We start from the raw sequence: 127,495 nt of genomic DNA on the forward strand, positions 1-127,495 counted from the left end.
TGCAACAGCTAAAGGGCAATAATAACTAATAGCAGGGAGACAAAAAGACTAATACCGGTGATGATAACAAGCAGATGAGACATGAAAATCGGTAAAAACTAAGTGTGAACTGTACATGAATGTGCAGAAGACAAACTGTGCAATAGAGGTAAAGAGAGATAGAGAGTATAAGATATTATTAAATAATAAATCACCAGGTCAAAATTTTATCCAGTTTGGGTGAATATAGCACAAATACAACGCAGGGTTAACTTAAAACTGTCACAAATGTATTGTTGCTTGTACAAAATGTTGTGCTTATGACATTCAAAAGATACACGAGTTATTAACAATCAATAATAAACTGCAACATGCAAGTTTAAACAGAGGAGAGTAGATTATAACAAGCGTTAGTTTGGGTAAATAACCCAACAGTATAATAAAAATATAACCAACCCCTTGTCTTGAGTAGCTTTCTGGGTCACATTAACCCAGCATTGTGTTGGTGCTATATTGACCCAATTTGGGTACCCATCCTTTAAGATTACACATACACTAAGGTCTTTATGTGTATATAGGCCTAATAGTGATGCTATGTGGTGACCAGTTTCATATGATGGGACCCAGTCTTGAGGCTGATCTGAGTAAATAAAAAAGTCCATTGCATGCGAGGAGTCGCCTGGAAATAATTTCTCATTGCTGATAGGTTGCTCAGACACACCAGCCCCACTTTGCGCATGGATTGGTCTGCTGCTCTTTTTTCTCCAGTTTCTCATTGGCTTTTGGTAAGGATGGTTCCCTGCCATCATTTGCCCATGCAGGTTTCAGTGAATATTGTATGTGGTCTCTTGCTTTGGTGCTGATCATTTATATCAGCTGCTCGCAAAGAGGAAGGTAAATCCTGGATGAGCACACCAGATGATGGAATTTCTCCCGGAGACCGCAGCTGCTCGACCAAGTCTGTCTCCCTCCGAAATCAGATAAAAAAATTTAAAAAATAATAAAAGACTGAGAGAGAGAAGCCTAGAGATCACAGCAAGGGTAAGATGTTCTGCACGAAGCTGAAAGAATTGAAGATATCGGGAGAGTGTCCATTCTCCAGCAGCGCTAAAAACAATGAGCTCGGAGACTTTGAGGAGCGCTCAAGTGACGCCGCGGATTTATTACCTATTTCTAAGGACGTGCACGGAAAAATAGGTGAGGCTCTACCTCGACAGAAGACAAGCAGAGGCAAAGTTAACCTACATACACTTGGGGAGAGCATCCGAAAATTGGCATGTCCCGAGGTGAGTTAAAATGTATCATTATTCAGAAAGCAACTACAATGTTTTACATATATTTATAAAAAAAAATGTCTCATGAGTCTCGCCTGCAAGGCACAGACAGCACGCCTGTTTATCCACGTGAGAAATACCAGATGTTTTCTTTTGATCCTGCTTTTTCAATTGATTGGTGCTTGTATAATTAAAGCTGCTTTTAAGTCATGTTAGTCAGACGATAACCTTTAACTTGCTGGACACTTTATCACACAGTTTCAAAGGCTGCATACTGCCCTCCAACGAATGATGACACTATCAGTCCAAAACAGGGACTCTGAAAGGTAAAATGTGTCTTTTTCTTTAATTAAGATGCCATTAAGACCTAAGTAGCAACTACACCCCTGCTTGACCGCTACAAATATGATTACTACTGCTTAAATTGGGCGTCTGCTACAACAGCGTGTACTCATAACAACCAATTTCACTGTTGGCCTACTGTTTAGCTGCCTCAAGATCCCTTACAAATTTCTCCTGCTTGATACAGACTCAAGCTGCTGTGAATACTCATATAAATGAAAATAAACACTTATAAATATGCCGAAAAACACACGACTATAGCAGACAATGAAAAATTCTGCGTACTTTTCCTCTAAATATGGTCTGATCTGAAGCTATAGTAAAAGAATTGGCAGATTAATGAATTGGCCACACACTGTTTTGATAATTAATTAATCATTTCCGTAATTTTTCATGTATAACTGGCAAACATTTGCTGGTAGCAGCTTCTCATTTCTGAGCTGCTTCTTTGGCACATGTGATAATAAACTGAATATCTTTGGGTTTTTGGATGGTTGGGAGGACAAAACAAGACAGTTGAAGATGTTGCCTTGAACTCTGGAGAATAATAACATTTTACAGAAAAAATTATTCATTTATTAATTGAGAAAATATGCGGCAGAATATTTGATAATTAAAATAATGATTAGTTACATTTCTAGTCTGATGTAGGCCTATTTTAGTTAAATTTGGTCTGGTTTACATGTCTAACTTTTTGCTATTTGTCGTCTCTCCAGTCCAGTAATTTGTTGTACAGACTGTCAGAGTTGCAGCGATGAACCAGAGCATTTAATGGACATGATGAACATTTACTCGACCAAAACAGGTAATGTCAAATCTGAAAATCATATTATGAAATACGTTGTGTGTATTGTGAAGTCCTAGGTCATGTGGGCCTTACACCTTCCCCTGTTTCCCTTCATGCATCTGACAGCGATCCCGATGGAGGCTTTGAAAGTTGCTCTTGGCGAGGAGCTCTTCAACATGTGTTACGAGGAGGACGGACACATTTTGAGGGTGGTGGGGGGAGCTCTTCACGACTTCCTGAACAGCTTCAATGTCTTGTTGAAACAGAGCAGCACGCCACCCAACCCGGACAGAGAGGATTGTGTAAATGAACCTTCTGTGCTGTGCTTAGACAAGGATCCGGGTCTGCTTACTGTCTACTTCTTCAACCCCTGCCTGACCACTGAGCTCTTTTTCCCTGGAGTTATCAAAGCAGCTGCCCGCCTGCTGTATCACACCACTGTGGATGTGTTGATGGATCCCCCCAGTGCTAAAGACAGCATCTTGCAATCCAGCCCGCAGCCCAGTCTTCTGTACACAGTTGTAGTTAAGGATGCTAAAAATCTTAGCCCCAGTCCATTGCGGGCGACCTCAGCTGGGACCCTTCCTACCTCTCTGTTCTCCACCATCTTCCCTTTCCATCTGATCCTGGACCAGGACTTGGTTCTGGTGCAAATAGGACACGGGCTCAGGAAGAGACTGACCAGGAAGGATGGACTGAGGCGGTCTGCTACCTTCCAAGAACACTTCTCTATTGTCTCCCCCCAGATCAAATGTACCTTTCAGGGTATCCTGACCATGCTGAACACACAGTTCATCATTCGGATCAAGCATGGAGTTTCCACCACAGATAACACAGGGAAGGTATGTCGACATATATGTGAGATATAACTTGAAAAGTGACGTCAGTGACTAAGGAGGTGGAAAAAAATGTTCCGGTCAGCCTGTTTATAAGCAGTCCAGCTTATTAGTGGTGTACTTGTGTGCACTTGACCTGAGGTAGAGATCCACATTATAGCCCCAGCGGAGATCAGAAGCAAATGTCAAACCATTTTATCCATCAAAGGCACAGCCATGCTCATGCCATTTATGTAAGGGTGCACAGCAACTGGTCGCCATGACGAGAAAATGAAAGTGTCAGTGAGTAAACATGACAGTGGTATAATGACTAAAGACATTCAGTCAGAGATGATTCCACTTACTATAGACACCAGTCTTACAGAGGGAGGTGCACCTTTAGTGGCTGCAGTCCAAATAAAACAGGTGAAAAATCAGCACTAAGCAGAGGCTCAATGATGTAGAAATTAATGGATTACTCAGCTGACAAGTCCACTGTGCACAAACACAACTGAAATGTCAACAGAAGTGGCCAACATGCCACACAAGGATACTGTTGGTTTAACAATCAACAAATGACAACAAAGTGAGGTCAGCAGTTGAATTTTGAATTTTGCTGTTGATCTCTAGCAGTCGTGGTGAAGTAAATGTAATAACTGGCCAGAGGTCGTTCTTTGAATAAGAATCAGAAGTTAAACTATGATGTTAGAAATTGTTCAGGTGCTACGACAAAGATATAGGGCTGCAACTAACAGTTATTTTCACTATCAATTAATATGTCGATTATTTTTTTGATTAATCAATTAGTCGTTTGGTCCATAAAATATCAGAAAATTGGTGAAAAATGTTGATCACTGTTTCCTAGCCTAAGGAGATGTCCTCAAATGTCCTGTTTTGTCCACAACAGTCTACAACCCAAAGATTGGATATCTTTGGGTTCTTCTATCATAGAAGACTAAAAAAACAAGAAAATATTCACATTTGAGAAGCGAATCAAAGTTGGCGAATCATTTAATCGTTGGCAACTAATCAATAGATCGACTAATTGTTGCAGTTCTAGATACATACACTTTTTTAAACCTCAGTTTTTGGTTTTAACAGTGAATCCAAATATGGTGTCAGTTATTACATGACAAATGAATAAGGTTGTTGTTGTTCTTGTATCACTCATAATGAAATTCAGTACTTCAGTTACGCATGTAACATGCAAAGCAGCATTACACACAAAGTACAGTTGAGGTTGATGGGAATGTCATTAATTTTGAAGGTATACTTTGTCATAAACCAAAGTATTGGACAAACTTGGAACCGATGGTGGAGTGAAAGTCAGGAGATCAACAAAGTCAATAGGATATATCCTCTGGGGACCAGTAATGTTTGCATAAAGTTTCATATTTGTTGAGTTATTTCAGTCTGGACTAAAGCTGTGCACTAACCGATCAACATTGACATACCGGCAGTGTGGGAAATCAAAATGTACTTGGGTTTGATGGGATTTTGTTTTCAAATAAACCTTCTGGCTTCATTGGCTGCAATGGCTGACAAATATAGCTGTCATTTCATAAATACTATGCAAACAATAAGTTTGCTTTTCCTTTTCTCAAATGTTTACATTTCTATGAATGTCTTGAGGAATTTTTTCCTTCTTCCTTAAAGATGGTTGAAAAATCTTGGTTTTGCTGTGGGAAATTTGTACTTAAAGAAAATAATATGAGACTGTTGTTGCAGGATGTAGTCTACACATCCATCTTAATCAGTCTACCTTCAAAAAAACAAAGTCAATAAGCAACAAGAGCAGTTAGTTCATATTGTGACTGATTCCTACTAACTTCCACCAAAATTAACTTTTCTCATCAACCGATTTTTCCTTTCAGCTCATGGACCTTAAAGGCCAGATGATCTACGTTTCCGAGTCGAACGTCATCTTGTTCTTGGGCTCACCGTGTGTGGACAAGCTGGAGGAGCTAACAGGCAGCGGCCTCTACCTGTCAGACATCCCCATTCATAACGCACTGCGTGATGTAGTCCTGGTCGGTGAACAAGCCAAAGCGCAGGATGGTTTGAAGAAGCGGCTGGGGAAGGCCAAAGCAGCCTTGGAGCATGCTCACCAAGCACTGGAGGAGGAGAAGAAGAAGACGGTTGACCTCCTCTTTTCCATCTTCCCTGGCACTGTGGCGCAGCAGCTGTGGCAGGGCCAAACGGTCCAGGCCAAGAAGTTTGACCGAGTCACGATGCTCTTCTCTGACCTCGTGGGCTTCACGGCTGTTTGCTCACGCTGTACCCCAATGCAAGTGATCACCATGCTCAATGAGTTGTACACCAGGTTTGACCACGAATGTGGAGAGCTTGATGTTTATAAGGTAGGTTAATGGAACGACATTAGACAGTTAAGCTCATGTCATCACAAAATGTCAAAATGTAAACAAAACATTTAGGTGTCACTATCAAAGGTCCTTTAATGGGGCTAAAAAAACAGAAACATCAGCTGGTGAACAATCTCCTGAGGTGAATGACGTGGTGCAACACTACGTCATTTTCAAATTAAAATTTACAAGAGAGAGTGACTATTTTTATATATTTTATCCATTTTACAGCATAGCAATGATATTTTTTTATCCTTGTAAATAATAGTTTCTGCTAAAAAATCTCTAGTTTTAATTGAATTTTACAAATTATTTTGATCAAATTCTGTAAGAACTTTGTAACTATAGTATTTAGTATTTTAAAAAATCAGGTGTCAGATTTGATTTATTCATAGAACTGTTATATTTTCTGTGTAATTTTATCTCACAAAATATTGTTTCAAAGCCATCTCTACACTACCAGATATGTAAGTGTGGAGGACAATATGAAATCCGTTTAATTAGTTTTTTTGCCTATAAAAAGTGAAATTTTAAGATATTAGCCTAAAAAACATCGGAATAAACAACAACAAACAAACACATGTATACTCATCTTCATGTCATGAACACCCTTAAATTGTAAAATCAGAAATATTACCAAGGACATGGCCTTGGTAATATTTCTGATTGTGGTAGCTCTGGCCCTGCCTGTAACTCACAAAAAATGCCTGAATTTGCCTTTTCAATTAACCATTTTTACTGCTGACAACACTGAAAAAATAAGCAAAAAGTTAAGATTTTCAAAAGTATATAACTACAGTAGCTGACAGATTCAAACACAAAGATTTGTTTCTTGATGACAGATCAATAATCTGGTACATCAGGTAGTAGCATAAGATTGACATAAGATCCGGCCAAGTAATTTGCACCAAATTCCTCCATTAATTTAAAAATTTGAACAAAATGACACAGTGCTCCTCAACAAATTCAAAAGACTGTGACTGCAGCTCAAACAACTACCCTCGTGTCTGCCAAAGACTCCTAATCTGCAGGGAGGTTGGATAATGTAATCAAAGTGTCACGGAAGCATAACAGAGAGAGCAGCATGTTTGACAAATATCTCGTAAAACGCTAGGAAGTCAGAGGTTCCTTCAGGACCCTGTTTCCACTCCACATGTATGTGCCTAAAAATAGTTTCACTTTGTCTCTGCCACATAGCTTTTGAGTGCTCTCCGGTCCAGATTTACATGAAAGAAAAATAAGAAGAAAGGACTCTTAAATATGGCAAAGGATGAAGTACTATTACAGTCTAAGTTTTATTACTCCTTGATTTTTCAACCCTCTGTCTTCTACTGCAAGATGGAGAACAAGTCAGATTGTTAAGAGATTTTGATAAATATCCACTTAACATTTGACATTTTGTTCAAGGTGGATTATCTTCATGACACAATACATTTTGAATACAGTTTTAACTTCCTGGTCGAGTATAGTATGTGAGCTTAGATTGACAGATAGGAAAGCCCTTGACTTTAGGTGAGAGGGACCACAAACAGCTTCTGAAAACCTTTTCCCGTTCATGTTAGAAATAATTTAAATGATCATCCACTGTATTCAGGTGGAGACCATTGGTGATGCGTATTGTGTAGCTGGTGGCTTACACAAGGAGAGTGAGACTCACGCTGTCCAAATAGCACTCATGGCCTTAAAGATGATGGAGCTCTCAGGCGAAGTCATGACGCCAACTGGAGAACCAATACAGGTGAGGGTCAAGCACTGCCCACTGTTATATTCCTCATTCAACGTGATGATATAACTTCCAATGATGCAAGTTCAAAGTGTGCTACATTCAAAAAGGATTTTCATATCAAGAGTTCTCATTTAACAAGAAAGGCTGAAAAGAAATGATGTCAACTCTAACAGAATGGTTGCTGTCATAGAAGTAAAGTGTAAAGTTTATGAGTTTAGAGTTATAAGACATCCTCAGACCTTTGCCTATAAAGTAGTAGATAGTATGTTTCCTCAATTTAAAGTACTGCCTGATTATAACTGCAGTGCAGAACTTTTACTATAAATGAACATCCCTTACATTCAAGCCTTTACCAAACGAGTTTAAACAATGCTGATTAAGCCTATCACAGATAAATCTCTCTGTATTTCACAGTATACCAGAGTTTTTATTCTGGTGTCGGGTTTGACATTCCCGCGCTGGCTGGATGAATGCATACTGCGGATGCTCTATGGGCAGAGCGTGCGCACTATAAACTTCGTTAGCTCTCTGTTAACTTGAATGTGGATAAAAATGAAATGTGGATTAAAAAATTTTTTTTTTTAAATTTATCCACCATTTTACAGCGGCAACAGTAGCATCGGAGTAAGGCAGAGCCCATGACGCAAACACGTGTCAACAGTGTTTTTGCAATTACTCTCACTGCCAGAAGGGGGACACAAAAATCTCGCTTTGAAGCTCTAATTTCAAGCCAGAACGTTGCATAATAATATGATCCAGTGAATAAATCAAGAAATCAACAATCTACATTATGCTTCAAAATGTTAATTATGCAAATATTTTAAGTAGATCTACTAAATCAAGAACCTAAAATAATAAAGTATTTAGAAATTAGAATTTTGTTTGCACCACAACAAACTAACAGTTGCCATTTTATCAGAGCTGATCTGAGTGAACAGAAAAATCAGTTACCTTGTTTTTCATGGGAATTGTTGACAGTAAGAAACATATATAATGTCTCCAGAGTTATATTTTTATTATTTAAAACAGAAATTGATTTGTAGATGCAGAACAAATACAGGAGCTGTATTAATGCCTTTCATGCCACTCATATACTGTACGGTTATAAAGTGGAGTAGAAACCTTCGATTCACTCCAAGTGCATTATTTATGAATAAAAAATTGAATCATGTTGAATATTGCATTTTTTTCCAGATGCGTATCGGCCTGCACACTGGTTCAGTACTGGCCGGTGTAGTTGGGGTGAAGATGCCACGTTACTGCCTTTTTGGGAACAATGTCACATTGGCCAACAAGTTTGAATCCTGCAGCCAACCGAGAAAAATCAACATCAGCCCCACAACCCACAGGTGACACGAGACTGCTAATTCAGGCCTGCATTTGCAATTAGACTTGGAATACTAACTCTTAACTCACCTCTCAAAACACTTTATTTGACTATAAGACTGAAAAACAAGGAAATGTTCATCATCTTAAATAAACAGCACTCACATTTCAATGAGCTAGTACTGAATGATGGTATCATTTGTTTCCAGAGTTGCAGAGAAAAAAAAAAAAAAAAAACTAAAGTGCTCTGGATAGGAAACTGAAGTTTTAGAAGGAGCTCTGTGTTTCCTCTTGTGTCAAATAATTTGCCACATTGTTTTAAGATTCATACTTTATTTGTGTGCTCTTTGTCCCAGATTGCTGAAGGATCGGCCAGAGTTTGTCTTCATTCCCAGGAGCAGACAGGAGCTTCCGGCCAACTTCCCAGAAGACATCCCTGGTGTTTGTTACTTTTTGGAAGCGTCCTTTAAAACTTCAAAACTGACTCTGAAATGAAGTCAAGCTGCTGCAGAACCCAAAAAACAAACCCCCCCCCCCAAAAAAAACATAGATATGAAGACACATAAACAAATCCAGTAAATACAGTGCAAACACCTTCTATATTTTGGTTTGGGTTGTTTAGATATTGATGATATTGTCTATCGGTGTCTATCTATCTTGCGGCTGCTTAATAACAGAGATGTCAGTTTGCTGTCAAACATGAGTCTTGTTCCTGTACAATTACCCATTTGTACAGTTATAGTGGAGAGAAATACTCACTTCCATCATTTTTCTTCCAGAATGAGTCATCTCTGTAAACTGATAATAAAAGTAGCACTCTTTGCAAGCCTGAGTTAAGATATAGACTGTCAATGAATGATTATGATTATGTTTTTTTTTGTTTTTTTTTTTTGACTGTTTGGAGCGCTGTAATGAAATCTGAATATATCATCTTGCATTATGTAGATATGATATGGAAATGCACTCTGGATGTTTCAGGATCCTCAATGTGATATTATAAAAGAGTGATTCTTTCGATCAAGATTTTGTTCTGTAAATATCTGACTGGTCCATTCACATCTGTCTAGACTGCTGTGACTGGGTGGGAACCTGCTAAAGCACCTTGACTTGATGGAAAAATCTACATAAATGCTGAATTGGCTTTGTGTGTTTTTAGTGGAGAATTTGGAGACATGATTTGAAAAAGCTGAAGCAAACAATTAAAATTTAAGAGACATCTTAAACCGAGATTCACTCCTCCAATCAAATGAAATGATGCAGAGCTGATTCAGGTGCCTTATTGGAGCTATACAGGCAGGATCACAGTTTATTTGTACTTATTTTGTCAGTTTCTTTTTCTTTGAGTATATTCGACATGAATTTACACGTCAACAATTTCTTCCAGAAACAGGAAAACAACCAGAAACATTGTTTTCGAGGTGTGTGGTTCCAGCTCAGTATATATTTGTAATAACCTGTGACTTTGACTTCCATATATTAGACATGAAGCATTCCAAGATCCCATTTTCCTACTATAAGTAATGTATTTTTACTTTTTTTTCACTGTACACATGTTTGTACTATATTTATTACATTGGTTTCATAGCACTTCTTTCCCATAAAGCGGGGATATGACACAACAAGAATACAATGAATGTTCTCCTATCACTCATAATGATGTGCTTTAACCATTAATGTAATGTAATCAAAGCGCAATAAATATTAACATAAACTGACTTCAGTCATTGACTCTGTAGTATATGAAATATTTTATATTAAGATTTTCAGTGTTAAATTGGGCTGTTGACCTGTGATGGAAAGTAACTAAGTACTGTTACTCGATAGATACTTCTACATTATTTGAGTACTTCCATTTTATACTACTTTATACTTCTGTTTTACCTTTCAGAGGGAAATATGGTTCTTTTTACTTCACTACATTTAGTTGCCACTTATAGTTCCTAGTTACTATTGAGATTAAAAATTTTAAATATAAAAAAATATATTTGAATATTCTAACTGTTGAGCTGCTTTAGTGTCTGAATGGTGCTATATTGACAAATACATTTTAATTATTACTATTGTAAAATAACCTATGACACACCCATATAATATGATACAGTATTATTGCTATCAGTCTACTCAAAGTATCTAAAATTGGCTCCACATTGATGAACTACAACATTAAAATGCTCTTACATGTATTTGTTAGAGATTTTTTAAAAAGCAAAGAATATAATATGCTATAATAATAAAGCAAAAAGCAGTCAGTGTTGATACTTTTAAGTACATTTTGCTGATAATACTTACTTAAGTAACATTTTGAGTTCAGGACTTTTACTTGTAATGGAGTATTTTTAGACAACAGTATTTCTACTTTTATTTAAGTAGATGATATGAGTACTTCTTCCACCACTACTATTGACACAAATACAAATATGATATTATATACACTGGTGGAAGGTGCACCACTTTTACTCGTAAAACTTGTCAGCATTTCCACTTTATGATATTGCTGCTGAGGACCTTAGTACTTTCATTATTGAAATGATTTGATAGTAGAGCTGCAACGATTAGGCCTAATTGATTAATTGATTAGTTGCCAACTTTTAAATTAGTTGCCAGCTAGTCTGATGATTGATTTATCATTTTGTGCCATTTTTTCAAAAGAAAAAAGTCCAAATTCTCTGATTCCAGTTTCTCAAATGTGAATATTTTCTGGTTTCTTTAGTCTTCCATGACAGTAAACTGAATATATTTGGGTTGTGGACAAAACAAGACATCTGAGGACATCATCCTGGGCTCTGGGAAACAGTGATCGACATTTTTCGCCAGTTTCTGACATTTTATGGACCAAACAACTAATCGATTAATCGAGAAAATAATGGACAGATAAATCGATAATGAAAATAATCATTAGTTGTAGCCCTATCTAATAGCATAGATTATTTTTGAAATGTGTTTTCCCATTCACTTTTACAAATGACCACTTCTTTAACACACGTTAAGCCTACTTCTTGTCATAAAACGCAGATAATATTACTTATTCTCATAGAACATGCTCTATAATACTGGACACTATGGGAAGACTTCAGTTCCACTAGCATCAGTTGGACAACCGTAGTGTCGTTCTCATTGGTCAGAAATAGCTTACGTAAGACCCTCTCTGGTCTGCTATTGGACAGGCTCGCTGTCAGTCACCAGCTGAGGCTAAAAGAGGGGGCAGAGGCTGTCATCAGCATCTGCACTAAAACGATGACGGTTGTGTCAGAAACAACGGCTTTTGCTTAAAAATAAGGGAAAGTAAGAGCAGCAGCCATCATGGTACGTACCCTAGGATTTCATTTAATCTTTTAATGCTGGTGAAATAAGCTGTTTGTAGCGCGACGCAGTGTGTTTGACATTTCCTGCTTAGTACACCACTCTCTGGCTGTTATACGATAATCTCCCTGATAATATGTACTGTGCATATTAACAGGTGAACAAAAACTGCATGTGTATACATTTTAAGTATGTAATATGTTCTGAGCGTGTGTTATGTGATGTGAAACTAGCATGGATCGCCAAGCTTACCTCTATGTTTCAGGGAAAATTTGTCTGTTTTAATATTCATGTTCGTGTTTTTACCGTAAATTTGCAGTATGGTTTTGTGAATCACGCCCTGGAGCTCCTCGTTTTAAGGAATTACGGGCCGGAAGTATGGGAAGACATCAAGTGAGTTTGTGGATCATGTGTGTTTACTATTCAGGCCCTGTTGGTATCATAGGTTACACTGTGACCAACCAGAGCACAAACAAGGATACAAGGCAGGCCTACTGCTCAGCCTGCAGCACCTTTTCCGCTCTTACACATGGCCAGTGTGTTAGCAGCAGGGATAGATGTTTGCTTTTAATGATTAACCATCCTCATCTGCAGGGTCACACTGAAACTCAATAGGCTGATCAAAAAAAAAATTACATATCACATTTTAAATTCTGTCCCACAGTAACTTCACTTTTTCTCTATCTCTCCAGTGAATGTAGGCTGAAATATTGACTGGAAGATATATATTTGATGTTAAGTTTTATTACTCCTGCATCAAAAAACTCACTTAAATGTACTGTATGTATGCAAGTAAGATCAGCAAAATGTACTTAAAGTTAAGGCTGCAACTAATTATCATTTTAATTAATGATGAATCTGTCAGTTCTTCTCTCGATTAGTTGTTTAGGTCCATAAAATGTCAAAAAATGGTGAAAAATATCCATCACTTTTTCCCAAAGCCCAAGGTGACATCTTCCGATGTCTGGTTTTGTCCACAACCCAAAGATATTCAGTTTACTGTCATAGAAATCGAGAAAGAAACCAGAAAATATTCACATTTAAGAAGAAAAAATGTTTTTTTTTCTTAAAAGATGACTCAAAAGATGAATCAATTATCAAAATAGTTGGCCATTAATTTAGTAGTTTGCAACTAATCGATTAATTGACCAAAAGTTGCAGCTCTATATTAAAAAATCTCACTTAAATAAATGTATGTAAGTACAATCAGCAAAATGTACTTAAAATATCAGAAGTAAGGGTAAGTAAGTAGCCTAATCATTACTTTTATTATTTGATTATTATTACTAATGTATTGAAGGACCAGTGTGTAGGATTTAGTGACATCTAGCGGTGAGGTTACAGATTGCAACCAACTGAATACACCCCCCCTCCCCCAATTCAAGCATGTAGGAAAACCTATGGAGGCCGCGAAACTCTCAAAAAATGCGAAAGACCCTTTATAAAGCCAATGTTTGGTTTTTGGGTTCTGGGCTACTGTAGAAACATAAAAGGCTCCATGGAAGATGTAAAGGGCTCATTCTAAGGTAACAAAAACACAACAATTCTTATTTTCAGGTGATTATACACTAATTAAAACATACTTATGAATATTATATTCCATTTTTGCCAAATCTGTTCCGCCATATGCCACTAAATTCTACACACTGGACGTTTAATGTGTATGTAGCATTTTAATGTTGTAGCTGGTCGAGGTGGAACTATTTTTTATGTCTTTATATATTGTTGGGTAACTTAATATGTAACAATGTGTTACACTGAGTAAGATGGGCAGATGTTTTGTATGTAAAAAAAAAAATCTGCAATGTAACAAGTGTTAACTTGAGCCATTTGACTGCTGTTACATAAACGTAGTGGAGTAGAAGTACAAAGCAGCATAAAATGGTGCTCAAGTAAAGCACCTGAAGTACCTCAAAGTTGTGCTTAAGTGAACTATGTGAGTAAATTTACCTGGGCTGCAACTAACTTATTAACCTACTTATTTATTTTCAGTATTGATTAATCTGTCGGTTATTTTCACGATTAATCTATTTGTTGTTGGGGCTAAAAAATGTCAGAAAGCTGAAAAATGTCAATCACTGTTTCCCAAAGCCTCAAATGTCTTGTTTTATCCCGACCAACAGTCCACGATGCAAAGATGTTCAGTTTACTGTCATAAGACTAAAGAAACCAGAAAATGCTCACATTTATGAAGCTGGAATCAGAGTTTATCATTTGAAAAAATATGACTCAAAACAATTATCAAAGTAGTTGACGATTAATTTTCTGTCAATTGACTAATTGATTAATTGACTAATCATTGCAGCTCTAAAATTTACTTCATTATCTTTCTACAGTTGTAGGTTATATCTTAATGGCAATCTGCCAGCCAGTGGAGCCTACTGTATAGTTGCTGTCCAGTGAAAACCATACATGTCCATATTTGGTGATTTTGAATCTTTCAGATAAAGGGTAACGTGTGTCTTTATGTGTTGAGGAAATTCCTCTATTTCCTATTTAAGAACCACTTTGATTATCTGAAAAATAAATTATCATAAATATGAAAAAAGGGCAGTTTATCTGAGCCCATGAAAAGATTAGGTTTTGGAGATATGTGGTTTTCACAGGACAGTGATGCTATGTATTAGAGCTTCAACAATTAATCGATTACTCGATCAACAGAAAATTAATTGGCAGCTATTTTGATAATCTAATAATTCTTTTAATCTTTTTTTTTAAGCAAAAATACCAAACACTAGCGAGTTTCAGCCTCTCAGATGTGATGATTTAATGATTTTCTTTGTCATACAAGTGATTATCTTTTGGTTTTGGACTGTTAGTCAGACAAAATAAGATATATGGAGATGTCAGCTTTAACTCTGGGAAAATGGGCATTTTTCACTATTTTCTGACATTTTATAGACAAAGTGACTGATTAATTGAGAAAATTATCGTCAGATTAATCGATAATGAAAATAATCATTAGTTAAAGCCCTATTATGTATCATTAAACAATCCTTTTAAAGCAGATCAGCCTTATTCTTAGGTAACTCCAAAGATTTTTCTCAGTTACAACACATAAGATGAATGTAATTCCAATCATCCAGTATAATGTTAACATGCCATTTTTTCAGCATGTTGAAATATTTGGCTCAATCTTAGTTTATTTTTCATCTGTAGTCTTAACTGCCCTACTCCTGACCCGACCTAAAAGAAAAAGAAAAAAAAGAAAAGAAAGAAAAACAAAACCGAAGCAGCTGCCTTGTGTAAATGTTTTCTAAGTGGTCATTCTCCAGCCTTAAAAAAAACCCAAAAAACCTTATTGTGCTCTGGTGCGTCTTATCTTCGCAAATGTAACTCATTGTTATTTAATGCACAATTTATCACGTTTGTTCTGTTTTTAGACTTTGATGAGTTGAGTCATTTTAAAATGAATTCTTATTTTCTTTGCAAAACCTTTCATGGCTTGGTATGTTTCTTCAGCTGCTACACGTTCTGTTAAAACGCTGATTGCTGATCAGCACTGTAAATCATTTTTTGTTTTCTCAGTTAAACAGTAGTAATCAGAACCTCATTAAGTTCAAATACGGTTTTGTAACAATTGGACTGTCAAATTTATAAATAGCAAAGTGCACTCTGAGCTTGGAGCTGTGCTTTTTTTACCAAAGGACCTGCATTACGTACATCTAAACCTGCGTCATTTAAACCCTTCACCAGTGCATGTTTGAAACCACACAAATCACTTCAAAGAAATGTGGAAGCCGTTTTTTTTATATTACTGTAATAAAAATCAAGACAGCTCACAATGACTGGCCATGAATAAAACCCAGCAGTTGTTATTACATTGTTCATGTAAACAGAAGTCCCTCTGTGATTTAAGCAACAATAGAAAAGCAATTCCAAAAAGACAAAGCCACTGTATTGGTTGCCTGAACATGTTGTCCACAGTGGCTGTTTACTCGCTGCTGTGACATTTACAGTGGCTCATGAATAACAGCTTCACTTTGTTTTCAGGAGGGAGGCCCAGCTTGATATTGAGGGTCAGTTCCTCGTTAGAATCATATATGAAGACGGCAAAACGTATGATCTTGTCGCCGCTGCAAGTAAAGTTCTCAGTAAGTGTTTTTTTTTCTTTATTATTATTATTGGAAATAAAAAACATTATATGTGGTAAAATATATGATACAAATACAACTTAATAAAACAATTACAACTTTATATTGACAGTTCATTCTTGACCTATCTGGAGCTTTCAATCATATCACACAGTCCTTTTCAACAGATTTTCAGATGTTTAAAATGAAATATTTCTGAGCAGTTAAAGGATTTATTTGCTTAAAAGTCAGAATCTAATAATTACAATTGTTCCTTTCTGTATTTTAGAGATTAATGCAGGAGAGATCTTGCAGATGTTTGGGAAGATGTTTTTCGAATTTTGCCAAGAGTCCGGATATGACACCATCTTGCGAGTGCTGGGATCGAATGTTCGTGAATTCCTGCAGGTAAGCTCTCTCTTCTTTGCATGTAAGTGAGCTGGATGTTAATATTAACCAAAACCAACCTTAAAGTGGACATATCATGCACATTTTGCAGGTCTTTATTTTAAATCTGGGGCTCTACTGGAATGATTTACAGTTAAAAAAAAAAAATTTATCTTATACAGGCCTTTCATGCAGCCTCTCAGTTCAGCCTCTGTCTGAAACAGGCTGTTTTAGCTCCTGTCTGTTTAAGGCCCCCCTCCAAATGAGTCCACTCTGCTCTGATTGGTTAACTTCCAGTAGCTACATCACACTCATCTGTCAGCGGCCGCTGAGGCTATGTCAGCAAATCATGCAAAAAACTATAGTAGCAGGATTTCACCACTTTCCCCATTCTTTGCTTGAAATGTCAACTTTTCAAATACATTTGTACATGTTTGAGCTGAAGTCTGACCCGAAATATTAGAGTGGACAACGTGAACCATACAAACCAATGCACGACGAGCTGATGTCAGCTCATCAGCAAGATAGAATAGCATAGATATCAGACATCATAACAGAAAACCAGAAAAAGCACATGTCCCCTTTAAAATTGAAATGTTTAAAAGGCACACAGAGGTCAGTTTACTCATCACAAAGAGCACTAATACTCAGTCTGTGAAAACAGTTGTCTTCAGTAGCTCGGGAGGAGGTTTGTTAAGTCTGAGACATTAACCCTGGTGATGTCATCAGGTCATCTCAGCTTTGAGTTGGAGACTTGAAAGTTTTCACAGAAAGCCTCTGTTACAAACTGGGGTTAGGTTTATGGAAAGTCAGGAAATCTCGGCCTCTGCTGCTTCAATCTTTAACATTCATCTCATAATCTGCCTCTCAAAAGTTCCATAATTATGGAAGTGCAATACTAAACATCTGGAGTACCTCTTTAATGTTTAATGTATAATGTACAGTGCCGTCATATAATTTATTACACCTCAGCAGGATTTAATTAGTTTGCTGTTAGTGGATGTTGCATATTTCATATTTACTCTCACTTTCAGAATTTGGATGCTCTCCATGACCACCTGGGTACCATTTATCCCGGGATGAGGGCTCCTTCGTTTCGCTGCACCGATGCAGAGAAGGGGAACAATCTGATTCTTCACTACTACTCAGAGAGAGAGGGCCTGCAAGACATTGTGATTGGCATCATTAAAACAGTCGCTCAGCAAATCCACGGAACAGAGATAGAGATGAAGGTCTGCTTCGCTGTTTTGTTCCCCTTTTTCTGCGCAGCTCTAAACGCTCAGTCTGCTGCTGATGATGAATGAAGATGACTTCACGGTTTTCCAGTTCCTCTCAAATTTATGGCAACAACATTCAGTGAAGTGTTTAAATCCCTGTTATGCTTTGTGTCAGACTGTGTGTGTGTGTGTGTGTGTCAGGATATAATTGAAGAGGTTATAATTTGAAGAATAAACAACAGAGTTACAAAGTTACAAAATACCCAAATGGGATCAGTGCCGCGCCGTGACGACTGCAGTTCAGCAGTGAGTTTTTGGCTAATGTCTGTGACTCAGAGGATATTTTTAGATCTAAGTTATAGAGTCTCTAGCTTGGAGATGTCGGGAATCTTTCAGGGTGTTTTTTTTTTTTTCTGTCTTCCACAGTTTTATTTTAACTTCATCTAACTGTGGCTGATTTTAAATTGGCTGCACGTTTATTAGATAATACATCCTGAGAGTGGATCCATAATTGTATATACCGGCTCTTTTAATGACCACACTAATCACATTTTGACTCAACTTATATGAAGAATAGCTACATATCATAAACTGTCTGTCATTTGTATTTTTATTTATATGTTAATGTTCAGCCCACAGTTCACAGCCTGTAATCAATACCAATAACTGCAGCATGTTATTCTCCTATAAGACGTCTACTGTACTTTGGCTGGAGTTTGCTCTTCATTTCTTAAGCGAGCGACACACCCCCACCCCTCCCCCACCCCACAGACCTAATCATATTGTACAGACAGGATAATATTTTTCAGCAATTGTGTGTGTAATGAAAGAACAGAAAATGGCAGACACTCCAAATGTGACACCCAATTTCTGGAAATATTAGCCACGGTTGCTGTGGCAACAGGGTGCAGAGACAGCTGCCTGACGTCAGCATGCCTTATGCCCATAAACCCACTGAATAATGTCATTTTATACTCTCCTAATTCTAATAATAGACCTGACATTAATAATATTATTATTGCAATATTATTAATGACACTAATATTGCGACGATAAAATATCTTATTAAGGATGTCTTATTGTTGCAGCTTATGCCACAAAATAGGAATGTTTAACCTAATTTTGGTCAGTTTTGTAACAATATCATGAATACTCCATCAATTATTTAACTTCATCTAATACAGATGATCCAACCGAAAAGCGAGGAGTGCGACCACATCAAGTTCCTGATTGAGGAGAAGGACTCGGAGGAAGAGGCGTTCTACGAGGATCTGGACGGCTTTGAGGAGAACGGCACGCAGGAGACTCGGATCAGCCCGTACACGTTTTGCAAGGCCTTTCCGTTCCACCTCATGTTTGACAAAGACCTGATGCTGACACAGTGCGGGAATGCCATTTATAGAGTCCTGCCCCAGGTGTGGATACACATGCATTCATGCCCAAGTCTGTTTTATATGCAGCAAACACTGTTTCATGGGATTTGTAATTATATGCTGCATACATAGTTAATAAAGGAATAATTTCTAATGTTTTGTAACTAAATGCTGCATATTTTGGCCTCCACAGCTCCAGCCTGGCGCCTGCATCCTCCCTTCAGTTTTTTCTTTGGTCCGTCCTCACATTGACTTCAGTTTTCATGGTATCCTTTCCCACATCAACACTGTCTTCGTTCTGCGAAGCAAGGTAGATATTACATTTATTACATTTAATTTACAGCACTGTTGGCTAATCACATTACTACTTTTCTTATATTAGCAGAGATTTCCAGGAGGCAAAAAAGCACAGAAGATGATGATATGATCAAAACATGTTTTGATTGTACATGACAGAATGTGTTTATAGTCATATATTAATATTGATGAGCTCACGTATATTTTTAGAAGCTGCATAATAATTTGACTGGATATTGGATTCATCAGCACAGTTGACGAGAATGAAACTGTTCACAGTCATCTGCACAGTAATCTGTGTATGTAAAACAAGTCATTTATGCATTAAAGAGATTGAGATGTAACATTTTACAGTTTGTAGCAGAGAGTGCAAGAGGTCTGAAAAAAATAAAAACAGTAATTGTGCCATATAGTCAAAAAGTGCTTGGAGAATAAAGAAACTGATAAAAAACTGAGAATAAAGAAAGGTGAAGCAAATAGTTAGAAATCAACTGGAAACTTTGGGACAGTAAATGCTTAAGTGTTAAAATAATAGCTGCAATGCCTTGAAAAAGCATTCAAGTACATCTGAGATGCTACGTAAGCCATGCAACAAGAAAAAAAGTTGATTTAATCTTAATTTTTCCTTACACACATACACTCTGAACTAATTATTCCTGATGGCAGATGATGCATTCAAGACTTAAAGCAAAAAAACAACATACAGAATTAGGAATAAAGAGTGAGCTGAACTGGTGCCGATGCAGTTTTGAAGCAGATTTAGAGGAGAACATATAATGAAATATTCATAAATGTGATGTAATTCTTACAGGAGGGCCTGCTGAATGTGGAGACTGTAGAGAATGAGGATGAGCTCACGGGGGTGGAGATCAGCTGTTTGAGATTGAAAGGACAGATGATTTACTTGCCAGAGGCGGAGAACATCCTTTTTCTTTGCTCACCCAGGTAAACCTAAAGTCTGTGCCGTCTGTCCTGAGAGAAACACTGACTGGATATGTACACCAAAACCCAGAACTAGTGACTGACCTGAATGGGAACTCTCAAATTTCTGGTGAAGATAAAAGTCCCAAAATTCTGAATGTGTTAATTTACTTTGATAAATGAAATTGAGCAACAATTTCTATATTTATGTATATGGAAATGAAATATCTGATAATAATATACATATAGGCCACAATATACATAAACCATAATTTTAAGTACATTTTTGGACTTTTTATAATTTGCTACATTTGATCAAAACACCTGAATAGTTTTTATAGTTGTTTTTGTTTACTGTTCCTTCAGTTCCACTATACTAATGGTATTTAGACATGTCACTCAGTGCAACTTTATTTATGTGTTTTTAAAGGGGCAGTACAGCTATTTAGGATTGCACTTTGATGAAGTTAGTATGTCTTAAGCTCCAAAAACATTGGATCCTGCAATTCCACTAATGCAACTCGATAACATGTTCTTCAAATTCAACCTGAGATAACACTGATGACATCATCTGTGTTATTTTTAAGACTTATAAAAAAGCTCCTCCAGAGCCAAAGAACACATTATACAACTGTTTTCACAGGCTGACTATTCCAGTGGTTCTCAAGCTTTTTCACGTCAAGGACCCCTAAACTGACACAAATTAGACCTCTGACCCCCATTTGAACATTTTGTCCCAGGGTCCCCATCTGATAAGATTTTTGCTTTTAGATGTATTACAGAAAGTGTATGAAACCCATAAAATACATTCTGTCATTGTGTTACTTATGGATGGAATTATAGTGAAAATAAATCATTCCCCTTTTGGCTGGGGTCTGAGGACCACTGGACTAGTAAAATGATCTTTATGTGTAAAATTGGTGGAGTGCCCCTTTAATGGAGGTCTGTGACTCAGAGAAATTGGCTATGCCAGACTTTGGCTACACAGATAATACTTGTAGGATAAATTCATTGTTGGTTTTGGTCTTTTAAACAGATTTTTCCTTCAACATCCTTCAACAGTATATTTATCTTCTATGCATGAAAACATCTTTTAAAGGAAAGAATATACAATATTCTGTCCATGTAAATATTGCAACTGCTGTTAATGACAGCAAGAAAATGATGAACTGTTGGAAACATTTTAACATGAAACTATTTCACTGTTTTGCTTTTAATTCAAATATGTTCATAATCACAGTCAAGCCAATACGATTATTCATTTTATGTTGTCATCACACAGTCATTTAATCAAGCAATTAACTAACTAGCAAGCTCAAATGTATTTTGCTTTCAGCTTTTTATAAACAAAACATTTGTAGTTACATGGACGGAGAGAAAAAAAAAACACAGAGAAGCAAAGGAACCTTCAAGCTGGTAATTACCTTCATTCTTCTGTTGTGACCTCCATTAGCCTCTGTGACCGTTGTGTAACCAATCATACATATCTAGTGAAATATCGGATGCAGGAAAGCAGGGCTCAAGAGATCTTGTCCTTTCAGATTGAAGGCACTTTGCAGAGGACAAGATCAGTATTTTCACAAAAGGTTACTGCCTAGCAGGAAATAACAGGGGCTGAAACAGAGAAGCATGTTCATTCACCTGACCAGAGAGGACTCACACAGACAACATGACCTCACCACACCAGAGGAACATTTATCTGGAGACAGTAGGCTCAACCTTGAAAGGAGGATGGTGATCTCACTACTGGTGGTTTATACTTTATGGTCTGTTTAATTTATTCTTCCTGACATGAGCAAGAACAAGTCTTCAGTTTTCCTCATACCCACAGACACAAATCACTGTACACACTGTAACACAGGCATTATCAAATACCTTTTGTTTCTTTTACAGTGTGATGAACCTGGATGATCTTACACGAAGGGGGCTGTACCTGAGCGACATCCCGCTACATGATGCCACACGTGACCTGGTGCTGCTGGGTGAGCAGTTTCGTGAGGAGTACAAGTTGACCCAAGAGCTGGAAATCTTGACAGATCGTCTGCAGCATACGCTCCGGGCCCTGGAGGACGAGAAGAAGAAGACTGACAGGTGGGACCCTTTTTCTTAGATTTTTTATTAATTGTTCATTCAGCCTTAAACCCATGTATGATCTGTACCTTCAACTTTTAGTTATTGAGGAGTTAACACTGCTTTATGACAATGACCGTAAAGTAGAGATATTAATCAATATCCTAAGAAATAATCCTAAAACTTACAAGATATTTATTTGATCCAACCTCAGCAATGTGAGTATTTTAAAGTCCCCCTCCAGTCAAAAATGTGTTCTGCTTATTGTCGCTGCACTTGGATGTTTGAGCTTCAATGTGCAGAACGATGAAGGTTTGACACTAGAAGGCTGTTTTCACATTCATCTGTTGAAAGGGCAAAGTTTCTCTGAGCTCAATGAAAATCTCAGTTTAAGGGGCGGGACTACAAACATGATTTGTGACATCACAACTAGCTTGGAGGCTAATCGTGCTCTTGTATCAGCATTTAAACTTTTGAAATGAACAATATTTGCATTCTGCATTCTGAATTTTTTTAATGAGCGTGAAGGATTAAATGTAATTTCAAGGTTTTTAATGAGATAATTGCACTTTTACACTTAAACACATATTAGATACTTTTTATTATTCCAAGCATAGTATTTTTATATATCTCACAACATGCCTGGAGGGGATCTTTAAATAACCTTCAAGTTAAACTTTTACATCACTCAAACTATGGCATTTATACAACTACTAATATGTCAAAGTGAGCTTTTTAGTGGTTTCAAAACTTTTTGGCTTGTGACTTCTTAAAACAAAGCAAAAGCAATTTTCAAACCCTCATCAAAGTGGAGCGATAAACAAGTAAAAAGATAAGATAAAAAAAATGTCACAGTGTTAATTACCAGAAATATGTTTTTTTCTTTTTTCCTAATTTATTAATTATCTTGTAACCCCCTTAGATTTATCATGTGACCCCTTGGAGGCATCCCGACCCACAACCACTGCTTTTTATTCACATCCAAATTTAGCTGTATTTACAAGCTTTTCCCTCTAATAAGTTACTGTGAAAAACTCAATTAATTTGTATTACAGTTTTAATTATGTATAATTGTATATCAGGGCCCTGTAATTGTCAGTATGTTCTCACTAAAAAATGTATCATAACATTGCTGACATTCTGCAAAATCAGTGGCAAAGATTGTTCATTATTTTAAGACTCTTCAAGTATTCCCTTTTAAGGACGGGCTCGAGACAAGAAACACCAAATATACAGCAGGACATAGACGCCAACAGTCCCATACAGTCATGTTGAGGTTACATGACAGTAGGACCACTGAGGGTCAGAATCTATCGTTATACCGCAGCTGATATTTGCCTAAGCTACTCTTCAGCCCCTGTTATGGTGAAAACACTCAGTTAGTCTTGACTGCGGCTTTCAGAAAAGGGCCTGTCATAGTAATTTGGCACAGCAGTGGGTGACAGCTGGAGAGGACCACGGAGGTGGAGCATGGTCTTTATTAAGGCTCTGCTGTAGCGGTCCTATCCTCTCATAGGAAAAGACTTTCACTCTGCTGTTGGATCCCTATATTATTATTCTCACCATTCTCCAGTCAGAGAGCGCCTCGGGCTCCCAGCATTGATTAGAATTCACAGCTCCTCTCTAAATATTTAAGAGAACGGCTGCTGCTCTGTCGTTGAGTTTTCAGATCCATACAACACCGTGTTTTCTGATAATGAAAAGATACATGAATTAACTTTATGCTGTTTTTGCTGCTGTTCAGGTGTGTATCTCACTGAGAGAAAAACACCCTTGTATGTGAATCATTAAAGATATACATATATTCTATATATGTCACCTGGGTAAATATACTCTATTTGTATGTATAGATTCTTGTGTGCTGGTCGCTATCTGTATGTATCGTGTCCTTAAATTATGATGCATCATGGAAGGTATTTTGCTTTTAACAGACAGCCATGATCTAACCAGTTACCATAGAAACACCACCCTCCCATCTGAGAGCAGCTTGCATAGAGAAATGGCCAAAAGGTGGTGGATGAGCAAATAAAACGCTCATCCACCGGATGGACTTCAGTCTGGCAGCCCCAGTCCAGCACTCTGCTGCTCCAGTACAACATAACTACACTTTTGCTCAAAATGTTCGTTCCTCTTGTTCCTTTCAGATTGCTCTATTCCGTTCTGCCGCCATCTGTCGCCAATGAGCTGCGCCACAAACGGCCCGTCCCAGCAAAACGCTACGACAACTTGACCATCCTCTTCAGTGGCATCGTCGGATTCAACGCCTTCTGCAGCAAGCACGCCTCTGCCGAGGGAGCCATCAAGATAGTCAACCTGCTCAATGATGTTTACACACGTTTTGACATCTTGACAGACTCTCGGAAGAACCCTTATGTATACAAGGTTGGAAGCAAGAATTTCACCATGACAGTATATCATGCATTTGTGTAAACAAATAAAAAAGGAGGGGATCCAAGCAGCAGTTTGATAACGATCAAAGTGTAAAAAAGACCACATTTGTATGATCTAAAATGAAGAATTTGAGTGCTTTTAACTACCAAGTTCTCTGCTGGTTGAATGCACCAGTGACTCTGGTGAATAATGTTATGCAATTATGCACATACAAGTCAGTTAGAGAGTATTTATATCAATTGAGTTTTTCACCATAAGAAGAGCAGCACTGAGTTCTAAACACAGTGTAGTTTTACAGAGGGACTGCACTATTTTATAGGCCTCATGCAGCAGATTTACACTCCAGGCTTTCAGACAAGAATGCACTTTAAGAAGTCAAACAGACCTCGGCACTTCCAGGGGATCGACTTCAGGCACTGGGTCACCAAAAGAAGTAATATTTACTCTATAAGCTGAATGGCTAGGTGGTCCCAGGGTTTTAGCAGGCCTCAAAGAGGCCCTGAATGCCTTAAAGCTGATGTAAGTGTTTAAGTGTTTATCTCGGGGTGTTTCAGTTTATTTCTGGCTGCACGGTGTATTTAAAAAAAAAGACTTTGTTGCACAGTGGGATCGCATGATTTTACATGAATCAAAAACAAAATGGGTTATGGTGTTGCTCATGTGATGCTTTTCTTTATACAGGTGGAAACAGTTGGTGATAAGTACATGACAGTGAGCGGCCTGCCAGAGCCATGCACACACCACGCCAAGTCAATCTGCCACCTCGCTCTTGATATGATGGAGATTGCTGGACAAGTCAAAGTGGATGGTGAACCTGTACAGGTGTGATATGAATCTGTGGCCTTAGAAAATATTTTCAGTTATTCATAGCAAAAAATAATAAAAATATTGTATGATAAATGATGTGCAACATCAAGCTGTAAAGCTAAATTCTTACATTTTTATTTGTAGATTAGATTGATTGTTCAAATCTGATCTTAACTGACTAACAAACCTAAAAGAGATGTTCTAGCATATTATGCTGCATCTAAAAAAGCCCGACCAATACTGAAGTTTGAGTTAAATACAGATAATGAAAATCTGTATATATTGGCTGATATTGATTTTTCACATAAATACATAACTTAAACAAACATTTTTGATAAGAATTTATTAAATTTAGTTATTAAAGAATTGTGACCAAGACATATATATTTAGAGAGACATTTGACAGTTGAAAAATAAACTTGTCAATGCTCTCTGTTGGAAAACTGTGTAATATCAGTCATATGTTTGACATGTCTGCAATTTCCTCTTCATTACCAGCAGACATACATACAGCAGTACTAAGATATCTGCAATAAGCTAATATTTGCATTTTTATTGGTAGGGCTTAAATATATAATAGTTCAGTATTTTGTCATTGTAGAAATAACTGATAACTAACTTGAGGGAAAGTTGCTTCAATATTCTGGATTCTGGATTGAGTGGAGCTTGCAGTACTGTTGTCTCCTCAACATAACCCCCAATGAAGAGAATTTGGTCCTAAGTGTGATTAGTTGAGTTTCGAAAAGGGTGCTGACAGTGACACGGGTTCATTGGTCTATAGCAGGACGTCTGGCTTGTTCATAGATTCCAAAAGTGTTTGTAGGTGAGAAGACGGTGAAGGTTCTCGCCCTCATTGCTGCACCAGCTACTGCTACCGGTTGGTCGGGGTACCTTCATAATCAGGGCTGATTAGCATGAACATCCCACGCTTTATGTTCTGTCAGTGAAGTTCATCGCTAGCAGGTGATAAAGCGCAGCTGGTGATATCATATATTAATGATGCCCAAAAATAAGAATAAAAAATGAGAAATAAAAAGGGTGGCTGAAAATTATGAATGTAAAATGAACTGAGGCAGCAAAAGTCTGCAACATCACAAAATTAACTACAAGTTTCAGTAATTATATGAATAATCTCAAAGAAAAAAAACACACAATGAAATCTTCATATATATGGAGGTCATATCAGTCAAAGTTTTGTGTATATTATATGAGTTTTTTTTTATCCCTGTTGCCTAGTTTCTGTTGGGTGATGCTGTTTGTGTGTGTTTGGCACATGCAGTCATGATTTTCAGACTGTTCCTCTTCACATATTTAATTATTTTGCTTTTTAGGGATGTGTCTGTTATTTTGGCACAGACGTTTTTTTATTTTTTAGCTAGCTTAGTTAGTTTTCTAATATTGTTTTGTAAATACACAAGTCAAAGTGTTGAGTCTCAGACCTCTGCTGCAGTTGAAAAATATTGCTAACCTAATATAATCTGCTAATTGATTATATGATTGATTATATCTGTGCATATGGACATATTTCCACACTGAAGTCATATGCAGTGAAAAGTTGGATAAAAGACAGCAGACATTTGTTTGACTGACTGTTGGAGATTGTTATTGTATCAATGACTGTTGAGCCTTAACTTTGGAAAATCATGTCTGGTTAACAAAAGGCTGTTTATTTTGGGACATGGCATGGGCTGAAGAGGAGTCCGGTTTAGTAGCAGAAACAGACTCAAATCATCTCACGATCCTGCAGCTAAAAATAGATTCTCATTTGTCCCAGACACTCACAGCGTGTTCATGCCCTGAAGACAACAAGCGCTGAAGAGCCTGCAAGATCAAGTCTAAATATTAGTCTGTAGATTGCTCAGGACTCCTTTTGGAATTGTTACTTTATTGCAAACCTAAAAAAAACATATATATCTAATTTTGTGCATGATGTGATTTCTGGCAAACTTAACTTTATATCCACCCACCATAAGTTACACCTTTCCAGTCGATAGCTGTAAGATTTTGTGCCAACACACTAAGAAAAGCATTCAGCTGGATAGCTGCTTGCAATTTTTTATCCCTCTCTCTGTAGAGCACAAATCATCACCCAGTCCTTGATTTAACATGTAAACAAGATTTTCTTTTCAGACTCAAACTTATTGCCAACATAATTTTGTAATGGATAAATCATAGAGGCTGTCCAGGTGTCATCATTTGCTGCTTTCAGTAATTCATTTACAGCAGATGTGTGTGTTTGAAAAATGATCAGAGTTGTGGAGATCTGTTTGATAATAAATATTCAAACTTGGTTTGCCAGTAATGAGCAAGAAGTGGGAAAATATTGATTATATATATTTGCAGTTGAGTTAAGTGATAAGCAGAGTGGAATCACAGTGGATTGTGTAAGGGGTGTCCTTTTTTATCCTCCTTTCTTTCCAGATTACTATTGGGATCCACACAGGAGAGGTGGTGACTGGGGTGATTGGCCAGAGGATGCCCAGATACTGCCTCTTTGGAAATACAGTCAACCTCACAAGTCGTACAGAAACTACTGGTGAAAAGGGGAAAATAAATGTCTCAGAGTATACTTACCGGTAAGAACAAGTGCCTCCTTATTTGATTTCTTTGCTATACTTGATTCTTTTGAAGTTATGTTTGGATTTTTATCACTGGCAGTAAAGAAACAAGGCGGGTTTGAAAGGAGCTTTGCAACTTGGTTAAACGGTATTAAAAAGGATTTGTAAGATGATAAGAAAATACCAGAAATAGACATGAAGGACGAGTTGGAATCCATTTATAGCATAAACCAGGAGGTCTATACAAGGACAGAAAGATATACTTATTTATGGTTCTTTCTTACCAAAGATGTAGTGAAAATAAGATAAAAGATTATACAAGCCAAGTGATTTGTGTTGACGTTGTGTTCCAGGTGTTTGCAGTCAGCTGAGAACGCCGACCCTCAGTTTCATCTGGAGTATCGAGGCCCCGTCACCATGAAAGGAAAGAAGGAACCGATGAAGGTGTGGTTTCTGTCCAGGAAGCCCACTGACACAGTCAACCTCAGTTAAAGCTTAACTATCCCGATTCAACTCTAAAACACCACAAGTGTCATCTAGCGGAAGTTCAGTATTTTGACACAGGGATGAGGAGGATCAAGTGGAATAAAAAAAGTGATTATCTATCCACAAACATGCAGATATTTTTAATATGATGAACCACATGAACTCGATTCAAAGTGTATCTGAATCTGTTGTATTAATCTTTGTTTCTGGCCTCACTATATATTTTTTTAGCACACACACAAAGTGCAGTGTTTCATGAATAGTTGAGGTTAGTGATATACTGTAAGGTACACTTAAATTTGATACATTTTTTGACAAATTATTCTCACGTAGTTATTTTATATAACATCACTGAACAGATTTAGATGATTAGAACATTTTCTGTTTAACTTCAGCGTTTTTAGTTGCTATTTTTGTCGTATATACTGTGTACCTGCCAAAAATGCTGAGAATTGATAGTCTTCACTCTGTGTGCCAAAAAATACTAATGTAGGTTTAGATAAATGAGATATGTTTTAATAATTGTCATTTTCACTTTTAGTGAGTAACGATAAAATTAAATCAAACAGATTTGGGTAAAATCCCTACTGTCTTTATATCATGTTTCTGTCCAAATCATTACTGTCACTATTTTTGTGGGACCCATTTTTGTTCATTGGATATGAGAGTTAAGAGGTTTTACACTGAATATGTTACACTGGCATCAAGGTGACATCATAAAATATTGAATTCAGCTGCACCAGAGCGAACGCAGCTCTGCCGGCTCCCTCCAGTGATTGTGCGGATTGTATTAGTCCTACAGATCCCTTTAGAAAAATGAATTTAAATATTATACCTATGTGTATTTATATAGATCACCGTGTTCATCAGCTCTTTGGCACGAAAGTTACTGTGCTAACTAGTTTGATCTATTTCAATTCAAAGATGTATTTGATGTTCAGTTATTTTTTAAAAAGTCACAAGTGATGTAGTGTTTGAGCCATAAGCAAATCTCTTTCATCACATATGTCACTGAAATATTAAAGCAGTCCCACTATAGAGCACTATACATGACTTTATTTAATATACACACCGCACCTCTCTACTTATTATCCATGAAAATAACATTGAATACTGTTTTGAATTCTACTGTTAAATGCTGAGATATTCTTAAAAAATGACATATTTATTGTTATTTGGTATTTATTTTGTGATAAGACCTCTATATTATAAAATGTAGCTATGACCTTTAGAAAACAGAATATACAGTGAAAAATAAATTTTATTATGGATGAAACTAATGTATGTGCCTCCATCATGTTTATAACTAAACTAAAACATGTATTGTATGCGTTGGATTCATTTCTCATGAGTATACTGTATGTATTGTCCTTTTTTTTCACCATGTTTTTCCATATTCACTATTGTTACACCTCAGATAACAACCTAGCAATCAATCCAGATCCATGCAGACATAAACAGGTGCCTCTTGTCCCGTAGGAGTGCATTTCTGTGCTTGTAAGACATGATTGTTTTTATTTGAATAATGTTTCTGTTTTGGAGGTCAACTAATAAAAAGTCTTGAGAAGTGTTGGATGCCTGGTATTTACTTTGCACAGCGTAACCTTTGCTTTCAGCCTGTGTATTGTAGCTCTGGACAAGACTTTGCAGATGAACAGAAACAAGGACAGTGTGCTCTTTACTGACTCCAAACTGTAGTTTGTTTTGCGAAGGGCTCTCTCTAGTGGCTAGTAAGAGGACTACAATGTCTAAATCAGGAAGTTGAGAACATGTCACTTAATGATTTAACTGTGCCCTGCTGTCTGTTGTTAGGGCATGAAACTCTTTTCCCATGATGCAAGACAGTATTTCTCATCAAAGTAACATTTTGTCATATTTACATGCATGTGAGCTACAGAAGTTGCTTGAGTTACATAGTCCATTACAGTGATCTGTCTACTTGAATTCCTCTTGTCAAAGTTATGTTATAGTTGCACTGCAGTAAAAACAATCTGGAAAGTCTGCACTGTTTTACCATAGAACGATAACATAACTGTGACAGAATACCTGTCTCATGCAAGAGTTGATAAAAGAGTTGATTTTAAGCCAAAGCTGCTCTTGAAAAAAACCCTAAAGAAAGAACTCAGAGCAAAATCTCTACAAAAAGAAGCTCTGAAGGATCGAAAAGCAAAGGATGCTCTTGTATGTGGATGCTGACTCCCAGCAGACAAAGGGAGCAGAGAAACTGAGTCTTCTTACTCTTGAAAACCAACAACTGGCTTCTGAGAACACAAGACTACAAAGTAATCTTGAGGCCGCTCTAAATGAGAGGCAGGTTGCTCTAAAATGGCTACAGGAGGCCAGAGAAGCTTGCAGCGGACATGAGGAGGCCATTAGGGAGGAAAAGGTCTGGTTCCAGAGAGCATATAGAAAGCTACAGATGCTAGATAAAGAGCTCTCTGAGAAGATTGTGGATTTAGAAGAGAGCCTAACCACTGACAAATGAGATCTTTCCTTAAAAATGAGGACAAGCGCCTCAACCAGATGGTTTTACAAAGGGAGGCTGAAGTCAATCTTCCTCAGTAACCAACTAAGAGAAGCATCTGCATCCTCAGAGCGCCTGATGTACGACATCCAGACACTGGGATGGAGAATGCAGACACCATGGAGACACAATATGACAGATTAATATCTAATCACAGCTCTTTCTCTGACTGCCATGATGAACTGATGTTAAATAAAAATGACAACATCTCTGAGAATCAAGCTGCCATTGCTGGGCTCCAGAACACGGTAGATGAACTCAAAGTGCATCAGTCAGACAGAAAGACAAGACAGGCAGAACTTAAAGACGCTCTGACAGAGGAGAAGACAAGAAACTCCGAGCTGCAGCAGAGGGCTGAAACTGTCCTTTTTTTTGGCTCAAACTGCCAACGGTCTCGAAAAGGAAAAGACCACATGTGAGAAGCATTGTGTTGAGCTCAAGGAAATTTTGACCAAGCGGATAGAGGCACCAGAAACTGGCTGTGGTTCAAGATGGCTACTCCAGGCTCCAGGAACAACAGCTGGTAGAAGCAACGTTTCAGTTCAGTTTTTCTGCTGGTTTAGCTTGAGCTCACTGACACTGAGCTTGAGCTAAACCAGCAGAAAATCACGCTAGATGAGAGCAGAAAGGCTTTACAAGAACTGTAAAAGGATTACACAGATGTAGAAAGGAGGCACAGTGACATTAATTCTGATGATTGTGAGCTCATAAACAGTCACAATGCCCTCCAAGTTAGATATGAGAGGCTCAGCTACAGCTCAAGGTGTTTATTGTTTGTGTATGATGTATGTGTCATACTTTGTAAACACTGTAATTATGCTTACAGTGTATTATCATGAATAAATACTGTATGAATACTTCCTGACTACTTTGTGGACACAGGAGTACCATAGTTTTTTAGGCACATTTTCACGACTGGAAGAAGTATTCAGCTAATTTACTGAAGTGAAAGTAGAAAAACCACACTGTGAAAAGAGTCCTGCATTTAAAATTCAACTTCAGTAAAAGTACAGAAGTATTTGAAATAATGTGTACTCGAAGTATCTAAAAATCTAAAGTCTATATAAAGTGAAAGTACTCATTGGACAGAGTGGTCCCTTGTGAAGTAAAGGTTTAGACCAGTGGTAGGCAAATGGAGGGTCATGGGCCAAATCTGGCCCTCCAACGAAAATATTTGGCCCCCCAACGAAAGCAGTTTTTTTCCAATCATCAATCAAACAAGGCTCATGTAAATTCCAATGAATACAAACTTGTAATATCTTAAACTTAGGAGATGTATGACCCAGGTACATAACATAATTTGGCTTATCAGACTAGAACAGATTTGTGTCAATAGCAGCACATTGCTTTAACCATAAATGAAGCAGGCTGCTCTTTATTGTTTGTGGATAAAATATAATTTGCCTTGTAGTGTAACACAGAAGATATGTTTATGTATGAGTCATTTTTTTGCCAAATCATTAACACACGCTGCTGTCACTCTGTTTGCCCTCACTTACTAATGGGAATTATGGCATCTGCCCTCACATACAACCCTAAAACAGGTTATAAATGTTATTCTTGAATTTAACAATGTAATTAAACAAACAAAATATATTAAAACATTTTTTGGTGGTTTCACCACACCTGTGCAATGTCGGCCCCCAATAAGCAGTTCTGAGAAAAACTGTATACATTAGTTTCAAATGTCTCATATGACAGTTCTGTATATACTGTACATTAAATGATGTCCTATAACTACAACTAATGACCTGCCGCACTGCCCACCCAGGCCCGAATTTGAGCCTTAAATCAGCCTGTATTGTTAATCCTTTTGGAAAGAGTCCCACTGTGGTAGGTGCCCGATGCAGGCCAGTGATGAAATTATCAAGTGAGCTCGTGACAAACTGTGGCCTACATGATTAAGATCTGTGGAAGTTAATGTTTAATGTAATAAATTATATCCCACAAAGTTTGATGCAAGTTGTATTATCAGTTGTAGCAGTATATTCAAAAGATAAGATCATGAATTAAAGGACAGGTATGAAGTTGTAATGACTTAAACTCTTCTTAAATTAAACGCTGTTAAGAAAACAAATTAAAAGATGAGCAAATAAAAAGTTAATAGATATTTAAGGTAATACTGATACATCAGAATACCTGCCATTAACTATAACTAATGACCTGCTGCACCGCCTACCCAGGCCTGAATTTGAGCCATAAAATATTTAATCCTGTTGGAAAAGCCAGTGGCACACTGTGGTAGGTGCCTGATGCAGGCCAGAAACTCACCCCCCAACCTCTCCCAGAGCCAGCCAAAATAAGACGTTTTGGCGCCCAAAATCAAGAGGAATGATGCAGCTTTAGCTTTAAGTCTTTTTACATTTGGAGCATTTTACCATTTTTAAGCCTCTTTTGACCCCTAGTTATGGTTTTACAGGCACACATTTCCACAGAGGAAATGTGTGCCTGTAAAGCTCAGATGAACCCAAGCTAACAAGCCTCTAAGCATCAAATGGCTAATGAAGTTAAGGGGCCAATATACTCCGTCAGAACTGTCCATCAGCTGGTTGAATAGCTTTGGAAACTCCCACCCCCTCACACCTTTCTGACATTGGATTAGGTGTACATTTCTGTAACCTTCTGATACTGACGATCCAACATCAGATGTCAGCTATGTGGAGGTGAGAAAGCAGCCAGGGTTTGAGCCTCTCTTATCTAGCTCTCTTTTTTCATTCTTTAGACAACTTTTCTGTCACTTTTCATGTGAACAACCGAGTGCAACACTATGAATAGACTGTCTGAAAGTATGCACCACAATGCCCATATTTAAACAATATCATGTCTCCCCCCTTTTCTCATGACTTTACACTCTGTCTTCGAATGTAGCTGTTGAGAACAACTATAAGCAGCACATAGTTCGAGGTAGTTCTGATTAAGTAGAAACTGATACTTAGTGAGTGGTTGGTGAAGAACTTTGAACATCTAGTAGCAAATGTTTTTGTCAGGAGTTGGTGAGAACAAACTAGATAAAATGAGAGCTAATATTGGAGGTGGACAGGAAAAACTGCTCAAAGGGAATGCTATTTTTGCTCCAAGTTGGCTGCATGTGCTACCAACTTAGCATCAAATACAGTAGTTAAGGTGGCCAGAAAACAAACTACAAATGAATGCTATTGTTGCTTTGTTGGCTGGTTGAGTAAGTACAAAATTGTTTGCTAAATATGAGCCAGAATAACTTTTTAACAGGCTATTTAATGGCAGGTATTCTGACGTATCAGTATTACCTTAAATATCTGTTAACTTTTTACTCGCTCATCTCTTCATTTGTTTTCTTAACAACGTTTACTTTACGTCATTGCAGCTTCATACCTGTCCTTTAATTCGTGATCTTATCTTTTGAATATACTGCTACAACTGATAATACAACTTGCATCAAACCTTGTGGGATATAATTTATTGCATTAAACATTAACCTCCACAGATCCTAATCATGTAGGCTACAGTTTGTCACAAGCTCACTTGATAATTTCATCACTGCGGTGACATTAGAAAGTTCTTTTGTGTGATAAGAGGAAGATAAGATCAGGCAAAGGTCTCTCATGCCACATAGTGAGGTGAGGAGAAACTGATAAAAAAGAAAAAAAGTTGATATGTTGTGAACGTTTTGCTCCATCCTTTGTCAAACTTGACGGGGATATTTAAGAGATGCAGTACTTTGAATAGAAAGTCTAGATGTAATTTGTTTTTATTTGAATTTTTGTTGCTTTCCTTTCCTGCCTGCTAAAGAGAAATACTTTGACATTGACATTTTCAGATAGTTGAGTTAGTTTGTCATAAGTAAATTATGTCTTATATCATTCTTTGTTTGTTTTTTTTCTGTATCCCAAATCGACCTTAAGTGGAGATACATTTTTTTTTCTCCAACAACCAAACTCAAAAGCATAGATTCCCTACAAAAAACATTTTCTCACTCACATCCAATCATTTTTTAATGCTTTGAGTTTGCAGAGAGAGACTATAAAAGACAAATCATAATCATAATCATCTTATCTTAATGACATGGCACACATTGACTAGCAAATAATTACTATGTACACAAGCATTTGTTTGATATTAACTTCAAATATCAAAGGTCTCATTTATCAACAATGGCCAGATGCAGGTCAAAGGTATCTTTGGAAATGCAAAATCACCCACTCTGATCACAACTGTGTTTGAACAATGCAGTTACATTCAGTACAGCAGTATCCAGGCTGAGAGATAAGAGGTTGAGCAAAATTACCCCAGAGACGTCAAGTAGTGCAGAAACTGTACATCCCATATGCTACTTATGCAACAGGCCCGTGCAGAGTAACTTTTTTGTCCCAGGCTGACATACAGGCACAAAGAAATTAGAGCATATGCATTGAAAATACATATTAGTCTTATTTTCTGTAACAAATGCTGCATGCTCAGCAGAGTTAGCAGAGTCCTGCACTGAATACTGTTGATGTGGTTAAACAAGGACCAATGCCCTTTGTAAACACAGGTAGAGGTTAAACCAGGATACCAACCATTATATTACTCAGAAAGTATACAGCATCATGTGGCATGTTTTATTAGATATGCCATGGCATCTATCCAGAACCATTGGCATTGCCCAATCAACTGCAGCTGTGGATATTTCCTTGAGAAAATATGAACTTTAAACAGCCACATCAGCATTCAGACAGATGACGAGATAGGAGGGTGGACGATTTAAAAGGAGTGGCACAGGCTTTGAGAAAGACACTCCTTGCTGCAGAGTTGACCAGTCCTCCTTCACAGCCATCATGACTTTCAACGGCTCCTGGAAAATTGAGCGCAATGACAACTATGACAAGTTCATGGAACAAATGGGTAAGTAATCAAACTATAGAATCCTGATAAAGAAGTTCTTGCATTCAATGCAATTTTAGAAAAATCACCATACCTTGTTTACTCTTTGTGTAATATGATGACCATAATACAATCAATACTTGATAAGGCAAATGATAAAGAGCTGATAAGGTGCAGCAGTTCATGTTTGTAACATTTTATGAGGGTAATTTGTTTTTAATTCAAAGTGTAATTTATGCAGCAAATGTTTTATTTGATCAAATGTATGAACATGTTTTTAATTTGTGCACTCATCAGATAAGTTAATACCCTTTAAGTCTTTTAAATACTTTTAAATAGAAAACAGAACCAAATACTAGAGATAAGGCTTCAACTGAAAACACTTGGTGGCATGGAGAATCAGAATCTGTTTATAAGCCAAGTATGCAAGTAGACAAAGAATGTATGCCGATGACCTACAGCACAGTTGCGATTTAACTTTTGTACCTACTTATCCCCTATGAATACACAAACAAAGGAACTACCTTTGTACCACATGTGCATGAAAAGTGATTAAATCCTGAGAAACTTCCTCTGATTGTTACGAGTCTGTTAAACATATTTTGGCTTGTCTGTTGATAGGCATTAACATGGTGAAGAGGAAGCTGGCTGCTCACGACAATCTCAAGATAACCATCGAACAAACTGGAGACAAGTTTCATGTCAAGGAGAGCAGCAATTTCCGGAACCTGGAAATAGACTTCACCCTGGGGGTCACCTTTGACTACAGCCTTGCAGATGGAACAGAAGTATCAGTAAGCCAAACTGAGATCCTAAAAACTGACCTTTAGAAGACAAGACTCAAGTTTGTCTAAATTTGAGTCATTATTTTAACCTCTAAATACTTAAAATGAACCTTTGAGCTCCAAGAAAGAGTTCCTTTGATAGTTGAGAAAAAACTCAAATGAAAGCAGGGCTTGTATTGTGTGCCCAGTTGATTTCTACTCACTAGCACAGTCACAGCCATAAAACTGTCAATCAGCCCAACCTGCCTTTGCATTTCTGTTTTTGCAGAACTTTTTCCACCTATGTCATGAGTAGTTTCATGTTTCACCCCACAGGGCTCATGGACTATGGAGGGAGACATGTTAAAGGGTGTTTTCACCAGAAAGGACAATGGAAAGCAACTGACAACAACCAGAATCGTCCAGGGAGACGAACTTGTGCAGGTAGGGTGAATTTACAGTATATAAGGGCACCAAAAATCCCCATTTTATCTGAAAAAGAAATCTGAGATGAGGAATAGTTAGATGATGATTGTTAAATATTGTGTATTTGATGCTCCTGCTGTCACTCTTCATCTCAGATAATATACTTTATATATACTTTATATACTTTATATATATATATACCTGTCACAATGTGATTTACATAGAATGGTCTATGTTAAAGTAACTAAGAAATCAAAACTTCTCAAATATTCAACATTACATGACTATGAAGTAATATAATAAGTGTATCTTACATCTTCTTTCTCCGACAGAGCTACAACTACGAAGGTGTGGATGCAAAGAGGATTTTCAAGAGGGCTTAGAATAAACTGATCCACAACTCCTCAACGTGAGATGTTTGACTTCAGGATTACAAACAGTATTGTGTTGAATTATCCATTTGCTTATATCTGCTTATTCAAATGTAACCCGTAAAATGTGCACTACTTGTAATATACAGTACATAAAACAGTTTTGAATTGCACCTGATTTTTACAATGGCGGTAATAAAGTTATAACTGTCTGTTTTTTGTGTTTTCTATTTGTTCAATTTACAGTGAGAATCTGTGGAGATTAGTGCGAATTTAAAGGAGTTACACAGTAAAGTGAAACATTTTAGAGTGATACAATAATTCAACTTTATTCAACAATGAATAAAAATAAATATATATTATCTACAAAAATATAAAGTGTAGACAGATTTTACATGTTTCTTTAGATTGATCTGTACTTACACAAGTCATGAAGCATTCACTGAAGCACCAACAACTCAATTCAGCAGTAACGTCAGGCCAAATCCTAACCATCGACAGGATTGAGTGAGGCATACAGATCCTACACATCAGCCAGTAACTTATCAGATAAAACCAGTGACACAATGTGGAAGATGAGTGTTGATGCAATACAGTGTGATTAGATTATGTCCCCGTAGATTTAGAGCAAGATAAAAGATACGGATTAACGCAATGCCAACTGTGATGTTATGTGACACGGGACAAAAAGACCATTCGTCACACAGGCCTCCAGATTATATGAAGCCTGTACTGAAGGCTATTGATCATGGGTGCAAGAGGAAAACCAATTATCAGCTTCCTTTTTTCAAGCACGCACACTGACAGACACACAGGCATGCACGTTTAATAACCCAATTTTAGCAATGAAAAAAAACTGTTATTATACATTGAAGCTCTTTCAAACTAGGAAGTGCCAAGCTTTTCAACCCAGGAGGTGGTATGAATTTACAAGAAAAGATTTTTCCCATTTTCTGCCAGTGACATTTGAACATGTCAAACTTTTGCCAAATGCAGCTGAAAGCAGAGCGAACTGCTGAGTTTGCTGCTTGCTGCTGTGGTTGTAGTTTCTAAGTCTGAAAAGGCTTTTAGGAATAGTGGACCTGGCACAAATCCCTTCCCCCACCACTCCCACACACACACACACATACAACAGCGCACACAGAGGAGTGTCATCAGATATGTTACAATTAGATTAGCACTGCATATTCAAAAGTTTTGCATGACATCCTCCTTTCCCTTTCATTCATCTCCCTCATTTCTTAAACATGGTTTTACTCGCACTGAAAATGTCAAGGCACTCTTGATACAACTGAAGACACAAAAGATCAGGATGAAAAATAAAACTTCTGTAAAAACAATAGATTTGCTTTTTTGTCAGAAAATAATTAAATAACAGAAAAAAAACAGGAAAAATACTGTAAATAATTAAATAGCCACATAATAAACCACAAAAAACACTTGACAGGTGAGAAAACATTGACATAATCTGGTTGATATACTCTAACTGAAATTTATCTAATCCAATAATTCAGTAATTTTGACTCCTTTATCCAATGAATATATTAAACATTATAATTAACAGTAAAAATCTGTCATTTATAATAACAGCACAATCAACTTGTTGAAAAGGCATCCTTGTATTATGTGTCATATACTGTCACTGTGTATCAGTGAGAGATTAGACAAGACTGCTCAATTAAAGAAATTCTTAATACCTCAGTTACATTATGTACCGTATTTTTCTTAAATTTAAACAGTACCAATAAATAAACCATGAAAAACGCAAGTAGACTCTGCAATGACAAGTTTAGGTGTGATTTCACACACAAATCTCTAAAACACCATCCTTTTGATGTCAGACAACACAAACACAACACGCACAAACAGCAAATTTAGTGACTAAATATGTGCAGTGAGAATAGTTGAGTAATACCTGGATAAAGGTTATTGTGGATAGAAAAAATGTAAGCGACTGAAAAAATAATATATTTAATGGCTGGATGTTTAGGAAAAGACTTGGCAATCTAGTGAGCACAAACAAATTAGTACAGTACTCATTTTTTAAAAATTGAAAAACTCTGATATCTATGTGTTCTCGGGAATGTTGGATGTTGAATACAAAGCTTTAAAAAGCTTTTAAAGTAATCTTAAAGTGATTTTTAATGAATGCATAGTATGTCTTGGACAGTCTGTTGTTTTGCAGAGCATTGTTTGCATTATACTTTCATATTTACAACTGATGCATAACCAAAAGTGTGTCCTTGCATAAACAAGAAAAGAGAACAACATTCAGGTGTTAAAATGTTTTCAAATCAATTGAAATGACAAATTTAATGAATTAATTTTATTACATTTAAATAAAACCCAATAGAATTTATGTTTGCTGGACTCACAGTCTGGTATTTTCATGCTCATGCTTATGCTGTACACCCAGCTGGTAAGACTTCGTAAAAAAAGGCCACATGCAGGTTTCAGAACATTATTCTAATGAACAAGAGTAATCGTTATGTGTTGTGTTGTATGGTTAATTATAATGTCAGATAGGCGTATTAACTTAATTGGCATCGTTTTGAAAATACCTGCACATACAGACCTGTTTAAATCTGTCTACTTGAAGAGGAAGACTGAAAAAATATGATTTGACATCAGTGTGAATTACAAAACAGGATTACAAGAACCAGCACAATCGAAGGTAAAACACACAAGGTTGCATGATCATATATAGCGACCTACTGAATAACCTGAGGGCTGCCCCATCTATAGATCGCTGTAGTCAACAAATGTTATAATTTGTAGACCACAGTCATGCAAAATTACATTTATGAGAAACTGTGTCTCTCCAAGATATGTACATATTTATGAGTAATGGCATGAAATCTACTTCTGAATTTTACAAATTGACAATAATCTTTGTCAACAGCTTTTTACAGCCAAACAGGCTGACAGCCCTCAGTCACTCATTAACATATAAATGTTATAAAATAACTGATATATGATAACGGCTGAAACAAATCAGTAACCTAATGTAAATGTTGCAATATCTGTGTCTGGTGACCCGGAAACCCTCAATATAAAGTTGGTGAGCTGCCCAGATATGAATTAAAAATGTTTCTAATCTTAAACAAGTGTATCCTCTGTTGACAGGTGCAAACAAATAAGATATATTTAACCTGATGTTGATGATGCAAACCTTCAGTCTCAAAGTTTTATATTGTTGTGTAGAATGACATCATATTCCCATTAAGTACTATCAAACATGCTGTGATTTGTCAACACAATTCATTCCTTCCTCTTTGTATAATTGCCAAGCACAGTATACTGAGGCTCAGCACAATCTCTCACGCCTTATCTTTAAAATATAGGTATATCTTCAATTCTGCAGCATTTCTGCAGAACTGTAGCACAAATAAAAAAATAACCATTTAAACTTAACATCAGGTGAGTAAAAGAAGACTCAAAAACCTTTTGTGCAAACTTTAAAACAGCCCAGATTTTGGTTCAAACACAGTGGACAGTGGAAGACGGTATATGTGATAGTTGATAATCCATCAAACAATACGTAACAACATTTCAAAATAGGTTTTACTTATGTGACAAGCTTGCATAAATAAATTCCACTCAATTTGGAGGTGTCAGGCTTCAGTTTTCCATTCTGTAAACTCTTTGGCATCCAGTTAGTTCTCTATTGACCTCTGTCCATCTGTGTAAACAGAACTTACCAAGTAACACTCATAAAAAACCACGTTCATCCAGTCCTTTGGCTGTCACTGGGTTCCATTTTGCTGTGGGTTTATTGCTATTATGGCCTGTAAAGAAAAAAAAAAAACAGAAGAACAATCTTGTTTTATGAAACTACTCTGTACAGTGACACACCAACAAAGAAAACTGGACATTGTCATTTTGTCCTTTTCCGATAACTTTCAGGTCTTTAATCGTATCTAGAGGGGCTTACTTGTTTCAGGTCTGGCTTTTGGCACATCTTGTGAGTGTGTGTCTGTGGTGAGTGTGTGGCTGGTATCTCTGCGCTCAGTCGCAACTGCTGTCCGTGGCACCGTGGCCGAGAGGACAAGAGGCCTCTGGTTGTGGTACTTGAGACGGTATGTTTCCGTCATACAGTTATCCACATTGAAGTACGTTGTCAGAGAAACCTCTTGAGCTTGTTCAATTCTGCACCCAGTCAGTCTTTCCTCACTTTCACATGATGAAGGGGTACTCCTCTCCGGGTCAGAGCCCGACTTGGAGCTTGCATCTGAGAAGGTTCGGAGGCCTGACATGTCAGGCTTCCTGTGTGGACTTACGTAGGATGCAGTTGAAAGACGGGGACTGGATTGGAAGGGTTCTTGAAGCATCCTTGGGCGAAACACAGCATGACTTGTTTCACCCGGGTGAGGAGAGACCCGCTGGGCAGGTCGGAGGTGAGGCGACCCTGTCGTGCCAATCTGACGCTGATTGTTCAGTTGGAGAGGTTCTGCAGTCACATTGCTGGGAGGGTGGTATGGCAGAGTGATATGAGGACACTGGGAATCGGAGGTGACGGCCTCGTTGTTGCAGGAGCGGTAAGTGCCGTCTCTGTCCTCGGGTTCCGAGAGAGCAAGATCGTCGGAGCTGTTCCATTCTGAGCTGCTGGTTTTTGTAATGTGCCGCAGGGCTGTACTTTCTCCAGTTTGCCCTCTACAGTTTGTCAGCTCCTGCTGCTCACTCTGCCTGTTATCTGAACCAGCGGAGTCCCTCTCTGAAGATACTGCCTTTCTGGAGGTACTAGAAGTGTACTTTGATTTCCGTCTACAAGAGATAAGTGTTGTAGAGAATAATTATTAAATATTATAGACATCCAATTTACAAGTCCTTACATGTGCATATTAGAACAAGTTATAAATAATTTATGATAAAGGGCACTACCTTGAACTTGGACTGCACTTAAGATGTGAATGTGAAACTTGTTCGTAGTTCTTTCCCTGAGGTTTGGGTTGATGTTTACCTATAAGATATGAAATACAGGTGATCAAAGACAAAGACACAATAAAAAATATGAAAATGTAATAACATTACATACTGTAACTGTAATTGATTTAATACTCTCTTGATTTAAATTATGCAGAGCAAATGTGCATCACTCCTATTTTGCACAACAGGTAAGCTGATCACAACATAATTAGAAGATACAAATCTTCTGAACTCTGTTTGAAAATAGAAATCTCTAAGAATATTAACGAATGTGAAGATATTCATCATTTAAAAAACAATAAGAGAAAAAGCATTAGAGCTTCATGAAGAAAAAGACTGGAATGCAGAGATTAACAATTTTTTCTCAGAATTTTATGATTAAATTCAGAATCCTGAGAATAAAGTCAGAAATATTTGAGATTTTAGTCTCATAATTCAGACTGATTTTTCTGGGAATTCAGATATTAATGTCAGATACTTTTTCACTTTCCCTTAATCTTCTTCTTGCATACAATAATTAAAGCAAAGTTAATCAAAAGTAGAAATGAAGCACACACAACATGATCAACATAGCCTACAGTACAAGTCTGACTATGAACCTGTTGTCCTCTTCAAACACAAGGTGGCAGCAGCAGAGTGTTAATCTCACTAGACTATATCACAGCTGGATGAACCACTCTGCACGCTCACTCATACACCAGCGCAGCGAGAGGGAGCGTGGTGCTGAATTCCTTCCCTTTAAAAATAGATGTGTTATTTTTTTCGTTGCTGTTGCCCTGGAGAGGTCCGTGCAAGGATAAAAGCGTTAGCTGTTGGTTGGAAACATTGGCTCTAGATGCTCATAGCCTCGATAAAGTATCAAGTGCAGCACACTCAGAGCACTGCATGAAACAGAAAGATATTTATGACAATGCCAGCAGTCATGCCCAGCTGTGCTATCTCAATGAGCTTTGTGGGATTATCATCAGATTAATGCCTGTGCAGGGCTGACCGGGTGAAGAGGTTAAAGAAGCCAGTCCAAGCTCAGAAATCAACCCAGACATTCATCAATGTTTAATTACTCTCACATTATCAGTATGAGAAGCGGATCACACCTTATCTGTTTTGTAACATGAAATGTAATATGAAATAAAGAAAAAGAGAGAAAAATGTGAAAGAAAGAACTACATATATAGAGCAAAAAGTAATAACCTGTCTTCCTGAAATTAAGTAGGACATGCAAAAATGCTCCAATTTAGCACTGAAAGCAACTTTTCAAACACCCCAGTGTGTACGTGTAGTTAATGTGTATAAATATTTACTGAAAATTTGTACTTCTATTTTATATTCATGTATGATAACTACTGGAAGACTAAATTCATATTGCAGATTAGATGTAGTTGAGCGTATGCAGTGACAAGTTCTCTTATGTTCTACATCATGTTTTTGTTAAATCTTGTTTTTGATTCTCTCCTTTACTTATTTTTTTTCTGTTTCACGTTTTTTTAAACATTAAAAGGTTTTGTGTTTTTAAAGCGCTACATAAAAAAACACACAATGTTAGGCTACTATAAGATAACTGTTAATTTACTAGACCTATTTGAATTTAATCAAACATCACTGATAGACACTAGACCTTTTGGTTGTTGTTATTCCACATATTGCATTTATTAAGACTTTTACTGTGCCAGGAAAACCTGAGGAGGCCCTTTAAATCTTGGAACTTACCATTGTGTGAAGGTGAGGACATTATACTTGATTTTACATCGCCTCCCTTTTGGTGCAGCAGGCTGAAAACAAAAGTAAAATTATTCTCAGCATGTTAAAACGAATCTGCACATGAACAAACAAACAAACAAATACACAGTGAAATATTTTGTGTAAGACAGACAAAACACACAGAACTGGCAGAATGACTCAAACAAATACCTTTCCAAATTTACTGTCTGCTCAGGTCCATCTGGATTCTAAGATCCCAAAAATGTGATTTTCTGAGTTTAACCCACATGCAGTACTGAACACTGAGATATTTTATAGAATTGACTTTGCTGTTGTTGTTTTAAAAGGCCTTATCTACAAACCACATACAGTAACAATCAAAAGTTTGGACACACTTTCTCATTCGAGTATATGGGAAGGTGTGTCCAAACTCTTGGTACTGTACACTGTAACTTCTCACTGTAAATGAACTTTACTCAACAAAAGATTCAGTTTTTTAAATTTTATGGCAAGAAGCTACTGATGAAATTAAATTAGGCTATATCATTTCAAAGATAACAACTAACAATTTTACATATTTTGCAAACATAATGTCCTTAAATTCCCATGCATAGCACTAGAGGAAGACTTCCATTGAACTTTTAAATTCGATACCTGATTGTGCAACATACACACTTTAGGGGGATATGACATGACGAAAAAGTATACAAATAAGTGGAGACCTCAATATCAACAGTAGTTCCTGGTACCCTTTCTATTAACAGACCCCTAAAGTGCATTTTCTTCTGATAAACATAGATTAGTAAAGTTAATTACCAAGTAATACTTTCATATGACATTAATTATTAATGTTCAGCACATTTGAGGAACTCTTTTGTAGTTAAATGTTTCAATTTACCTTTTTAACTACTTTAATATATGATCTAATTAGACAGTTTAGTGAACATGCAGTGTTTTCATAAAAATCTATTCTTACAAATTTTAGATTCAGTTCACAGTAGCAAACAAGGAGAAATGTTTTCTTTGATAAGGCTTTAGGAATCTAATAAAACCATATGCAGTTGAGGTTTGTTTCAACATTTGATATTATATATACTGAATATCTGAATTGTAATTTCTCAGAACGAGCCATGTGTCCTTTTTCAAGCTAAGTTTATCTTTGTTTCCAGGCAAATCAAAGGTATTTCTGAGTGATGATGCATACATTGTAGCTATGCAGCAGACATGAAGCTCAGAATAGCAAACTGGTGCAACACTGCAAGAACGGACTCAGTATGTAAGAAAATGTACCGAGAAATAAATGAAAAGCATGTGGTCTGTCGGTGGACATTGTTAATAAAATCCCCTCAATTGTGTAAAAGCAGTCTGATTGTTTCCATGTGGTGGCCCAATGAGTAATTACTAAATAAGAAAAGTTATTTATAGGAAAGTATTTAAGATCCTCAATTAACTGTCCACAACTGGACCGATTTCTCCATGAATTAATGAGTTATAGGAAAACAGCTCTTACTTAATGTCAATGGAATTAGCCTGTTAAAAACTGGCTGTTGCAGTGCTTGAGTTTTAAAACAATTCACTACATACAGCTATAATTAATTGTGATTTATTTAAAGGGAGCGTATCATGCTGTTCGTAATTTTCTGTTATTTTTTCTGTTATAATGTCAGATGTCTATATTAAACATAGTCAAAGGTTCAAAACTTGAGGTGAACATACAGTATATGTAAAATGTATAATGTAAAATGTCAGATTGTTTGTGCATGCCCACAAACAGCTGTCAGCTCTGTAGCCTTTCTTGCTAAGATTCTTGCTAAGGTTGGTACATGGGTTGTTCATGTTGTCTACTCACATGTTTTGGATCAGATTTGGGCTCAAACGTGTATGGATGTATTTGAGAAGCTTCCATTTTGCTTAAAGAACAAGAAAAAGAAGTGAAAGCCTACTACTACTGTTTGTTGACATAGCCTCCAGAACTGCCGCAAGTTGGCTGAAACGCAGCTACTGGAAGCTAATCAATCAGAAAAGAGTGGGCTCATTGAGAGGGGAGCCTTAAAGAGACAAGAGCTGAACTGAGGAGCTGCATAAAGGGCCGGTGTAAGTTAAATAAGGAGTTTTTGAACTGTAAATCAAGCAAAGATAGTCAAGTAGAGCAGCAGAATATAAATATAGACCAAGAAATGTGCATGATATGTCCCCTTTATCTCGTAGTTTTTACACTTCTTGAATTTGAAACCTCAGTTTGTCTTCATACAAGAGTGCAGTTGTTTCTTACCTTTGCAACTGTGCCTCTGGTGTTGATCTCTGGTCTTTAACAACAAAGCCATCAACGCCAGGTGAGTCGGGATTGGTGGAGCCACTGCTGAGTCGGTCACTGCTCTCATAGCCCGACTCTGTCCTCTGAATGGTCCAGGTATCACTACGCAGCAGCGTCTTGGGGCCACCTTTAAGTCTGCTGCCCCTCTGTTGGTTGGCCCTGCTCTCTGACTCTACAGAGCTGTGGCTCTCAGTCTCATGCCGCTGGTCGTCCTCATAAATTGTCATTAAACACTTCTGCTTCCGATCTTCTCTGTTGCGTACACATTCACGCTCGCGGTCTCGACTTTGCTCTGCGTGCACCCTTTCCTGGGATGAAGGCTTGCTGCGCCGGGGGCTGTCATGTTGCTGTTGACGGCGTTGCTCCAGTTCATTCAGCACACTGTCCACATTTAACACCTCCCGAATGGGTCTCCAAGTGGACTTGGATTTATTGCGGCTTCCTCCGCTCCCACCTTTTTCCCATTGCTCTTGGCAGCTATCCTGATCATAACGACTCGGGGACGTGTTGTTTTTCTTGCTATGCCCACCACCCTGCGTGGTGAGAGACTGTCCACGTGGCTCCTGAGATCCTCTGCTTGAATGGTTTGTTGACTTCTCAGAACGTGGATGGCTTTTACATTTTTGGTCTGCAGGATGCCTCGGTCCATTCTCTGGAGGAGATGAAGATCTTGCATGTGCCATCTCTAAAGAAAGTGGACATGGATCATTTGTAGAGTGACTATTTCAATCTTGTTCTGCAGGACAATAGTTACCTACACTGGCTTGCATTTGTATGTCTTTGTTTTTAATGTTCCCCTCAAACCTACAGTATGATGCAGACACAATGCTCTACCTTTGTGTTGGGATGGGTCAGTCCTTCGATGCCCTCTGTCCTTTTTTGATGTTTCACCTGGTCTCTGCAAACTCTCCGTGAAAGGTTCTTGAAATTTGTTTGGACTGCCAAGGGGATTTTTCACTGAGGAAAAAAAGAAATTGAAATGGCAGATGAGTGACTCCTCTACAATTCAGAAAATTGTACTTGATGTTTTTTAAATTGTGATTTTTTTTAGCTGTTAAGTAACCTTTTCTGAGTGCTGTTGATATCAGTGAAGCAAACAGTAAATAATTTTTAGTTGGATCTAAATTCCCTTTATCTGCATAATGTATCATAGGACTTTAAAAACCAATCAGTGTGTGACATGAGATGTGCATATCAGTGACTATTAATAATTAATAATTAATAATAATGCATTAAAACATGCAATTCTTTCATATGTTGTTACTAGAAGTTTTAAGAGTGTCGCTCTGCATCTTGTGCATCTTCTGCTGGGAAATGAATTTTCACTGTTGTGCACTGGTACTACTGATATTGAGCTTCAGATACTCAAACAGGTCATTACTTGCTCTTTCCTGTTTATTCATTACAAATTTCAGTGCAGCACACAATAGTTGCTTTTGCAATGCAATTCCACCTTTCTTTTGCTGCAGAACGGGCGATAGAAAAACAAAAATGCCACTGCATCATTAACCTTGTTAAAAATACACTACTGCTACCACTGTTGCCAGCCCTGTGATGTGTTTATTTCCCTCTGTAGTGAGTAGGCCTATATGACAAACAGCAATGATGTGAACTGCAAACAGAAATGGCAAAATGGTAAATGGCTGCATTTACTTGGTGCTTTTATCCAAAGCGATTTACAATGTTTCTGCTGCTCATTTACCCACAGATGGCAGCAAGCTACCAAGCAGGGTGCTGGCACAGCCATCAGGAGCAATTTGGGGTTCAGTGTCTTGCTCAAGGACACTTCGACATGCTGACAGGAGGAGTCGGAGATTGAACCACCAACACTTAGTGGGCGACCTGCTCTACCTCCTGAGCCACAGCTGCCCTAAACATCTGCCCCCAAATCAGCACAGCTGCAACTTTTTCAGTTTTTTTGTTCTTCTAAAAGAAACTGCTAATAAAACATGTTTAACAAAAACATGCTGCTATAATAAATGGACAAAGACAAAAACTCCTTTCTGCATGTTAAACCACTTTCTACCGAAATGTTTCCTTCTTTATATTTGATTTTCTTCTGTTAGTGAGTACAGTACTTAAAAAAAGATGCTTAATATTTTAAAGATCTTGAGTAAAACAACAGTACAACACTATAAATAGGAAACAGATGAGTGAAATGCTCAAACAAATAAAGGCATAACACTCTGTGCATCTGCACGGCTGCTGGATGTTACAACAGCGGTGAGTAAGCAGTGAGTAAGCTGTAGTATTATGGATTTTCAGATTTGTTCATGTAGCCTAATGCTGACATTTGAGTGGTTCAACTGAAAAAGGATACTAGATTTGATTAAAGTACACTTAACACAACTGCTGACTAATTAAGCAAAACACACTTCATGATGAAGTTATCAAGAGACTCACAGGCTTAGTAATGCAAGTATGACACTGCAAGGAAGCTGTCCTAGTTAGTCAGAGTTGTCATGTAGACATGAGACAGTAAAAAGCTCCTACCACTACGTACTGCAGGGTAAATCAGTATTACTTAAATAATCTGTCTACATCAGTAAACTTCAATAAAATCTAATTTTAGAAAGATCATAACAGTAAATAATGCAGAAAATACATAGAATATTAAAAAAAACTAAACCTATATTTGACTCTTGAGACAAAAACAAAAAATCAATTACTTACACTTATTTTCACAAACACAAATCTCCAGTCCCATGCCAGTCAAAGTGTCTGGACACCACACTAAAGCAAAACAATCCATCTAAATCGGCGAGGCCGCATTGCCAAAAAACCAAGCAGATAAATTGATGGAGGCAAACAACGGAAATGTCTAGGGGAGGAGTGAGAACTGTACAGCAGGAGCATGGGTGCGCTTGGCCACAGGAGCAGGGATTAGGGAGGGAGGCGTGGGTGGTAATCTGCGTGCAACAGAGGCATCATCCTCATGTCAAGTTCAAGCCAGCACACAGGGCAGGGCAATCTTTCTGCCTGCGGTTTAACAGCACTCTCTCTCTCAATCCCAATGCAAACCATAACTGTAATTTGTGGAGTGAAATCATTGTTGTCAAAGGTAATGGCACTGCTTTATGTTTAATGTCAATCAACGATACTTTCAGAAAAAAATGCTCAGATGCTAAAAGAGATTTTTTCGAAATTAAATTATTAGACGAATTGAAATTGTTCTTCATTCAGATCCCTATCATGGCGTCTTATTAATTGTTACTGCTTAATATCACTATGTTGCTGTTTCATTTCATTTCCCTGACACATCAAAAAAGGATCATCACAATTTTCATGATGACTTTCTAGCAGCAACGAACATCTGTTATCGGAAAAACTCAGACCTACTGTATATAGATATGTATAGAATGATATGTTTTGTTGTCCATTTTAATAAATTTGTGGTTTGGAATCAGTGTGAAGCTGTTTCATCTAAATTGATTTCCAGTAGCCTTGCACCTGCATGTGATGTGAGTATCACTACACTAACTCTCATGCTTTTCACATCATCATCTGTGTTACAGTGAGGAAATATCAAAGTCTGCTCTCTATTTTTAGAAAACTTAAACTTGGGCTAGTTTTTAAATACTTAACTAAGTATACTTAATTCACTTAAGATACTACAAAGATTAAGATATTATTAAAGTATACATGAAACATACATTCAATTATGAATTCATAATAGCTTTGCAGGAACACACAAATATTATGCATGCATGTATAATAATATTATTATTTAGTATTCAGTTGGGTAATCTGGACCACACTATTATTATGATTCAGTTATGGTGCTGGTGGGATTTACTTTACTGTTGGTTTATAAAGTCCATGCTGGGTGATCACTTTTTTTTCTGAACAGCTGGAGGATGCAGCTTTTCTACTACTAGAGTAGTAAGATAATATTTATTCCAAAGTTCTCGATTGAAAGATTGACACAAAGTCTTCATTAAGAAAGCACTTTGCCTCAAAAATAAATAAATTAATAATAATAAATAAATTTTGATAGCAGGCAAATAGCCATGCTAATAATCCTCTTCAACACATGTGCTTATGAATAATAACAAACTTAAAAAATGTTCAACAGAATGTGAAGAAATAACAGTTTTGACATTATGTCAAAGACATCTATCTATTGTGCTGTGGCGATATCTACTGAAGTTAGCATGCTAACCAGCTAGCCCTGGCCTGTCCTGACTCATAATACCGCTTGTACCTTGAGAGGCAATAGTGAGTCACTGTTGCGTCCAGCCTGCCCTCAGTCAAACATGTGAGGATGAAGAAGTTGCACTTTGTTTTTTAGGTTATATTTATTCAAGCAAACGTTAGCTCAACATTAGCACTAAGTTGATATTCTTATCATACTTAGTCAAAGTCCTACTTACCAATCTGCTAGCTAGCAGAGTACTGATAATGCCCTATTGATTCAGTGCTAATGTAGTGTAAAGTAACGGTGATATGATATGCTGCCTCCAATTGGTTTGGAGTTTGGAGCATGAATTCGCCAATTCTTACATATTGCACCTTTAATAATCGACTAACAGTTTATGTGATTTTTCAAGCAAAACCAACTTCTCAAATGTGAGTATTTGCTGCTTTTCTTAGTTTGATATCATTAGAAACTGATTATCTTTGAGGTCTGGACTGTTGGTCCGACAAAACAAGACAACTGAAGATGTCCTCTTGGGTTTTGGGAAATTTTTTCATTACATTTTGACATTTTAAAGACTAAACGATTAATCACAAAAATGAATCAAAATCAAAATTAAGCAGATTAATTGATAATGACAAAAACTGTTAGTCAGCTCTAATTCAACTAACCGACTCATTGACTTCTTTGATTGTGCTTGCAGGTGTTGTCATGTTATGCATGCAAAACTTTCAACAAATATAAGAAAATAATTTACTTAATTCTTTTTGGCGACTGACTGTGGTCTGTGCATGCATGTCTAGGTTTGTGTTTACAGTAGTAAGCAGTAATTTATTGAAGGTGTCCTGATGTAATACTGGATGAGCTGGAGGCAAAGTCCAATGTTTCTCTATATTTGGTCTCAACATCTATATTTTGAGTGCGTTATTACACCTTCTATGTTATATTTATTTTTAAAAAATGTCTAAATATCTTGAATGTCCATGAGGAGTTACATGTTTAGGGTTACAACTTGTCTTACCTGTCACGTCACCATTTACTTGGGCTTTGTACCGGGGACACATAGTGGTTTGTCTTGGTGCATCTTCATTAGACACCGGAGTTCCCTCAGGATTGGTATAAAACAAAAGAAGTGGTTGGAAATGTCCCCTGATACATTTAGAGGCAACATCTTTCCATTTGGATCCAATCTGTGAAAATGAAAAGAGTGATATAAGAGTGTGTAACATGCAGTAACAGGTAGCAGACTTTTGGAAGGGGGATAAAGCAGATTAATAGCAGAGGTCCTAACCTCCTTTACAGTAGCATCGTCAAAAAACATCCATTTTGAAGATTTGGTGTGATAGGCAAAGGCTGAGTAATGTTTACTCGAAAAACAGATCATCCCCACCAGATGCAGCTCACTCCGTTTGGCATTTTCATCAGTGACTCGGTTAAAAAGCTGAAAGAGAGCAAATTGAGACAAGTTTGATCTCCACATATTGCTCTTTGGCAGATGCTAAATCCTATAAGAATAAAATCTATGTGTGTTTTTTTGGATAGCCTGTTGATTTTTTTATGAAAGATTACATCACTCTGACCTTCATAGTGTATTAAAGACAAAAGTCAGAAAATAGCTAAGAACTGTGATAGCTGTTCTTTTTCAAGAGTACATGAGTGATTATTAACAGCACAAATGTTCATTCACTCCATAGAAAGTGTCACATAAGATGATGCAGATGATGATACCACTGTCAAGTCAGCTCTTACCCCACACAGGTTCAAACGTGGGCCAAGTGACCTGATGACATCGTCCGTAAGATCAGACTGCTCGGCATCCCACACAAATCCAATAGTGACAATCTCTGGGCAGTTCATGAGCACACGACGGATCTTGATACTCTGACCACAGTCGCTCTGCAAAATATGAATAAAAATACATGTAGGCCCATATTAATAAATATGTAAACACAAGAAAAAAGTTCTCAATAAGGCAAAAAATATACAGTATGTAGTTTGCAATTTAATATTACAAGAAGCACAGGGGCACCATTTTCTTTTAAAGATATGTACTTTTTTGGGAAACATTCTTATTTGCTGTCTTACAGAGAGATAATTAATTGATGATTGATGATGATTTCAATATTATTTTAATATATGTTTGAGACAGAGGTAGTTGACAGTATTTTGCATAGTTTAGCACAATGGCTGGAAGCACGGGCAAACCGCAAGCCAACAATTTAATACTTCCAAAGCTGATATCTGGAAATAAAAAAATGAGACATTTCAATGAGCAGTTAGCTTACCTGCTGTTTCTATTTATGTCTTGACAAACAACAGCTTGTTAAATTCACGCTAAATCTCTCATACTGTAAGTGGAAGTTGTCGGCTTTTTGCAGTTTCATAACTCTGATCAAAACCCATAAGATTCTTTGATGTATTTGTGATAAGTTTGTTCCCGAACAAGATAAAATTTGTAAATAACAGAATAATAGAGTTGTTGGAAGGTGTATTTTTTTCGCTTTTGGCAGTGGCTAACTGTCCCTCTGCCTAAAGTCTTCCTGCTTAGGTAGGCTAATCCCCCAGTGGACCAGTCTCACTACCAAAAACACTGAGATAACTGTGAAACTGATCTTTTAAGTCTCAGTAATAAATAAATGACAAATTTCCCCCAAATTTCAGAGTATTTCTTATGGTTGTGGCTTTATCTTGCTCTCCCTCATTCTCTTTCCCTCACACACACCTCGTCAAAACTAAAATAAAACCTCTGACTTAACACTTCAAAATGCCATAACGAAGATAAAAAAAGAGTCGGAGAGCATGTATCATCTGCACATCACAGTGTCATTAAATCAGTACTGCAGCTTGGAATTTTCTGGAAGAATAATTTGTTGAGGGAACAGAGGACTCAGCTTCACCAAACTGATGCATACTGAAGAGGAAGACAGCAGCAAATACAGATGAGAGAAAAACACTGGATAAGCCCTTATTGCTATTTATATCCTAACACTAGTCTGGCACCATCTCCTTCCGGCCGCTTCAAGTGCAGTGTCACGGCAGAAAGCACGGAGTGTACTCTGCATAGTTGCAAGAATCATTTTTGTGTCCATTTTACAGTACCATGATAACTGTTCAGCTGAATGGTTAAATTATTCATTAATAGATGCCTGTAATGAATCATCTGGTTGAATTTAGACAGATGTTTTTGGAAAAAAAGACAGGGAAAGGTATTGGGCCACCACTTTGTAAGGAAATAATCACCATTAAAATGAAGAATGACATTAAATCACATACCGGGCAGCTTCGGAGGTCACCTGTGTTGTTTGCTGCCTGCAGCAATTCTCCGAACATATCTGACCTGAGCCGCTCGTTCTTCCCCAACATGCGATCAACCTGTTGGCTGTGCATAAACACAGAGACTGTATGGATAGTAGATGGTTGGCATTTTATTGAAAAAGTCAAGACACATTAGCACACTCAGTGAACACATTCCATCACCACAACTTCTATATATTTAATGTACTACATGCCAAGACAAGAACTGTGTTCTAGTAGTCAATATAAACAGATTGTAATTGGGCTTTACTGTATATTTGGTTATATTAAATCATGTATTGCAATGTATAATTCCTCAATTAATTAGAATAATCCAATTGAATAATTATTATTTAATATTTAGCAGTATAAGATTTAATATTTCACATTATCTTGTCTCTATCCAATTTAATTCCTTTGAAAATTTAGAATTACAATAAGAATTAATAAAAGTGTTCCTGTAAACAATCCTCCACTAACAGTTTTGATACCAGTGAATGCAAACACACAATTAAATTCAATTTTTTAGATTTTTTTTATTTACTCCTTATTTTGACCAAATAATTGTATGGCATCTTCAGTCCAACCTTAGTCAAGAGTTAAAATCCACTGATAATTATCAGGTTGTTTTGTAGGTGTTTTTTGTTGAGCTGAATAAATCAGGAAGCATCGAAAAATCGAGCAAGACAAGCGACTGATGGTCATACCAAACTTCACCTCAAATACAAATGTCATTGATAAGTTTTTGTGCATTAATATATCCATCAGATTCCTTCTCAGAGTCACGTTTCTGACTACAAACATACAAATGTAAGACTACAGTAACAGGGAAAACACTCACATTTACTTTGAGCCTTTAGCTACAGCTGTTGAATGACAGGAAAGAATTTGTAAATTGATCTGAGATGCTTAAAATTCAAATCATTTTTAGTAACCTTATTTAATACTTTGACATTTAAATCAGGATTAGTACTCTGGCCTGATTTTTGTAGCCCATTTTTAAAGCCATGGCAGTAAATCAAGTACTCACCATAAAGCAGTGGTTGACACATAATGTACGAATTCTGTGAATGGGTGGGGGTCTGAAGATGCACCGCAACAACGACACACAAACTTCAGAAAAAAAAGAAAGAAAAAAGTTAACTTTATTTTACAGATTTACAGTTTTAATAAATGGGACGTGCATATTCATTTACTCTTACATTTAGTTATAGCAGCTGTGGGAGTCTTTCTTTATTGTTATTATTATTCATATCTTTTTATTTATTACTATTTCATGTGCTTAACATTAATACATATCTTAGTACAATACTGTGTTGCTTTTCAATAACATTTAGCAGCTAGAATGTGAGTGAATGTATTGAGATGATTAGTTACCTGCTCATAAAGCATCATCGCAAACTTCTGATGGGTGATGCAGGATTTGGATGAACAAGCATCAGTTGCAGCGTCTGAAACTATGTGCAAATGAATTCGCTCCAAGATGTTCTCCTAATATGTGAGAAATAATAGCAGATACAATGCAAACATTGAATATATGCAACAACACAGCAGAGTGCAAAGCAAATGAAGGATTACAGTACACAGTATAACCTTTAAATTCAGCTTCTCTGTGTTTGCTCACTGACTGTGAAGTAATCGTACTCACATGTACGTAAAACATGTAAAAAATTCACATCTTTTTTCGCTAATGAAAAAATTATTTGTGACGACAAAGCTGCCGCTGAGTAGCACTTGCATTAAAACGATTAGCAGAATTACAAAGGATTAAAACTTGCTGCAGATAATACATTTTTAAATATTCTGCACTCATAGCTTGTGATTTTACTGGGATTCACACTTTTTTTTTTCCTATTGACTAGTGGACACAACATGAACAGCTGTGAACAAGTATTTTTTTGATGGTCTAGTGCACAGAGAAACAGCCAGTAATGAAAACAGACAAACTCAATTAAATCTGATTCACAGTTCTAACAGGGTTTTCATATGCTAAAAGGCAAGAGACCAAAATGCACCTTCACACACAGTAGATATAACTGCTGATGACACAGAGCCGAAACAGTTTGTCAGTGTCCTCTGCTTCTCTTTATAGCCATTAAGTGTCACAGAGGAGGAAGCACCATGACATTATTTTAAATCACATTTACTGTGGGGAGGTCTTCCACTAAATATTAATTCTGATTAAAAAGCCAAAACCAAAGGCGCAGTGTCAACGTACAAAGCACTCAGCAGCATCATCCATCAGGCCCAGTTGGAAGCGTTGCTCATCTTTAAAAGTTTCAGCGAGGGCGTTACGCAGGCTGTCGGAGGGGAGCACACGCTCTCTGCTCTGCTGAAACTGGCTGAATATACTCTGAAAAAGAAAAATAATCAGCAGTTAATGACCGAACCAAATTACTATTGTATTACCAGATTATTAATTATATATAATTCGTGACCAATTTTACCTTTAATGCACAGAAAATGCAGGCATCACCGAGACAAAAGTGACCTGAGAGCTGCCTCAAACTTCTCCTGAAAATGTCCAGCTGCCAAAGCACCTATAAACATTTAACGACAGCATATTTATCACAGTGCTGACATGAAAGTGATCTTATAGACAATATTTTTTTTATATTACAATTCATTCGAATTAATTCATCTAGTACTGCCAATCCCACTGAGAATGAACACCCAACTCTGCAGTTTTTCTCAGCTTTTAGTCACTTTCAGCTCATTATTTGTGGTTTGGTCCATATGGCGGAGTCCCGACGGCTCTCACTAACCCACCCAAACACAACCATGTCCAGGTCACACAAACCGCTGAAACACTACTAGTGAAAAATAAAAATCTAACTACCAAGTAAGAAGTTGTTCAGGAAACCAAACAAGAGCTAAAACACAACAGATTTTTGGCAGATGGCAAGTCTGTGGAAGTGTTAAAAGAATGTTTTTTTAAGCACTGAGACAGTTTTGTAATTCTTTCAGTGGAGTAAAGTATCTGTTTTTCAGTCATTAAGAGCTGATAGAAAATGGTTCTCACCTGGACAGCACTGTTTAGGAAGCAGCTGTTCTGCCCAGGCTCATTCAGCAGGCCTTTGGTGAGAGCTAGAGACAACATGCTGCCAGGCTGGTAAGATTTCTTCAGGCCTCCTCCAGGTTTTTTGAACATCTTCACCCATGCCATGGAGTTAGAGCCTGCAGCTGATGAAAAAAAATCTTTTAACATGTGTCCTCTGTTTCATATTTTACTGAAGGTCGTTTAAAGCCATTTACATTCAATGTGTCACCGTAAAAAGGTACATTATATCATATAATATGATGTTTCACTGCATTCTCATTTAAGGAAAGTGTAGTGATTATTTTTTCATGGCACTATAGAGGCCCTTTCAGTTCGTTTTGGACCCAATTTTCATTATATCACTAATCCAAATGAGTGATTTGGTCCGATGCCAGATAAATAATATCATCTACCTTCTCCAGAACTGGGGGGAGACTTGCTGCAGCTGGACATGCTGGGAGGTGGGAGCTGGTGCGGTGGTCTGGCCATGGGCTCCATCCATTTCATCCCCACGCACCTCCAGAGCGGTTGGTTGAAAGCATTGTCAGGATCAGCCACAGGGCAGCCTCAGACATGTGCTACTAGACATTGAATGGCAAGTGGACAAAATCTGGGAGAAGAGAGGAAGAAGTAAACCATAAATGTACCGACACAACAGTGCAGCTATAAGCTCAATAGCAGAATAACCACAGAAGTAATGCTTAAAAAGGAGTGCTGTAGCCAATTCCTGCATCCTAACATTAATTAACACAAAAAGTGTGACATGAAAACACACACTTCTGAAAATAAATGCTGAATATACAAGATTAAAGCTCATTTAAGTTATTCTGACACCGTGAATGTAAACACTGTCTGTCATCTGTACAGCTCAGAAAAATAGGCTTAAAGACCTGAACTATGAGTCAGTGTCACTTCTATGATTTGCAGCCTTCATAACCCGTCAATCTGTTGCTGAAGCAGGAACAAAACAACATTTATCTGTTTATAATCATTTTGAAAAAAAGACAAACCCTCACTATCTTTGAATGTGAAACCATAATTCCATCGTGATGAAACTCGAGAGTTACAGATATTCTATTGTTATTTGTATGCTGTATTGTACTGCTGAAATTAGCAATTATTTTCATTATTGATTAATCTGTTGATCACCTTCTGGCTTAATCGATTACCAGTTTGATCTATAAAATGCCAGAAAATGGTGAAAAATGTCAATCAATGATTCTCAAAGCCCAAGATGTAACCTAAAATGTCTGGTTTTGTCCTGACCAACAGTCCACAAGAAGATATTCAGTTTACTGTCGTAGAGGACTAAAGGAAGCAGAAAATGTTCACAGTTAAGAAGCTGGAACCAGAGAATTTTAGCATCAGTTCTTAAAAAAATACTCAAAAAGTTAACAGATTATCAAAATAGTGATTCATTTTGTGTTGATCAACTAATTAACTAATAGCTGAGATCATTGCTTGTAATTGCTTCACCACTACTGGATTCTTTTGTATTGTTGCTGCTACTGTTTTCAGAAAAAAAATATTAAAAATACAGGCATAGTATAACAGAATAATGATGACAAAAAAATACAATAAAAAAGATACTGTATACATTTTAATCATTATTAATTATATAAAACCTAAAATGGTCCTGTTTTGCTCAAATTCAAATTTACAGTGAATCAGTTTGGCTTTTTATCATTATTATTATTATAACATTTATTTAATCAGGTAATCTAATTGAGATCAAGATCTCTTTTGAAAGAGAAACCTAAGTGAAGTAGAAGAAATAAGACACAACAAAACACAGCAGGTCACACACAAGCAAACTGCATCAGAAACAATCACTGATATCTCTAAAAAGTTCAAGTTTAAATTCTTCCAATCGGACTTACGGGTTTCAAAGTCTTTTGTAATACTGTGCAAAGTACTTCTTCAGTTCAGTATTTACATGTAGGGTATCAATAGTGTGCCAGTCCTGTGATCTGATGAACAGCAGTGTCAAATGTGAGGTTTGATCTAGAACATTGTATTTTCTTATGGATATGATTAATTGCCATTATGCTGCATGATGGTGCTCACATCAACATGAAGTCCTATTTGAAATTCCATTAAATTACATTTTAAGCTTTTGTAAAATTAAACAAAGGGCTCATCCAGATGTAAAAAAAAAACAGGATGCAGGTGCTTTAATACAAAGTTTAACACAGCTAAATCAAAGTTTTGATCTTGATCTGTTGCTATACTGATTTGTTTACATTAGTTGTTTTTTAAAATACTGCAGTAAACAAGTATTAAAATCAATATTTTAGATCATTATATGATAAATAGGCAAGATAAAATAGTCCAACGCGATCATACTTGTACAGACATATAGTAGCTATGTTTTATATTATAATGTGTGAATGTCTATGATTATGGTGAAAAGATGACTGATTACTAGCCTTTCATTTCTTATCAAAATCACTATTTTTGGTCACACAACCACAATTTTTGGAAATATTGTTTCTTTATGTAAAATCATATTTTAAGCCAACATTAGGTGTCAATGCCCACATGTGTTTCTGCACCAACCTCTCTTGACACCATGTGATGCCATTATAGGCCTATACGGTCTGACATAAGCGCCCATCTTTGCTGTAGGATTCATAAAGAAGACATAAATCTAAATACTGAACGTGTTTTTTTTTAATGACCATCCTGCGTTTTTCTGCGTTAAAAAAAAACAACAACCCAAAGCTCCGTCTAGCGCGCTCCCACAGCAGGAGACATGCTGCCAGCGGCTCCACGGTGAACTGTGTATCTGGGAACAGCGCCCGGTCAGCTACTGTAGCAGAAATATGCCGCAACTTGCATTCAAGGCTCGGAGAGAAAAAAACAAGCGCTCTGCAGACTCACCTTAAAGGAAGCGCGGAGACTTGACTGCTCGCCTCCAATGAAGGCGCAGGGCGGTCCAGCTGTCAACGCGCAAATCCCCCACGACTTCTCGCCGAATCCTGCGAATATAAAACTGGCTAGAAACGACTGCAGATACGACCAGACGCGTGTAACGCACTATCTGTCATAGTGCAACATTGCCAATCCCTCCGACACGCACACAGGCTGCAGCCCGAGCCTCTGTTTGATGCCACTTACACACAGACACACACAGACACACACAGCCGCTCCGGGACAGTGTTATTTCGGTGGAAATTCGTCCCTTTTCTGTGTACAAACGGGGCCGGTGATGGCCTGTGTCAGAATGTCCGACGCGGATTAGTGATGTTTTGAGACTTGAGGGGTCAAACTCCGCCCCTAGTGTAGCCTCAAGTGCACTGCTGCTGTATTGCAATCTTCAATCCCTGCATGGCAAACTGTGTGCTGGCGGAAGGTCAGACTTCCAACTTCATGATGATGATGATGATGAGAGAAGACATCACATGACTGCACTGGTTTCATAATCATGCAGCACTGTGGGGACTAAACCCTGCCTGTTCTTTCTAAAAGCTCTCACTTAAATGTCAAGTAAGAGAACAGAATATTGTTTTATATTTAGGGAAATATCAAATGTGTAAATATGCCCCGTTTGTTATCACGAGCCACACTGGATAAAGAGGTTTTATGCTTTTTTCCCCCTCTCTTATCGTGTGATACCCAAATAAAAAAGCATTTTCAAACACTGGAAAGGTACATTTATTTAATAACAATTATAAATCTAATATTTTTCTCTTTGTGATCCCGGTGCTGCTGTAAACAGGACATAGATTTCACAAAATTGGGGCAGATGGAGGGCCTGGCAGGGGAAAGCCTGCAGAGCTGAGCAGGTTTTAAGTGTAGACAGGACGACTAAAAGGAGCTGACGGTGCATGCAAGCCAGAGTCTGCAGAAATGGCACGCAATCTCTCTTCCAGTTCTTTTATACATAAATTTAAAAAAGAAATGTCAAAATAAGCAAAAAAAATAAAATAAATAATAACATGACATGATGGCGCAGTGGACCTAACATAATGTTTATCATCGTCATATCGTTCATCAGTTGCTGCTTCTCTTTGCTTAAATACAGTTTATCAGTGGGCACTAGTAGATTATTGACAGTACTCTCTCTATGTGTGTGTGTGTGTGTGTGTGTGTGTGTGTCTACAGTATGTGGGCCAGCCTGTGAAAAATAGTGTAAAATCCTCATCATGAGTTGCTACATTGATTGGTCTTCACTGATTTTGAGACCAAGAGTGAAATCTGTTCAGGAATATTAATCAAGCACTTGTTAGCTCACTATTATTGAGAAAACAATCTCAATTATATACTGAGGTTGACTACAGGAAGTTGTATATATATTCATCACTATATATTTAAGTAAACAAATAGAAATGTATAGACTATGTACAGTCTGGGATGAACATGTGTTTATGGTATATAGCTATTGTCTGGTGAAAAACAACTGCAGTGTGGAGCCTTATGTGAAGCAGAATTTATCCAAAAGTCAATGATCTCTGTGTGCACAGTTATGTTCAGGTACATTACCATGAACTATAGAAACAGGCAGGTTTACTGCTCTGCCTGAAGAGGAAAGACTTTGTTTGCTGTGTGATTTAGGTGAGACTGAAGACAAAGTCCATTTTATGTTTATTATGTTTATTTATTAATGTATATGATGATTTAAGAGTTACACTTTTTAGTAAAATGTCATCAATGTCTGATGAGTATTTTTCTGGATGAATGATTATAAGAAACTTGAGATGTGTTTCAGGAAGGAAACTTTTTGTGTGGCTGATTTAATATGTAGAACTTGGTACAGATGAAAGTTTTTTGTTTGCAATGTAATGTAAGTCTTGTTCTTGTATATGTTTGACTAATGTTCCACCACTGCAATTATATTTGAGTGTATTTTAAGTCCCTGTGGGCTGAGCACATGTATGTGCAGGACTAACTAACTAACTAACTATTGCTTTTCTCTGTTCTTTTCTGAAGGACTTTACAGGGATTTGTCCAGTGCACTACAGTTTGCTCCGCTCCAGTGATAGCACTGAAACCTCCCCAGAGACACATGAAGACTTCCTGGTATTATTTATATAAAGTTTGGAAAGAATTAGATGTCTCTCTTCCACAGTTGAGTTCCTTTTGAATGAGCTGTCGAACTCAACATTTTTTTTATCGTATGTTTCCTCCTTGTCCAGTTTCCCATGTGTGTAGTAATGTAGACCCCTGAAGAAAAGTGACTTACATCTTCTGTATTCTGTATGAACAATATTTACATGTTGATGTTAGTATCAGATACTATCCTTGACACGGGGTTAACCCGGGGTTATGCACGCTCGCACGCACACAGGCTGCATAGCCACTTCCATTAATAATTAAATCAAGCTGGCTTGGAGGTGTCTGTGTTGTAGTGTTAGTGTTGCATGATTTCACATCTGTTTGTTAATGTCAGGACCATGGATGTATTATAGGAGTTGGCTCAGCCTTGGAGCCAATTTTTCCCAGTGGCCACTTGCAGTATTGCAGCAAGAAATCCTCCTGCGGCCCAAAAAGCATTTTCCCAATAGACATGACTGTAAAAGAGACATCTGAAAACTGTTGACAGGACACCAAGAACTGCAAACAAGGTCAATTATGACTCTTTCTGTTATGGATTTTTGATCCATGGTAGTTTTATATTTGTAAAACTTTCCTCGAGCTGAGAAAAGCAATTTAAAAATCCATAATGTCACCACGATGTTAAGTGTTTGGGACAAGCGGGAACTTGAGGGTGGGGCCAGCGGGAGAAACACTACTATGCTTATTCAGTGGGCCACATACCCCCAGAAGTAAACCTGGAAGCTAGAAACTTTTTTATCTGCCAGGCAATTGTTATTGGACTGTATAGGCACCATTTTCGGTCTGGTATCTAGCTCTTATAATGTTGAAGATGATATGTTGATAACGTTAAAGAGTTTTTTTTTTCTACCGTGTGTCATGGTGTAACAAAACACACAGAAAGTATTTTTAAATAAGACACAGGGACAAGTCTTTGTACTAAACATTTCTATTTATTGTTAAAAGTGTTTAGCAAGGAAATCCAATTGTTTGTCAGCTGTTTCTCCTCTGCTGTACTTGTGCTCCTTTATTTAGACCCTGAACTGCCAAAACTGTACAGGACGCTGCCATTGGCTTATGAAAAGGGAGTCCCGGGGGAAGGCGCCAAGTATGGTAGAGCTGGAGGGGTGTTGATGTGTTTGTCAGTGAGCAATACTATTTAAATTGCTTTTTGGATAAGTACTTGCCTAAAATGTGTTTTAGTAATATGTTTTTGTAATTCAATTGTAGATGTTTGGATATTTTATGGACCAGGTGTTAATCTCCTGTGGGATAATTGATTATCAAACAGTAATCAATGTTTCTTAGTAGGACCCAGCTGATAAAAAGGAGGCTGGAGTTCCTGGGGGTTCAGATGTGGTCATACCTCAAAACAGAGACAAACCAGCATGGAGAGCTTGTGAGGGAACGAGAGTTAAAGGGGCATTGTCTAGTGCAGAGCGGAGTCTTTTTTTCCCCCCACAGTTTTTGCATTTAGTTATTTCTTCTATTTTTTGTCTTTTTTTCTTGCAAATGTTGTTTTTCTTCAGTTATTTTTTTGCCAGGCCTGCACTGTACATAATGCTGCATGGGATTGTCATTTTCCATTGGTAGATAAATACACCTGCATTGCATAACTGGGTTTTGTCTCAGTATTAGTGTCTCGGCCAACCCTTTCAATCCTCTATACACATACTCTGCCGTGTTATATTTTACCATAAAACTCAGTGACCAACTAAGTCAGATTCTCTCACAATTATGTCTCAATACATTTAACAACTCTTTTTGGGGATGAGTCAGAACAGCTATAAAAATGCACAGTTACTATCTCATTAAATCAAAATTAAGTAAAGTGACAATTCTTATCAGGATATCAATAAACAGCTGAAAAAGCAAAACAAAAGTTGGTTCATCTGACTTGATGGATGACTATTGCCTACATACTGTACAGGACTGGTGAGCACACTGGTGTGAATGGTATGCAAATTCTTTGCATTACTGTGGTTTTAAAGAAATGATAGTCATGCAATAAGTTTGTTCATGAAATCCTGCCAGAACTCTCTGTTCTCCAGCTGTCTGAAAGGCAGAGTTTTTAAATTGTTTCCTCATCCAGTGTGAATGTGCAGTTATAGAAGTAGCACAAATTGATGTGTGATAAGTTAGTTATTAAACATATACAGTTTGATATATACAGTGTGTATGAGTGTGTACAAGAAGTCAGATCCACTTAAACTGTATTAGAAGTTAAATACATGAAAGTACAGAGGAGTAAAATCAAGCAGCTTCAACTCTCCAGAAACACAGAAAGCATCAACATCACTCACAGACATTCAGTGTACTTATACACAATATTTCCACTGTAGTTGAGAAAGTGTAAAGTTACAACTTTTCAGTTCATCGACCAGAAACAACAAAGCAAACATTTATTTTATATCTTTCGTGTTATTCCACTCTAGACAAGGCAGGTGTGACTGTATCCATTTTGTATTAATCTGTGTAGAGTATGATTATGTTTGTGAAATACTGTATATTTGCATATAAAGTCTTTTGAAGTCCATGAATATGCCTGTAAGCCCAGGATCCTTCATCTTCCCTCTCGAGTGATGTGACCTCTCTTATTTTCTTGAGATGAAATGTTTCATAGTTTCAGTGCGAAATTATCTCTTCTTCTTTTCAACACTCAACAATAAAGCCTCTGTGGAGGATGCAGGACCTGCACATAAAACAGAGCTCTCACTTTTATTTTATTTTCATATTTCTTAGTCTAACACAATTTTTATTTAGATTAGATCTTTATATATGATGATAAATAAATAGCAATGAACATACAATCTGTCTATTTGTGTGTTTTTCTGTAATATTATTCTTTACTGTGGATATAATTGAAGTACTACTACTAAGTATAACTTATTGTATGTTCCAGTTTTGATTGTGTGACATCAATAGATAAGTTGTCTTTATTTACATCACATATTCATCAATTCATTTGAACATTTATAAAATTTACAGTTTTTTGTCAGTGTCAGTGGAAACTCTTGAGTTATATGTAGCACATTCCTTTTGTTATTTACATAATTTTGTTTGGATACAGTTTTTTTTTTTTTTCAGTGTACAGCAAACATACTGGCCAACTGCAGAATAGATGCGTGACACATTTTGTTGTCCATTGCATGGGAAACTGTAACTGCGCTGCTAATCGACTGCTCAGCCAACATCATGTTTCCAGGTCAGATACGACCCTCTACAGGTCATCAGACTCTGGGACTGGGACTGTGATGGGCTCAAGTGTAATGGTGGGTAGGATCAGATGGGTGCCCTCGGATATCCATCCCTGGGCTGTCCTGTTGAAGGTGGGGCGCTTCATCCCCGGCTCCTGGAGCTCTGGGTATGCTGGTGGGTTCAGGTCCAACTCAGGGAGTTTGAATGTGATTCCTCTGGGAGCTTTGTCAAAGCCACCATACGGAGTGGCAACCCTGTAATTTAGATCAAGGTGTGAATCATATTCTTTCTGAACTCTGCACTAATAGATAGACTCATACAGTAGTTTTCTCACCGGTTAAAGGATTTGTACTCAGGGAGATCTGGTCGTGGGTCCAGTTCAGGCATTCTCAGTTTGAGAGTTTCAGCGAGGTCTGGATCACTGAGCATGGCCATCTCCCATGGAGAGTGATAGGATTTAGGCATCTTCTCTGGAGTCGCATCTGTCAAGGAGCAGACAAAAGCAAAGAGGCACACGAAGGACAAATATCACCATGAGTTCATGTTGTGGAGGAGTGTCTCATCGCATTATAATGATCTGACAGTTTGGTTTGCAGTTCTGCTAAAGATTTAGAGCAGATAGGATTATGAATAGAGACAGTGCTTAGAGAACACTTAACACAGGCAGACTGAGTTGTCCATCATTACGATGGGAAGCCTTAAAATAGCACATACTTGAAGTGTGCACTCATCATATAATGTGTCGACATGGGATGGCACATAGATATAGAAACAGGATGGAACACCACAGGAGTGTTTTAGAATAAGTACAGGGCTTTGTTGGCTATTCAAATAAAAAAAGGAAATGAAAAAATACTAAAAAATAAAGCATTTAAAGCTGCATTTAATAATTTTTAATAATTAGATATACACTGTAGTATATGATATACATACTATTGTATCATGCTGCTGAAATCAGTTGCTATAAAACCAGCTGTTATGACTGTACAGTATGTCATCTATATTATGACAGAATGACATAATCAGTTGCTCTTATTTGACTGTGCAGCAGTAAGACTTATTTTTAGCATAATGAAGAACAGTTTGATGGTTGGATTTTCAATGACCAAATATTCACAGTGCTAATGTTAGCACATTTAATTTACAACTATGATTGATTTATGAAAATATTTAAATCTTTGCTAATGGTGTAAATTTTAATGTTCCATTTTGGACTCGACACTCAAAAGCCTCAACTACCGAACGGCATCATTACCTGAAACTGTGCTGTCTGGGTTAACAGTGTTTTCATCGGCTGGTGCGTCCACTTTAATTTCAACAGGGTGAATGTTCTCGGATAAAATATCACTCTGCAAAACAGAATAAAGAACAGTACATGTATTCAGTTTTGGTTAAAACATCAATTGTGCAACAAAATGTTAAGTTTAGCTGCTCTTGTCTTTCATGCACTCAGATACATGTGCACAGAAAGGACAATGCACTCACACACACACACGCACGCACACACACACACACACACACACACACACACACACACAATCATATCAACAGACACTGATAAACAGGGAGCAGCTCCTCAGCAAAGTGCCCGAACAGCCTCTTAGATTATTTGGCAGCAGGATGTCAAAGGCACGAGGCACATGTCTCTGTTATCATCCATGTGTTGTAGCACTTTTTTCCAAGAGCACATTTTCTGATAGATTTGAAGCGTCATTTCATGCGTCTGAAGTCATTCAGACGCATGATATGACTAAATAACATCATACAAGCTTACTTACATTTAGCTGTGCGTTTGCCTCGTTTTGGATACTTTCAAATGTGTATTTTTCAGATCTCCTCTGGCGCATTTTGAAAAGTCGGGAGCCTCTGTTGGAAAGCAACGATAACTCCTCAAACATAATGTCTTTAGGAGTGCTGAGCTTCTTTCCTAGATCCATGGTGTCCCCTGTCAGACAACAACAACAACAAAAATAAGTGGAAGAAAAAACATCTATAAAAGTTGCAGCTTTTGTAGACAGTCATCAATATCAGTATATTGGATGTTGCATAACAACATTTTGCAAAACATGTACTTGTGCCAACATGTATCATTCTGTAAAGACACATTTTCTAAAAAGAATAACCAAACAAAAAACTTGATGTTATAGACTCGGCAAAGTTGGCCCAGGTTTATGGTTTGGCTGTTATGGTAATTTGATTAATTGCAGATGTGTTTGGTGATATACTGGAAGCATATAAAGTGAAATGGTGAGTGTCTTAAGGTGGCTTCTGCTTTTTAACACAATGTTTAGTGATGGGAGAGTAGTAGCGCATTAGTTTTATAACTTTCATTCTTCATTTATATACTGTTGATATGATATGATATGATATGTGTATCATCTAATAATACTCCAACATGAAGAGAGGCATGCAAAGCATACAGTGAATCTCAAATTACAAATACAGGTGGCAGGTGGTGGCAATAATTTTCTGAGGAAAGAACAACAACAACAACAACAACAACAACAATAACAACAACAACAACAACAACAACAACAACAGTATTTTCATTCAACTATTATTGAAACCTGACACTTTTTTATCATGTCTGGAAAATCTACATGAGTCATTTTTTGCTAAATGATGACTATGATGATTATTATGAATAACAGCTGCTTAAGCAATTAAAAACAAATAAAAATAAATAAATAAATTTGACTCTAAAATGAATTGAAAGAAATAAACTTTGAAAACATACATGCCTGCATTTCTACTGCGCCTGTACAAACTTATCCGCCCAATCAACAATGTTGAATGAAACTGGCCCGTGGTTGAACCTGAATGCTGACCCCTGGCCATCTTTTAGAGAGGCCATGTGTCAAAATCTTGTTTTAATGCCTTAAATGCATCCGTTAATATTATATTTACATGGTGCATATTCTTTAAAAAAAAAAAAAGTGCATAATCGAATTAGAACTAACTAACTTGGGACGTGGATGGGGGGACAGAGTCTGACAGCTTGTTTTATTTCCAGCGGTCCCCTGGTGGGTTAATCCAGGCTTGCTTTTAGCGCCGGCTAAACAATATAAATATAAACTCAGAAATGTCCCCCATTTTGTCAGCTCAGCATGCATAGGGAGGGTCCGTAGATGACATCAAAGTTCTCACAAAATTCATATTTTCCATTTTGTAATCCCTGTCATGGAAAATGAGTTATCATTGTACTTGAGAATTAGTTTTGGATGTACATGATGCTTCCTCATCCGCCAGTAGTGACGGAATGTACCCCAGCTGTCACAGACCTTCACATTATCCAAACAGCTACATAGTTGGCCCGCACAACTTCCCTCCCCTCTCCCGCCCACCTACCCACCCAGAAATAGCCTTTTGAAAAGGACAACTACAAAGGATTAGCCACTATAGGTAGTAAATCATCCCATTAGCTTATTTATGGCAAGTGCTGGAGAGCAGCCCTGACATTTTGAACTCAGATCAGAATGGATATTCTCTTGCAGCAGTGTGTTTGTCCGCTCTACATCATACCATTGGTACCGTGGACCTCTCGACAAATAGCTGCTGCACGCTTCTTCCTCTCTCCAGCTGGCATTGTACAGAATTGTGACATTGTGGCTTTGGCAAGGTTGGCAGAACGCAGGAGTACTGGAAACACATACAGGACACAGGATGTAGTTGTTCCGCCCAACTCATTTTCCAATCACTGTGAGCCCATTAAAGCAGTGCTCGCCCATCACTTGATAAAGCTAAACATGAAGAGTTTGGTGTTTGTTGAATGTAAGTGTCAGGCTGTCTTTCGTCAGTTGTCAGAGAAAAAGCCCTGAATCTGTAATATTGTGTTACTGTCAATATGAAACAGAGAATATTGAAAAGATGACAAGGATAGAATTCAATATACAGGATATCAGGATACACTTTCTCTTGATAGTATTTATTGCCTTATTTTTTGTTACATAATATACATAATATACAATACACATACTGCTTTTGAGTCTATAAAGTCTCCCGTTTTCTGTCTGCGTGTATTAGAATTTGAAGATGAACTGGTAGGTGCCCCCTTAAACCAATCTGCAATGTTAGTGTTTGTCGTGTTATAATCGTCTCTGTAGAGGTTTTATTTAACAGATTACAATGTGTTGCATAATCCCAAGGCCCCATTGTACCAACGATTGAACAGCACACGTAATTCTTAAATCTCTGCTTGTCACTGGACCAGTTTTTGAGTATGTGAGCTAATGTTAGTGGTATCTCCCTTAATGTTGCCACTAGATAAATCGCCTGCGTAAAGGTCAAGGGTGAATATTGTGTCCTGAGCTTTTATTCGTAGCCGAACACAACAAATGTCAGGCAGCCCACACAAAGAGCTCAAACAAATAACTTTCTTACGTTTGTAGTAGCCAGCACAATCACATTTGTATTTTTTACTTTTTTGTCAAATGAACAACAAGAAATCAGACAGTAAGATTATGAATATACCTCTTTTAAAAGAGAAAAAAAATGTTCAATCAATCTATTGTGAACATCTGCTGACTTTGCAGCAATGATATTGTGACAATTTTAAAATAATTTATATGCAAAACAAAGAGAAAGCAAAGCAATACAATTATGAAGATAGAAAAATATCAAATTAACCGATAATTTGTCATATATTGAATATCAATTTGATCAAAATGACTCCTATAATATTAACGTAGAGTTTGATGCAGCCGAAAATATTTTATCATAGTACGGTTCTGATGCAACATAAATTAAATTTAAATATACCAAAATTATTCACAAAACACACTCTGACGAGGCTTGTCCATACCTGTGATGGTGTCCCTGGGGTGCAACCTGTATCCTTGAGGGGAAGCACGGAGGCTCAGGGGTCAACCTACAGTAGGTAGTTTGATCTTCCCTGATCTTCACACTCCCAGACACTAAAGCCAAACTGTGAGCGTGTGTCTCTGTGTCTGTTGTGAATGGAATGCAGCTTACATCAATAGGCTAAATTTAACCTGCCAAACACTCAAAACCCCTCTCAAACACCATGGGGCAAGGATAGCTAGCAGAGAGAGAGAGAGAGGGGAGAGAAAGAGGGGAGAGGATGGACAACACACGTGCCCAGTGATGTTCTTTGGGGCAGAGACATATTCCTTTCCTTGTGTCTAAATCTTCAAAGTCAACATGTCTCTGTGGGTTAAACCTCCAGGGCACTGTGCCTTCTTCAAGTTTGGAAGGTTGTTCATACTGGGCACAGCTGCGACTTGTGTACTTGTCTCTTCGAACTGAGTTGTGTTATTGTCATTACCGTATGTGTGATTACTGAGTTTAGATAATGATATACAGATCAAGGAGGGGAGTTAAAAGTGTGGCCTCAACCTTTAGATGGTGGTCCACCAATTATTTTATTTTATTTTTTTATAAAGCAACATGAAGGTTGAGCCTGTTGTTATACTTGTCAGACATACTATACATTTAATATATTTTGTAATACATGGAACTAAAAGGAAATATACTGTTAAAATGAGAGCAGCTTCTGTGTGAAAGTTAGATTTGTACATTTAACATAATCTTAACTTTGATTTTGAATTTACTGTCATTATTTTATACCAGTATTAACTGCATGTGCGATTTTTCTATAACATCAATGCACCTTCTTCTTGAGTAAACAAAGAAATTTAACACAATCACAGAATGAAACAAAACCACTTTCATCTTCAATAAATATATACACTTCTCAGTTCACAAAATGATGTAAATCCACCTCAAACATAGAAATAAAGCCAAAAAACTCCACTTTTTAAGACAATGAAGCATTTTCATATCTTTTAATTTTTAGTTTGTGTTTTAAAAGTGCAAAAATTTAAAATTTTACTTAAGAAAACTGTCGAACAGGGTAACAGCCCATAAAAAAGCCTTGAAGGCTAAAAACATACATCAGTCATATTAAAACACTGACACTAAAATCTGTGATCACCACTCAGTGCAATAGGAAAGATAATTAATGTACACATGCATACAACATTTTTTAGTCTTAACTTGAATATATACATTACATTAATAGCTAAAGATGCTTGTATCTATTTTTGAAATATTGCATTGTTAAAATTGAACTATCATATCCCAACACTGGCAGTCAGTGCTGTTATACAGAAAGATAGAGATACGTAAAATATGTGTAACCTGCAGGCACTAGAAACTGCTAGAAGTTCATTAAAATGTTCCCACTTTCAATATACCTGCTATCACCACAGCAACAAGAGAGAGAAAAGACAGCTTTATACAGGGCGAGTAACATCCGTAATGGTTATCTCTGTATGAAATATTGAGATATCAATGAATTAGCATAATGTCAACTTAAAAAAAGTGAACACAAAGTCAGTTTTATAGCTAAATATACATGAGTGAAAAGCCTCACATGCCACACGTGCCTCATTTCTCACCAACTTTCCCTAACCAACATTGTCAAAATTACAAGGATTTTCAGTGAGCAACACCCAACTGCATTTTGAAAAATCAACCTATCAAACTTATACCAAATCAGTGTTTCATCCATATACCTCTTAGATCTATTACACGTTCAGTTTAACTTCTAAATCTCATCACTACAATTTGACTTAAATCACTTATGTAGCAGTCACCTTCTGTCCTAAATAAGTCTGTATAACCTACAAAAACATAATTATTCTGAAATCATCACTGGACACAATAGCAAAATCATCCATTAATACTTAGCAGGGTTATATCTCATCAGCAACACAGCACAATAGCTATAGTAGGTTGTTGTGCTTTTCAAACCAAGTGACCACACATAACATGAAGATAGCAATGTTTTTTTTGTGTGAGACCCATCACTCCAATTAAAAGTTGAACACAAATAATGTATTGTCTAAAATAAATCTCTGACCTATTGGATAAGTTTGAACCAACACATGTCAACAACCTTCTTTTTCATTGCTGTGACTTGAACACAAGGTTAATTTTGTGTTCCCCAAGTTCACTATAATTTACATTACCATCATATACCATTTATGTCTACATGGATGTATATTTCTCTTTAACTGATGTATTTCTGACTTAATCAGTGGTATTAACTTCTCTGGACTGCACTATACATGGGAGAGTACTGTGTAGGACTGGGGCCTTGTCTCATGTATCCAATACTGGCCCTACGGGCAGGCCCTAAAGGCTGGGCAGGTTTGAAGGGAGGCCCATAGAAGGCTGGTGTCTCAGGTGAAAATGTCCTGCTCATGGACGGTGCCTGGAAAGCTGGGGCCGCATGATAATAACCCTTACTGACAGGTGCAGGATCAAGAGACACCCTGCGCTTCCATTCATCCGGAGGCTCTGGCAGAGACCTGCGGTGCCCTGCGGATTTGACATTAGAGGCAACCGATGACGGGAGGCTCTGGAAGAAAAAGGCCTCGTCCACTGAACCAATGGGGCTTCTGGTTGCTGCCTCCCAGGGTGTCAGCGACTTGTAGGCTCTTTCTTGAAAGGATGTTTGCCGTTGTGGAGGTAAATAAGATGGTTGGCCTCCAGGTGTGCTCAAAGGTGACATATGTCCAGGAAAAGACACAGAACTCAGTTGCCTGGGCAGGCTCAGGGAGCGGCTTCTGCCAAGTCCCTGAAACAAAAGCACATATTAGTTGACTAGAGTGAGAGCAGTGTTGCAGACTTTGCTGCCACCCACTGGATCCATGGACAACTGGACAACTAGTAATTCTATATTTTTATTACAGTAATGTTTTATTTAGAACTGAATGATAAGTTTTAGCGAAAAAAGGGTTGCAAACAAATGCAGGATAACTGTTTTTAAATAACTTAAAAATGTTCATATTTGTAGTCCAATTAGTGGACTGGGTTATGTTTGATTGATATAAATGTATGTGGTAACCACAATTTATGACATTACCAAATATTTATAATAACTGATGAAGATTTCAGAACTTACCTGCTGTTGGTTCATGAAATGTAAAATAAGCACAGTATTCATCAAATACATAAAAATAATGGTTAAAGTTAGCTTGGAACTATAGCTTTACCACCATGTCTTTGTTTTCTCTCCTTAAAGGGAAATACCAGCCAAAAATAGAATTCACATAATTTTGTCAATGTGAACAAGTCTCCTTAAAGGGTTGCTTCACAAAATTTCAACCTGGATTGAAACATTTTTAACACCCACACAGTTTTTTTTCACTTATTCTAGCTGATTAGACCTCTTCTCAGGTCAAAGTTGGGTGAATCTATTCTGAGAATTATATGAGGTTGGTCACCAAACCCCCCTCCAAAAAAACAAGCTAACAGGAGGGAGAGGGAGATGTCAATCAAACACAGTCTTGAGAAGACCTCTAATCAGCCAAAAGAAGAGAAATCATGTGGGTGGGTTTACCATGCATCTGGAGGGCCTTTACTATTGGAACTACGTATGAAAATCTGACCAAAAAATGCTCTCTACATTATTTATCCGAAGTTGTCAGCTCAAAAACCACTTGTTGTATGTCGTATCTGACCTGAAGTGCAACCTAAACTCTCAAATCTCATGGGCCACTGTTATCTACAGACTAGTTTCACTTGAAACATTGACCATCACATTATTAACTCCTCTACATAGCTCTTTGTAATGGTAATGGTGTGATACAAACTTTTATCATATCACCACAGGAACTGCTGCAGTCCTGTTAGCAGTAGTTGTTTCTTTTGGGTTTAAAAGAACAAATGTGTGTGACAACAGCAGGCAAACAAATTCTCAATTGAGAATTTGTTTAAAGCTAACCTGAAGATAAACCCAGATGTAAGATGTAATTTTTAAAAATACATTTATATGTAATTCAAGAATGACATACTGTACCCTCTACATAAGTGAATTGCTCTTAAAGCTGAACCACTGAGAGACCACCCTGAAGTGATGATATTATTCAGACGCAAACCTCAAAGCTGCTCCATTAACAGCAAATATCAGAACAACTCTGAGGACACTGAGACACCACTAATGGTGATTTTACTGTGATATAGGGACATTTCACAACTGGAAGCCTTAGAAAACCTAATCTGGAAGTAATACTGCCAACAAAAACTCTGTAAAGCCATGTTACCAATCATTATAGGTCCTCATTTAATGCCATTGAACACAAAAACTAGTCACCCGATGACATAACTTCACTTCTTGATGCTCTGATTTCCAGCTTATGGAGAGAGTTATCTGTCATAATGACTTCTTGTCCACAGTCATTAGAAACAACAAAAATGTAAATTCTGATTTGGGGTGGCTTTTCCCTTTAATTGGCAACCAGCACCTTGAAACAAATGCATGTAGAAAATCTTTTTGGGGTCAAGTTCATAGTTCCAAACTTTTCACATTCAGACTGATGGATATGTTGTGAAAACAAACATACTCATCAGGTCAGTGAAGTTGAAAGATATAGGTCAGTGACAGTGTAGACTTTCAGCAATATAATATTTTATATTAATATTAACTATAAGTTATTGAAAATAGCCAATAATGTGGTGGGTCTTGGAAGACTGATACTGCTGAAGGTGCAACAAATATGAATAAATTGTGTGTATAAAAGCATTTAAGTGTGAGGCAGTGAGCAAGATGGAGGAAAAAGTCGTGATACAGTCGTTCAGGAAAAGAGAAAAGAAGCTCATGACACACATAGGAAGTACACAGGTAGAAGGAAAGAGAAATTTAATAGCATGACTGTGCTGCGTACAAGATGTGCAGAAAAGACAGAGACATAGAGGCAAACAAAACAATTGTTTCCTATTTTCATTTTGAGTTGCTATTGTTAATATGTCAATGTCAATAGCAGAATACTCAAATCTCAGTGATAACTTTCTCATGTTTTACATCAAAGATGAGGATACAGAATGCCTGATGACGTTACTGACAGTTAAATAACTGACCATAACTGAAAAGAAAATATATCCATATAAAAACACAGTTAAAGTAATCAGGGTTAAATTATCACAACTACCATTAATGCTTTTAGCTGTTGTGAGGAATGAGACTGAAGGAATTGCAAATTGTATGCATCCAAAAAAAGAAGTGCATATACAGTTTCTCCCCAAACACAATAAATTATTTGAATTGTATGAGTTACTGTTATCCCAGAGGACATAATTATGAAGTTTATTTATATATTTGATTTAAATGTAATAAATGTTATAGTTTTTTATAGTCTTTGAGTTGATGTGATAAATATGCAAGTGATGCATGTGATCTTATTTAAAAAAAAAACAAAAAACAACAACTTAAAACTAGATACCTTAGTTGAACAAGGCTCCCTACACACATTATTGCACATATAATAGCACTTCCTGAGAATCACTACACATTATTTTGTCTCACATTTCTTGTTTCAAGCACACCTCCCAAGTTTCAGGAAGATGATGTAATGTGCTAAATTACTTATTTATATTTTTAAAGCTACAGTAGCTTTGCTGTACATTCAACTGTCTTCTTATGTTTTCCCTGCATTGCCAGCTAAATATATCCATATAGCTGCATGCTGTAAATGATTTTGGATGTGGCCTACATTTAGACAGTGCAAAAGTCTCTCTACATTTCTCTTGTCAAGTAAGACATTTTGAATGCTGCTAAGTTGCAGATGTAATTGTAGTCTAATGTCCCAGTGTTGACTACACCAGAGCATGACCATATACAGTATTATAACTAATGAATCATAGCAACATGCTTCCAGTGTTTGCCTGTCACTACTGGCTTCTTAGCAGAAAACTTTGGCCGAGGAGCCATTTGAAGTGCGCCCCTAGCAATAAGAGATGCAGGAGAATAAGCTGAAGCTATGCTGTCACCAGTAGATGAATGCTGCGAGGTCGAACTTGCGGGTCGAACGCTCGGTGCTTGCTTGTTGGTTATGTGATGGGCAGCAGGTGTGACAGTGTGCTTTTCATCCAAATGCTTGTCAGTTGCAAAGGGCTCAGCTGATATGGCATTTTGGCGGGCAGAAAGATTTTTGGAACTTACCGATCCAGAGGGCTTAGCAGAGGCTTCTGACTTGCTTTCAACATCAAGCTCAGAGGCAGTATAGGAAGAATGAGAGGGGGCAGATCTATATTTAAGGTTTTTGATGACCTCAAACTTTGATGCTGGAGTTGGTTTAGGGCTGGGGCTTTTATCGTACGTGAACAGTGATGAGTCCAACTGATAAGGCTGATGTTTCATAATATCTAAGGCATTGAGGTGCTTTGGGGCTGCTTTAGGTTTCGCTTTGGTCTTAGGCTTAATTTTGGGGCTTGTGGAAGGGGCTTGTTTTACTGCTGATGGAGGGTAGAAAGGGGCAAGAATGGGATTGTATGATAAAGGGGGTGGAGCACGAACATTGGAAGAATACCTCCAGGAGTTAGGTAGGGACGGCGTGGGAGAATGGGATCTTGTTTTGTTAGCTTGCACTGTTTCAGCATCAACAACAAACTTCTCCATACGGGACTGTCTTTTGGCAAACAATTCTGCACCTTTTCCCGCCATGGTTGGCCCATCACCAGCCCGACTAATACCTCTGTCTGAGTATTGACCCTTTGGAGAATCCTGTGATGTTTTTGATGGGTGGACATAAGACTTCCCTACTTGTGGTGGACAAGAGGCGACTGAGTTTAGAATGCTGTCTGATTTACTCCTTGTGGGTGACGGTGGGTGATGTGGGCTGTAAGTAGGACTGCGGGCCTGCATACTCACAGGGGATCGTGACGGCTGTTGACTCCAGCTATTTGTGGTTGGCTGAAGATGAGGCTGAGAAGAGGAGTTGACTGGTGCCCAAGAACTGGCAGGTGTTTGAAGTGTTGCCTGAGCTTGATCTGATGCCCATCGGCTGGCCATCTCTTGAGGCTGAGCCCAATCTTGCTGTTGTAAGTAATGCTGATTATGAGGCCCCACAGGACTGCGAGAGGGTTGTGAAATCGGACTTCTTGGTGGGATATAAGGCTCACCAGAAGGACCTCTCATCCAAGGTGGGCATTTTGGGTTGATGATAGGTTTTGGGGCTACTGGAGGGGGATTCTTGAGTTTTATTGTTCTGGGTTGCATGAAGTTACAAGCTTCAGCACCTAGACTAAAACAGTCTTCCTCTGCCTCAATATAAGATCTCCTTTCCCCTTTGTTTTGAAGGTGATCTGATGCTTGTTGTTTATTAATGCCTTTCCGTTTTGACTCTGGAAGGATGCCGGTCTTAATTGCTGGCACAGATATTCGCTCATCTCTTGAGGCTATGATGTCTCCAGTTGGGGACCACACTTGCGGACTAGTGTTAACAGGCACAGGTACTTTGAATCTTGGTTCTTGCTTCCTTTGCACTGGAGTAACGGCACCAGGCATGGCAGCAGCAGTTGTCCTGTCTTGAAATCCTAGGAAGGGCCTTGCAGTTCTGTTTGGCACCAACGGTCTTGGCACATTGGATAGGTGGTTTGTCTGTTGAATATTTTCTTGGTATTCTACTTGCTGCTTGACATTTGCATCCATGTAGGTGCCTTGATCAGTATGCACATACATTTCCCTATTGTCGTAAATATTCCGTACTTCTGTGTGCTCAGGCTCTGTTAATGCCTCCACAGGTAATCCTTTACTCCTGAGTTCTTCTTGCTCTGACACAATGTCATCCATCCGTTTGCGGCGCTGGGCAAACATCAAAACTCCCTTCCCTTGTGTCTCTGGTAGGGCTTCCATTTCTCGAACACTTCCCCAATTCAGACTTAAATTATGCTGCTGGTGATAAACAGCGTACTCCTCCTCTAACTCAGAGTCACTTTTCGCCACAAAGTTATACTCAGCTGCTCTGACTTCTTCAGCTTCTTCTTCAATTTGGTCTTCACTGTCAAGCTTGTTATCACCAGTCCCGTAACTCACAAGTGTGTACTTCTTGACCCTTTGGCGACGTTTTTTAAACAGCAAGGCTCCCTTATTTTGAGGGTTGGGTGCATCAGTTAGAAGCCGTGCAATTCGCTTACATTTAGACTTTGTCTCCTTGATGTGTCTTTCTGATTGGCTCTCGTTGTGACCGAGCCCTGAGACAAAGGAAGAGAGAGAAAAAGAGAGAGAGAGAGAAGGGAGGGGTGAGGAAGATGAAAGCATAAAAAACTGTAAATAAACAGTAAGCAAATATTATTTTATTTTGGTATTACGTCTGTCAAACTAAGCTTAAGAAGGTCCAATGTTTGACTGGTTAATATTCAGTAGAGTAAAACAACTATAAGACAAATAGTGAAATTACATTTTGGTTTTTTGTTTAAGTTTCATACAATACTTTGATATTATTTCAGCTCAGTTTTTAAATGAAACCAACCTTATCATTATCATTATTTTATCATTGTTATTATATGAAGCAAGCACACTAATAACAAGTAAGAGTAATTTTAAAGCTGCCCCTGGTGAAGCAAGCACACTAATAAAAGCATCATATTTACTTACACCTAACTTAGGGGGGTCCATGAGGCAAGGAAAGTGAGGAGCTCAGTTTCCATTGCAGTCAAGTCTTACGATTGGAAAAGGGATCGGGTGTCAGGCCAGGGTGACACATGCTGTTGTCTGTCAAATCCATTTCTGCCAAGCTCATCATATGGTCATATTTTATTCTTATCCTGCTCTGACTATTAAAGCCATGGGAATTCTCCCTGTAAGTCCACCTCAAATAGACCCCACGTTACAGCATGAAAATAACCACCCATAGTGCTTTGCACAAATGATTTATTGATTAAATTAAGCATTTTGCTTCATATAAAATCGAAACAAAAAATAGAGCAAAAATTTAATTTTGTGGCTCTGCAGCTGCATTTAAAGCAACCACAAAATTATATCTTATCTATTAATAAATCATACATAATTTAAATTAAGAAATAAGCAGTCACTAAATGCTGTATATTTTGCACACAAGCTTCAAATGTCCACTGGAATAGAAGATAGATATGAGGACAGAAGATAGATACTTACGTGTGTACCTTGCCCAGTGCCTGTCCCGTCTGCACAGATCTGTGTCAGACTCTGAGTTCCACCTCTCTGCCTGCTCAGCACCCTCGTCTGAAATTCCAAAGAAGACAGAAGCAGGAGGTGCTTCACTACTCCCTCCTTCCTCTGAAGATTCAACCCTCCTGTTCCCAGACTCTGGGCCCTGCCTATTACTGGCTCCCAGTGGCTGCTCTGTGGTCAGGGTCAAGGCCAGGGTCATATCAGCAGCACAGCCGAGAGAGGAGGAAGATGACTGAGAGTGCAGTCGTGATATCTGGCCAGTGTGAGGTTCAGGATCAAGGTCAGGGTGCTCTGGTTGTGAGGAGAGTGATGTTGGTGAAGTTTGGATGTGAGGAGACTCTGTAATTGACTCTCTTGATTCACTAAGGTAGATGTTATCCTCTTCTTGGTATGAAACCTCCTCTTCGCTTCCACTAAGTTCAGGCAGGGACTGTTGCTCATATGCAGGCTCCCAGTCTTGTGATTGAAGGCGCTCTGGGGACTCTGGGTCAGACTTTGGGACTTGGGCAGGCTGTGGGTCAAAGGGGTACTCTGCGTCACTGACATCTTCTTCATTGTAGGACTCTGCCAAGGACTCAGAGACGCAAAGTTCTTGGGAACCCTCTGAACCTGACCAAGGGACCAAGTTATCATTGTTTTCTTCGGCTTCTGGTTCCATCTCTAATTTCACTTTTACAATGTCCCGGGTGTCACCAATGATACCTTCATTTAGACAAAGACAAAAAGCTTCAGGCAAAGAGCCCTTTCACCTTGAAAGCATTCTGTAACTATCACATGTTACCTATAAAAACACGAAATACCTCCACCTACTGCCAGTGATCTCCATAAACTGACAGGAGTGTAAATAATAGATTTAATGACTCAAAAATCTCAAAATGTGGTAAAATTCAAATTCTAACAATTATTAGCATTTCATTGATATGTTTACTGCTCAGATCAAGACATTTCAGCATTAGTACACTACCATGTAACTGTCTAAAATGATTCCTTTCCCCAATAGGAAGTGCAGCCTTGCTTTGGCAGTTTCATCAGGGCTGCCATCTCTCTAAATGGAATGGTATGTAATATCATGGGGGAAGCGGCATTCACATCCAAGAGTATAAACAAAACAATTGGGTGGCTGTTTTCCGAACTCCTGTTTATATAGTGAGGTTTCCTTGTCTCCACTGCTTTCATCTATCACTACAACAAACGGTGGTCAGCATTTCCATTTAAGAACTAAATCTGAGAGAGAATTTATTTTATACATAGTAGAAATACTAGGCCTCCTACTACCTCACCTAAAGTCAGTGTTTGTTTTGTCACTGATGTTAACTACATCAACAATAAAGTTTCAGTTTTGCTCATATTAGTAGATCGATATGTGAACTGAAAACTATATCTTCATAAACTAGTAGGACAGTGTAAAATGCAATATTGGCATCCAGTTGAAATTGTTCCTGTTAATGCATACACTGTGGATTTATAGACCTTGGCTCAGAACAGAGGAGCAACCCTCAACTGCTGGGAAGGCCAGAAATTACTCCACAGGACCACAACATTTCCTAAAATCCACCAGAAGGTGTCGCCATAATACTGCAGGCCAAAATGGTTACACTTAAATGAATCCACTTCCTGATTGTTCAATTTTTTTAAAAAAAAAGTGTTATATTCTGTGGAAGCTTCATATTTTGTAGTTTCATACTCATTTATCTTTTGTCCATTTGGTATTTTTAACATATCAAATTTCAGCTGTGCGGCAGACATGGACTATATGAGACAAAAAGGTCAGAGGCTACAACATACAAGTAGATCAGTTCTTCACTTGGCAGGTTTACCTCAGTTTAAAAGCTATTGAGGTTCAGGGTAATTTAGTAAATTGGAGTAATTTGGAGATTAGACTGTTAACTGTTGACTGTAAACTTTCTTCAACAGAGTCCTTTCCCAGACCCATAGCAGCCAAAGACTTAGTTTTGCTGATGCCAATACTGTGCTGTGGTACTGTGGTGTACTAAAATATTACAAAAGTTGTTTTTTCCCCACACCTCGGCAAACACATACAAACAATTAAACAATTTAGTAGGACTTTTAAAAGAGCTAAATTGCTAAAGAAATAAACAACCCAATATCATCTTTTGAAGTGTCTTGGCATCATAACCATCGGCAATGTCTTTACTAGCTGTCTAGACCAAATGTCATTTAACTAAAAAGGTACTCAGTGAAAGTATGTTTGCTTAATATATAGTAGAATTAAATAATCAGGATTCAAAGTCTAAAGCCCTGCTAGACACTTTTATAGGCTGGAAAGTTGATTAGGTTACATGACAAAAACATATCAACCTACTCATGGTTTTTCTATTATTAGAACCTCTCCAGTACTGTGGATATTAGTTGAGTGTGACGCGAGGGGAGACGCTATACCAATAACAATCAGTAGATTTGATCCCAGTGGGAGCATTAATGCGGTCAGCAATCTGGCAGATTATGAGTTGACATTTTGGCCCGTGTAGCGCTAGAGAGAGGCATGTAGTGTCCTAAATTAACATACATTTCATGTCCATCAGCCCCTATCTATTATTCTATTCTATTACTTATTGCATACCACTAAATATTGTGGCCCTATGGAGGCAGTAGATGAAAGACCAGGGGATGATATACAGTAAGTCCAGTATACATCCATTGCTGAATCATCATCATCATCATCATCATCATCATCATCATCATCATCATCATCATGAATATCCAACTAAATATCACAGCAATCTGACCAACAGTTGTGTTGGACAGAAGGAAAGATAAACTCACAGACTGACACTTATTCTTTGTTCCTGCTGCTAACAGAAACATCAGTTGAATATTTAGGTTAGTAACTAGGTAAAAATGTATTATTTCACACCTGAATACATCTGCATTTCACAAAACTAGCCCAGTTTTTTAGAGGAACACAATGAGATAAAGTATGTGGAATAGAAAACATACCTTTCCTTAAAAAAGTATATTTAATAGCCTGCATGCCCCCTTCAAATTTGTTCAAAGCTCTCACCGACTTTATTTAATTTTAATCAAATTTAAGTTTTCTTTAGTTCATGCAAGATCTGTCTTGTGTAAGAAGGACAAAGAAACACAACATGTTTTCCAGAGGGCAATCATTGTCATTTGCAAATTTAACAAATTTGAATTTCATAGTGTGTCCTGTCACGTAGTTACACGAGCACTTGCACTGGGCTGGTGGGGTCAGTAAAGCAGCACAGTGGCATAAAAAGAGTGCTTCTGTCTGTTTGAATATGATTATAGGATGCTGTTCCAGAACTTCATTCAAAAGGAACATCAGTGTTCTTAGTATTAAAATTGCAGTTAAAATTACATTGAAACTAGTATGTATCACTGTACACATACATTAACACACATGGATTGTGGCATGTGGCAAACATCACTGGATTGAACATTTAGAAAGCTGTTGAAACCTTAAATAAGTTACATTAGATTACATGACTGTTGTATTTTTACTTTACAGATGCCCCATGACACACAGGATTACTAAAAGTCATGGACTCTGTGTCCCATGCAGACCTTTCTTCACACTTGGTTCCACTTCATTTTAACACTTCACCATCATCAAGCATTACTTTGGTGCTGCAGGAATTTCTGTTTCCTAGTAAGGCAGTGAGCTCAGTGTGTTTGCTCATTGTCATGGAAACGGAGAGTCAGCATCCCTGACAAATGAGTGAACTCTTGCTCTGAAGCATGACCCCCTTGAGCACTAAGCTCCAGCAGATTAGATGTTTCCATGTTCTTACATAATTACACACTAATGAGAAGCATTATAATAGAACCAAAAACTATTGCATATACAGCTAACATTTTAACTTATTATTAAATTATTATTATTAAATTGAGCTTAAAACAGATTTTCATCAATTAAATTTACACTATCATTTAAATTAGTGAAGCAGAAATTAGAGATTAGCCTACTATTTAAGGTTTTGCTGTAAAGGAAAGAACCACAGTCATGCTAATTACACAAGTTTCAATTAAAAGAACAAAACACTCAGTGTCACTGAGATGATTCTGAATATAGCCCATTCCTATATTATTATTCACAGAGATGTCAATCAGATGTATATTTAGTAGACTTATTTGGTAAATTAAAAACTCAATGAAATCCACAACAGTAGGGATGAATGAATCATTTAAATATGGCTTCACCAATAAAATATTGTAACTGCTGTCAAGAGGAGAAATTAATCAAGGAATCACTTGCCAGACATCATCCACTACTTACAGTATTCATCCCTGAAGAAACTGTAAAAGACAAAAGTTTGTCCAGAAATCACCTCATCAATTGATATCCAGCATTGTTGTCTTCACATCCAGACTGTTGCAGTGCATGCAGATGGCAAGGAGAATATTAGGACCTGTCATGAATTGCAGATGTTCAGGTTATCTACCAACTTGCTCATAGTGCAGCTGTGTTCATGCAAGTGTGCTATTGTATTTAAAGAGAGAGAAGAAGAGGTGGTCCTGCCCCCAGCACCCCTCAGACACAGCTCAGTTAGCATCATGCAGCTGTAGCAAGTTGACATAATGAACCTGTAGGGATATTTTTGGAGTGATTTGAAATGTGCCTTTAGCTTGGTATCTGTGCAGGTATTATACTTCTGATAATAATTTCACATGTTAACTACTAAGAGAAATACAGAAAAAAAATAACTATACAAAATGAACACAGATTTACTGTATGTTGTTTTTCAGCCACTACAGAAGTTGCATAAACAATCATTTGCTCATTGCTGTCAAAATGGACTTTAAATAGGGTAAATCAAATTATGGGTGAAATTATAAAGCTGCTGTATAGTAAATAGATGAGGTAAGACTTCTGTTCTTGTTGACAGGATGCCTAACATGGAACCAACTTGCAAAAGCAAAATGGAGAAGCTACCCTGCAGCTACAGACATTGATATTCACAGTGTTACTTTTTTCCAAGACTTAAATTCATAGCCTACTAATGTATTCTTTTAATAGTCATTATTTTCTCTCCACAAAATACCCTGCTTGTTGAGTTATGATGAGCTAATTGTTGTGAATCTTTATGAAAAGCAATTCCACCTGAAAATTGTTCTTTTTATGCTCATTTCCTCATTTATTTCCTCAATTATCCCAGGGGGCAGAAGTATTTCTCTTCAATGACACCACAACATTTTCTGTAGCCCCATCTTCAGGTAAACTTTATATTTTAATCATTTTGCTAGTACGGCTCCACAAATACAAATATCAGTATGACTCACTTTGTTCAATCTTTTATATAGTGGAGTTGAATGAACATCTCGCAGTATAAAAGTGTCATCATCATCAAGAGATCTTCTCAAATGCAACATTATGCATGGAAGAACTACTTGACCGGAGTCATTTACCAGGCACAAAGTTAAATTTTAAAAGGTGTTAACTGTATTTTGTAGCATATCAAAATGTTACCACTTTCAAAACAACAATTTTATGTTGTTACTTGGAGAAGCCAGAGGCATTTTTTCCATGCACCACTGTTTTTTGCACAGCTGTTTGTGTAAGAGACCAGTATATGACTGACTAAGAAAATAATGATTTATCATCACATACCTCTGATTGTATATTCAATCTCACGCCAATTTGTGTGCTGGTTTTTGTCACAATAGAGCCCCTTTACGTTGACAGAGCATCACTTGGGTACAGTGAAATGCAATGATTAACTTAGCGTCAGTAAATGTGTCTTGCTCAGTACTCTGTCACCTTACTTATCCTCACTGTTTCGACATTTATCTTTCTGTCGACTCTGGAGGCACAGCAAAATGAAATTTGACAACATACTTTCAGAAATTAATGGATTTGGAAAATTCCAAATTCGGTTAGTCCTGATTCAGATCCTCGCTCGAATTACTATGCCAGGTCACTTCCTGCTGAATAACTTCATGGCGGCTGTTCCCTCTCACCACTGCAACATTAGTGCTCTGGATGATGGAGGTTTCTTCGGGAATTTGACTCAGGAGCAGAAACTGGCTGTTGGTATTCCAGCAGAGCAGGATGGGACTCCGAGCTCCTGCCTGATGTTTTCAGAGCCTCAATATCAATATCTGTCAGCCTCAAACAGCAGTGAGGATGCATCCATTGTTCAGTGTCAGAATGGATGGGTGTATGACAACAGCACCTTTAAATCTACTTTGGCAACAGAGGTAAGAGTCATTCATTATTCATTATTACTTATTAAAAAGTAAGTTGTATATTACTAATATAAAAATACATATTTCTTGTTATCAGACAATATTTGGCATTCTTTGATGTTGAAATTGTTACTAAGTAAATGTTGTTTATTTATTTTAAAGGACCATGTACAATATTAAACATAAATTTTGCCATTTGATGTATTTTACCAAAGTTAGCTTAACACTAATTTTCATCTGCAGTAAATATAATGTGTGCAAAAGTAAGAAATATTTTGTTATGACCAAGTAAAATTTTGTAATGTTTTCAATGGTTTTAGTGGGATCTCGTGTGCAGCAGGAAAGCGATGAACAGAGCAACGGCCACCATTTTCTTCATTGGTGTTATGTGTGGAGCCCCTTTATTTGGGTTTCTAAGTGACAGGTAGGGGAAGAAAAAACATATGCCTTCCATATTTCAAAAATGCCCCTAAATATTTGTTACAAATGTTATATAATATCAAGTCCTAAAAATGTTCTAAATCAATCTAAAAATTGTTTTTGTATTGGTACATACATAACTAGATACAGCAGGTTTAATGTTCACAATGTTCAACATCTTGTAGTTCAAGGAGTTAGCATTCTAATTGGCTAATTAGCACAAAACACAAAGTACAGACATTGTCGAGATATTTCACTCAAAAGCTTGAACTATTAGTCGATTAATCATTTAGTCAATCAACAGGAAATGAATAGGCAACTATTTTGATAATTGATTAACTATTCAAGTCATGTTTTATGTAAAAATACCCCAAATTCTTTGATTCCAGCTTCTCCAATGTGAAAGCCTATTTGTGTTTTTCCTCTATGATATCATACTGGATATCAATAAAACAAGACATTTTTTGTCAATGTCTCCTTGGACTCTGAAAAACCATCTCAGGTGGAAATATTTCACTTTTTTATAAATATTTGGACCCAACAATTGATTAATTGAGAAAATAATCAACAGATTCATTGATAATGAAAATAATTGTTAGTTAGATAGAAAGCAGCCATGACAGATGACAAAAATACATGAAAACACAATAAATAAGACATTAAAACACCAGTAAGGCACTAAAACACGATAAAGACACAACTGATACAAACACAAAGGCTATGGTGATTAAAAAATCAGGTGACTGAGTGAATAAATAAATAAATACTCGTCAGGTTAAGAGTTAAGAGTTAAGAGTCAGGTTAAAGTTAATCCACAGACGGTGTGATGTCACTGGGCCTGTGACCCACACAGGCACAAAGAGCTGCTACAACAGGCTGCCACTTGTACGGCGCCATTTTTTTTTTTTAGTTGCAGCCCTACTCAAAACTAAAATGTCAATTTTATGGTGGCGCTAAACATAAAGTCAGGGTATATCACAGTCATTAAGATACGTCATCTAGGAACCATGAATGTCTGTACAAAATTTTGTGCCAATCCAGCCAGTAGACATTTGTGAACTTTGACCTGGTGGTGGTGCTGGGGGGAAAGTCAGGGGATCACCAAATTCAGTATCCACTCTCTTGGGACCATGAACTTCATGTACAAAATTTCAAGGAAATCCACCCATTAGCTGTTGAGATATTTTGGTCTGAACCAAAGTGGTGGACCCACCATTGGCATCCCTATGGGGCATCCCTACTGGCATTTCCTATAAAATATTATACATAAAATACATTTTCAAAATATCTCCTATGCTGTGAATTTTGAATATACATGCAGAATATTTAACCCAAAGTTTTAAGCAAAATAATTACTCATTCTTATTCTTTTCCTGAGCAGGTTTGGCAGACGGCCGCTGTTGTTGGTGTCTTATCTGTCATCCATGATGTTTGCAGTCTTCAGTGCATTCTCCCCATCATATGTGATGTTTACAATCATGAGATTTTTTACTGGGATGACACTCGCAGGAATAAGTATCATCTCTATTGTTTTAAGTAAGTAGACTGATGATACAACAACGTTGACCTTTGATTGAGAGAGTGTAAATAATATGTTCAGGCTTTGTTCATATTGGTCTTACAGAAACATACATTTTGTTTTATATTTCAGAAATCAAATGTGCCATTTTTTTGATCTGAGTTTTCATCTGTGCTGACATTTCTACAGATGTTGAATGGTTTGGCATTGAACACAGGACCTTCTCTGGTATAATTATAAGCCTGGATTGGACAGTTGGGAACTGGATGCTGGCTGGATTAGCATACTGGATAAAGGATTGGAGGATGCTCATTCTGGTAGTGACCTCGCCTCTGATAATGGCCGTCTTTACTTGGAGGTATTCAAGTTTCATATTTTACACTTTGCAGCCTAAAATGCTGAATCTTGTGAGGTGTTGATGAGATGCTGAATGTTTGTCACTTTAGGTGGCTTCCAGAGTCTGCTCGGTGGCTTTTGGCAAATGGGAAGGCCGACACTGCTCATCATTACATTGTGAAATGTGCCGAGATGAACAACAGATCAAAGTGTATGGCCAATATCACACCAGAGGTACATTTCAACATTATTTTTGCTTTTAGATAACTGACAATAAAGAAGAAAATACTGTACAGTAAATACAGATATATTATGAATGAACAGTTTGTTTGCTTTGCAGATGTTACTGGAATCTACTGAAACTAAAACTGATGGCAGGAAGTACACTTTTTTAGATCTCTTCAGGACCCCAAATACTAGGAAAATTGCTATATGCTCAGGGATAGTATGGTAAGTGTCAATTTCATGGGATGTGTTAAAGTAACTTTTTAGGAAATTTGCTTACTCTCTGTCTTTCTGAGAGAGAGAGAGAGAGGTGAGACAATTGACACCACTCTCACATCTGTGTGTTAAATACAGAGCTGCATGGATCCAGGAGGCGATTAGCTCAGCATAGTATTAAAGGATTTGGCTTGCAATTTTCGATTTTTCTTAATGTCAACAAATCTCATGTACAGAGCTAAACCAACAATGACTTTATCTACTTACAAGTATTGTGTGTGTATCCAAGGCCTGATAAATCTTATTTCTCAGTGTCGTAGACCTCCATTGTTGTCCAAAAACTATTAAAAACACATCAATGAGCCAGACCGCTACACCTGGTAGCATGTTTCTTTGCCCCAGAGATGACTGTCATGTTAGTTACACAGACGCCACTGTGAGTGTTCCATAGACTGTATATAAAAATGGACATAGCGAGGTGTGATTTTGCTCACTGATTTGCATTGGAGCCGGTTTGAAGCCCAGAGTTGCTGCTTACAGTCGGCGCCATCTTCACCTTTTGGAGCCAGGACCTTCCAAATAAAGAGTGCGGGGTGTTGGCTCATATGTTCTGGAAACACACCTTGCTACCTTGGACCAGAGCTAACACTAGCTTACTGGGATTACCGAGCCCTGCACACTTGGGCAAACATTAGCTAACTAACACAGCAGGTATCATAATCAAGTAATATTAAACTTACCGAAATGTTGCAACAGTGGTCAGACTGAGCGAGTCCCGGAGCCAGAGAGAGCAGGTGAGCCAACTGTCAATGACAACTGTCAATCAATGCCATGTGGCAGACATTAAAACTACTAAATGGCTTTGAATCTTATTAACAGAGCAATAATTTCAAAAATGACTGCCAGCACACCTATTAGAGGGCCAGAGTCTATTGGAACCAGGGATTTTTTTGGTGTGACCATTAGTGGTATTACTTATTGTATTGACTTCCGTATTGGCTTCAATTTCAAGCCTTCTTCGTCATTTACAGAGCTTCGCTAGTATGTGCTACATAACACAACCTCTTGACTTTGTACTACATTGTACATTGTAAATAATTTTTGTATAAAGTCAAGAGGTAGAAAAACAAATTTTTGGTTTGGCTATGCACATGAGATTTGCTGACAATAAGAAAACTATGTAAAATTGCCAGCCATATCCTTTAAGGGATAGACGGGGATACAGCTAGCCTGGCTCATTCCAAAGTTAAAAAATATGCCTACCAGCACCCTCTGAACTTCCTCTAAAACTATAATTTGATGGCTTTACATTTCTCTTTGTTCATGGATTACAGAAACTAGTGAACAATGTGTTAATAAGTGAGCCTCAGAAGTGTTGGTGGGTGGATTTTTGGACTTTGAACAGGACCAGATTAGCTGATTTCACCTGTGTCCGGTCTTTATGCTAAGCTAATAATTGCCTGACCAAGCATACAGACATGTGTGTGTTACACATCTGCTCATCTAACTCTCAGACAGAAAGTTATTAAGTTTATTTGTCAGATTGTTGAGCTATTTCTTTAACATAGTTTAAGTCATATAAATCAAATACTAGGAAATATTGATTATTTATAGATAATATCTTTCGTTCTATCAATTATACAGTATAATATCAATAAGTACTTTTAATACAATATTCTATTTTCATATAATATGCAATGTTAATATTATTTAAATTGAGGCTACAAAAATAGCTTTCAGCAACATTGTCGTATACTGCTATTGCTCACTGGCTTATTCATTATCAGTAATGTGTATCATCTTATCATATTTTATGTCATATTTTTACTGTTAGAGCTTTGTATGTATTCACTGTTCACTCATGTTAAAATAAACAAGTTGGTACAAGTTTACATGCTTTTTTCCATTTTCTAGGTATGGGGTCGCATTTACATATTATGGGATAAGTCTGAATATCACAGGATTTGGACTAAACCCATACCTCACACAACTTGTATTTGCATCCATTGAAATGCCAATGAAGATTGGTGTGTATTTCTTCCTGGAGAAAATTGGTAGAAAGCAGGGTGAGACCTGGGCCATGCTGTTGACAGGGCTCTGTCTCTTCATCAACATGTTTGTTGCACAAGGTAATTTTTTGTTTCCATTGAATCTAATTGTAGTTATGTTTTACTTTATTTAATTTGCTGCATTTTCATTTTTTGAGAATTCTCTTGATCAAACATTTTCCCTCAGATAAGGAGATCATTCGTACGGCTGTGGGAGTCCTTGGAAAAGCCTTGTCAGAAGCATCATTCACCATCATGTTCCTCTACACAACTGAACTCTATCCTACAGTCATACGGTTAGTCAGCAGCAAACAGAATGTAACTGGTTTGCCCACAGGCAATGATCTTCTACTCTGTTGTGACTACATGTATTACAGGTTCACATTAACCTCAGCGCTTTGATTTTGCAGACAGAATGGGTTAGGCTACACCGCATTTCTGGCACGTCTGGGTGTGTCCATATCCCCGCTCATCATGCTATTGGAGGATGTGTGGCATCTCCTCCCTTCACTGATTTACTGTGCAGTGGCAGTTGGGTCTGGTTTAGTGGCTTTACTCCTGCCTGAAACATTAAACACCCGATTGCCAGAGTTCATCGAGGATATTGAGAAACCAAGGTAAAGAGAACACTGGAAGATTAAATGTAATTTCAATATTAAAGCAACAGTAAATGATTAGCCACCTCACTGAATGCCACTGCTAAAGAATAATCCAGTCAACTCTGCAAAAGCTAGTGGGATATGGGTAACCACAATTTATACAGTTTACATGATATCTTCATAAATACTGTTTTAATCATTTGCCTCAAAAATAAAAATTGTTGTTCTTGTCCTTTCCTGAACTCAGTAATCCATGCATGATTAAACCACTAAAGTTTTATCTATATTGCAGGGTACAATCAACAAGGAGGAAGGAGATCCAATAAAAAAATCACCCTTATTGATAATGAGTGTGAAAATGAGCCTATCCACTGTTTGTACTGTGCATAAGAGAATAGAAGAAGCCAAGAAAAGTGTAACTGCAAATTTACCTGTAGTTGGCAATAAAACACCAAATGAGAATTTGACTATTGGTTTTATTGGAATAAGACATTTAATGAATGTTAAATGCTTGTTAAAGGACCAGTGTGTATGATTTAGGGTGATCTATTGGCATATTGGAATATAATATTCATAAGCATGTTTTCATAAGTGTATAATCACATGAAACTAAGAATTGTTGTATTTTCACTACCTTAGAATGAGCCCTTTATATATACATAGGGAGCAGGTCCTCTTCTACGGAGCCCGCCATGTCTAGTAGCCCAGAATGGACAAACCAGACACTGGCTCTAGAGAGGGCCTTTCACATTTTTTCACGGGTTTTCACAGCAACCGTACATGCTTGAAAGGGGAGGGTGAGGGCGAGGGGCATTCAGTTGGTTGCAATCTGCAATCTCACCACTAGATGCCACTAAATCCCACACACTGGTCCTTTAAAGTGTCAAGTGTTTATTATTTATTATGTCCTGCTGTCATGGTACAGGGTATATGGGCCATTTCATTATCAGGTGTCAGCCCAGTGACAGACAGACTTGTGACCTGCAAAGTTCAAGCGGCTATAGATAATGGCTGGATTGATGGGGTGGTGTCATTTGCCTGCTTGTCTGTTTGTTGGTGCTGACACATTCTTCTCTATACAATGACTCAAGACAAATACTTGACAGAAATTGTACGGTCTACGGTCTTTTCTTATATATTTTTTAGTTGGAATAGGTTCCGAAGTATCTTTAGATCATATTTTAAAGGGGATATACTATGCACATTTACAGGTCTGAATGTTTAATCTGGGACTCTACTGGAATATCTTTGCATGAATTACAGTTCATAAAAAACTCCATATTTTTACGGAGATTTTAGGCCGTTGTAGCTCCTGTCTCGTTGTAGCTCTGTATGCTACGCTAACAAATTGAAACAAACTACAGTTGTAGGATTTCACTATTTTCATCATAACAGTATATAAATAACAGAAAATCACAAAAATCATAATATGTCCCCTTTAATGTGGTCTCTGTGACTTAGGCTCATTTAACAGCCTGACAGCAGTATAGAGATATTCCCCTCTCAAGTTTTAAGTGAGCCTTTACCCTCCTAACCAATCAGAGGAGGCCAAAGTCAGGGGTGGGAGCTCATGGCTGTCAATCAATATGTGAATGTACTTCTGGCCTACTACTTCTTGGGAGACTCTTGATGGACAACTATGAAACTGTGATTGGAACAATGTAAAACATTTACAAATGTTTAAACGATGAAGAACAAACTAAACACTTATAGCAGCTAATTAACCTTCCTCCAAAATATGACAAATTAATTATGAATATTCATGTGAATATAACATCTAATTTATCAGATTTTGAAAACCACATTTAAGGATCCTTATGTTTACTCTCCAGTTTCTGTATCATAATTCTACGAATAGAAGTTTCCTGTGGATGGGTCTGTCCAGCAAAACACTTCCATCAGAATGTTTGTTCATAGAAATATCAGATAATAATGAAGACGCCGCTCAATGCCAATGAAGTAATAACACAACAAATATAATTTTTAACAATAAATTCCTACTAAAATGTGTCAGTTGTAACATTTTTATCATAAACGTATCAGCTCACAGTGTTCAGTCAGTAGTACAACAAGCTAGTAGATTAGCTCGCTTGCAGAAGCGCTATCTTGACTAACCTCGCTGGTCACATGACCCTCTCCTTGCAGATCATAGTTGTCTGTTGGGAGCAGGGCTGTAGTTGTAAATAAAAAACAGCCACATTAAGACAATTACAAAGTCAGCCTACTATCACCTAAAGAATATATCAAGGATTAAAGGACTTATGTCCCAGCAGGATTTGGAAAAATTTGTCCATGCATTTATCTTCAGTAGACTCGACTACTGTAATGGTGTCTTTACAGGTCTCCTTAAAAAATCAATCAGACAGTTGCAGCTGATTCAGAATGCTGCTGTTTCTGTCCTCACTAAGGCTAAGAAAGTGGCTCATATCACTCCAGTTCTCAGATCCTTACACTGGCTTCCTATCTGTCAGAGAATTGATTTTAAAATACAACTGTTGGTTTGTAAAGCACTGAATGGTTTAGGGCCAAAATACATTTATGATCTGCTGCTACGTTATGAACCATCCAGACCTCTCAGATTGTCTGGGACAGGTCTGCTGTCTGTCCCCAGAATCAAAACTAAACATGGACAAGCAGAGTTCAGTTTTAATGCTCCACATATCTGGAACAAAATCCCAGAAAACTGCGGGTCTGCTGCAACTCTCAGGTCTTTTAAATCAAGGCTGAAGACTTTTTTGTTTGCCGCTGCCCTTTATTAAATCAAATAATTATTAATTTCTTACATTGCACTGTAACTTTTACTCTTGTATTTTATCTGTCTTTTTCTATTTTGACTTTTTAAATTTTCTATTCTCTCAGCTCTTTAATGACCGTTTTTAATTGCATTTAAATGTCCTTTTATGGTACGTTTCTTTTGTACTTTTTCTCAATGCTTTTAATGTTTTATGTAAAGCACGTTGAATTGACTTGTTGCTGAAATGTGCTATACAAATAATTGAGAATTTGGGAGGGAACTTGTACTAAAAACTAACCATTTAATGGTGCTCCATCTAATATTTGAAGGGAGTATTGCAATGCTTACAGATACATACAGTATCAACTGGCATGTATTTTAGTATTATGTCATTAGCAAATGATTAATTCTAAAAAATGTGTTACTTGTCAGATTACTTATGTACAGTTGAGTGAGCGCACTGTGTCTGTCAGCATTATCTTTCACACAGTCAGACTGTCATACTGTAGCTGACCATTAACCAACAGCTTTTATCAATAGGCAAAAGGCTAGTGGCTCACTTTCAAACTAACATCTAGTGTGCTTTGGTGTATATTCCCCAAGTTTCACTCCCAATTGAAACCTTTGCTTGTTTCAAGATGAAGTTTGAGAATGTGCTGGCAGAAGTGGACGGCTTTGGGAGATACCAATTAAGAATGATCTTCTTGATAGTAATTCCTCGTATAACTTTGCCTTTTCACTTTCTGCTTAATAATTTCATTGCGGTTATTCCCTCTCACCACTGCGACATTAGCTCTCTGGATGATGGAGGTATTTTTAGTAATTTATCCCTGCAGGAGAGGCTCGCCGTTAGTATCCCAGTCCAGGAGGATGGGACTCTGAGCTCCTGTCGGATGTTTGCAGAGCCTCAGTATCATCTGCTGTTCAACTCTTCCTACATTACTGACCTACCTAGGCTTACAGTGTTGTGCCAGAGTGGATGGGTGTATGATAACTCCACCTTCAAGTCTACACTGGCCACGGAGGTGAGTTTTATTTCAATTTACAAAGCATCAAACTTATACAAAGCTACTTTATTCTTCATTTATTGTCTCTGTTTTTCACCCCACAGTGGGATCTGGTCTGTGAGAAGAGAAGAGTGAACAGAGCGACGGCCACTATCTTTTTCATGGGGGTCATGCTTGGAGCAGCAGTATTTGGCTATCTTAGTGACAGGTGTTTGTACCTTCAGCTATGAAATTAGTGTGGTTAGATTACACTGCTTTATCATATCTGTTTTTAGAACAAAAGAGAAATTAACTAATTGCAACTGAGTTTTTACTGCACTACAATACTAATTTTAGGTTGCATTAACCTCTGTGCTGTTTGTAGTATCAGCTGTTTCAGATATCAATTTTGCCATTGCCAAATTTAACTTACGCCTGTATGGAGTCAAGAACTGAGTCATGCATCATTATGCATAAGACAGTCATAAATATAGGCAGTGCAGCTGCACTACGGCCCATGATCTGATGAGCCTCGCCTGTACTGCAGGGTCAGCACTCTAAAAATTAATTTACAATGCAGATAGTGTGCTAATGGACAATCTGATCAGAACATAGATGCACCAAAGAAATAAGCAAATCTCATACTTCTTATTTGGAAAGTGGTTAAATTAGATAATACTTAACTATTAGCATGTACAGCATAGTGTCACTGAGTGGATCTCCACAGGGTAAAAATAAAACTCTTGACCTGACCTGACTCTATTTCTCTCCTTTACTCCAGCCATTACATTAACACTAACCACACAACGAACATCTATATTTCATTTTACACACTGTAGCCACTTTATAAGACTTCTTAGACAACTTACATGACAACCCTGAGTTAATCTCTATTATTTTTGTCTCCCAGGTTTGGCAGGAAAAATGCACTGCTGGTGTCTTATATGACAACCACCCTCTTTGGATTTGCAAGTGCTTTTTCATATAATTTCATCATGTTTGCTGTCATGAGGTTCTTTACAGGATTTGGAATTGCTGGAATCAGTATAATCACCATTGTCCTTTGTGAGTGTTATAATTATAATTATAATTTTTATGCAATTCGAACCATGGTAATACACACACACACACACACACACACACACACACATATACTTATAGATAGATAGATAGATAGATAAGTGACTTTGGCATTTAAAGTCTTAAACTAACAAAACTCTAAACAAAAAAACTTTTCTTCACACAAAATACCACCACAGGCAGTACTGAACATCACTGCTTAACACTAACCTTTTTATCAACAACACAATAAATATTATAAAATAAGGTAAAATAATAAAATACATTAAAAAAAATATGACATGTTGCATCTGACTAGTCAGTAAACTAGTCATTTATTCTATCATAGTCATGTCTGTTTTAATAGATTTCATTGGTCATCATAGGTATTGAGTGGGTGGACATCAAGCATCGGACTGCAGTGGGTGTTTTAATGAGCATGGATTGGAGTGTTTGTACAGCTCTGCTACCTGTTGTGGCTTATTTTGTGAATGACTGGAGGTACCTGACCGCCACAGCAACCAGCCCACTGTTTCTGGCAATGATCTGCTGGTGGTGAGGAAACATTAATAACTGAGATTTCAGCCATAACCAGCAATTTCCTACCTATCCATTTTAACAATATGAAGCTGCCGTAACATCAGCATGTCATGTGTAATTGAGTGTTTAATACATTTTTTTACAAGCACAAACAATGCTTTTTACAGTGTTTAAATCTCCTTACTCCCATTTACAGAATGAGTTCTACTTTTGAAGTGGCAGATGTGTGACTTAATAACCTTTTTCAAATCAAACTTTGTCACAGGTGGCTCCCAGAGTCTGCTAGATGGCTGATAAGCAATGGAAAGGTCAATACTGCTCATTTTTATCTGAGCAAGTGTGCAAAGGTCAATGGCAGAGAGCAGTTCATGGCTGACCTAAAGCCTGAGGTACAACATTTCACCTAATCTGTTCATTTCTAGTCAGAAATTGATACCCAGTGTGACTCCTTTATCTGACTAAAGTTTCCTTCTTACTCTCCAGATTTTGTCCAAAGTAATACTTGTAGAAAATCAAAACAGAAAATATTCTTGTTTGGACCTTGTGAGGACACCCAGAATGAGGAGACTTGCTCTATTTATTGGCATTGTGTGGTACTGTACATACTTAATTTTTGCCTTTAAACAACTTTTAAAGGTGTTTACCTTCTAAATCTTGCAAAAATGTATAACGTGTTGACTCCACTGTCCATATATGATTGCTTAAACTGAGAACAACAAACTTTGTTTAAAAATGGATGAAAAATTTAAACACAGCATGTCCGTAAGTCAGTGGTAAGTGGCTGTGGACACTGAGTCTGTTTCACCATGTAGTGAGTATTGACTTATATCACAAAGCAGAAGTACTGTTGCTATGGTTACCTGCAGCTTAATATACCATACACACTAATTTAGAACAGTGGTTTGATTTATTAAGATGTCCTCTTATATGATTTTTACAGATACCTGCCAGCCAATCAGAAACTAGTATTGCATTTAAAGTTGAAAACACATATAAATATACACTGATAACATATATTTTCTCCTCTTCTGTTCATAGGTTCGGGGTGGCCTGTACTTATTACGGGATCAGCTTGAATGTCACTGGATTTGGTGCGAATATTTATCTCACACAGTTCCTGTACGGTGTGATTGAACTTCCAGCAAAAGCATTCGTCCTTTTCGCTCTGAACAGAATAGGCCGAAGGTTGAGTCAGGCTGGAGCACTTGTTCTGACTGGATTCTGTATATTCTGCAGCATGCTTATTCCTGAAGGTAAATGATAAATAAATGATCAAGTGTGTGTCTCTTTCAAACTGTAAGGTTATTGTGAGACTACTGTAGCTACTGAAACAATAACAGATGACAACAACAACTGAAAAAGCAAAACTTGGAATAAAAGTAAAATTTGCATTTTTGATTTTCTAAAGGAAGAGTATATAAGTAAAGAAACAACCACCGGAGGACGCCAGAGTCATGAATAGCTAAATTCTACATAAAGTGGTGTTTAAATGTCCTTCCACAACTTTTTCTTTTCAGATATGGGGGTGTTTCGGACAGCTGTGGGTGCTTTGGGCAAGATGTTCGCAGAAGCATCTTTTACAACTGTATTTCTGTACACAACAGAGCTCTACCCAACAGTAATGAGGTCAGTGAATTAAAAAGAGTTTATTTTACACATTCAGAAACAGCATCTAAATCTATCTGGAGGCAATTTCCAAGTTATTTATGCATGAGTAAGTGTTCCAAATTTTAGGGAATTGTGGTTCCTGAAACAGGCTCCTGATTGTTACAAGCTTGTTGTATTTTTGGTTTCACAGGCAAAACGGATTGGGCTACAGCTCCTTCTTGGCCCGTATAGGTGTGTCTGTATCCCCCCTGATCATGCTCCTTGAGGAAGTGTGGGTCAGTTTACCGAATACTGTTTTCTCCCTGGTGGCCATTGGTGCAGGCCTGTCAGCTTCTTTTCTCCCTGAGACACGAAACGTCCGCCTACCAGAGACTATTGAGGATGTGGAGCAGACAAGGTAATGGGCTTTATTTTTGACTGCAACATTCACCATAAGAGTTACATGTTATAAAATGAAAATGTCTTTTGTTTTTCAGAAGAAGATCAATCTCCACAGCTGATGAGAAATCTCCGCCTTAAATGTTTTCTTCAGTGCAACCAGAATGCCATAAAACTCTGACTTCCAATGATTGGTTGCAGTGAGTTGCAATGAATGTCAGTGGTGGTAGTATGTTTGAATATTAAAAGAGTAAAGATTTAAGTGTTTCTTAAACCTGCATCAATTGGCCACTTGATAGCAGAGTCAAGCATTTATATATTATCATCTTATATGGCAGGTTTGTTAACAAACAGTTGCCTATTTAGGCACCCAGCAGATACGTAATAACATTAGCGTTCATTTGGAGTTATGTTTCTGGTGAATGCAAGTCCAATATTCACTGTCTTTTAAGCTCAATTTTTGGTCTCCATTAACTCCAGAGGGAAATCTGGCTCTTCAGCAGATAAATGATCCACTATGTTCACCAGCTATTCGCTAACTTTGTCTGGCCTTTGCTGCTCATCTGCTCACTGTGTCTGGAAACAATGCTGATGAGATCAGCGGAGCCATTGAGAGGGCTGTAAAACCAAAATAATGAGCTGAAAGATGTTGAAATGCTCTGTAGAGCTCAGGGGATCACTACAAGCAACACTGTTCATCTACATCTAATGTGGTCCATTGTTGACGTAGAAATAATGAGTATAGCTGCTTTAAATAAGCACAATAGTATAACTTTCTACAATATAGTATTTTAATAAATGTGATCAAATCTATTACAGAAGGACAAACTGATTAATTAAAATTTCTGTCGTTACACTTCACTAAAAAGAGGAAAATGCATCTTTCAGCATTTTGAGGGTCATACTTTTGGTTTAGCTACTAGACTGATTAATATTTAACATAGCAGACAATCAAACAGCAGTGGCTTCACTTCCACCTAAAAAATTAAGCACCTGACGGCCAGAGTTCGTCAAGAAATCTGAGCTTTCAAGGTAAAGAGAAAGTGTTGTTAAAGGATGATTCAGTGTTTTAATATTAAGGTAACAGTAAACTATTATCAATCATCTGGAGGTCAAGATCACAAACTTGGAAATATACAGAAAAACTTAAAGCAAGGCCATCACAGAAATGAGGCAGACTGCAAAGGCTGGACCATATGTGCTCTGAAGGTTTGCTAAGACAGATTCCTCGGGCAAAAGAAAACCATGGAAGACCAGAAGTGACCTGGCAGATGAGCAAGCCAAGATGAACTTAATTTAAACTGAGGCTCAACATGTCGACAAGGATAGGGAACAATGGAGGGAGCTCATCATGGCCTTATGTTGCACAGGAGACAAAGAGGATGAAGTAAACTATGAGCCACTGAACTCCACTGCTAAAGAATAATCTAATAATTCCACTTATTATACAATTTACAGAATATATTCCTAAATAATTTACATCTGAGTTTATCAAAGATTTTGTTTGAATTATTTGCCAGTGTAAAAATAACAATCTATACTGTAATTTATGTTGATATCTTTTTCTAAACTAAGTAATGTGCACATGATAAAATGATGAATAATAAAAAATAATAATAACAACATTTTGATAATGAAAGGCGGGATGCTGAGTCTGTCATAACTGTAACATGTATTTCCATGTCTTCATGAAGTGGTAGATTAAGTGATTTTGTATTTTGCTCTAAACAAGTAATATGAGTCACATGTTTTTTTCCCTCTTGTTTGATTTCACAACAATAATGTGTTTTGTAAAATTTGTTTAAAAAGCGCAGATTCCAATAAATGCTTGAACCAACAGTCAACCACTATTTGTGTGTTTGAGGCAATGATCCTACAGTATGTGCATAATTTAGATAGTAAAGAGATACACAGTTTACGCTGTTACATTCAAATCATTATAAAACTACAGTAGGTCTATTCAGTACTGTCAGTTCAAGATTCTCCTGGGTGTGTGCGTATGTGTGTGTGTGCGCACGCGCGTGTGTGTGTGTCAAAGTCACAGTCAAAGTCAAAGTATCTTTATTGTGCCTTGAAGGGAAATTTGGTTTACGGCCAGGATATACAGCAACAAACAACAGGACGTAGTGAGCAGAGTGAAGGAGTTAAAGGAGTACAGTCAGCATTAAGGTCAAAGTGCAGAAGTCAAGTAGGCAGTGTGCAAATAAGCAATATCTAGACAACAATAAAATACTATCTACCATTTAACAATTGAATGGCAACAGGGACAAAGGAAACCTTATATCTCTTAGTCCTCATAACGGGCACCCTCAACTGACAACCTGAGGGTAACAGTTCAGACTCTGTCCAAAGGGGGTGATCTTGGCACTCCAGAAGGAAGTAGCCTTTCTGAACACCTGCCTATTATAAAGGTTGGTAAGCTAACTCCTCCCTGAAATCTTACTAGCCACTTTGATGATGCTACCAAGCCTATTTTTATTGGCCAGAGTCAAATTACCCTACCAAGCAACAATGCAGAACATTAAAACTGATTCAATAAAACTTCTATAAAAGAGAGTCATCATCTCAGGAGACATTAAGAGAACACATTTTCCTCAGGACAAAAAGTCACTTTTGGGCCTTTTTTGTCTTGGAAACAACATGAGATTCAAAACACAGTTTGTTGTTGAGAAGAACACCCAAGTATCTATAGCTGTCCACCAGCTCAATGTTAGCACCTTTAATGCTGGTTAGTACAGGACTAGGAAGGGTCTTCATGAATCTGATTATGATGTCTTTAGTTTTAGACACATTTAGTTGGAGAAAGGACTCATCACATCAAGATACAAAATCATCTACCACAAGCCCATGATGTTACTCCTCCCGTTCAAGAAGACTAATAATCACAGAGTCATCCACAAATCTGATAATGAGTCTTTTAGTGTGGTTGCTGCAACAGTCATTGCTGTACAAGATGTAGAGTAGTGGAGAGAGAGACAGCAGCCTTGAGGAGAACCAGTGGAGGAGTGCAGCTGATTGGAAAAAGAGCCATTTACCCTCACACACTGGGACCTATCAGTCAAGAAGTCCAGTATCCAGCAAACTAGATTAAAATCCAGTTTAAAAAGTTGAATTAGCTTTTCTGCCAACAGATGTGGCTGGATAGTGTTAAAAGCTGTGGAGAAATCTATAAACAGTAGCCTGGCATGAGCTTTTGTCCCTTCAGGGTGGTGATACAGAAAATGTAGTAGTGTGATAGTAGCAAATTGCAGGGGATCAAGGGATTTCTCCACCTGTAATAAAACCTCATTTTTAATGAGCTTCTCTAGTGTCTTCATAATTAAAGATGTCAGCGCTACTGGTCTGAAGTCATTTAATATTGCTTAATGTGTGTGTGTGTGTGTGTGTGTGTGTGTGTGAGAGAGAGAGAGAGAGAGAGAGAGAGAGAGAGAGAGAGAGAGAGAGAAATTGCATGCATCCAAACCTGAGCGTCATTATTTCATTATTTGTCTGTTTTGGTACATTTAACCTGCCTGCCTGTATGCATAAATCCACATTACAGAGGTACAGTACATGTGTTTGTGTACACCTCTGTGCAGGTGTAAAATTTGTAAAATGTCATTAAATGCACATTTACAGTAGTCTCTTTTTGTATAGTGTGTGTTTATTATAAATTAAACAACAATAATAAACATTATATAATGTACCTTTATTATTATTATTATTATTATTATTATTTTATTATTATTTACTATAAAAGTGAGGCAGTGAGACAGGAAATAACCCAGTGTACAGGGAATATTTAACCCAGCAATAGAGTTAACTTCACTCACTAGTTAGGGTCAAATGAACAACTCAGCATTCTGGGCTAAATGGTAAAACCCAGCAATTGTGTCAAACCAGCCCAGTGTGTGCTCTGTCCCATAGTTACCCAGAAGTTGGGTTATTTTTTAGCCCAGCAGTTTTTTGAGTTCTTCTACTGGCCAGTATGAACAGGAGGAATGATTCTGGCCAGAACAACCTATTTCAATATTCAATTGGACATCTGACAGTTGTTTTAAGACAGACATTAAAAATTGTGAACCTTTAAAGGCAATGCCTGGGCTGGGCTTAATCAGTTGCCTATTGTATTGTATAACATTTCTCAGAAAATGACTGACAGTCACTAGAAATCCCTCTATTACATAGGAAATCATTTACAGTCAAGTACTGTATCTTTGTGAAAATGTCTTGCTGTTTTTTTAACTCCTCAGTGCTCAAAGACATGGAATTCATAACACCTACATATATGATAAGACATGCATGTCGACATATTTGCTGTTTAAGGCAGTTAATGACCTACACATCATTTGGGCCTGACCCTTTTCACATTGATGCATTTAGGTGTGTAGGGGGGAGCTATACATGACAAATCTTCCACTGTTGGACATGACACAGCTTTGTGTCATACAGTTTAAGTGTCTAATGGTATGCCAGTGACAATAGTTGGGGTAAGACATTTCGTCTGGGGATTCAAACTGACTCTCTAACCTTAACCCCTGAGCAAGCATTGTCAGTTTGTCTTTGTTATACAGTCTCATTGCTGACCATTAACCCACTGCATTTAACAATATGTAAAACTTTCAAACTTACATTGTGTGTGTTTTGTGTTTGGGAATAATTCCTCTCCTCTCTAATGTATTAAGATCAGAGTTTTATAACCTTTGCTGCAGTCATAATGCTGTTTATATATGATTGTAAAACAAAAAATGCTGCGTTCCAGTGTAACAATGCTGAATTTTGCATCCAAAAGTACAAATTCATGGCTTCTTTTGTTTGCTGTAATGCAATAAAGAGATGATATTTAGTAAGGAAATGTAAACTAAATAAAATGATGACTCATTTCACTACATACCGAAGATCCTACTTTAACCATTACCATGAACGCACATTGTCCTTCACAGCTTCATAGACAAAAGTTAGTTTAGTGGTTAAGTGAGGTAAAATATTCACTCATTTCAACTGTAATCCAGCAGCCCTTGGGATAGTCAAGGGTTGTCTCGTTTGGTGGCAAGTTGTCAGTCTACTTCTTCTTCTACTTCTTCTGCTGTCATTGGCGTATGAAGATTATATTTTTTTCAGTTTCAAATCAAGGTATTTTACACACATTGGGAGGCCACAATGAGGTTTGAGAACATTCTTTCTGATATTAATGGATTTGGAAGATTTCAGAAAATGATCATTGTAATCAACTTCATTGGCCGCTTCACTATGCCCTGCCACTTCATGCTGAACAACTTCATAGCGGCTGTTCCTTCTCACCACTGCGACATCAGCTTTCTGGATGATGGAGGTATTTTTAGCAATTTATCCCTGTCGGAGAGGCTCGCTGTTAGTATTCCAGTCCAGGAGGATGGGACTCTGAGCTCCTGTGAGATGTTTGCAGAGCCTCAGTATCATCTCCTGTTCAACTCTTCCAACATTACTGACCTACCTACAGTGTCCTGCCAGCATGGATGGGTGTACGACAACAGAACTTTCAAGTCTACTCTGACCTCACAGGTGACTTACATTTCTTTTTATTTGTACAATATCAAACAAACATAAAAGTACCCCTTCTGCCAAAGAACATCATGAACTTGTCCTTTTTCTTTATTTTTTTGTACAAGTGGGACCTGGTGTGTGATAAAAGAGGGAAAAACAAAGCCACTGCTACCATCTTCTTTGTTGGAGTGATGTTTGGAGCCATGTCCTTTGGGAGTTTGAGTGACAGGTATTGCAGCTTGGCTGTCAACTGAAAGATGTAATTACCGAGTGTTTCAACCATTCAATAAATTACATTTGGAGACTACGTGACTTTCCACAGGTTTGGCCGAAGGATCATGCTGCTGGTGTCATTTGTGTCAGGAATGCTGTTTGCTGTTGCGAGTGCTTTTTCTTCATCTTACGTGATGTTTGCGGTGCTGAGGTTCTTCACTGGGTTTTGCATCAATGGCATTGTCATTGTCTCAACAGTCCTCAGTAATTATATATTTTATTCTCTGGGTTGTTTAATTTCTAAACTAATTCTTAAACACATCCTACATTATGTTGTGTTGATTTCAGAAGTCAAGGTTACCAAATGCAGGTCTATAAAACATAAAAGAAGTGTATTGTGATCCTTGCAAAGCGACAAGCTTCTTGTTCTTTGCAGGTGTGGAGTGGGTCGACATCGAGCACAGGAAACTGGTAGGAGTGATCGACAGCTTATCCTGGACATTTGGGAATGCAGTATTTCCACTTATTGCTTACTATGTGACTGATTGGCGGTGGCTGATTGTTAGTGTCACCTCACCTCTAACCTTGGCCATTATCACCTGGAGGTATGACTCAAAATATCAAAACTTTAAGTCCAACAGAGGCATTTGCAATAAGCCCTTATCTGGAGGGTTTGTGCTTTGGTTGTTTGGTTAACATTTGAGAACCAAGATTTAAGATAAATATAGGAAAAGGAGATAGTTTGCACACTAATATTGCAATTTCAAAATTTGAGTAGTTTCAACCATCAAGGTCTTTGTCTGACAGGCATCGATAGGAAAGTAGGTAGTATATACAGACAAAAATGAAAGCCCCATCTACAATTAGTTATATGATACACTAAGAAAAACATTCAAAAACAACCTACAAAGACAATTTGATAAGGACCTCGATGATAGAAATGTTGCCTCATTAAACTTTGGGATCTTGCAGTATTCAGTGTGTGGACAACAACAACATTCTTCTTTTGCATTCTATCTTTGTCTTGTTGATATGCACAAAATCAACCACATTTGTTGGTGATGTATCCCAAGCATTAAGTAAAAAACATCTTTCCTTTACATTAGGTGGATGCCAGAATCAGCCAGGTGGCTCATTGCCAACGGAAAGCTGGAACAAGCTCAGACCTATTTGAAAAAATGTGCCAAGATGAATCAAACAGAGGAGTTAACCAACACACTTAAAACAGAGGTTAGCGTATTCCAGATGATGGTGAAGTCAAGTAATAAGAGTCAACAACATAATCTTGGACCTGTAAATTATTCTTTACATTTTCAAACATCAAATGTTTTAAGAATAATGTTGCTCGTATTCTTTCAGACACTGTCCACTATTGTTGTGACAGAGAAAAGAGACCGGGCTTTCTCCTACCTCGATCTGATACGAACACCTAGAATGAGGAAACTGGCTCTATGTACTGGTATAGTTTGGTATGTATGCTTTATGATTTTAGGTTGTAAAATATCTGTGTTCATTTTTTGATTACAGCCATTTTAAAAAGGTTTCCACTTTCTCTGTCTTTAGGTTCAGCGTGGCAACCGCATTTTATGGCATCAGTTTCAACATCACAGGCTTCGGGGTCAATATCTATCTCACTCAGTTTATCTATGCTGTAGTTGAGTTCCCAGCCAAGATATTAGTTTACTACTTACTGGATAAAATAGGCAGGAGAAGCACTGAGATGGGAGCTTTGCTGATTGTTGGAGTGTGTCTCGGAATCAACATTGTGGTACCTAAAGGTGGATATTCATTTATTTCCAGACTTGCATCTAAACCTTTTGGTCATTTTGTTGTTTTATGTGATTGTTTCAGGAATAACAATGTCGTTTGTATAATCTCTTTAGGATTATACAAACTTCTGTAACAATGCATTATTGCATAATTTGTTTTTGTCCTCTCAAATTTCTTTTCTTAGATATGTCTGTTGTAAGAACAGTGGTAGCAGTCATTGGCAAAGGGTTTTCTTCTGCATCCTTTGCAACTGTTGTGCTCTACAGTTCTGAGCTATATCCCACTGTAGTGAGGTAACTATGCACGCCTTTCTTTCCACCATTATTCTGTCAGCCTAAAAACTTTTCATGGATTTGTTTTAGTCAGAAAACTATGAAATGACTACACTCTGTACAGAACTCAGCTGCCAGGCTTTTAACCAGAACTAAGATACACGATCACATCACACCTGTTTTAGCCTTTTTACACTGGCTACCTGTTTGTTTTAGGATTGTTTTTTAGATCTTATTGATTAACTTTAAGGCTGTTCATGACCTGGCTCCAGATTATATTTTAGACCTTTAATTCCTCATGAACCTGTGCGAGTTTGAGATCCTTGGGCAGAGGTCTTCTGTCTCTTCCAGAGTCCAGGCTGAAAACTAAAGGGGACAGAGCCTTTGCCATCAGGGCCCGAGGCTCTAGAACGACCTGCTCGAGGAATAAGGCTGTCTGAGTCAGTGTCTTCTTTCAAGTCTCATCTTAAAACATACTTTTACTGGAAAGCATTTCCTAATTTTACCTGAGCTGCCTGCTTATATATTTTTTTTAATTTGATTTTATTTGTTGCTAATGTCATGTTTAATAGTGTTCAAACCCTGAAGAGGTAGAGCCCTTCTTTGTGTTGGTTTATTATTATTTGTCTTCTGCCACGGCTCAAATTGCTGTGAGCTGGAATGAGCTAAAACCATGAAACTTGGCACAATAACTGGAAATGATTTGCATGCGCTTCTCAAGAAATATGAGCCCAATCAGCCAGATGGTGGCGCTATAATTAACTCAATTTTTGAAAGGCCACGCCCCTCACACTGTAAGTCTAACTGACTTGAAATTCCAGCTCAATGTGCTCTACAAAAAAGCCTGTCCTGATGGACAGTCTGCCATGATGGACTTTTTGCTAATTTGCATAAACTGAAAAACAGTGAAATGAATAGAACTTTTTGAATTTTGACTGTATCAACATCAAATTTGGTATACAGCCTTGTGGGACTGAGATACAAATTTCTTTAAAAATGAGCAAGATCAGTTGAAAAACATGGCCACCATCAACCAAAACATCATTGCAAATATTGGCCATAACTCATTAACTGATTGTCTAGTCATCATAAATTTTGATACATAACTTAAGTCCGTGATTGGGAACAGGTCTACCAAAGCATTTTGAGCCCGGCCCATAGAGGGCGCCAAAAATACCACAAACGCGTACCTGAAAACCCAGTGGACAGAATTTCACCTAAATTGGTGCGCTTATTCTGGGGGCGAGTATTGATCATATTGATCTATGCAAGTGGTTGTGGCCTATCACATATTTGCTCATAACTCAAGATGCCTTTGAGCAATCCTGATTAAAATCACTGGAGATATCCGGCACTATCTCCTGAACATACACACTGAACATACAACTTTGAGTGTGCAATTATTGAAATGCTGCATGCTTTCTGATGATGAAACAAGTCTGAATAGGTCTCACTCCTTCTTTAAACAGAATTAAACTAGCTGAAGTGACTTTGCTCACCTTTGTGAAGCCAGAAACCTGATCATTTTTGCTCACAGCTTTGATTTTGGAAGATTGAGCTGCTCTCTTCAGTTGACTGCAAGAAGGTTTGAACCCAGGAATTGCTGCTTGCAGCTATATTTATTTTTAATTTTGTTTTGTACTCCCTTTGTGTTTTATGTGTGGATTTTTTATGGCTTTTAGTTTGTTGTAATCTCTGTGTTTTAAATGTGATCTGTTTTACTGTAGAGCACTTTGTAACTGTGTTTCAAAAGCTATATAAATAAAGTTCATTATTTATTATATACAGTTTATCAACAGTGTGAGACATGGCATAGATCTGATGTACTTTCTATGTGAAGTAAAATCATATGTCACAAGAGTAGAACCTGAAATTAGTCTCCTGTTTATAATGTCTTTTAGGCAGAATGGTATGGGCTACAACTCCTTCATGGCTCGACTCGGTGTAGCAGTGGCTCCTTTGATCCTTCTGCTGGATGATGTGTGGAAGGACCTGCCACAGGTTGTCCTGTGCTCTGCAGCTGTACTGGGGGGAATGGTAGCAAGAGCACTGCCAGAGACACGCAACAGGTGCCTGCCGGAGACCATAGAGGATATTGAAGAGCAGTCAGTGGCATGAGTGCATATTCAGCTAAGCAAAGCTTTTAGTAAAACAAAAACAGTGATGACAATATGTAGCCTGCAGTGTGTTTTGTGTGATTTTATGTGTTTATGCTTGAAGTAGAAAAACCTTCCAGTTTTATGTAGCTTAGTAGGTTGGAAGGATACTTAGGCAGGTGGGAGGAAAACCCATCAGTAGTACTACTACTAACTTAAAGTCATATGAACAAAGTTGTTTTATCTTGTGGCCCCTTGGAGGGTCCTGACCATCAAGTTGGAAAACACTGGTATAAGGTGGTGGTATAATATGAATTGTATACAATAGTTACATCTGTGATCAAATAAAGTGTTTTAATGACAAGTGCATTTGGCCTGATTTTGTTACCTGAACATTGAACTAAGACAGTGCCAATATTTTATCTTTACAGCAGACTGTTTAATAAACTGGGATTCTTAGGTAACACATAAAAGTCAAGTTGAACTGTAACAAGCTGACTGCTGAGAATTTCTCAAGAATTCAAAAGAACAAATGTGTTACGTATTAAAATTCTACAAAGGAAAAAAAGGAGGGGAGCCCTTGAATGCAGAAGTGTGAAAGTTTAATACACTAAAGATGTGCATAAATGATCTGGATTGCAACAATATTTGGTGCGTTGCAACCCGGAGGAGCTGCTGGTCCAACCCTTCTTTATTTGTATTATCACTGACCCTTTTGGGAAGCTTTTTCAGTTGTTTTTGTAGATTTGTGAAGACATTACGCATACTGAAAAAGTAATATCATCTACTTTTAACAATTTTCATTGGCTGTATTAACCTGTGAATTGATTCATTTATTTTAAATTTACAAACACATTTAATCTAGCAAAATTGTTAATTCTGCCAAATTAGCAAATACTTGATCAGTATCTCAACACAGAAACAAAAACTCCACTGGGGACCAAACTACTTTTGCAATAACAGGCTTTACTAATTAATATATACACAGAAACTAAGTCAAAGCTCCTTTATTAAAGAAACAAAGCAAGCACAAATCTTTTTATGACTCAGTCCCCTAAAGGAAAGTCAACCACATCTAAATGACATGTTACTGATATTCCTTTTGAAAATATTTATAGCCAGGTCTAATATTTGCCGCTGATATTTCATCTGACATTACACTTAGTTACAGAATTAACATTGATGGGAGAAAGAAAAAAACAAAACAAAACAAAAAGCAAACAAAATATAAAAATCAAAATGCCAAATTTTAAACATTAAGATACAATGATACAGAAAGATCTAAAACTATAGTACGCGGCTGTTGTCCAGGACACTTCTTGGCTATTGTTCAGTACTGGGAATACTCCTTGCTCTCTAGTTTGGCAATGATTCGCTCCAGCTGTCTTTTAGCTTCACATTGTGGGAAGTTACTCATTTCATAGTACTGGGGTGCAATCTTCACCAACCTGAAATGCAAGAGAATTAAAAATTAAAATTAAAATTAAAGCTCACCAACACAGATTTATCTGCCTCTGAATTACTCAAATTTTAACTCTCTGCACTCTTACCACTCTGGTTTGATGTCTGTGCAAGTGCGTATGTAGTTCTTGGTGGTGAGGACAAATTCATTGTAGAGCACCCATTCGGGCTTGTGGTCCAGGACTGTAGACGGGTGCAGTTGGACCACTTGGTTGTCTTTGACTGTGAGGTAATGACCTGTGCGCTCCAAGTGAGCCACCTGCAGGATGGAAAACAAGAAAAACAGATGAACTTCAACGAGGCACAAATGGAAGTGGGTCCACAGATATCTCTGGTGCAAACTTAAGATACTTCCTGACATGATGGGGGAATGAAGAACTGAGTGTGTGTTTACCTGCATGAAGAAGCCGGTGCAGAGCGCTCTGCGGATGTTGATGTAATAATCTCTGCTGGTAAACTCTGTGCTTCGGCGGGGCAGGTTGAAGCGGTCCATGATCCTGGACAGCTGCTGCCGCACGTTGTCAGCAGACATCAGTGAACGGTAGTTGACAAAGTTGTCATAGCACCACTGGTTAGACTCGTGGTCTGGAACGGGGACAAGAAGGATTAATTTGGTTAATTATCATGTCTCTACACTCTTATCTGGCATGAGTAAACACTAATTTCATAACAGATTTAAAGCTGCACTAATCAATAACAATGGATCAAGTTGCTATGTGTAATGTGTATGGGGACGCATGTAAAAATGAACGCTTTAGCACTAAAGAGCTTTTTAGTTTATTATGGAATAATGTTTTGGATTTCTGGCCAGAAACTCAGCTTTAATCAATCTGGTTTACAGCTGCAGCCGTTTTCAGCAAAAAAGCTCTAAAAATCCACTGTACGCAATAACGGCCTAGCAACAAATGTCACACACACACACAAAGTTAGCGACTAGCCGATGAACACAGTGGAACATATGCGAAGCTAAGGACACACCTTGTTGAAGACCAAAGCGTCAGGTGGCCAGAAACATGCTAATGTGGCTCAAACTCTGCAAAATGTGTTAATAAGCGACTGTTTGCACTCCCCCTCAGTTAATGCAGCTTTAACATTCTCAACGCAAGCATTTCAGCGCTACCATATGATGATGAATAAAATAGGGGAACGACGCAGAACTTGTGATGCTCACTTTGTTTGAAGGCGTGGTAGACGTTGAGCAGCGTCAAGTGGTCTCCGTCGATGTGAGCAAACCTCATCTTGGACTCGTCTGCTGCCTTCTTAGCCTCCGTGGGGCGGACAAAACACTGTGGGACTAAACAAGGTTGGTATGGGCCCCAACAAAGCCGCCCATAGGGATGAGTCAAACATTCACAGAAAAATGGAGCAAAGCCTATGATGCTAGGGCACTCGACACAGCGTTGGGAGAGGGCAGGACCACAAGCTCTATCAAAGGGGGCTGCAGTCTTTTCTCATGGTCATTCCAACTGTTTTGGTTATTAGCTCGTAGAGTGGGGGGGTCATTTAACCACATCTGTAAAACAAGAGTTTTCACACAACTACAAAGTGTTAGGAACACCAGCAATATTTAACTTTAAGGTTCAGAAATAACTGTTAGGACTCAAAGAGATGAGATAATTAAAACAGGCTACCCATAATAATAGATAGTTTTAACTGAATGCCTTATTTAAATTATTTAAATGAAAAGAAAATTCTGGTAAATATGAGAAATATGAAAAAATGTATACGTGGTGCCTGCCCTATCCACTTGCTATGGTGATGAAACACTTGTGATAAAGCTCACTTGCTAATCATTTAACATCTATATTAAAGCTTTAATAAATTTAAACCTAAGATTAAAACTGTCTGTAAATCTAAAAAGAGCTTTAACATTTATGGAAAGCTGCCCAGAGACAAAGGCTTTCCAACCAAAACTGAATTTGTGGACTACTAATGTTTTTGGCCATATGAAATATGAGTTCACATTGATAAAGTAATAATCATGATTATTTGTGAATACAGAGTATTCTCTGTATATTTCCTTAAATAGAAGGACTATCTGTTTAAAACACTGTCTTACTGCTACTGTGGCCCTTTATTGATATAACTTGTATTTTCCACTTTGGCACTTCTGAGTGTAACTACAATTCTGAGCGTAGCTTCATATACAATCTGTACACGTTTGTCGACATCTGGGTTTAACAAAACTAACATTTTCTTATAACATTGAACCAATACTTTGTTACAACATATACGATAAAGATGAAATCATAAGGTTTTATAGAGGCATCTGCTTCTCCATCTTAAAAAGTTCAAAGGCTTTGACTGCCCACAAGTGCTTGAGATACCACATCAAAACTTTAAAAAGGAAAATAAAAATATTGAACAAATTTGAAATAATTCAAATTAAATCTGAAATTATCTATGATGATTAAAAGTGACATCCTAATTCTATTTTGTACCAAGATGATGTCCACAAACTGGATTTTATAAAGGACGCTTTTTCCAACACCATCAGTGAGATGTGGTGTTTTTAACCAGCGGGAACTTGGCCTACTGAAGGCAAGAAAGATGTCAGCCCAGTCCTGGGCATTACCTGACAGCATGGCAGTAATGGAAAGGATCTCGTTAGAGCAGTTGAACTCGCAGCTAGCAATAACCATCTTCGCCAGCTGGGGGTCCAAAGGAAATTCTGCCATCATGGAGCCCAGCTCCGTCAGGTCGCCATCATCATTGAGGGCTGCCAGGTAGTTCAGCAGCTCGAGGGCCCTCATTAGTGTCTCAGGAGCTGCGGCGGGAAGGAGGGAGGAGACAGACAGAAAGGTCAGAGGGTCTTGCCTGACTAGAGAACAATAGTGGTTTTACTATTAGTTATCAAACTAATCCAGACTGACTCACCTGGTGGATCCATGAAGTCAAAGTGCACAAGGTCATCAATACCAAGCTTTTTCAACTGTAGCACAACAGATCCCAAGTTGGACCGCAGAATCTCAGGGTATGTGTTATCCTGGAGAGAGGGTGCATACGATGTTAAATGTATCTCATAATATAATTCTGAGAGGTTAAACTACGATGCACACAAGAATAAAGACAACAAAACACAAGTACAAGTTTTTGAGCCTGGCTCCAATTCTCAATAAGTGAGGAGGAGAGGATGTGGTCTCTTACCTGCATCTCTGTTTTGTAGGCCTTTTCTGTGTAGAGACGGAAACATTTCCCTGGACGTGTTCTGCCAGCTCGTCCCGCCCTCTGCTGGGCAGAAGCTTTACTGATGGCTGTGACGAGCAACGACTCAACTCTGATACGAGGATTGTACACCTGAACACACATTTGAAAGCACATTTAAGCAACACAGCTGACCTAGGATGTACATGTTTTTACAATGTGACCAAGAGAAAAGGGACCACTGGACTAGAACCCTGCCCTGTTTTCTTAATCCCACTCCCGCTGGATTTTCTGACCATTACTGCCCGCTCCCACAATGTGCATGTCCACTCCCACCCACAAGTTCCTTGGATTTTGTGTCTTTGCCCGTCCCACAGGGAAAACACATTATTTTATTGTATAGTATTAATTAAAAGATGCATACCTATTGGTAATAACATAGTGAAATGATGTTCTAGTGCAAAATTATATTCATACTATGCAATAATTAGTTATTCTAGTGCAATAAATACACCTATTCTACGGCAAAACTACATTGTATTTTTTTTACTTATTATTTTAGAACATGTTGTTGGCTGTGGTTGTCTATTTTGCTGAGGTTGTTTGATTTTGTTTGGTTCCCTGTGTCTTTTAACACACTGATCAGGAGTCTACAGCAAAGAGCGACACATTTCTCAATAGTATCCTGTTTAGTATTTGCAGGAAGAAGTGCTTTGTCTTCGAAGGAGAGCTTACTTTGACCGGGGAGAACAGAGCAGGTATGTCGCCTAAACCCAGAGGTGCCAGATTCGTGTCCATTGTAGATCAATACTTTTGCACATTTGTCGCAACTAACAAAGTCCAGTTCATTTCCATCTTTGTCAGTAACAACTGAGACATTTGTCCAAATGTCAGATTTGCCTTGCTTTGGCATTGTAATAACCTGATCTTATCTTCTTTTTAACTTCATTTGTTGACTCCATCCTTCTGGTTAGCGCTAGCTAAATCCAGAGACTTGCAGTTTATTTCTTGACTGCCCGCGCTCCCACCAGCAGCAAAGCTAAAACGGCTTGCTCCCGCAAGATTTGTGCTGGGTCCTGCGGGATCCAAATGCCAATGCAGCCCTCTACACTTGACCCTAATGGAACATGTATGCATCTGTAATACTGATGCAGATTTTACAGGATTACCCAAGATTTGACTGAGCTTTGCCCACCTTTTGTTTGGCAAATCCAGGATCGATGACAAACACCACACCATCAATTGTCAGAGAAGTCTCAGCAATGTTTGTCGACACGACAACCTAAAGAAGAAGCAACAAGCTGTCAGACATCTATAATCAAAATCTTATTACTGGGTGCAGTTGTATAATTTAACTTGTTGCGATATTCCTTTTAGTTTAACTGATATCTCTATAATCTAAACTGGTGAATTATTTAAGATGTACCTTTCTTCCTATTGCACCATTGGGCTTCCTTGGAGGAGGAGGCTCAAAGATCCTTTGCTGCTGTTGTGGTGGCAATGTGGAATACAGTGGAATGATTTTAATGTCTCCAACTTCAGGTCCAAGGTCATCAACCTCACGCTTGATCCGTTTGCAGGCCTCGTCAATTTCCTGACAGAAAAAGAATTAGATTTAGTTTTATGTGTTGAGGAAAAACAACATAAGAATTTCCACTGTACCAACAATGCAAGCATCATGTTTCTCACCTCTTGACCAGTGAGAAAGAGAAGGCAGTCACCTTCATCTTCCTCACACATATGAATCTGGATGACAGTGCGGATCGCTGCCTCAAGGTAGTCTCGCTCTGGCTCAGGGGTGTAGAAGATCTCCACAGGGTGTGTACGACCAGGAATAGTTAGCAGAGGACAGTTGTCGAAGTACACCTGGAACTTCCCAGCATCTAGCGTGGCACTCATGACGATCACCTGTGCAGGAGGGAAACGTTGTTCAACATGTTTTCTTTCTACTCATATCTGTTCAATTTAACTTAAAACGCTGCACATGTATGTATAACCAGCTTCCAAGCCCTCTTATTGAGATCACCAAATGAAAGTCTTGGTAAATGAGGAAAATGTGATTTGCAAAGTTTATGGGGACAAACTTATACAGCGTGTCTAATTTAAACATAATTTAATAAACATATTCAATAGCCACACTTACTTTTAAAATTGTTTTTTTTTTATTTCTGTAATACTGTCTGAGTGGATATTGGGTTAGAAATTTTAAACAGTATTTCAAAGTGATGTGAGTCCTCAGGAGGCAAAAATCACTGTTGCAATTTTTTTGTCTTTCAAGATTGATACATTTTCTTATTGTAAAGTACTCGGTTGTAGCAAAACTTCAGATAAACCAAAATAATCGCAAGCAAATCATTTGTCACTGTTATTCCCAAGGTGAACAAATACCTTCAGATCTGGTCTTTGTCGCACCACCTCCTTCAGTACTCCCATCAGGATGTCTGTGGCCAGAGTTCGCTCGTGGGCCTCGTCCAGAATAATCACACCATATCGCTCCAGCAGCGGGTCATTCATAGCCTCTCTTAGCAACATACCGTCTGTCATGTACCTGAAGGAATAGCAGTTGTGCTTCGTTAGACTGAAAAGTTCCAGATTACAGCAAATAAGACTGACTGCTTCTGTGCCTTTAAACAGCAGTTATTGAACATCAGCAGACCTCAATTACTTACTTCAGTATAGTCTTGGCAGAGCTACAGTCCTCAAATCTGATGGAGTAGCCGACTTCCTGTCCAAGCATGACGTCCATCTCATCTGCCACTCTTTGAGCCACACTCATGGCTGCCACTCTCCTGGGCTGAGTACAGGCCACTGCCCGCTTAGGACCAGGCAAGCCCCTAACCATGTCCACACACCACTGTGGGATCTGAAGATCGAAGCAAAGGATGCAATGAATTCAGATAAAAATCAAGAGTATCAAATCACAGTGGTTATTTGAATAGCTTGCATCTCATGCATCACATAAGAGACTGACTGACTTATTGCATTTCAGACCTGTGTTGTCTTCCCAGAGCCAGTCTCTCCAACGAGGACAAAGCTCTGTTGACGCGTGATGATATCATTGAAGCTTTCCTTGTACTCCCACACTGGTAGCTGTAACCTCTTCTTCAGGATCTCGTAGAAGCGCGGTGTGTGCGGCAGGTTGGTGAATGGATTGATCTGCTGCTGCACGGCCATCTGCTTGAGGGGTGGTAAGCCTGACACAACTGGTGTGCTGTTAGATGGCACACTAGATGGCTTCGGGTCTCTGTCCCGGTCTCTGTCCCTGTCCCGATCCCGATCTCGGTCCCTGTCCCTGGAGCGATCCTCACGGTCTCTGTCACGGTCCCTGTCTCTCCTGTTAACATCAGGACAGTAAATTATTACAGATATTTACATTGTAAAGAATCATTATGAAGCTATTTGGCAATTTTCTACCTAAGATACTGTCAAAAACTGCAAATGATAAGTAATAGTGCTTCATCATCAGACAACTTACGATGATTGTGTGACATAACTATGATTTGGATGTTGACGTATACTCCGTATACATTTCCAATATCACAGCATTAACCTGCTCTAATGTGCACTCAGTTATCTGTTTATTTGCCACACAAAATGAAAAACAAATGCTATCTAATACAACAGCCCTGAAGGAAATCCTAACTGCATGAAGATTATAATGTTGTTTTTATTGAAACTGTTTTAGAGAGGCGCTGATTCAACTTCACTGAGTTTTTGCTGTTGAATTGAATTGTGTTATATTAAGGTGTTTATAATGTTTGTTTGTTTTTTTTTTACACTGTATTGCACTTTCTTAAGAGTGCAAAATAATGGTTTACACTTGCTTAGATATGATGGTATTCATCATTGTAGCACTCACAATGAGGGGGTAATGACAATATCAGCCAGAGAAAAATAGATAAATAAAATATATAAACTTAAAATTTGTTTTGGTTTATAAACTGTTGGCCAGATAATATGTTATGCTTTCACCGATGAATCTTCTGTGAACTTTGCGTGGGTAATATTTACACCACAATATTAAAACAATACAAATGAACGGCACCTCATGCATTACAGCATCAAAAGTTAATAATTGAAGAAAGTTGAACACTAGTTTATGACCGTCATGACATAAAAGCGGGATATATTGCGAGCCTGTTGTATTAAACAGCATCAGTTTGAGCGAAGTGGACAGTGTCTCACTAAGCTAAATAGCTTAAAATTTGTCAGTAAATGTAGATAAAAATATCCTGAAAGTTTCCGTTAGCAAACATGCTAGCACACCCCTTTACTTAGGTACTGTTAACACAATGATTTATTATATTACTGATAACTATTTTGAGAATTAAATCACAGTATTATATTTTGTAGCTTGTTAGCCTGCTAGTCGCTAGCTAGCAACACGCACAACTTAGCTAAGCTACACATACACGTGCCTCAATTGTGAAGGTAACGAATACTTCGTTAGTTAGCTGAAGCTACCTTCAGCAGCTAGTTTCATTATCTTATTTAGCAGCTGGACACAATACATTTAATAATCTGTATCAGAGGAGCATCCACAAGCCGTTAAAGAACCCCAGAGCTACAATGTTAGCTTTATTATCTTGATTCTCATAATACATCCATGGTGGCTATTAGCCAAGTTCACTAACGTTAGCATCAGCTAGCAGTTAGCTACAACCTCAGTGGTTAAATCAGACATGTTGACTGTGGAGTTTCACTTACCCCTCAGATCTCTTCTTACTGGAGGAGTAGTCATCACCCAAATCCAGACGATGTCTTTTGGACATCTTTAGGAGCGAATATAGCTTATCGTTTAATCAATTAACGCGAACACAATCCCACCGGGCTGAATGCAACTACCTCGGTTTCCTGATTCCTGTGCTTCACTGTTTTCTTCTTTTCAAATTTCTTTCACACACTATTTTTTTCCAGTCCGCATTCTGCGGAGACCCGCCCCTACTCTGCCTCTGATTGGCTCTGACCTTGATATTCTTACCCTAAGCCAATCATCTCACTCCTTATGCATAAATCTGACCAACCTAACCAACGAGGGCAACGAGTACTAGCCAATCAGAGGCAGAGAAAGGCGGGTCTTCATGGAATGCGGGTGGGAAAAAAATAAGGCTGTTTAACAGCAGCTGTGCAGATTTTTTTTGTTTGTTTTTCATTACCGCCACCTGCTGGTCTGGAGTTTGGATTGGCGTTTACAGCACCTACAGATGGCGGGACGATTTACTCCGACAATTTCACGAGTCTGGATTTTGGGGGTTTTCGAAGCTGTTTTACAATTAATCTGCAATTGTTGTCGTAGCAACAAATCGTGTGTTTCTATTGTATACCGTATACTAATAATTATATCAAATATTCTATCTATATTTCATTATATACTATGTCATTGCATAATGGATAATAACATTTTTTGTCTATCTCACTACTATGGTGTTCCTCAGCCTTGGTATTGATTCTACAAGTCTCTGAACTCTTCTGGAGGGATGCACACCATTTTTTAAAAAGATATTCCCTCATTTGGTGTTTTTGATGGTGGTGGAGAGCGCTATCTAACACGTCAGTCCAAAATCTCCCATAGGTTCAATTGGGTTGAGATCTGGTGACTGCAAAGGCCATGGAATATGATTCACATCATTTTCATACTCATCAAACCATTCAGTAACCCCTCGTGCCCTGTGAATTGGGGCATTGTCATCCTGGAAGAGACCACTCCCATCAGGATAGAGATGTTTCATCATAGGATAAAGTTGATCAATCAAAACAACTTTGTATTGATTTGCAGTGACCTTACCCTCTAAGGGGACAAGTGGACCCAAACCATGCCAGCAAAATGCCCCCCAGAGCATAACAGAGCTACCAGATCCCCTCACTGTAGGGGTCAAGCATTCAGACCTGTACTGGTTTTTCCTTTAATTTGTCACCCATCTGTAATTGGTCAACAGTGATAAAAGTGTGGAAACAGTAGAAACATTGTCATGTCCATTAATCTATTACCCCAGTGCATGCTGTGAGGGTTCCCTGCACACCGACCTCATTTAACTGCAATCACATGATCAGCACTCAGCCAATCATATGAAGATCATGGTTTCAACTCTGAACTCATTTTACCTTTGTTATTCAAGATAACTGCATCCAGGATTAGCAAATCAATCCTCATACTGCTCTCAAAGAACCAAATTAGCCAAATGAGAATTCACAGGATTATTTTAGTCTGATACAGCATGTTAGCCTGAATTAGTCAAGCTACATTTGAAGGACAGGGCCCTGGTTTGTGGTTATCTAATTGTTTATGATAATGCACCATTAAATATCATCATGGATATCCTTAAATAGCCACTGACATAATAATAATAATAATAATAATAATAATAATAATAATAATAATAATCTTTATTTATATAGCACTTTTCAACAAAATAAATGTTAAGTGCTTCACAAGGAAGTAAAAATAGGACAGATTAAATAAAAGTAAAGAATGTAAAATAACTATTAAGACAGAACAGCACTAAGGTAGATCAAGAACAAGAATATCACAGAGATAAAAAAAAGGTATCAAAAAAAAATTGTGCACACATGGATATATATCTCACAAGAACATTAATATATGTGTATATAGATGCATACACACACAAACATCAGTACATCACAAGAATGCCATCCTCCCGTAGTAGGTTTTTAAATGTTGACACAGCTGTCAAAAGTCTAATCTCTATAGGAAGTGCATTCCAGAGATTGGGAGCCCTGAGAGCGAAAGCCTAATCCCCTCTGGTCACAAATTGGGACCTGGGAACAGTAAGAAGCAACTGGTTAGATAATCTAAGACCACATTCAGGCTCATAAAATGTTAAGAGGTCTATTATACAGTGATGCTTGACAGTTTGAACCCTTTAGAATTTTTTCTACTACTGCATAAATATGACCTAAAACTTGATCAGATTTTTACACAAGTCCTAAAACTAGATAAATGAACCCAATTAAACAAACAAGACAAAAACATTAAACTTATTCATTTATTTATTGTGGAAATTTATCTAATCTTACATATTTGTGTGAGACAAAAGTAATGAACCCTTGCTTTCACTAACTAGTGTGACCCCCTTTCGCAGCAATAACTTCAACTATTCCTTTCCGGTAACTGCTTATCAGCCCTGCAGATCAGCTTAGAGGAATTCTAGCCCGTTCTTCCTTACAGAACAGTCTCACCTTGGGGATGTTGTTCAGCATCCTTGCGTGAACTGCCCACTTCAGGTCCTCCCACAGCAAGTGTAGGATTAAGGTCAGGACTTTCTGCTGCTTTACCCATTCTTTGGTAGAACAACTTGTTTGTTTAGTGTTGTTTTCATGCTGCATGACCCACTTTCTGTTGAGTTTCAGTTCACAGATGGATACCGTGACATTTTTCTGTAGAATCTGCTGCTACAACTCAGAATTCATAGTTCTATCAATGATTGCAAGCTGTCCTGGTCCAGAGGCAGCAAAGAAGCCCAAACCATGATACTGTCAGCACCATGTTTCACAGATGGTGAAACATGGTGGTCTTGAGTGAACCATAGATGAGTGGCAATGTTTTTGTTGGAGAGTAGTGGCTTTCTCCTTGCAACTCTGCCATGCACACCATTGATATTCAGTGCTCTCCTATGGTGGACTCATGAACATTGATATTAGCCACTGTAAGAGAGGCCTTTAGATTCCTAGACGTTGCCCTGGGGTCCCTTGTGGCCTCCTGGACTATTACACGCTTGCTCTTGGTGTGATCTTTGTTGTTCAACCACTCCTGGGGAGGGTAACAATGGTGGTGGATGTCTTCCATTTATACACGATCTGCCTCAGTCGACTGGTCGAGTCCAAACTCTTAAGAAATGGTTTTGTAACCCTTTCCAGCCTGGTGAGCATCAACAACTCTTCTTTTAAGATCCTCAGAAATCTCCTTTGTTCGAACCATGACACACTTCCAAAAACCTGTGTTGTGAAGCTCAGACTTTGATAGTGAAAACCCAGATTTCTCTTCTAATCAAATGAATTGATAATACTAGAGGTTCGCATACTTTTGCCACGCACAAATATGTAACATTGGATGCATGAATGCATTAATGACCATAATCCAGTAATGTAACAATATATAACAATATAACTACTACAAGGCTTTCTTGGCTAATCTACCATTATTACCTCACTCTCTGATTACATCTACTCTGAATACAGTGCAATGTCAAATCACAGGACACTTTGACTTAAGCTATGCTTGCATGTTCAAGTTGAGCTTGAAAAAAACAGGTTTTATAAACTCCTTACAGATGGAATGAGTTGAAAAAAACATATCTTATTACATATGAATGTTACGTGTGGCATGTGGGTGCAATACTGCACACTGCCTGTGGGAGTGTTTTCTCTGTCTCTCTCTCTCTCTCTCTCTCTCTCTCTCTCTCTCTCTCTCTCCCGCTCTCTTGTTCTCTCTCTCGCTCTCTCTCTGCAGTGCTCTTCCTCTCTCTCCCTCTGCCTTCCTTTGTAGGAATGAAGCACCTAGAGCCAATTATTCCATGAGAGAAAAGGGGAGACCTGAGGGGTGGTGTGGACACACACCTGATACCTGACAGCAGGTATCAGTAGGACACAGGTACCGGTATGTTATATAGGCCACAACCTGGTAACACATATGACGGTGATCAGATAATCATGGTCCACCGTTGGTTATACATACTATAAATACCCACTCCCTGTTGTTACCATGTATTTATAGGGTAACTAGTCTGTACATACAGAGTGAGGACTGGGGAACAGTGTGAATTTAATAATCCAGCCCGCTCCCTGTTGTTACCATGTACTTATGGGGTAAGTAGTCTGTACCTACAGAGTAAGCCTGAGAGAACAGCAGGTACGTTGTGGTTTATGTGTAATCAAAGAATAAAATCATTTTTCATAACTTCCTGCGTGCCTTATTATTATGTAATTAAAGATATACTATGTATATTATTACATTACTGTATTGTTATTTTTTCATCCTCGGATGACAATACAAGCCTTTCATAGCTGTGTACTGGAGAGAGGTAAATTTGCCTGTTATGAGCTGCTGCAGTGCTGGACCAACATGGCTGCTAGGAACTAATTTTCAAAAGTATAGACCCATTTCTCGACTTGTTCTATTCAAATTCATACAATGAAGTAGAAGACATAAACATAATAAATCTTTTGAGTGTGGGTGAAGCTTGCCTGTCAAACACACATGCATAAAAAATGATTATCATAACTGCCATGAGCAAAAACATTTGATTTTAGTACACATATACACATGTAACATACTGATTCATACGAGGAAGTTACACCATAAGTTCCGGGAAGTTACATGGTAAATGTTGGGAAGTTACACTTTAAAACCCCAATTTTTATTCCCTTGTTTCTCGTTGTTTGTTTTCTTCCGCTGTACCTACATTTAAGTACCAGTAAGAACCAGAAAGTATTCTATATGTCCGGATTCATACGAGGAAGTTACATCGTAAGTTCCGGGAAATTACATGGTAAGTGATGGGAAGTCACACCGTAAAATGCGGGCTGTATTATAAAGTGTTACCACAATTCTTTGGTTAAGTATATTCAAAGACGTTAAAAATACATTTATTTTGAATAGATTTCTAATAGATATACAGAAAAATTTAAACCTCAGCTCTAGATGATCATAAACAACTTAATCTAAATACCCAATAAATAGAGGTACATTACAGAAAACACTTCATCATCTATATTCAGTCCAAGAGGTGATAGGGTTCTCAGACGGTGGATCCAATACTGTTCCCTCCTGAAAAGTGTAAAATCCAAATTACTGCCTCTTGGAGGGAGTGATACCTTCTCAATACCAATATATCTTTGAAAGGAAGTAGGATGATTACATTCAACGACATGTGCTGCTACTGGATAATTCATGTTTTTGCATCTAATACTTCTGTGTTCAGCAACAGAAGTTTTCAATGTTCTGCTCATCTTTCCAACATATGACTTTCCACAGGGGCAAGTGATAAGATAAATGACTGACTTGACATGACATAACTCCTTTACCTGCGTGACGATGTTTAAAACTGTTGGTAAGTATAACAGTAAGTTACAACAGTAAGTATAATTACACTGACAACAACAACCACATTGACAGCTGCCCTCGGGGATAGAGGTGCTAACTCGGGCTGGTACTGATTGAGCAGGAGGTAAATATGATTATTCTAGGTGATCTCTGAGGTTTTCACCTTTTTTATATACAATGAGAAGTCGTTGTTTGAATACACCATTGAGTTGAGAATCAGATTCAAGCATCTGCCAATGTTTTATTATGATTTCCTTTATCTGTTCTGCACCCTTAAAATACTCTGTTGTAAATATTATACAGTCATTTGATTTCACTGTTGGTTTATTTTTGAGAGATCAGACCAAGATTTGTCTTTTATTTCAGTGGCAGCATCATTAAGGACAGATTTCTTGTATCCTCTTTGTTGAAAGTTGTTTTTCATTTTATTCATGTTCCTATCAAAATCATGTAATCTGAAAAAACTGACTAAACATGAGGCTATTTTTTTACCGCAAGGGATGATTGGAGCCCTTAGTAAAGTATGTCTAGCAGTAGGTTTTCTGAACAGATCTGTATACAAGTGATTATTCTCTCTAATGATCCATAAATCTATTAAAAAGTGTGTTTGTTGTCATAATCCATACTAAATGACAGAAATTCATAACATGAGTTGAGGTATGTCAAAAACGACTAGCTGGGTCTTAGATCCTTTGAACAAACAAGTGTTAGTTGTAGTGCACATATACAACGTTTGTTTCTCCATTTTTCTCTACAATAAGAACAAATTTCAACTTTATGTTGCAATTACGGATCAAACTGACTACAACCACATAATAAAATGTAACATGTCCCATCCTCTCTAACACAGACAACCTTTTAGATGTTACTTTTATGGGTTGCTGAGAGAGGAGCAAAAGGCTGTGGTGGCATTCCCGCTGAAAAAGCTTCAAAAGAACAACAAATACCACCAGGAGTGTCCTATAAAACAAATAAACTGACATCAGCGGTGTCGTATGGAGACCTCTGCTCCACCCTCAGCTAGCAACGCCCACTGACACGCTTATACAAGACTTTTTATGAAACATTTATTTTGCTTCGTCAGAGGATTTACACCGAACGGCAGGAGAGACGCAAGACAGAGAACTGCAAACTTCCAGATTTTGCTGCGATTTGTTTTGGCGACCATGCGTCTATACGGGTAGGTGAACTTTGCTCATGTAACGGTGTGTGATGTCTGTGCGTTTGTTCCTGCTGATTATCACTGTATTTGCAGGATATCACTGCGACATCAGGTTTGGCATGTGATGGGAACAGGGAGCTGTTACATTACTGGGGCCAAAGTCAAATACTCAGCATGTTGTCATTATCTGTAGTTTGGTAAAGGATAATTCACAATAAGGGCCAATTTTTACCATTCGTGAGTTTTAACACGATGACAACATACTTGAAAAGTAATAAAATACAATCACTGAAGCAATTTTGAGGTACCTAACTATAAAGCATGTGGAGAAATATTATACCTTTTACTAAACTGCATCCACAGTGGTAGAAGGAACATTTACTCAAGTACTGTATAAAGTTTAATCTTGAGGAATTCAATTAGGTATTTCCATTTTTTGATACCCCATTTTGTTTATACCACTATGTTTACTCCACTACATTTATTTAACGGCTATAGTTTGCAGATTATGATTTTACACAAACATATTATTATAAAATATTATAAAATGATGCATCATAAGGAACTACCCAACAATATAGCTAAAGAGTAGCTAAAATTAATCTCCACTAGCTACAACATTAAATATCTTCTTACATGATATAATGTAGGTCTATAATATTAATCCCATAATATAATATATTATATAATAATATAACACACTTACTTTTAATTAAACTACACTTTTGATATGTTAAGTGTACTTTGTTGCCAATATTGCTGTACTTTTGCATAAGTGTATTTTTGAATGCAGGACCTTTATACCTTTAATCTGTTTAACTCCTCTGTTTTTTTGGTTATATTTTACATAGTAGTTGAAACATGTAATCAGGTATCTTGGCATGGGTTATCAGTTCCTATTTACCAGTAAGTACTAATCCAACAGGCATTATTATGGATCGCACTGCTTTTCTTGGTAAAACATGGTCTACTCTGCCTCTGATTGGTTTACCCTAATATTGTAATCCAACCCAACCAATGAAGGCAACAGGTTCTAGCCAGTCAGAGGCAGAGTAAAGCAGTTGGATCCATAATAACACATCAAGGTAGGGCCAGTCAAAGTTTACACACAATAACCGCGTCTGTTAGTTCCCTCTGGAGTTTATCAGTCAAAGGACCAGTGTGTAAGATTCAGTGGCATCTAGTAAAGATGTTGCGGATTGCAACCAAATGAATACACCTTCCCCCACCCTCCCCTTTATGGATGTATTATAAGAGCTGGATACGGCACCTCAGCCTTGCTTCCAATTTTTTCCCAGTGGCCACTCACGGTATTGCAGTGAAAAATCCCCTTGCTGCCCAAAAAGCATTTTCCCCACAGACCACCACTGTAAAAGAGATGTCTGTACGACTGTTGACAGGACACCTTGAATTGCAAACAAAATCAATTATGACTCTTTCTATTATGAATTTTTGATCCATGGAGGTTTTATATTTGTAAAACTTTTCTTGAGTTGAGAAAAGCTATTTAAAAATCTGTAACGTCATCACAATGTTAAGTCTATGGGCTAAGTGGGAGAAACTATTGCGCATATTCAGTGGGCCGCATACCCCCAGAAGTAAACCCAGCAGCTAGAAACTTTTTTAGTGTATGCGCCAGGCAAGCAATTCTTATTGGACTGAATAGACGCTATTTTTGGTCATGGATGTATTATAATACATCCATGCTCCCCTTCCAAGCATGCAGGAGAACCTATGGTGGCCACGAAACTCACAAAAAATACGAAAGGCCCTCTCAACAGCCAGTGTTTCGTTTGTACGTTCTGGGCTACTGTAGAAACATGGTGGTGTAACGTGGCGCCTCCATGGAAGAGGACCTGCTCCCTATGTAGATGTAAAGGGTTCTTATTTTCATGGGATAATTCACTATTTAAAACATACTTATAAATATTATATTCCATTTCTGCCAAGTCCATTCCACTAGATGCCTCTAAATTCTACACACTGGACCCCAGAGGAATGTCCATAGTTGGAAACAAGTCTGTTCTCAGTCTCGGTATTTAATACTTAGCTACAAGGCACATCCAGTCATCTAACCCCATATCGACAGTTTTGAAGTAATAGCATCACCTTTAGTTATTGCTGCTTGAATTTTGTTTTTGTTTTCATAGATTTAGTTTTCTCTTTACGTCGTGTTGTTACATGTTGTCTATTATCTCTGGTGCTGTCTATTATGGTGGTGTTACAACATGTGAATTTCCCTCAGGATAAATAAAGTATCTATCTATCTATCTATCTATCTATCTATCTATCTATCTATCTATCTATCTATCTATCTATCTATTGATTATTTTTAAAGTCTGGTATTGCTACTTTTACTTAAGTAAAGGATCTGATTACCTCTTTCATCTGTACAATTATTTATTTAGCCTACATAAAAAAGTATATGATGTTATGAATATGATAAATTGTCCTATTATTTTTGTCTTCCAGGTCAGTAAGTATATGGGTCACAATACTGGTGATGGTTCTGTTGGCAGGCCATCAACTACATGTCTCAGCTGACAGTGACACTTTGGCTCCACCGGAGGTCTCGCAGCACAATGGCAGTCTGTATGCAGCCTGTAAAATGAGACCCAGCACCTCACTAGCTGAGGGTCTGCCCAAAGTGTACGGTCAAGTGCTGTTTAAGCAGGATTATCCTCAGGGAAAGCTCAAAGTCCTTCTCCGGTTCAATGGCTTCCCCAGAGGGAGCGATCCACAGCCCAGAGCAGTGCATATTCATCAGTATGGAGACCTGAGTCGGGGGTGTGACTCTACTGGTGGCCACTACAATCCATATGATGTAAATCACCCCAACCACCCTGGAGACTTTGGTAACTTTGAGCCCCAACAAGGAAAAATCTTAAGGGTGATAGAATCCGAGGCAACATTGTTCGGAAGTATGTCTGCGATTGGAAGAGCAGTGGTGATCCATGAAAAGAAAGATGACTTGGGGCGTGGTGGGGACGCTGGGAGCCTGCAGCATGGAAACGCGGGCCGGAGGCTTGGCTGCTGCATTATTGGGATTTCCTCCCCCAATCTCTGGAATGTGCACTATAATAATATGCGGCTGAGGAGAAAATAATCCCACAGTAATGGCAAACACTTACAGATTTTGCCTTTGTTGTTCATTCATCCCTTGTCTGACAATGACTAAATCAACCCTTGTTCTTTAAAGCAGTGGTTCTCAAACTTTTTCACATCAAGGACCCCTAGACTGACACAAATTAGACTTCAGACCCCCATTTGATAATATTTTGTCCCAGGATCCCCCATCTGATAAGATTTTTGCTTTTAAATGTTTTATTATAGAAAGTGTATGAAACCCATGACCATTATTCTGTCATTATGTTACTTTATGTTACTTACCCATTTTGCTGGGGACACCCACCTGGGGGTCCTCAGACCCCACTTTGAGAAACACTGCTCTGAACATTTAAACAGTAACTAGATTTTGGAAAGAGGAAAAACATGACAATCACAGCTTGTCATAGTCTGTTGAAGCTACTTGCAACCACACCTAGCTGTGATGTAGCGTGGTGTAACGCAACGCCACATCACTGCTGTGCAGAGTCTGGAAAAAGCATGCCATTGCATGTTGTCACTAAACAGCAGGGCAGGTAGGTTAATGAGACTGGCTGCACTTACCCTTTAAACGCCGTGAAAATGTATTTTCTCAATCAGGTTCTTCATGCGAGTGATGAGGTCTCACAAATCAGTATTGAGAGAGAAATATCTGTGTTTGAGTTTTGCTTGGCTTTTCTCATTGAAATAATCAAAAGATCTCTTTTTCTTTTTAATTGTTGCTTATTTAGTCATGAATATTTAATGTTATAGAGAAATACTGAAGAATAGAAACCAAGTTCTCAGGGGCTTTAAACTGAGGCTCATCAAAAGTAGCAGAAACATAAAATGCCTTAAGAATTGGTTTAAAAGTGGT

The 127,495-nt window shown here is 37.8% G+C and overlaps 11 protein-coding genes across 13 annotated transcripts; 7 read left to right on the top strand and 4 right to left on the bottom strand.

The window, feature by feature from the left end:
* Nucleotides 1-812: 812 nt before the first annotated feature.
* On the top strand, nt 813-9,108 carry gucy1a1 (guanylate cyclase 1 soluble subunit alpha 1). The gene is made up of 8 exons (XM_042396125.1): nt 813-1,265; nt 1,512-1,579; nt 2,312-2,400; nt 2,509-3,224; nt 5,072-5,557; nt 7,155-7,298; nt 8,481-8,635; nt 8,969-9,108. The coding sequence occupies exons 1-8, from the start codon at nt 1,026-1,028 to the stop codon at nt 9,105-9,107; spliced, it is 2,037 nt and encodes a 678-aa protein (XP_042252059.1). The 5' UTR covers nt 813-1,025; the 3' UTR covers nt 9,108.
* Nucleotides 9,109-11,800: 2,692 nt separating this feature from the next.
* On the top strand, nt 11,801-30,059 carry gucy1b1 (guanylate cyclase 1 soluble subunit beta 1). The gene is made up of 13 exons (XM_042396133.1): nt 11,801-11,915; nt 12,232-12,305; nt 15,906-16,006; nt 16,275-16,393; nt 17,407-17,604; nt 18,774-19,004; nt 19,156-19,272; nt 20,071-20,204; nt 22,074-22,271; nt 24,395-24,632; nt 25,323-25,463; nt 27,870-28,024; nt 28,360-30,059. The coding sequence occupies exons 1-13, from the start codon at nt 11,913-11,915 to the stop codon at nt 28,496-28,498; spliced, it is 1,848 nt and encodes a 615-aa protein (XP_042252067.1). The 5' UTR covers nt 11,801-11,912; the 3' UTR covers nt 28,499-30,059.
* Nucleotides 30,060-35,718: 5,659 nt separating this feature from the next.
* On the top strand, nt 35,719-37,603 carry fabp2 (fatty acid binding protein 2, intestinal). The gene is made up of 4 exons (XM_042392446.1): nt 35,719-35,876; nt 36,477-36,649; nt 36,956-37,063; nt 37,378-37,603. The coding sequence occupies exons 1-4, from the start codon at nt 35,810-35,812 to the stop codon at nt 37,426-37,428; spliced, it is 399 nt and encodes a 132-aa protein (XP_042248380.1). The 5' UTR covers nt 35,719-35,809; the 3' UTR covers nt 37,429-37,603.
* Nucleotides 37,604-39,727: 2,124 nt separating this feature from the next.
* usp53b (ubiquitin specific peptidase 53b) lies at nt 39,728-60,146 on the bottom strand. 2 transcript variants are annotated; one of them, XM_042395581.1, is made up of 17 exons: nt 59,710-60,146; nt 57,240-57,436; nt 56,809-56,969; nt 56,234-56,326; nt 56,005-56,139; nt 55,164-55,277; nt 54,817-54,899; nt 53,766-53,871; nt 52,242-52,388; nt 51,784-51,933; nt 51,514-51,682; nt 47,189-47,311; nt 46,313-47,039; nt 44,050-44,111; nt 42,298-42,376; nt 41,351-42,180; nt 39,728-41,204 (listed from the first exon to the last, which is right to left on the bottom strand). In XM_042395581.1, exons 2-17 carry the CDS (start codon nt 57,331-57,333, stop codon nt 41,128-41,130), a joined length of 3,150 nt encoding a protein of 1,049 aa, XP_042251515.1. In that variant the 5' UTR covers nt 57,334-57,436; nt 59,710-60,146; the 3' UTR covers nt 39,728-41,127. The 2 variants fall into 2 exon arrangements, with proteins under 2 accessions (XP_042251515.1, XP_042251523.1); XM_042395589.1 differs by lacking the exons at nt 56,005-56,139; nt 56,234-56,326; nt 56,809-56,969; nt 57,240-57,436; nt 59,710-60,146 and having other exon boundaries at nt 53,766-53,890; nt 55,164-55,256.
* Nucleotides 60,147-64,074: 3,928 nt separating this feature from the next.
* On the bottom strand, nt 64,075-69,956 carry myoz2b (myozenin 2b). 2 transcript variants are annotated; one of them, XM_042393871.1, is made up of 5 exons: nt 69,863-69,956; nt 66,840-67,006; nt 66,317-66,410; nt 65,396-65,543; nt 64,075-65,315 (listed from the first exon to the last, which is right to left on the bottom strand). In XM_042393871.1, the coding sequence occupies exons 2-5, from the start codon at nt 66,996-66,998 to the stop codon at nt 65,084-65,086; spliced, it is 633 nt and encodes a 210-aa protein (XP_042249805.1). In that variant the 5' UTR covers nt 66,999-67,006; nt 69,863-69,956; the 3' UTR covers nt 64,075-65,083. The 2 variants fall into 2 exon arrangements, with proteins under 2 accessions (XP_042249805.1, XP_042249797.1); XM_042393863.1 differs by lacking the exon at nt 69,863-69,956 and adding an exon at nt 68,584-68,665.
* A 919-nt stretch (nt 69,957-70,875) lies between these two features.
* synpo2b (synaptopodin 2b) lies at nt 70,876-88,692 on the bottom strand. Its single transcript, XM_042399307.1, has 4 exons — nt 88,397-88,692; nt 78,980-79,717; nt 76,028-78,057; nt 70,876-72,664 (listed from the first exon to the last, which is right to left on the bottom strand). The coding sequence occupies exons 1-4, from the start codon at nt 88,404-88,406 to the stop codon at nt 72,128-72,130; spliced, it is 3,315 nt and encodes a 1,104-aa protein (XP_042255241.1). The 5' UTR covers nt 88,407-88,692; the 3' UTR covers nt 70,876-72,127.
* Nucleotides 84,818-91,003, top strand: LOC121888050 (solute carrier family 22 member 7-like). The gene is made up of 10 exons (XM_042399319.1): nt 84,818-85,198; nt 85,507-85,610; nt 86,988-87,142; nt 87,315-87,483; nt 87,572-87,695; nt 87,802-87,911; nt 89,817-90,031; nt 90,138-90,246; nt 90,361-90,567; nt 90,842-91,003. The coding sequence occupies exons 1-10, from the start codon at nt 84,818-84,820 to the stop codon at nt 90,873-90,875; spliced, it is 1,608 nt and encodes a 535-aa protein (XP_042255253.1). The 3' UTR covers nt 90,876-91,003.
* A 2,918-nt stretch (nt 91,004-93,921) lies between these two features.
* On the top strand, nt 93,922-98,069 carry LOC121884542 (solute carrier family 22 member 7-like). The gene is made up of 10 exons (XM_042393421.1): nt 93,922-94,308; nt 94,395-94,498; nt 95,180-95,334; nt 95,715-95,883; nt 96,134-96,257; nt 96,352-96,461; nt 96,907-97,121; nt 97,386-97,494; nt 97,667-97,873; nt 97,953-98,069. Exons 1-10 carry the CDS (start codon nt 93,922-93,924, stop codon nt 97,993-97,995), a joined length of 1,623 nt encoding a protein of 540 aa, XP_042249355.1. The 3' UTR covers nt 97,996-98,069.
* A 4,924-nt stretch (nt 98,070-102,993) lies between these two features.
* Nucleotides 102,994-107,989, top strand: LOC121881249 (solute carrier family 22 member 7-like). Its single transcript, XM_042388944.1, has 9 exons — nt 102,994-103,374; nt 103,482-103,585; nt 103,679-103,833; nt 104,006-104,174; nt 104,676-104,799; nt 104,929-105,038; nt 105,133-105,347; nt 105,524-105,632; nt 107,513-107,989. The coding sequence occupies exons 1-9, from the start codon at nt 102,994-102,996 to the stop codon at nt 107,727-107,729; spliced, it is 1,584 nt and encodes a 527-aa protein (XP_042244878.1). The 3' UTR covers nt 107,730-107,989.
* Nucleotides 107,990-108,699: 710 nt separating this feature from the next.
* Nucleotides 108,700-117,209, bottom strand: LOC121881240 (pre-mRNA-splicing factor ATP-dependent RNA helicase DHX15). Its single transcript, XM_042388935.1, has 14 exons — nt 117,020-117,209; nt 115,304-115,646; nt 114,982-115,175; nt 114,701-114,860; nt 114,002-114,220; nt 113,739-113,906; nt 113,508-113,594; nt 112,316-112,465; nt 112,046-112,154; nt 111,744-111,935; nt 110,340-110,462; nt 109,563-109,753; nt 109,258-109,427; nt 108,700-109,155 (listed from the first exon to the last, which is right to left on the bottom strand). The coding sequence occupies exons 1-14, from the start codon at nt 117,082-117,084 to the stop codon at nt 109,038-109,040; spliced, it is 2,289 nt and encodes a 762-aa protein (XP_042244869.1). The 5' UTR covers nt 117,085-117,209; the 3' UTR covers nt 108,700-109,037.
* A 6,216-nt stretch (nt 117,210-123,425) lies between these two features.
* LOC121880806 (extracellular superoxide dismutase [Cu-Zn]-like) lies at nt 123,426-126,794 on the top strand. The gene is made up of 2 exons (XM_042388339.1): nt 123,426-123,552; nt 126,007-126,794. The coding sequence occupies exons 1-2, from the start codon at nt 123,431-123,433 to the stop codon at nt 126,638-126,640; spliced, it is 756 nt and encodes a 251-aa protein (XP_042244273.1). The 5' UTR covers nt 123,426-123,430; the 3' UTR covers nt 126,641-126,794.
* The last annotated feature ends 701 nt before the right edge of the window (nt 126,795-127,495 follow it).

Source organism: Thunnus maccoyii, chromosome 2 (genome assembly GCF_910596095.1).
Source record: "Thunnus maccoyii chromosome 2, fThuMac1.1, whole genome shotgun sequence".
Classification (NCBI taxonomy): Eukaryota; Metazoa; Chordata; class Actinopteri; order Scombriformes; family Scombridae; genus Thunnus; species Thunnus maccoyii.

Bases quoted from the DNA above. Each gene is read 5' to 3' on its own strand.
- gucy1a1 (XM_042396125.1), top strand. From the start codon at position 1,026: ATGTTCTGCACGAAGCTGAAAGAATTGAAGATATCGGGAGAGTGTCCA. The intron at 2,401-2,508 runs GTAATGTCAAAT...TGCATCTGACAG, and splicing joins CATTTACTCGACCAAAACAG to CGATCCCGATGGAGGCTTTG. The intron at 3,225-5,071 runs GTATGTCGACAT...TTTTCCTTTCAG, and splicing joins CCACAGATAACACAGGGAAG to CTCATGGACCTTAAAGGCCA.
- usp53b (XM_042395581.1), bottom strand. From the start codon at position 57,333: ATGAAATGGATGGAGCCCATGGCCAGACCACCGCACCAGCTCCCACCT. The intron at 47,312-51,513 runs GTAAGACAAGTT...TTTTTTCCTCAG, and splicing joins AGTAAATGGTGACGTGACAG to TGAAAAATCCCCTTGGCAGT. The intron at 47,040-47,188 runs GTAGAGCATTGT...CACTTTCTTTAG, and splicing joins TGACCCATCCCAACACAAAG to AGATGGCACATGCAAGATCT.
- LOC121880806 (XM_042388339.1), top strand. From the start codon at position 123,431: ATGAAACATTTATTTTGCTTCGTCAGAGGATTTACACCGAACGGCAGG. The intron at 123,553-126,006 runs GTAGGTGAACTT...TTTGTCTTCCAG, and splicing joins GCGACCATGCGTCTATACGG to GTCAGTAAGTATATGGGTCA.
- LOC121881240 (XM_042388935.1), bottom strand. From the start codon at position 117,084: ATGTCCAAAAGACATCGTCTGGATTTGGGTGATGACTACTCCTCCAGT. The intron at 110,463-111,743 runs GTAATGCCCAGG...AACCTTGTTTAG, and splicing joins CATTACTGCCATGCTGTCAG to TCCCACAGTGTTTTGTCCGC. The intron at 109,754-110,339 runs GTGAGCATCACA...TCCCCGTTCCAG, and splicing joins CTACCACGCCTTCAAACAAA to ACCACGAGTCTAACCAGTGG.
- gucy1b1 (XM_042396133.1), top strand. The intron at 16,394-17,406 runs GTAAGCTCTCTC...TCTCACTTTCAG, and splicing joins ATGTTCGTGAATTCCTGCAG to AATTTGGATGCTCTCCATGA. The intron at 25,464-27,869 runs GTGTGATATGAA...CTTTCTTTCCAG, and splicing joins TGGATGGTGAACCTGTACAG to ATTACTATTGGGATCCACAC.
- LOC121884542 (XM_042393421.1), top strand. From the start codon at position 93,922: ATGAAGTTTGAGAATGTGCTGGCAGAAGTGGACGGCTTTGGGAGATAC. The intron at 96,462-96,906 runs GTACTGTACATA...TTCTGTTCATAG, and splicing joins CTATTTATTGGCATTGTGTG to GTTCGGGGTGGCCTGTACTT. The intron at 97,495-97,666 runs GTCAGTGAATTA...TTGGTTTCACAG, and splicing joins CTCTACCCAACAGTAATGAG to GCAAAACGGATTGGGCTACA.
- LOC121881249 (XM_042388944.1), top strand. From the start codon at position 102,994: ATGAGGTTTGAGAACATTCTTTCTGATATTAATGGATTTGGAAGATTT. The intron at 105,039-105,132 runs GTATGTATGCTT...CTCTGTCTTTAG, and splicing joins CTATGTACTGGTATAGTTTG to GTTCAGCGTGGCAACCGCAT. The intron at 105,348-105,523 runs GTGGATATTCAT...TTCTTTTCTTAG, and splicing joins CAACATTGTGGTACCTAAAG to ATATGTCTGTTGTAAGAACA.
- fabp2 (XM_042392446.1), top strand. From the start codon at position 35,810: ATGACTTTCAACGGCTCCTGGAAAATTGAGCGCAATGACAACTATGAC. The intron at 35,877-36,476 runs GTAAGTAATCAA...GTCTGTTGATAG, and splicing joins CAAGTTCATGGAACAAATGG to GCATTAACATGGTGAAGAGG. The intron at 37,064-37,377 runs GTAGGGTGAATT...TTTCTCCGACAG, and splicing joins AGGGAGACGAACTTGTGCAG to AGCTACAACTACGAAGGTGT.
- synpo2b (XM_042399307.1), bottom strand. The intron at 78,058-78,979 runs GTAAGTATCTAT...CCTTTGTCTCAG, and splicing joins GCACTGGGCAAGGTACACAC to GGCTCGGTCACAACGAGAGC. The intron at 72,665-76,027 runs GTAAGTTCCAAA...CTTTTGTTTCAG, and splicing joins CTGCTAAGCCCTCTGGATCG to GGACTTGGCAGAAGCCGCTC.
- myoz2b (XM_042393863.1), bottom strand. From the start codon at position 68,665: ATGTCACAATTCTGTACAATGCCAGCTGGAGAGAGGAAGAAGCGTGCA. The intron at 66,411-66,839 runs GTAAGTAAGCTT...TCTGTTTTGCAG, and splicing joins AGGCAAACGCACAGCTAAAT to AGTGATATTTTATCCGAGAA. The intron at 65,316-65,395 runs GTGAGAAAACTA...TCTAAATTACAG, and splicing joins GAGTACAAATCCTTTAACCG to GGTTGCCACTCCGTATGGTG.
- LOC121888050 (XM_042399319.1), top strand. From the start codon at position 84,818: ATGAAATTTGACAACATACTTTCAGAAATTAATGGATTTGGAAAATTC. The intron at 87,484-87,571 runs GTATTCAAGTTT...TTGTCACTTTAG, and splicing joins ATGGCCGTCTTTACTTGGAG to GTGGCTTCCAGAGTCTGCTC. The intron at 87,912-89,816 runs GTAAGTGTCAAT...TCCATTTTCTAG, and splicing joins ATATGCTCAGGGATAGTATG to GTATGGGGTCGCATTTACAT.